This window comes from Gopherus flavomarginatus, chromosome 3, assembly GCF_025201925.1.
Source record: "Gopherus flavomarginatus isolate rGopFla2 chromosome 3, rGopFla2.mat.asm, whole genome shotgun sequence".
NCBI classification, from domain to species: Eukaryota; Metazoa; Chordata; order Testudines; family Testudinidae; genus Gopherus; species Gopherus flavomarginatus.
Genome location: NC_066619.1, coordinates 108,367,195 through 108,511,373, shown reverse-complemented (window position 1 = coordinate 108,511,373; position 144,179 = coordinate 108,367,195). Strand labels below are relative to the sequence as shown.

The window sequence follows — 144,179 nt, the reverse complement described above, 5'->3', positions numbered from 1 at the left end:
TAAATGTGCTCCTGATGGCACAGCTTACACCAGCTCCACGAAAGACATACAATATACTGGAAAAAGCACTTTTATATCAGTATAAATGCACCTACACTAGAGTTTCTACTGATACAGCTATGTTAGTTTAAAAAAACAAAACTTCTAACCAACATAGCTATGCCAGTATAAGTTTTAAGGGTAGATCACGCTTCAGTTTGGAGAGTCAACAGAAGTAATACTAGTATAATAGGACTTCAATGAGAGTACTCATATGAATAAGGATTATTCACATAAGAATGACAGGCAGCTTCCAGAACTGACCCAGAGTTTGCAAAGCACTTTGAGATCCACTGAACTGCATCTCATTATGAGGTGGAGGATTGGGAAAATATTACAGGGTACTGAGGCAAACTCCTACATTCTTATGGGGATCCCATTAAATCTTTGAAGTTCAGTCAGAAATGACAGACCTTGTTTTTATGTTGTTGTTATTTTTATTTTCAGGTTTATTTTTTTTAAAGTGTATTTTTTTTTGCTTCACTTGACACGGTTTCCTGTGATTCAGTCACCAGATAACTTTTGCAGGTGTGTTATGAATGCCTAACAACCGTGGTTGAAAACACTGACCAACAACTACTACAGAAGTGCTAGGTGAGACCATTATAACAGAAATCAATCTACTACCAAACTTAAGTGAAATTAAAAAGCCTTTTTTAAAAAAAATAAAAACTGTTGGTAATGAAAAAAAAACAAAAACAAAGCATTCCTCTGAGACAGCATAAGGGGGACCAAGCCAAGCAACTGCTGAGCGATGCAGTGAGAGAGCATCTAGGGTATCTATGGAATTATTCATTTCCCCTTTGGCTTAAAGCAGCAACTTCTTCTCTTTGCCTGTTTGATTAAGTGGCAAGGATTTAGTTTAATGCTATGCTACCTTTTCCATGCTAAGAATTGATATTTGTTCTTAATTGGGGAAAATTAAAACTTCTGCTTTTGATTCAAATACTTTTAAGAGTATAAAGAAACATTCATTGGGGAAGATAATGATAATAGATATGTATACACATGTATATAATTTAATTAAACTAGATTGAAATAGCCAATTTTATTCATTTTGTTCCAATTCTGAAACCCAAACAAAAAGTGATTTGTGGAGGACTAAATTCCCTAGAACATCACACTGTAGTATTAATGTCTGTGACAAATTTTGGGATATTACTTGAGCTGCAACTGAACTGGAAGGAAAAATATTGAACTGTACTGAAATTCCACTCACAACCCCTCAGTAGGAGCAGTTCCATAGCTCCTCACAGTCCCATTATGCTCCATTCACATTTGCAATTTTGAGTTGGTATGCAATACACGACTGCTTATAATGCCCCTGTTTGCTTACCTCCTCATTGCCGAGACATGACTCTGCTTCAGTATCCTGCTCACTGGAAAGACAGTTTAGCCGACTGGCTAAATTAAAACTCCATCATTTCTAGGGTAACAAAGATCCAAACTTTTATCCAGTCTTCTCTCCCTCCGTTAAGGGTCTGTCCATATTCACCCCTGAATACTATAACAGCATTGGTCCCTTTGGTTCCTCAGAGACAAAATAGTACTTGGACCCTTTATCTTGGGGCCCTTAACAGCAAAATGGATGGGGGAGCCAACCATCCACCATTTCGACTCCTTTATAGGCCTCTTGCCAGATCCATTAAGTGGCTCCTTCAGACCATTGTGTGAATATCTGGTCCTCATGGGGTCTAGGAGTGCCAGGATACACCTGACCTGGTGCCATGACTCTGGTAGCATGCTACCAGACATACTATGTCTGAGGCAAGCACAGTAGCGTTTCACGTACTAAGGTTCTACAGGCCTTAACCCCTGGTGGAAGGAAAGGAGTAATAGAGCAGCAGCAGAGTCACCCCCAGAAGATTCATCACCCAGCCCTTTGCTGATTGGTCACTTATCAGACTCATCACATGTGCCAACTCTCAAAATTTTATCATGGGTCCTGAGATACTTTTTTTTTCAAGGGTTCTCATTCCTTTCTTTCTGATTTCTGCCTTCAGTCTCATGAAGTTTTGTCCTCCTTCAAAATGGCCACTATCTCCCATTACAATCAATAGGGCTGAAGTCAAAGGTTACCCCCAGCAAAGTATGGCTACCTCTTTCCATTGTTTCCAATCGGGAAACATGATGGCCACTTGGTCTCCATGTGAAGACCAGGCAAGGGACAGAAGAATGAGGTGGTGTCAGAAAGGAGGCCATAGGGGTAGCAGGCAGGGATAATGTGTTAAGGGGCTGGATAGAGAATCTCAGGAGTCAGAGGAATAGGGAGGCGGGGGGGGATGGCAGAAAGAAGACTGAGGGGATGTGGGGGGGAATTGGACAGCAAGAAGCAGACTGAAGGGGTGCGAAAGCAAGAGGCGGATTTAGAAGGTTGCAGGGGGAACATGCCGTAGCAGAAAGGTAGAATGTTATTGGTAGGGGAAAAGGGAAAAGAGGGAAAATATGGAGGGCCAGTGAATGTAGATGGTGGAAGGCGAGGGGGGAGGGAACAGGAGATTATGGGACAACATGGAGGATGAACATGAGTGGGAAATATGCCTAAATAAGGAGGGGAAATAGAATGGCATTTCCCCCCATTGCAGGGTATAGGAGAAGCTAAGTGGATTTCTTTCTTAGCAGTGAACCCTTCATTTTTATGTGTAGTAAATCTAGGTGAAAAAAAATCAGAGATCATCTGAATAACATAACAAAAAAAAAAAAATATTCAGGGGCAGGTCTGACTTATGTTTTTGAACACTTGGAGTAGGCAATACTGAAAGTCCATCCCAGACCCTGAGATTAAAGAGACTCACAAGCAGCTCCTGGTCTCTCCTGCATTGAGAAAAAGGAAGCCACTTATAGTCCATTGCTGTGGCTGCCTCCAACGCTCATCAGCCCTGTGAAGTACAATTCACAGACTCCCCCTGCTTAAGGTTGAGCCAGACCTGCAGTATGCTTTAAAGAGTCAGTTTGCCCTGTTACAACTACCAGTCAATAGTTTATGATTTTAGACGTACAGGGGACCAACATTCACCCCAGCTTGAGTAGACCCTCAAAATATGAAAATTTCTGCCTGTGACAAGATGACCAATTTTAACATGGTAGGTCCTGTGCTTTTCTTGGCAGAGGAAGGCCTAAGATGCCACCCCTTGCCCCTGCTCTTGGGGCCCCGAGGGCCCTGCTAGTGGTCCTGGAAGGTGGTAGAGAAGGGAAATAGGGGAGGGGTCTGCTTCTCACTATGAGCCCCAGCCCCTCTCAACCCTTGCAAGTTCTTACTCTCTTCCCCTTTGGGTGGAGTACCTTCAGTCCTTAGACCCTGGGGCAGGGTCTCCCTTACTTCAGTTCTCTGGTCTTTCAAATCTCACAACACACCTCCAAGGTCTGGTCTGGTCTGGTCCGGTCCGGTCCGGTCAAGTCTTCTCTCCCTCCTCCTCCTCCCTGACTGCCTGAAGCAAGAGGTTTTGTTAGGTTCCTGACAGGGCCTTAATTGACTGAAGGTGCTCCAATTAACTTGTAGCCACGCTCCCTAGTCTACAGGGACCCATGCCTTAATTAGCCTAGGGCTTATATATTTCCCCTCTACCACTCTCCCTGGCCCTCCTGTATCACATGCTTTATTCTTGTGTGCTTTACACCCACTGAAAAACACTGATCTTTGTCCACTCCAGGTTCTCACACATGGCTTTGTCTTGAATGGTCTGAAAGTGGTCAAAAAATGTTTGTATATACAATTACCAGTGCCTGTGATTTTTATCACAAGTCTCACAATCTTTAGTGTTTTCTTAACACTCCAGCTCCTGGAAAGAACTCAGTATTCATTTTTTAAAATGTACATTTCTAACTCTTATGGTTGCAGAGGAAAGTTTGAAAACCTGAATCCCAAAGGCTCAAAAACCAGAAAACAAATTAAAAGAAATCCAAATTTATTTATTTTAAATCTCATTTTTAAGCCAATCTCATAATCTTTTCATGATTTTTGAATTTTTGGGGACGGCAATATTGTAGTTATTTGAATCAACTCAAGTCTTAAGCTAGTATAATTTGAACTGGGAAATCTGAGGGTGACAACTTTTAGAATGGGAGCGAGGCAATAACCTTCTCCAGGAAATTTTTTGAAAATACCTGACAGTGCAGACTGACAAAGCATTTGTTCTTCACTTTCAGAGGTATTTTTTATCAGCTCCGGGACTGAGTTATGCCTGCTAAATTTCATGATTGAGCATTATCCATAGTGGGGGTGAGTTTAATCATAGAGAAATCATGTCAATTCATCTTTCACTCTGATGGCAGAATGTTATTAAGTCATCCCCACTCTGCACTGTTTCCAGCACATCACTGCTTAGAGAGGCATATGGACTAGTTTATATTTTAAGGGGCTTGATAATACAATGATGCTTATTTTGGATGTCCACAAAAGAGAAATGGTGTGTCCTTATTCAGTATTAGCATCAGTTGGTGACACTGATGTTTCATCTGCAAGTAGCAAGCTTAATGTTAAACAGAGTATATTCTATTGCCTCCATTGATCATAGTTGATTTTGGAGTTTAATCCCATCAGCTGAAGAATCAAACAAGAAAATCAGAATCAAATCCATGGCTGTGCCTTTGAAAGAATTTTTAGATGAAAAACGTGACGGCTTGCAGCTTGAATATTCAGAATATACTTCATACAACATTAAGATTGAAATTATACAAGATTTTATTCTTGATTAGTCTCAGACACTGGCCTATTTCTAGACACTGGGCCAAGTTCTGCTCTTGGGTGTGCTGTGCCATGCCACAGGATTGTAGGGGTATAACGGAGACCACAACTTGTCAGTTTTGCATGTACCTTTCTGTCTGCTGCTTTTCTATCTTTAGACCAGACTCAATTATAAAAAAAATGTTATTGATGATTGGAACTGGTGGATGTTTAGCAAAAGACTGTATATTGTTTAGTATTGTATAGATGTTGAGGCTGGTCTTAGATCTTATCGAGCAGCTGTGGGAAATTAGACTATATCACAGTACCCTAACACAATGTTATAGACAGGATGTTTTGCACCGGTCAGAGCCTCTATCCACTTCAGAGCATGTTTAGAGGGCTTTATCCTTGTCCGCAAAGAAGACCAAGGATTAAGAGCTCTTCCAGACTCTCTCTTCTGAGGAGATTAGTGGGTGTGATGGACAGTTGTACACTTGCCTTGTGGGCAGGTGTATATGTATGCAGTCAGTGCAAGCAACTCCTGGCCCTCAGAGACTGAATACAGCTCTTGAGACCAGAGTGGCTGAACTGGAGGAGCTAAGGAAGGCAGTCTTAAGGAAAGAACATCAAACTGAAGTGGAGGGAAATGATCCCATAGTTGGGACCTGCCTTCCAGATGATGTCATGGTAATTCTCGCACTAAGGATCCTCTGAGGGAGGGGACCCCTATTATTAGGAAGAGACAGGTAATAGTACAGGGGGGTTGATTATTAGAAATATAGATAGTTGGATTTGACATGACTAGGAGAACCTCATGGTGAATTACCTTCTGGGAGAGAAGGTTGTGGACATCTCAAGACATCTATTGACTTATGTGCAGTGCAGAGGAGGAACCAGTGGCTGTGGTACATGTAGTTACTAGTGATAAAGGAAAAAGTAGGACAGTGGTCCTGGAGGCCAAATTTAGGCTGCTGTATAAAAAATTAAAGTCCAGTCATTAAAGAAACACACCATCCTCTCACCCGCAAGCTGCCACTATGGCTAAACAAGAGAGTAAAGGCAAAAAGTTAGAGGCAAAAAGGCATCCTTTAAAAATTGGAAGTCAAATCTACTGAGGAAAACAGAAAGAAGCATAAACTCTGACAAGTGTAAAAATATAATTAGGGAGGCCAAAAAAGAATTTGAAATGCAACCAGCAAAAGACACAAAACTAACAGCAAAAAAAATTGTAAGTACATCAGAAGCAGGAAGCCTGCCAAGCAATCAGTGGGGACACTGGACAATGAAGGTGCTAAAGGAACACTCAAGGAAGACAAGGCCATTAAAGAGAAGCTAAATGAATTCTTTGCATCAGTCTTCATTGCAGAGGATGGGAGGGAGATCCCCACATGTAAGCCACTCTTTTCACATGAGAAATCTGAGAAACTATCACAGATTGAGGTGTCACAAGAGGAGGTTTTGGAACAAATTGATTAAACAAACACTAATAAGTCACCAGGACCAGATGGCATTCCCCCAAGAGTTCTGAAGGAACTCGTATGCAATTGCAGAACTACTGATTGTGATAGTTAAACTATTGATCAAATCAGCCTCTGTACCAGATAACTGGTGGATAGCAATTGTTTTTTTGAAAATTTCCAACGGTAACTCTGGCAATTACAGGCCAGGAAGCCTAACTTCAGTAGTAGGCAAATTGGTTGAAACTATAGTAAAGAACAGAGTTATCAGACACATTGATCACATAATATGTTGGGAAAAAGTCAACATAGCTTTTGTAAAGGGAAATCGTGCCCTCCCCCCCCATTTATTAGAGTACTTTGAGGGTGTCATGTGAACAAGGGAGACCCAACTGATATAGAAAGCGTTTGACAAAGTCCCACACCAAAGGCTGTTAAAGAAAGTAAGGAGTCCTGGGATAAGAGGGAAGGTCCTCTCATGGATCAGTAACTGGTTAAAAGATAGGAAACAAAGGGTAGGAAGTCAGTTTTCAAAATTAAGAGGTAAATGACAAGAGTCCCTTTATGCTGTTCAACATTCATAAATAATTAGGAAAAGGGAGTGAACAGCAAGGTGGCAAAATTTGGAGATGTTACAAAATGACTGCAAAGAATTACAAAGGCATCTCACAAAACTGGGTGACTGAGCAATAAGATGACAGATGACATTCAATGCTGATAAGTGCAAAATGATGCAGAATGGAAAACATAATCCCCACTATACATACAAAATGATGGAGTCTAAATCAATTCCTACCACTCAAGAAAGATCTTGGAGTCGTGGATTTTTCTCTGAAAACATCTGCTCAGTGTCCAGCAGCAGCCAAAAAAGCAAACAGAATGTTATGAACCATTAGGAAAGGGATAGATAATAAGACAGAAAATATCATAATGCCACTGCATAAATTCATGGTATGCCCACACCATGAATACTGCTTGTAGTTCTTATCCCCCCATTTCAAAAAAGATATATTAAAATTGGAAAAGGTACAAAGAAGGACAACAGAATTGGTTAGGGGTATGGAACAACTTCCATTGGAGGAAAGATTAAAAAGACAGACTATACATTTTAGAAAAGAAATGCATAAGAGGGGAGGGGTTCTGATAGAGAACTATAAAATCATGAATGGTGTGAAGAATGTGTATAGGGAAATGTTATTTACCCTCATATAACACAAGAACCAGGGGTCACCCAATGAAATTAGAAAGGAGGTTAGGCTATATAGATTCTTGTGTGCATGTGTAATGACAAATCTTTTCAGTTAATTTATGAAACAGCATTGAATTCTTTCTCAGAGCTTGTCTACACTTACCGAGGGATTGATGTGCAGCAATCAATCCACTGGGGGGGGGGGTCAATTTAGCAGGTGTAGTGAAGACCTGCTAAATTGATTGCCAATTGCTCTCCTGTCAATTCTGGTACTTCACCGGAATGAGAGGCATAAGGTAAGTCAATGGGAGAGTTTCTTCCGTTGACCCAGCGTGGTGTAGACACCACATAAGTTGACCTAAGGTATGTCTACTCACATAACTGGAGTTGCGTAACTTAAAACGACTTAGCCCCGTAGTATAGACCTGTCCTCAGACTGAATCAGCTGTCAGGTCCTATCATCTCACATACATTGCTATCTGAGTTGCCAAAAGAGGGAAAAGAAGCAGGATTTAAGGAGGATTATGAGGTGAGCCTCCCAAAAATAAAAGTCTCACAGGTCCCATCCTGAATGTGCCATGAATCTGATGAAAAAGATTTAAATATTTGGAATTTTCTGTAGAGATCCTAACAGTGATTTTACAAAACTAATTAGCCAGGCTGTAGAGCTTGTTTAGCAGCCAGTATTTTTCCTATTTACTTTCTTTCAGCATTAGTCTTAGCCCTCGTCCAGACTACCCCGCCGTATCGGTGGGTTAAAATCGATTGCTCGGGGATCGATATATCGCGTCTAATCTAGACGCGATATATCGATCCCCGAGCGCGCTCATATCGATTCCGGAACTCCATCAACCCGAACGGAGTTCCGGAATCGACACTTTATTCACGTAGCTGAAGTTGCGTATCTAAGATCGATTTCCCCCCCCTAGTCTGGACGAGGCCTGAGTGTGTTTCAATACGGGATATTTACATATCACTGAAAGCTAGAGAAATATTCAAAAGCTAGGAAAAATTTGGAAGGGAAAGCACTGGAGGGGCAGGTTTTACATGAAAAGAGGCAGCAGGCACTTGTTTTTAAAAGCTGTGGGTTTTTTAAAACAAAACAAAACAGTGAAATAAATCATGAGATAAAGACGTAGGAATTGACTGCAACTTCTGGAAGAGCCAGAAGAATTAATTCATAGTAACAAAATAAAGTCACTCTTACTGCCCACTCAAAGGAAATTTGGTAAATGGAATTAGATAAGCTTGATATTTTGTGGAAATTAAAAGAAAAAAGTTTCCCCAAAATAGATTATTGTCATATTTCCAGTGAAGTCAAGAGTTGCTTTCCATTCACTTTCTGGATATCAGTTCACATCCAGCCCCAGGTTGGAAGTGGCTGCAAGCTGCTACCACTGAGGACTCTTTTGTTGTCTGCGTGGAAGGATTTGGTGGGCTCAGTTCTTTAGCATACAGGTGTCTGCATCACAAAACTGTCCCCAGTGGGCAGCATCAGCAGAAAAGTGTAAGAATAAATGGGCATGGCAGATTATTCTCTCACAGATAATGGCAGCCCTTGCGGACTAGAGTTGAGGAATACTGGCAAATAATTGAACCAAGGAGCTCCCACTCCTATTAGCCATGTGACACATAAAGAAAGGACTTTGTTCTCCATTTGCTAAGAAGATGAGACCGTATGTCTGCATTCTAGCCACTAAAAATATATATTTTTTAAAAACAAGGGAGAAGGATAGCTCAGTGGTTTGAGCATTGGCCTTTTAAACTTAGAGTTGTGAGTTCAATCCTTGAAAGGGCCATTTAGGGAACTGGGGTAAAAATCTGTCTGGGGATTAGTCCTGCTTTGAGCAGGGGGCTGGACTAGATGACCTCCTGAGGGTCCCTTCCAACCCTGATATTCTATGAAGGGATCTTTGCTTTCTTATATGGACAGTTCTGCACCAAAAATTCTAGTACATCCTCCATGTCAGACATTAAAATTAGCATCTGAAACACGGCATGTTTTTTATTCATCCATAAATGCTTTAAGTTATCCCTTTTCTGGTAATTCTTTTTCAATAAAAAGGCACATGAACACTTAGCTCCCATGTTTCAGAAAACAAAATGCACTTCATGCACATGCATGCACACAATGACCATTTACTTGTGCTGTTTTGCTGTGAATAAAGGACATGATCATTACATCCTGTCCAGCATGCTGATAAAAAAGCATTAGTCCAAATAATAAGAAAACTTCTGTGATTAAATCAGAATAGTTTCCCTGCTAAACCATTGGATACCTGAACTAAGGGCATATGATATGGCCACAAGAGTCAATAATGCCTTTGTTTCCCTGAGCTTTCTTTGTATTACCTGTATGAATAGCAACATTTTCTCTAGAGAGGTGGGGGTAGGGATGGTAGAATTCTCTGAAATTGCTTCTTTTTCTTTAATACTAGAGAGTTTCTTTATGATTTTGACTCTTGAGTAAAGATAAAATAGAGAAATTTCAATTTATAATTTGAGTACCAGGTCTCTTCCGTAAACTGGGAATAACAATGGTTCCCTACTTCACAGGGGTTCTGTGATGAAAAATTCATTAATGTTTGAGGTGCTAAGATATTACAGTAATGGGGGCAAGACCAGTACCTAAAAAATAGACAATGGGCCACATAGCTCGTGTGCAGTGAAATCAAGGGAAGCAGCAGAGTTTGTGACAAACTGCTTTTCATTTCTCAAGAGCAAGGCAAAAGGGCCTGCTCTGAATCATGCCATGTCACATCATAACCCCAAACCTAGTGCTATGCAAACTCTCTGTGAGAACCTCAAAGAGCACAACTTCTGAGGGCATAACTTCTGAGCTGAAAGAAGTCAGATGAGTGAGGATCCTATAAATGACGCCAACAGCAAACTTCTGACAGGAAAAATTAGCACGCTTGCCTGAATGAACACATGGCACTTTCAACATCAAATTCTACTGATTTTGTTTGAGGCAGGTGGGGGGATCTATCATTCTAGAGCCAGTGGTACATATTACAACACAGAGAGACGAAGTCTGAAACTCAGCTCTGCTCTTCACCCCTGTGGCTGGGAGCATTACAAGGCTGATGCAGTTAGCTCCTAGAGAAGTTGCTGCACTGCACTAAGCAGAGTATCAAAGTATCTAATGGTCATATTGGAAAGTGGTGGGTATGTGCCAAAGGGAGCATTGCCCGTATTCTGAGTGATGAGTACCTTAACCACAGAATAGGAAATGGTGCCTATCATTTATTTTAAATAAAATGTTCAGTTTATACATTGAATTGTCATTGTATTATACATCATCTTTTATCATTTTAATGGTTATAGTATGTTACTTAAAATACAACCAACTATAATATATATGTATTATATTGATAATTGTGAACATTTAATAAATAGATCAGCATTATATGTATGATGTAATACTAGGGCCTGGTTCTAGGGCCTACAACATTGTGCCACGGTTGTTTTATATTTAATAAATCTTATACTGCCAGATTACATTTTGAAGGGTATCTCTAGGGTCCAAAGATCTGGAGGGGTTTATTAAATTCTTAAATGAAATCTCAGATTCAGTAGGAAGCAGCTGGGTGTACTGAGCGCTGGATTGTGCCTTGTGGGCACTAACGCATGTTGGGCATCATGTGGTTCCTCACTTGGCCTAATAGGAATACCTGGATGCATTGCACTACTGCACCATGGCACAATACCTCCCTGAGCTCCAGGGATTTGGAACAATCACATTTTTCAATTGCACCGCTCTGGCTCCGATCCAGCTCTGGGCACACACCTACTGCTCAATGCTCCAGCTCCGCACTCCGCTCCAAAGTCCTGCTGAGCTCCAGGGCTGGCTTTAGGCCTATTCCACCAATTCCCCCGAATCAGGCCCAGGGCCTAAGAGGGCCCTGCGCCCAGTGAGAATCCCTTCCCTGGCTAGAGGTGCCTTTTTAATTTTTACTCACCTGGCGGCGCTCTGGGTCTTCAGTGGCGGGTCCTTCAGTGCCGCTGAAGACCTGGAGAGAGTGAAAGACCTGCCGCCGAAGTGTCACCGAAGACTCGGAGCACTGCTCGGTGAGTACAAGCCCCATGTGTTTTTTTACATATGTAGGTTTTTGGTTTTTTTTAAATCATCCCTGCTGGGGCCCGTGAAAAGTGTTCGAATTGGGCCCCGCACTTCCTAAAGCTGGCCCTGCTGAGCTCATTGGTTTGCAGGGGCAGCACACCTGCTGTACATTCCCATAGGTGCATGTGTGCTCCTCTCCATTGGCTGTTGTGGACAGCAGATCTGTCTATGGTCTCACCCCTTTGCTGCCCCTTCGGAGGTGCCTTGCACCCCTGGAAACATTAACATTCAAAAATCTCTACATTCAGGAAAGCAGAGAGACAAACTGGCTGGTCCCTGAGCAGCAGGAGGAAGGTTGCTTGTGACAACTGGCCAGGCACAATCTGACCCTGAATCTGCATTCCTTAAATCAGGACTGGACTCATATAGAGAGGAGAGCTGAAGAGTTCAAATCTGATCAGAGCTTCCCCCAGAGTTTGAGGGTATTCCTATGAAGATTTGATTCATTTCTTATGTCCATACTTTGACCTGGAGGTGTAATTCCCAGCTCAAGGAGACACGCTTGTGCTAGCTCTGATCAAGATAGCATGCTAAAAATAGAGTTTATTTGTAGCAGCACAAGTTGGGGGGGGTCACGTGCCCCAGGGCATCTAGCCCAGGACCGACGCTAGGGTTTCTCGCGCCCTAGGTTGTCATAAACAGATAGCTAAGGGTTAATGTCTCTTTCACCTGAAGCACCTGACCAGAGGACCAATCAGGAAACCGGATTTTTTCAACTCTGGGTGGAGGGAAGTTTGTGTCTGAGTTTTTTTTTCTGTCTGCCTGCTTTCTCTGAGCTTTGGAGAAGTAGTTTCTGTTTTCTAGTCTTCTGTTTCTAAGTGTATGGACAAAAAGATCAGATAGTAAGTTATATGGTTTCTTTTCTTTGGTATTTGCATGAATATAAGTGCTGGAGTGCTTTAATTTGTATTCCTTTTGAATAAGGCTGTTTATTCAATACTCTTTTAAGCAATCGACCCTGTATTTTATCACCTTAATACAGAGAGACCATTTGTATGTATTTTTCTTTCTTTTTTATATAAAGCTTTCTTTTAAGACCTGTTGGAGTTTTTCTTTACTGGGAAATTTCAGGGAAATTGAGTCTGTACTCACCAGGGAATTGGTGGAAGGAAGAAATCAGGGGGGAGATCTGTGTGTTGGATTTGCTAGCCTGATTTTGCATTCCCTCTAGGTGAATAGGAAAGTGCTTTTGTTTCCAGGACTGGGAACGGAGAGGGGGAGTCACTCTGTTTGGATTCACAGAGCTTGTGTCTGTGTATCTCTCCAGGAGCACCTGGAGGGGGGAAGGGAAAAAGAATTATTTCCCTTTGTTGTGAGACTCAAGGGATTTGGGTCTTGGGGTCCCCAGGGAAGGTTTTTCAGGGGGACCAGAGTGCCCCAAAACACTCTAATTTTTTGGGTGGTGGCAGCAAGTACCAGGTCCAACCTGGTAGCTAAGCTTGGAGGTTTTCATGCTAACCCCCATATTTTGGATGCTAAGGTCCAAATCTGGGACTAAGGTTATGACATGGTGTAGCAGCGGTTGGGATATAGACAGAATCCAGAAGCCAGTAGGAATATTATATTTTTCTTTTCTCTGCTAAGGGCTTTTTAGCAGAGAGAAACAGTTTGGTTTTAAAAGGGAACCAGAGAGAATTTTTTTTTCTGCTCTCTCTGGCAGTTTGTGGCTTGCATGTTAAGCAAGAAGCCATTACCAGATTGTTAAGGGTCTTTTGTCATGCAATAGCCCTCCCATTAGGAGGCAAGTACCAGCACTATATGCATGCAAATAAAGTGGTTTTTCAGGTTTACTTAACATTGAAGATTAGCTAAAGGCACTGTTGCTAGGCAGACTTCAGGAGGCAACAGAGAACCTGCAGTTCAGAAGATAAACACCGGAGGGCACCCCAACACAAGAAAACAGGCATCATGACTTCTAAGGCAAAAATTGAGGCCGAAGAGCAATTCAAAGAAGCTGAACACAGGCGACAAATGGAGATGAAAGAAAAAGAAGAAGCAACAGACAGCCATACCCAAAAGGCTCAGCCAGAGCCTGAAATACCCTCAGGTGCACCAGCGGAGAGCGGTTCACCAGCAACGGAAACAACCCCATCACCTACATCGCTTCCAGAGGGACCAAGCCCAAGTCCACAGTCTGAGGAAGAACTGGTGACCCCAGCCTCAAGGGAACAGTTCCAGACTGAGCAGGAAGCGGATGACAGCCTTCAGAAAGCGTGGGCGGCGGCACGGAGCACCCCACCGCCTCTCAGCTCTTCTAATCGATCCCGGTTTGTTATAGACCAAGGACTTTTATACAAGGAAATTCTTTCTGGTGGACACCGGGAAGAATGGCAGCCGCAAAAACAGTTGGTGGTTCCAACTAAGTACCAGGGGAAGCTCTTAAGCTTAGCCCATGATCATCCCAGTGGCCATGCTGGGGTGAACAGAACCAAGGACCGGTTGGGGAAGTCCTTCCACTGGGAGGGGATGGGCAAGGACGTTGCCAAGTATGTCCGGTCTTGTGAGGTATGCCAAAGAGTGGGAAAGCCTCAAGACCAGGTCAAGGCCCCTCTCCAGCCACTCCCCATAATTGAGGTCCCATTTCAGTGAGTAGCTGTGGATATTCTGGGCCCTTTCCCAAAAAAGACGCCCAGAGGAAAGCAGTACGTACTGACTTTAGTGGACTTTGCTACCCGATGGCCAGAAGCAGTAGCTCTAGGCAACACCAGGGCTAACACTGTGTGCCTGGCCCTAATAGACATCTTTGCCAGGGTAGGTTGGCCCTCTGACATCCTTACAGATTCAGAGTCTAATTTCCTGGCAGGGACCATGGAAAAACTGTGGGAAACTCATGGGGTGAATCACTTGGTTGCCACCCCGTACCACCATCAAACCAATGGCCTGGTGGAAAGGTTCAATGGAACTTTGGGGGCCATGATACGAAAATTCATCAACGAATTCTCCAATAATTGGGACCTAGTGTTGCAGCAGTTGCTGTTTGCCTACAGGGCTGTACCACATCCCAGTTTAGGGTTTTCACCATTTGAACTTGTGTATGGTCACGAGGTTAAGGGGCCATTACAGTTGGTGAAGCAGCAATGGGAGGGGTTTACACCTTCTCCAGGAACTAACATTCTGGACTTTGTAAGCAACCTACAAAGCACCCTCCGACACTCTTTAGCCCTTGCTAGAGAGAACCTAAAGGATGCTCAAGAAGAGCAAAAGGCCTGGTATGACAGACATGCCAGAGAACGTTCCTTCACGGTAGGAGACCAGGTTATGGTCTTAAAGGCGCAACAGGCCCATAAGATGGAAGCATCATGGGAAGGGCCATTCACGGTCCAAGAGCGCCTGGGGACTGTAAACTACCTCATAGCATTTCCCAATTCCTCACTAAAGCCTAAAGTGTACCATGTTAATTCTCTCAAGCCTTTCTATTCCAGAGATTTACAGGTTTGTCAGTTTACAGTCCAGGGAGATGATGCTGAGTGGCCTGACGGTGTCTACTACGACGGGAAAAAAGACGGTGGCTTGGAAGAGGTGAACCTCTCAACCACCCTGGAACGTCTGCAGCGGCGACAAATCAAGAAGCTGTGCACTAGCTTCGCCCCATTGTTCTCAGCCACCCCAGGACGGACTGAACGGGCATACCACTCCATTGATACAGGTAATGCTCACCCAATCAGAACCCCACCCTACCGGGTGTCTCCTCATGCCCAAGCTGCTAGAACGGGAGATCCAGAACATGCTACAGATGGGTATAATCCACCCATCTACCAGTGCATTGGCATCTCCAGTGGTTCTGGTACCCAAACCAGATGGGGAAATACGCTTTTGCGTGGACTACCGTAAGCTAAATGCTGTAACTCGTCCGGACAACTATCCAATGCCACGTACCGATGAGCTATTGGAGAAGTTGGGACGTGCCCAGTTCATCTCTACAATAGACTTAACCAAGGGGTACTGGCAAGTACCGCTAGATGAACCTACCAAGGAGAGGTCAGCATTCGTCACCCATGCGGGGGTGTATGAATTCAATGTCCTTCCTTTCGGCCTTCGAAATGCACCCGCCACCTTCCAGAGGCTGGTAGATGGTCTACTAGCTGGACTGGGAGAATTTGCAGTTGCCTACCTCGATGATGTGGCCATTTTTTCAGACTCCTGGCCCAAACACCTACTACACCTGGAAAAGGTCTTTAAGCGCATCGGACAGGCAGAACTAACTGTTAAGGCCAAAAAGTGTCAAATAGGCCAAAACAAAGTGACTTACCTGGGGCACCAGGTGGGTCGAGGAACCATAAACCCCCTACAGGCCAAGGTGGATGCTATCCAAAAGTGGCCTGTCCCACGGTCCAAAAAGCAGGTCCAATCCTTCTTAGGCTTGGCCGAATACTACAGGCGATTTGTACCACACTACAGCCAAATCGCTGCCCCACTGACCGACCTGACCAAAAAGACCCAGTCAAATGCAGTTAAGTGAACTAATAAGTGTCAAAAGGCCTTTACCCAGCTTAAGGCGATGCTCATGTCTAACCCTGTGCTCAGGGCCCCGGACTTTGACAAGCCATTCCTAGTAACCACAAATGCATCTGAGCGTGGTATAAAAGCAGTGCTCATGCAGGAAGCAACAGATCACAACTTCCATCCTGTCGTGTTTCTCAGCAAAAAACTGTCTGAGAGAAAAAGTCACTGGTCAGTCAGTAAAAAGGAATGCTATGCCATTGTGTACGCCCTGAAAAAGCTACGCCCATATGTTTGGGGACGGCGGTTCCAACTACAAACTGACCATGCTGCACTAAAGTGGCTTCATACTGCCAAGGGGAACAACAAGAGACTTCTTCGTTGAAGTTTAGCTCTCCAAAATTTTGATTTTGAAATTCAGCACATCACAGGAGCTTCTAACAAAGTAGCTGATGCACTCTCCCGTGAAAGTTTCCCAAAATTCAGTAGTTAAAAAGTGTTCTTAAAATGTAGAAGTCTGTTAGTTATATACTTAGGGGTATATGTAAAGGTGCATGTGTATTAATCTGTTTATTTTCAAGTTCTAGAAGAAAATCGCCGCCAGTGAGCTTCCCCACTGTCTGCAATTTGGGGGGCGTGTCATAAACAAATAGCTAAGGGTTAATGTCTCTTTCACCTGAAGCACCTGACCAGAGGACCAATCAGGAAACCGGATTTTTTCAACTCTGGGTAGAGGGAAGTTTGTGTCTGAGTTTTTTTTTTCTGTCTGCCTGCTTTCTCTGAGCTTTGGAGAAGTAGTTTCTGTTTTCTAGTCTTCTGTTTCTAAGTGTATGGACAAAAAGATCAGATAGTAAGTTATATGGTTTCTTTTCTTTGGTATTTGCATGAATATAAGTGCTGGAGTGCTTTAATTTGTATTCCTTTTGAATAAGGCTGTTTATTCAATACTCTTTTAAGCAATCGACCCTGTATTTTATCACCTTAATACAGAGAGACCATTTGTATGTATTTTTCTTTCTTTTTTTTATAAAGCTTTCTTTTAAGACCTGTTGGAGTTTTTCTTTACTGGGAAATTTCAGGGAAATTGAGTCTGTACTCACCAGGGAATTGGTGGGAGGAAGAAATCAGGGGGGAGATCTGTGTGTTGGATTTGCTAGCCTGATTTTGCATTCCCTCTAGGTGAATAGGAAAGTGCTTTTGTTTCCAGGACTGGGAACGGAGAGGGGGAGTCACTCTGTTTGGATTCACAGAGCTTGTGTCTGTGTATCTCTCCAGGAGCACCTGGAGGGGGGAAGGGAAAAAGAATTATTTCCCTTTGTTGTGAGACTCAAGGGATTTGGGTCTTGGGGTCCCCAGGGAAGGTTTTTCAGGGGGACCAGAGTGCCCCAAAACACTCTAATTTTTTGGGTGGTGGCAGCAAGTACCAGGTCCAAGCTGGTAGCTAAGCTTGGAGGTTTTCATGCTAACCCCCATATTTTGGACGCTAAGGTCCAAATCTGGGACTAAGGTTATGACAGCATGGCCATTTCGCTGCCTCCCGCGCTGATCCCACGGCTCTGGTGGAGTTGCCGCAGTCATTCCTGCGGAGGGTCCTTTGGTCCATGGCTCCGGTGGAGCTGCTGCAGGCATGCCTGCGGGCGGTCCACCGGAGCCGCGCGAGCAGCCAACCATCCGCAGGCATGACTGTGGAAGCTCCACCGGAGCCGCGGCCCAGCGGATCCTCCGCAGGCATGCCTGCAGCAGGTCAACCGGAGCCGCCTGCCACCTCCCAGGCAAAATGCCGCCCCCCTGAATAATCCTGGCGCCCTAGGCGATTGCCTAGGCTGCCTAAATGGTAGCACCAGCCCTGATCTAGCCCCTTTCAACACTCATGCTGCTGTGATGCACTCTATTTTTAGCATGCTAGCTTGCTAGAGGTAGCACCAGTACGTCCCCTCGAGCTGGGAATCACAGCCCCAGCCAAAGTATAGACATTTTATCCTGATCTCACAAACTGCTCTGCATCAGCAGATCTTTACACCTATTGAAGTCAATGGGGCTCCATGCAGACACAGAGATCTATTCATGAGGAGAAACTTGCAGGATCAGGGCCAGAGACAGAAGTTACCATTTCCAGAAATGGCCATTCACTGTAGGTAAAAACAAGCATATGAAGATGGACAATTTTTCAAGTATTTAATGGACTCTCCTGACAGAGCTTTTAAAAAGTGCTTTAATAGACAGGGGTGATATATTTTGGAAACCATGTCAGATTCTCTAGCTACTCTGCAACCAATACTATCACTAAAAACCAAACGCACACACATGCAAACAAAATCCCTATCTTTTTTGCTTCTGCATTTGTTTATCTTTGCTCTCTAACTCTTTACTCCCTGTAAAGGACTCTCTGAATTCTGAATAGTGCAAAATCTTCTGGGAGGCAGTTTTCAATCCTGATGCTTTGTTATCATGATTTGCCCTCTGGTTACATCAAGGATTTCATTAAAATGTAAACTGTAAAACTCTATTTTCAATTAACTATAGCGCTGCTGGATCAGTTATATAAAATGGGGTCCAGAGAGAAAGAACCTAGAACCTCTGTAAAATTAAATACAATTTTAAAAAGAAACATTGATTACAACACAACTTTTTTCCATATTTTCTTAATTGCTTAAAAGTAATTTCAGAGCATTAAAGAAATTCTCCAGAGTAAAACACAATCTCTTATTTTTCATTAATACTAGTGACCTGTCCATGAGTTGGAACTGGAGAAGGAGTAGCATTGTCTTTGAAGCTTATCACACTGCTCACCTGAGGCCAGTTCAAGTTTCATATTAATTAGAGAAGTAAGTTCTCTGAGCTTACCCACAGAAAAGCGCTTTTCTACACTGCAAGATGTTTACTCACTACTTGGTCAGGGGCAAACTAGCTTCTATGCAATGCAGTGTGATATGCCATTTTGGGGTTTCAAATTATTTGCAGAGCTTAATTCCTAGAGGTCTATCATTTATTACGCATTATTTAAGAATACTTTTCTCATATGCACCATGCTCAATATTCACTTGACTCAGCATAAAGATAAATGTTTAAACTAGCCATTGTAAGAACATGTAAAAGATGGTTACTCACCTTTGTAACTGTTGTTCTTCGAGATGCGTTGCTCATATCCATTCCAGTTAGGTGTGCGCATGCCACGTGCACGTTCGTCGGAAGATTTTTACCCTAGCAACACTCAGTGGGTCGGCTGGGCGCTCCCTGGAGTGGCGCCACCATGGCGCCAGATATATACCCCTGCTGACCCAACCGCCCCTCAGTTCCTTCTTGCCGGCTACTCTGACAGTGGGGAAGGGGGGCGGGTTTGGAATGGATATGAGCAACACATCTCGAAGAACAACAGTTACAAAGGTGAGTAACCGTCTTTTCTTCTTCGAGTGATTGCTCATATCCATTCCAGTTAGGTGATACCCAAGCCTTACCTAGACGGTAGGATCGGAGTGAGATGTGGCAGAATGCAAAACTGCTGAGCCAAATGCTGCATCATCTCTAGACTGTTGAACCAGAGCATAATGTGAAGCAAAGGTGTGGACTGAGGACCAGGTAGCTGCGCAACATATTTCCTGGATTGGTACGTGAGCCAGGAAGGCAGCAGATGAAGCCTGAGCCCTGGTAGAATGTGCGGTGAGATGGCCCAAGGGAACATGAGTTAAGTCATAGCAAGTGCGGATGCATGCCGTCACCCAAGAGGAGATCCTCTGGGAGGAGACAGGTAGTCCCTTCATTTGGTCTGCCACTGCAACAAAGGATTGGGGCGATTTATGAAAGGCCTTTGTCCATTCGATATAAAATGCGAGTGCCCTACGGACATCTAGGGAGTGCAATTGTTGTTCCCGTTGTGATGAGTGCAGCTTCAGGAAGAAGATCGGAAGGAAGATGTCCTGATTGGTATGAAAGGCCGATACCACCTTAGGGAGGAACGCTGGATGTGGTTGCAACTGCACCTTGTCCTTGTGAAAGACTGTATGTGGTGGGTCCACCATGAGCACCCGAAGCTCGGAGACTCGTCTGGCCAATGTAATGGCTACGAGGAAAACTGTCTTCCAGGTCAGGTACAGCAGCAAGCAAGTTGCCAACAGCTCGAATGGTGGAGACATAAGTCTGGTTAAGACTAGGTTGAGGTCCCAGGTAGGGGCAGGGCAGTGTACTTGAGTGTATAGGCTTTCCAAGCCCTTAAGGAACCTGGAAACTATAGGGTGTGAAAACACGGAGCGGCCACTTTCTCCTGGGTGGAAGGTAGAAATGGCCACCAAGTGCGCCCTCAATGATGATACCACTAGGCCCTGGTGTTTGAGAGACCAGAGGTAGTCCAAGATGGTGGGGATCGAGACCTTGATGGGAGTAACATTTTGCGTTTTGCACCAGCAGGAGAAACGCTTCCACTTGGCCAGATACGTAGACCGAGTGGAAGGTTTTCTGCTACCCAGGAGTACTTGTTGCACTGGGGCAGAGCAACATAACTCTGACTGGGTTAACCACACAGGAGCCATGCTGTGAGGTGAAGGGACTGCAGGTCTGGGTGGTGAAGCCTGCTGTGGTCCTGAGTTATGAGGTCTGGATGATGAGGCAAGGTGATTGGGTTGGCTATCGACAGGTCGAGCAATATGGTGTATCAGTGTTGCCTGGGCCACGCAGGGGTGATCATGATCAGGCGAGCTCTGTCCCTGCGGAGCTTTAGTAGGACCTTGTGAACCAACAGGAATGGTGGAAAGGTGTAAAGTAGATGGCTCTTCCATGGAATCAGGAAGGCGTCCGAGATTAAACCCCGGGAGAGACCTTGGAAGGAGTAGTACCTCTGGCATTTCTTGTTCTCGCGGGAAGCGAAGAGGTCTATGTGGGGAAATCCCCACTTCCAGAAGACAGAATGTATAATGTCTGGACGAATCGACCACTCGTGAGTTAGGAAGGATCTGCTGAGTTGATCTGCCAGAGTGTTCCGAACTCCTGGGAGAAAGGACGCTACCAAGTCTATCGAGTGGGCTATGCAAAAGTCCCATAGTTGGATTGCCTCGGAGAAAAGACCCTGGCCATCGAATGGCAAGTCTTGGATAGTGTGCTGAAGTTCAGGTGAAGCCATGATATACGCTTCATGGTGATTCCAGAGGCCACAGTTCTGGCTGCCGAATTGGCAGCATCCAGCGAGGCCTGGAGAGAAGTTCTTGACACCTTCTTTCCTTCCTCCAATAGTGCCTTAAATTCTTGGCCGGAGTCTTGTGGGACCAGCTCTGTGAATTTCCCTACCGCCTTCCAGGTGTTGTAATTATACCTGCTAAGTAAGGCTTGCTGGTTCGCCACCCTGAGTTGGAGGCCCCCCGCGGAGTACATTATATGGCCCAACAAATCCATGCACCTAGCCTCCTTAGATTTTGGGGCAGGGGCTTGCTGGCCATGGCGCTCTCATTCATTTACGGATTGTACGACCAGTGAGCAGGGAGGACGGTGCACGTATAAGTACTCGTACCCCTTAGAGGGCACCATGTATTTCCGTTCCACTGCTCTGGCCATGGGTGGAATAGATGCCGGGGATTGCCAGGTGGTATCTGCCTTAGCTTGAATCGATTGAATGAACGGTAAGGCCACTCGAGTTGGTGCATCCACCCACAGTATATCTACCACGGGGTCCTCAACCTCCAGAACCTCCTCCACCTGGAGGTTTATATTCAGGGCGACGTGCCTCAGGAGGTCCTGGTGTGCCCTGAGGTTAATTGGAGGTGGGCCCGATGAGGATGTTCCCGCTACCACTTCGTCTGGGGAAGAGGAAGATGAAAGGCCTGGGACGAGTGGGTCCTGTATGGTCTCTTGATCATGGGGGATGTCAGGGACCGGTGGGACCTGAGGGTCCAGTGCATGGATGGAAGCTTCCTCTGTACCCGCAGGAGGGGGGCAGCTGACAGTGGCCTCTGGCACCCGGTGTTCCGATGGAACAGAGCATGATGTCACTGCAGGTCCACCTTGGGCTTGGTGATATGCCCAAGGTGTCCAGAAGGACCAGTGATGAAGTCCCTGGTCTGGGCCGTGGGTCTCTTGGAAGACTTGGCTGTGAGTATCCAAATCACAGTCGTGTGTGTAGGAGGCACTGTCCGCGTGTGATGATACTGATGTATGGCGAGATGACCGTGGAGGAGCTGAAACCACCTGGGAAGGGTCTCTGCATCTGATTGATCGTCATCACGCGGCACCGGAGAACTGTACCGGGAGCCATGCCGGTACCGGGAATGAGACCGGGACCTGCGACTGGAGTGGTGCCGGGAGGTTGACTGGGACTTCGAAGCTCTACGTCGAGAGCGGCTACGAGAGGTGCGATGCCATGAATGGTGCTGGGAGTTGGATCGGTGCCGAGAGAATTGGGGTGGCGAGCGCGATCTCGAACAGTGCCGCGAGTACGACCGGGACCGAGATGGAGAGCGGTACCGGGACCGGGATCGGTGACGGGACCAAGAACGCCGGCGGGACCTCGATCGTGATAGGTGCCTTTCAGCGATGCCGAATGAGGATGGTCTCAGCAGGGCAGGCTTGCCTACTGATTGGATAACCCACACCGGCGGTGCCGGAGCTTGAGGCAGCGCAGGGTCTGTCAGGGCAATCAGCTCCCTTGCCGTAGAGAATGTCTCCAGCGTGGAGGGAACAATAAGCTCAACCACGGCACATGCTGGGGAGCTGTTAGGCACCGGACTCGACGGCTCTTGCGAGGCCAGAATTAACGGTGCTGAAGTTGTCGGTGTCGCGGCAGTTGTCGGTGCCGGGCGGTCCGACTTAGGCAGGTGTTCTGACTGCGACGTAGGCATGGGCGTCGCAGGAATCTTGTGCCTCTTGACCCGCAGGGAGAGAGAGCGGTGCCGGGCAGGCTTCTGGGCCAACGATGGTTGGTGCCGAGGGGCCTTCGCGGTGCCGGTGCGCTCTGGTGCTGAAGATGCATTTCTCCCCGATGTGGACTGTCCTGCGCTTGGTGCCAAGGGAGGACGAGTAAGGGCTGCCTCCATCAGGAGCTGTTTGAGACGAAAGTCCCGCTCCTTTTTCGTCCGCGGCTTGAAGGCCTTGCAGAAGTGGCACTTGTCTGCGAGGTGGGATTCCCCCAGGCACTTAAGGCAGGATTCGTGAGGATCTCCTTTCGGCATCGACTTGCGACAAGCCGAGCAGGGTTTGAAACCCGGTGAACCGGGCATGGGCCCCCGGCACCGGGTGAGGGAAAAGGGCTAATCCCCAACCCCTCTTAACTATATACAATAACTACGTTAAAGAACCAATAAAACGAAGTAGAAATATAGAAAATTGAACTATATATACAATAACGATGAAAGAACTATGAGAAGCTAGGGAGGTGGAGATCAGCTAAGCCATGCTCCACTGTTTCAATGACTGACACGGGCGGTAAGAAGGAACTGAGGGGCGGTTAGGTCGGCAGGGGTATATATCCGGTGCCATGGCAGTGCCACTCTAGGGGGCACCCAGCCGATTCACCGACTGTTGCTAGGGTAAAAATCTTCCGACGAACGTGCACACAGCGCGCGCACACCTAACTGGAATGGATATGAGCAATCACTCAAAGAAGAACCTATATTGCCACTGGACAAAGATACATTCCACAAGTAGAGAAATTTTACTGAATTTGGGACTCATTCATAGCCCTCAAGGATCCTATCTAGCAAAGTACTTAACTATGTGTATAACTTTAAACATGCAAGTAATTCCATTGATTCCTGTGGTAACTCTGTTATGTTCACAGCATACAGAGAAGTTAAATAAAAAACAAAACAAAATATAAATTACTCTTGATGAAAGTTTGCATCATAACACTACTTTATTTCTTAAAAATCCATAGCCTTAACACGTAACCAACAATAGAGAGAGACAAAGCAGGCTGCTCCCCAAGGGACAGGCACAACTCATCCCATCTTACTCTAGGCTGGCTCTTGTAGACTAAATGTTGGTAGACCCATATCACACACTTCCCTACAGACCAGGAAAACCCCTGAGATATAAAGCGACAGATTATAATTTTAACACAATTTTCAGTACATCACAAGCCTGTTCCACTCCCATTGTCTGCAAGTGTCCCTCAGGGCTTTGTCATTGCCTCTCTGCTTTTCTCCTTCCAAAATTGTTCCTTGAGAGACCAGTTGTAAGCTATTACCACTACATTGATGATGCCCATCTTCTGTCCATTGCCTGACCTCTCCACCTCTATGCAGTTCCATAACTCTGATATCTGCTTTTGCACTGGTCAGTATATTCACAATTGAAATAATCTCTCCTCTGAAACTCTCTTCCACCCCCACACTGGACATTCTACCATCCTGTCTGTCCCTAAGGTTCAGAACCTCGAGTTATTTCTCTCTTCTCTTCAACCTTCATGCCCACAGCTTAGAACTATCATCTATTCCTGCTAGTTCTTCCTCTACAACATCTCCAAAATCTACCATTCCCTTCCATTCTCCTCACCAAAACTCTTGACTAAGCCCTCTTCATTTCATACCTCAGCTATTGCAACCTGTTCCTCTCAGAGCAATCTATCTAGAATGCAAAACTCCTCTCCCTCTCTCCCAATCATCTGACCAAATCTGGCCACTCCTCAGATCCTTTCACTAGAAAGCTGTTGCACTTCTACATCAAACTTAATGTCTTCACACTAGCCCTAAGGCCCCACACAAGGCCCCTCCTCACTCTCTATGATCTACACAATCTTCAAAATTCCTTTCATTTCCTTCCACTTTCAGACTTCTTCCACAAAATCTATTGCCCCTGGATCCCTTTCCCAATCCATGAGGGAAGACAGAGAGCATAGAGAAGGAAGTATGATGATAAACAAACCAAAGTCAAACTCACAACCCCCCACCCAATCAAATCCAGATAGCCGTCAGTATGCATAAATCAACCACCAGAACAACAGCATTACCTTTTGTTAATGTTAATAACAGCATTATTATTGTTTTACCCCTTGTCCTGCTTTTCCCATTACCTTCCATTCCCTCGGAGTCTGTCTGCATCCTTCATACATCTTAAAAAAAAACACCCTGTAAATTCCTTGGGGCAGGGACATTGTCTTATTAGACTATGAAGCACAGATGGACAGTCTGTGGAAGAATGGATTCACCACTGAGGCATGCCCTCCTGGCTGAGTGTGGCATAGCAGCCCTTTCTTCATCTAAAGGCCTTTTCTGACAGCTGTTTTGGCCCAGTAGTAGTTTCTCTTCTTGTGACTCGATCCTCCAGCCAGCTTACTTTAAAGTCTCCTCTTCCAGGATGAGAATGTCAGAGATGGACACTGTTGATTGATATTACATCTTCTGCCCCTCCATGATTCATCTTCTGTTCCACCTTTCTAGAAGAGTTTCTCCCTGGAGTCTTTTAATCAATCTTAAAAGCAAACTTCAACAAAAGCAATTTCTGTTCTAGGGCATAAACTTTTAATTCAATATGGGTTCTGCCCCCAGCTTTCCATTCTTTTGCAGAACAGCAACTTTTAAGAGTACCTCCTTGAAGTCTTGCCGTTACTCCGGATACTCCCCTCCTGTCCACGCCCAAAGCTATCTGTCTGTTGGCTTTTTGTCAGGCCCATCCCAGGAATCTCCTTTGCTTCTGCTGCCCTCTGCTATCAGAGTCTGTCCCAGGGAATAAACTCTCTCCTGAAGCTCCCTTTTCAGTTGAACGCCTTCCTGGGTTTTTTCCCAGGAGGTCCAGGTCCTGCCCTTTTGTCAGGTTTCACCTCCAGACTATGCACCACCCTACTGGCCGCTCCACATCTCTCTGGGTTCCAGTCTCTACTACACAGAAAGGGATTGCAGCATTCTCTCTCTCTGAAGTCCCCATTCCACTCTGGTCTTCCTCTTTCTATACTAACCATCCAGCTCCTCCCCAGCTGGGCATCATCATCTTTAATTACATCTGGTCCGCCCTTGCCCCTCAATGGGGGGTGCACCTCACAGTTTGGGGACCACTAGCCTACAGTATCCCACCAGGACTTTTTGCCTCTGCATTGCTGGAGTAATGAACACACAAAGAAGACCTAAATAAGGCTACCTTTTAATAGATCACCACCTTTAAAAAATATAATCAACCCATGTGAGCCACTGTCCTTCAGTATTATGGAGCAAGCTACAAATATATAGCTTCCACTTTCCTTCAGTCTGAATGGCTCACTCCCCTAGCTAAGCTATTTGTCTGACCTGTCTCGCACACAGTTTTGTCAGGACAGGGCTTTCAAGCCTTTGTTGACTGATGTTATAAGAATATCACAAAGTGGCTCACATGGGTTGCTGGTTTACACTCAGAGTTTTTTCAGTTATATTTTAGGACTAAGAGTGGCATCTTTGAGTGTGCTCAGATCAGAAAGAGAGAAACATTATTCCTTTGCTTTATGTCCTTTTACTTTAATTGGTTGGTTCATTATTTGTTTGTTTCAAACAGCTATTATATTAAGCCAATTTAAAGAGGAATCTGAACCCCTTAGTGTTCAAAAGGACCTCATTCATAGGCCATATCTAGGCAAGGAAAATGTGTAATTTTTCAACACATCGTGGCTAGCACTTTATAACTAATATGTTTGTAGACACTAGCATAGAAAGGATTCAGCACCTTTAAAATGTGTTAGCTGATCATGGACAACTCTAGGTCCTTATGGTTGACTATGACCAGCTAATACATTTTAATGGTATTGAACTCTCCCTGCACGATTGTTTAAAAATGTTAGTTAAAACTAGGGCTGTCTAGTGATTAAAAAAATTAACTGTGATTAATCACTTTGTTAAACAATAATAGAATACCATTTATTTAAATATTTTAGGTGTTTTCTACATTTTCAAATATATGGATTTCAAGTACAACATAGAATACAAAGCGTACTGTGCTCACTTTATATTAATTTTTATTACAAATATTTGCACTGTAAAAAAAGAAAAGAAATAGTATTTTTCAAGTCACCTAATACAAGTACTGTAGTGCAATCTCTTTTATCATGAAAGTTGAACTTATAAATGTAGAATTATGTACAAGAAAACCTCTGTATTCAAAAATAAAACAATGTAAAACTTTAGAGCCTACAAGTCCAAACAGTCCTCCCTGTTGTTAAGCCAATGGCTCAGACAAACAAGTTTGTTTACATTTGCAAAAAATAATGCTGCCTGTTTCTGGTTTACAGCATGACCTGAAAGTGAGAACAGGCATTTGCACTGTTGTAGTCGGTGTTTCAAAATATTTACACGCCAGATGCACTAAAGATTAATATGTCCCTTGATGCTTCAATCACCATTCCAGAGGACATACATCCCTGCTGATGATGAGTTCAGCTCAAAAATGATCCGAAGCAGTACGTACCGACGCATATTCATTTTCATCATCTGAGTCAGATGCCACCAGCAAAAGATTGATTTTCTTTTTTGGTGGTCTGGGTTCTATAGTTTCCGTAGAGTGCTGCTCTTCTAAGACTTCTGAAAAGCATGCTCCAGACTTCACTCCTTTCAGATTTTGGAAGGTACTTCAGATTCTTAAATCTTGGGTTGAGTGTATGATTACTTGTCCTATGGGCAGGTGACACGTGTGCATTCAGTGCAAGGAGCTCCTGGCCCTCAGATACCATATATGGGCTTTGGAGACCAGAGTCGCTGAATGGGAGGAGCTAAGGGAGACAGAGAGGTACATTGATGAGATTTTCTGGGACACAGTAGAACGGTCCCACCCCCGGTCTGACAGTGTCTGTGCTGTTGAGGAGGATAAAAGTCCCAGAGAAGGACAGCATCTAACTGGAGCAGAAGGAAACAATCCCATAGTTGGGACCCTCCTTCCAGATGATGTTGGGGTATACTCTCACACTGAGGATACCTCTCCGGGGGAGGGAACTCCAGCTATTAGAAAGATACAGGTATTAGTAATGGGTGATTCGATCACTAGAAACCTAGATAGTTGGGTTTGCGATGACTGGGAGAACCACATAGTGACTTGCCTGCCTGATGCGAGGGTTGCAGATCTCTCAAGACATCTATATAGACTTATGTGTAGTACTGGGGAGGAGCCGGTGGTCATGGTACATGTAGGTTCCAATGACATAGGGAAGGATAGGAGAAAGGTCCCGCAGGCCAAATTTAGGCTGCTAGGTCAGAGATTGAAGTCCAGGACCTCCATGGTAGCATTCTCTGAGATGCTCTCAGTTCCATGCGCAGGGCCAGTTAGACAAGCAGAACTGCAAAGTCTCAATGCATGGATGAGACGATGGTATAGGGAGGAGAGGTTTAGATTTATTAAGAACTGGGGAAACTTTTGGGAAAAGGGGAGCCTATACAAGAAGGATGGGCTCCACCTAAACCAAAATGGGACCAGATTGCTGGCATTTAACATTTAAAAGGTTGTAGAGCAGTTTTTAAGCTAAGGGCTGGGGGAAAGCCGACAGGTGTGGAGGAGCAAGTGGTGTGGACATCCCTTAGGGGACGATCTATTAATAGAGAATCTCTATGTCCTAGTGAGGATGAGAGGATAGAAAATGATAAAATACAGGCAGGGTCTGATCAGAAACAGTCAAATAAAAAAAAGTCCCAATCAGTTACATCATGTAATGGCAGACAGCTAAAAGGAGACAAGTTTATTAAAGTGAACTAGAGTGCCTCATATTAAATGAAGATATTGATATAAGAGGCATCACAGAAACTTGGTGGAATGAAGATAATCAATGGGATACAGCAATACCAGGGTACAAAATATATCGGAAGGACAGAACAAGTCATGCTGGTGGGGGAGTGGCATTATATATGAAAGAAAGCATAGAATCAAATGAAGTAAAAATCCTAAATGAATCAAACTGTACCACAGAATCTCTATGGATAGAAATTCCATGCTCTAATAATAAGAATATAGCAGCAGGGATATATTACCAACCATCTGACCAGGATGGTGATAGTGACTGTGAAATGCTCAGGGAGATTAGAGAGGCTATTAAAAAAAATCAATAATAATAATGGGGGATTTCAATTATGCCTATATTGACTGGGTGCATGTCACCTCAAGACACAGGGATGCAGAGATAAATTTTCTTGACACCTTAAATGACTGCTGCTTGGAGCATCTGGTCCTGGAACCCACCGGAGGAGAGGCAATTCTTGATTTAGTCCTAAGTGGGGCACAGAATCTGGTCCAAGAGGTGAATATAGCTGGATCACTTGGTAATAGTGACCATAATATAATTAAATTTAATATCCTTGTGGCAGGAAAAACACCACAGGAGCCCAATACTGTAGCATTTAATTTCAGAAAGGGGAACTACACAAAAATGAGGAAGTTAGTTAAACCGAAATTAAAGACTATAGTACCAAAAGTGAAATCTCTGCAAGCTGTGTGGAAACTTTTTAAAAACATCATAATAGAGGCTCAACTTAAATGTATACCCCAAATTAAAAACATAGTAAAAGAACCAAAAAAGAGCCACCATGGCTAAACAACAATGTAAAAGAAGCTGTGAGAGGCAAAAAGGCATCCTTTAAAAAGTGGAAATTAAATCCTAGTGAGGAAAACAGAAAGGAACATAAACACTGAAGTGTAAAAATACAATTAGGAAGGCCAAAAAAGAATCTGAGGAACAGTTAGCCAAAGACTCAAAAAATAATATTTTTTTTTAAGTACGTCAGAAGCAGGAAGCCTGCTAAACAACCAGTGGAGTCACTGGACAATTGAGTTGCTAAAGGAGCACTCAAGGACGATAAAGCCATTGCAGAGAAACTAAATGAATTCTCTGCATCAGTCTTCATGGCTGAGGATGTGAGGGAGATTCCCAAATCTGAGCCATACTTTTTAGGTGACAGATCTGAGGAACTGTCCCAGATTGAGGTATCATTAGGGGAGGTTTTGGAACAAATTGATAAATTAAACAGCAGTAAGTCACCAGGACCAGATGATATTCACCCAAGAGTTCTGAAGGAACTCAAATGTGAAACCGCAGAACAGCTAACTGTAGTCTGTAACCTATCATTTAAATCAGCTTCTGTACCAGATGATTGGAGGATAGCTAATGTGATGCCCCTTTTTAAAAAGAGCTTCAGAGATGATCCCGGCAATTACAGGCTGTAAACCTGACTTCAGTACCAGACGAATTGGTTGAAACTATAAATAAACTACAATATTGTCAGACATATAGATTAACATAATTTGTTAAGGAAGAGTCAACATGGTTTTAATAAGGGGAAATCATGCCTCACCAATCTACTAGAATTCTTTGAGGGGGACAAAAAGTATGTGGACCATGGGGATCCAGTGGATATAGTGTACTTAGATTTTCAGATTTGACAAGGTCCCTCACCAAAGGCTCTTAGGCAAAGTAAGATGCCACAGGATAAGAGAAAAGGTGCTTTCATGGATTGGTAACTGGTTAAAAGATAAGAAGCAAAGGGTAGATATAATGGTCAGTTTTCAGAATGGAGAGAGGTAAATAGTAGTGTCCCCCAGGGGTCTGTTCTGGAACCAGTCCTATTCAACGTATTCATAAATGATCTGGAAAAAGGGGTAAACAGTGAGGTGGCAAAAGTTGCATATGATACAAAATTACTAAAGATAGTTAAGACCCAGGCAGATGGCGAAGAGCTACAAAAGGATCTCTCAGAAGTGGGTGACTGGGCAACAAAATGGCAGATGAAATTTAATGTTGATAAATGCAAAGTAATGTACATTGGAAAGCATAATCCCAACTATACATATAAAATGATGGGGGTCTAAATTAGTTGTTACCATTGAGAAAGAGATCTTGAAGTCATTGTGAATAGTTCTCTGAAAACATCCACTCAATGTGCAGCGGCAGTAAAAAAAGCAAACAGAATACTGGGAATAATTAAGAAAGGGATAGATAATAGGACAGAAAATATCATATTGCCTCTATATAAATCCATTGTATGCCTACATCTTGAATACTGTGTGCAGATGTGGTTGCCCCACCTCAAAAAAGATATATTGAACTTGGAAAAGGTTCAGAAAAGGGCAACAAAAATGATTAGGGGTATGGAACAGCTTCTGTATGAGGCGAGATTGATAAGACTGGGACTTTTCATCTTGGAAAAGAAATGGCTAAGGACAGATATGATTGAGGTCTATAAAATCATGACTGATGTAGAGAAAGTAGATAAGGAAGTGTTGTTTACTACTTCTCATAACACAAGAACTAGGGGTCACCAAATGAAATTAATAGGCAGCAGGCTTAAAACAAATAAAAGGAAGTATTTTATCACACAACACACGGTCAACCTGTGGAACTCCTTGTCAGAGGATGTTGTGAAGGCCAAGACCACAACAGGGTTCAAAAAAGAACTAGATAAATTCATGGAGGATAGGTCCATCAATGGCTATTAGCCATGACGGGCAGGAATGGTGTCCCTAGCCTCTATGTGCCAGAAGCTGGGAATGAACAACAGGGGATGGATCACTTGATGATTACCTGTTCTGTTCATTCTCTCTGGGGCACCTGGCACTGGCCACTGTTGGAAGACAGGATACTGGGCTAGATAGACCTTTAGTCTGATCTAGTAGGGCCATTCTTATGTTCTAATGAGTGCTGCAGCTATCTTTAGAAATTTCATATTGGTATCTTCTTTGCATTTTGTGAAATTTGCAGTGAAAGTGTTCTTAAAATGAAGAACGTGTGCTGGATCATCATCCGAGATTGCTATAAAGTGCAATATATGGCAGAATGTTGGTAAAACAGAGCAGGAGACATACAATTCTCCCCTAAGGAATTCAGTCACAAATTTAATTAATGTATTATTTTTTTAACAAGCGTCATCAGTATGAAAGCATGTCCTCTGGCTGAAGCATATGAATCTTTAGTGCATCTGGCATATAAATATCTTGCGACGCTGGCTATAACAGTGCCACGCAAACATCTGTTCTCACTTTCAGGTGACACTGTAATTAAGAAGTGGGAGCATTATCTTCTGCAAACGTAGCGATTGGCTTAACAAGAAGTAGGACTGAGTGGACTTGTAGGCTCTAAAGTTTTACATTGAGTGCAGTTATGTAACAAAAAAACCCTACATTTGTAAGTTGCTCTTTCATGATAAAGTGCAAATATTTGTAATAAAAAAAATATAAAGTGAGCACTGTACACTTTGTATTCTATGCTGTAATTGAAATAGATATATTTGAAAATGTAGAAAAACACTCAAAAATATGTAATACATTTCAATTAGTATTCTATTGTTTAACAGTGCAATTAATCATAATTAATTTTTTTAATCGTGATTAATTTTTGGGGGGTTAATCGCATGAGTTAATTACAATTAATCGACAGCCCTAATTAAAACAGTTAACACATTTTTAAATATGATCCATTTTTCTAGTATAGACATGGACTCAATGATAAAGATTTTGCATGTTAGTCATTGAGGTGTAAAAATATTACAGAAAAATTGCTTTTTAATATCATGGTTTTGCTAAGTGGACACTTGTACAGTAAATATCTTGAAACTTACCAGGATAACTCTCTTCTATCTATCTTACCCAACCCAAAGACAGAGAAGGAAAATAGCGGTTCAGCTTAACCATGAGAAAATATTTAGATTTTTCAGGCCTTCTTTAATCAACAATTTACATTTTAATTTCAGTTTAACAAGGAGAGTTCCATGTCTCCTACCAGTTTTAGTTTTGTCATGATATATTCACGGGTCCAATTCTCCCCTTTTCTGACCTGATTCTCTGCTACATCTGTTTTATGCCAGTGTAACTAACTCGAATCACATCAGTGCATCCACATTTAATTTTTGTATTTTTAATTAAGTGTTGTTCTGTTTTGAGATTTAAGAGTTGTTCTGTTTTGGGGATAGTTCAGGGAAATGTAGCTGCTGCCTCTCTCTGCCTTACAGTGTTCTTTTTGTATGCCGTGGAATCTTGAACCATTGCCGAGCTCTGTGTGTGTATATTGAGGGTGGAGAAAAAGACTTTGTATGGCTTCTCTTCCTACCCAACCTACAGGCAGGACAGGATTTGGTCTTGGATGTAGATCTAAAAATAATTCCCAATGTCTGGAACTATGCCTAGAAAGCATGCTAGATGGATTCATTAGCATAACCAAAGAGTTTTTATTTTATTTAAAAGGACCATTTAGGGCAATCTACTTCATATGTCATTATTTGTATAAAAGATAATACTTAGTTTTATCCCTGTTGGGAAGGATTATCTCCTTGGTTTTTTGCTTTTGTCACACAGATCCAGGCTGCTGGCACATGGTACGCATACATAGGCAGAGGACAAAGACTAGTGTGACAAAGTTCCTCCTCTACCTTGGTGGGTCCTGCGCTTATTGGCAGATTTGCTTGCCTCAGAGATCTTCCCCTCTAGTGGAACCCACAATCTGGGTGAACTCCTCCTGTGTCTGATCAGGAGTTGGGAGGTTTGGGGGGAACCCGGGCCCGCCCTCTATTCTGGGTTCCAGCCCAGGGCCCTGTGGATTGCAACTGTCTATAGTGCCTCCTGTAACAGCTGCATGAAAGCTGCAACTCCCTGGGCTACTTCCCCATGGTCTCCTCCAAACACCTCCTTTATCCTCACCACAGGACCTTCCTCCTGGTGTCTGATAACACTTGTACTCCTCAGTTCTCCAGCAGCATACCCTCTCACTCTCAGCTCCTTGCATCTCTTGCTCCCAGCTCCTCACATGCACTTCCTCTCCCCTGACTCCCCCTGGCCTGACTGGAGTGAGCCCTTTTATAGCATCAGAGGGACCTAATTAGAGTCAGTTGCTTAACAGCCTCACCTGACTCTTAGCAGGTTAATTGGAGTCAGGTGTTCTCATTAGCCTGGAGCAGCCCCTGCTCTGGTCACCCAGGGAACAGACAACTGCTTATCCAGTGGCCAGTATATCTCCCTTCTACTACTCTGCTGTTCCCAACTGGCCTGGGTCTATCACACTAGGTAGGGAGAAAGGAGCAGTGATCAAATTCTCTTCATATTTTTAAAACTCCCTAGACTATATTAGAAGGGCTGCACCTGCATTTAATTTGTAATGGGGAAAAACTGGAAGCAGCTGAACATGTGGTGCCCACAACCTTCTCCCCTATCCTCCAAAGTGTGATTTAAATGTTAAGGATGAAGTCATGCTCCATACACAGAAAATGCCTGCCTGGAGGACAGGAATTTCTGCAAGGTTCACCTCACACAGTCCTCCAGACTGTTCCATGGGTGGGTTGGTTGGAAGGGTTGCCTATCCCAGCCCTTTCCTTTGTAGTAGGCAAAGAGTGAGGCCCCCTCAAATGCACAACGTCTTGAGATCTACTAGGATTTCAGGTCATATGCAGAAGTCCATTCCATTGCCCACTTTGCCCTGGACGCCTGTTACTCTATGAGAGCATGAGACTCTCTAGAGCCATGCTGCCTATGAATGCGACACTATTGAGTGCAGTCTTACTACGCAGAGAGGCAATCATACTGATGAGATATTATCCCTTCTACTCCATGAGGCAGGTGTGGAGGAGCCTCTGCAGGAGCAGGGAGTGGGGAAGGAAAATGTCATGGAGCAGCTGCTCTCCTTTTCCACATCCCTCTCCCTCCCCGCCAATTTCCATTAGGTTTGGCTGCCCTCTGCTCATGGTAGCAGAGGAAGAGCAAAAAATTCTTCGCACTTAGAAAAGATGAAGTGGGACACGATCAAGGTCAGAAGTTTGATTTACTGGTTATAATCTGGATTATGTAGCTCATGAATAGATACAGTACTTTTATCTATCTGCTCTATTCTTATGAGCAGGGAGCATACTTGTAATCAGGGCTGTATATACACAGGTGCCAATCAATACAATGCCTTTAAGCATACAGTAGCTTCCAAGTCAGACATGCTATTACATACAATGGGACAAATTCTACCTTTAATTCAGTTACTTCAATAGAGTTACTCTGAAATTACACTGTAAAACGGAAAGGAATTTGGTCCTATACAAGCACTTGGTTGTATAGCATAGTTAGTAGATATCAGTGCATTATAACTATATAGAAAAGCCTTGTTTGTAGGATATAATTATATCCAGAGTGACAGGGATATTCTTCTCTATACTCATAATTGGAATGCACATAAAACTGGCTTCTGAAGTCCCAAGTAAGGTATTTGCTTGCACATTTCTACATTCTGCCTGCATATGAAGACACCACAGGCAGGTACATTGAAACAAACTGTTGTATACACATATATCTGTAGTCACAATCTCAAAATAAAACTTTAGTGTTTTATTCCTTATAGAGAACATTATACAGCCTAAAACAAGTCTGTGCAACCTTCCTTTTTTTTAGAGAGAGCACCCAAACACCACCAAATATATGATCATTGGAAAGACAGCTGCAACAAGTTACTAAAATATTTAAGGTCAATCAAATTTTACTCCTAACATCATTACCAATGTCTCCTGAAAGGTTATAACTTTTACCAAGTAATTTAATTTTATCTATGTTCAATATCATATACTTAAGCATCTAGTTTCCTTTTATGAGAGAAACCTAAACTTTTTTATTCTAAAAAAAACCCTTTATACTATCTCTATTATTTAGTGTATTATTCACCCTATCTTTTACACTTTAAGCTCTTTGGCATTATAGGAGAAATCATCTGCTACACACTTGCATCAAGCAAAAGCAGATTCGTAAGCTCTGCCCTTAATCTCTCAGTTTTCTTCCAATTAAAAACAATCTTTCCTCAATACTCTAATTAATACTTACACATTAAAATATTAGGCATTATAGCAGAAATCATCTGTTATATTCTTGCAAGCAGCAAAACTAGGTTCGTAAGCTCTTGCCCTTAATCTTTCTTTCAATTTTCTTCCATTTAAAAACAATCTTTCCCCAATACTCTAATTAATGCAAATAATATTCATGATTAGTATTATGCTAATCTGACCCCCAAATTTACCTAAATCTGCATGGTGTTGTCTGAGTACCAGACTGCTTTAGGTTTCTAAGTAAAATTACATTAGCCTGCCAGCTGTACAAAACAACATAATAGAGTAGAAATCCAAGCAAATAATCAAGATTACATCAGTTTTGTTTCTTAATGAACAACTGTTTGCATTAGGGATTACAGACAAATTATGGTTTTCCGATCTGTACGCAGGCAGCCAGGCATCTGTTGAGAGGCTTCCTTTTTTCCTGACTACCCCTAAATAGATTGAGAGCTAAGGCAGTCAGAGAAGAGTCTAATATTTCATGTAATTGAATTTGTTCCATTACAAAGCAATCATCACTCTGAGGCCCACTACTAACCCTTAAATTTCTCTCTTCAGCCACTTTCTGGAATGCAGGAGAATATTTTAGAATAGGTAACAATCACTGTGCTTCTCCTCTCATCGCATAAAAGCAAATTACATACCTTAGAGCCATACCTGTTTGCAGTTACACTTTAGGCCAGTTTCCAAACCTATGCTCTTGCAAATCCTGCTGCTTGTTTGGCACAGTTGGAATGCCACCAGTAAGGATTATATACTAACATGGTATTTCTGACTGAGACCTAATAGTCTATGTTAACAGTGAACTTGCAGAAAAAAGTAGCCATCCAGAGTTTGGCTTCTGTTCCACGTTACTTGAGCCATGTGAAATTGGGGGCTATAATGAAATCCTTGTATCACAATGACTGCTAATCTTTAAAGTGTAACAAATGAACACCATTTCATGGATGTGTGTGAGATTCAGCAGCCCAATGGCTTCAAGTTTGTCCCTGCTTCATGTCAAACTGCTGTGACATGCTTGTTATTCTTTTCTGCTTGATTTAATTATTCTCCTTGTGTACAGGTTTACTCATTCTTCAATGCCCTAATCTCGTCTCCAGAACTCACACTGTGACAGCTCATTACTGTTGGTAAAAATGTAGGACGCTGATAGGAAAAGAATGGCTCTGATACATTTGCCATTGTATATCGAGACATTCTGATTTCAAGATACAAGTAACGAGTTAATTGCAAATCAATCTGTGGAGTGCAGAATGGTAAAGGACTGATAAATCAGGCACCACATGTTGAATGATAACACCAAGTAGAAACAGGGAAGTTTTGGACAACTTGCTTTTGTGTGTCAATCCCTGTATTGGCATTATGATCACATTTTGTCTAAACAGAAGTGTCAAACACATCACAAGTGCTATTAAGGCACACTGACACTACCTGTTGTGGAATTTAAGAGGCCTGACAAAGTTAAATATAATTCCCTAAAAGATCAAACTAAATAGATCTAGATATTTTTAACAGCAGGTTATGGAATGTCACCTGACACTATAACTAACTTGTACACTTTTATTTTACAACAAATAATGCACATTCCTGACTCTATCACTTTTCTCTTCAGGTGCCCATTGCCATAGGAAAACAGTCCCCTAAATACTGTTCTTTATACGATGACAAACTGCAATTAAATCTGAAGCTAAAAGTGCTTCTCATTTGCAGCCTCTGTCAAATGTCATTTTAAAACTCCATTTCTGTTTCAATAGCATATTATCTAGGCTATTATGTTATGAGAATTTGTGAATGACTGCAAAAAATTGTACAAGTGAGTTTTTAAATCTCTCTTCAACACTGTGGGCCTGATTTGCCTCTCACTGAGTTTACAACAGCGTAAACCCCTATTATCTTTGTTGGTGTTACTCATGAATTATACCAGTTCAAATGAGATCTAAATAGTCCTTCTACTTTGAATGTTGCCTTAAAGCTAATTTAGATGAGGATGTCTCCTTCCGAGTGAGCGATACTTTCTGAAAGTGTGCAGGGATTGTGAACACTTAATTAAAATGTTAACAGATGAGCCACTCTTCACACAAGATACTAGGAAACAACCTGGAATTTCCAATGGTCTGTTGCTACACTATCACTTGAGATAGCTGGAGCTGTAAGAAGGAGAGAGAAAATCTCAGGAACCACAAAACGTAAAAGAAAAATCCCATAAGGCAAGAAAATCTAAACTTTATTTAAGAATATGAGACAGTTAAAAAATTAAAATGTCTGCTTGGTAAGATACATATTTCTTAGGTAAGCACATGGAAGGAAAATCTAAATAAATGGCACTATGCTGATGAATGTAGTTGTTCTGCTGATTCAAGGCAGATTGATAGATTGACTCATTCATTTGTGAAGACACACTGCCATACTGTTTGTCAGGCAAACACTTTATGATATAGTGGAAAGCTCACATTTGTATGAAATGCTTACTGTACTCAATTAACCTCATTGCTCACAAAAAGCTAACAAGTCATCAACATTAACACAGCCACTTGAGTATGTGTAAGCTGGTTGTTTTAATACAGTTAGTATATAACTGTGCTTTTTATTATATAATCCTTTTAAATGTCTTTGGATACTATTACAATAATTAGGAAAAAAGCAACTTTATTATTCTAATAAAAATAAATACGGTTACAGTGCAGTTTTCTCTATATCTTATTTAGGTAGCATTATTCACCATAACTTCTGGTTGCAAACTTTGTATTAGTTATTTTCTCCAAACAATTATTGTAAGCCAAGCTACACATAAAATCAGAGTGAGACTGATGGCACAGGGGACTTGTATCGGCAATATGGTGCTGGTAAATAACAACCAAGTCATTTCCACTTGATGATTTAATAACACTCCAGGTGAAACAAATCGCTGGTCTAAGTCCAGGGTCTAGTGGACAAATGTCCAAATCCCCAAACATCATCATAACCAGCAGCTATTGGCAGGGTCAGAACCAAAGACTGAAAATTCATCATACTCCTAGTGGTGGGTCACTACTGCTCATGGCTGAAGCTTATTGACATGGCTGCATGAGGGAAGCTTGTACTGCCATTGCCTGTGCTATAGATGTTCTGTGGATAGATTACTTCAGTCTCCAGGACAGATCCATCCAGTATCTCTAGTGACCACTAAATACACCCAAGAACACACACAAAAGCATAGCCATTGGGCTGGCCTAGTGACCGAACAATAGTGCTCTGCAATCACGTTCTCACTTCTTGGATTGACAAGGTCCAGTTGTGCTGTGAAGGCCTCCAAACTCCTGGGAGAAGACTTTTCAGTCAGAATAATGGTTGCTGCAATGACAGTCCTTGATGGCATTTGTAGAAGGTGAGAGAGAAAGAAGGAAGGAAGAAGAAAAAAAAAGAGGATCTTCAAAGGCCCAATGGGGACATGGAATCTCCCTAATGAAAAAGTTACATAGAACCCTCTTTTTGAACAATAGAAGTAATTGGTATTAAGCTGGGCTGATGGACAATTTACTGTTAATTTTAAAGCTTTTCCAGGAGGCATGCCATAATTTCTTAACTTATGAACAGAAGGAATTTTCCCATTATATTGTGAACTACAGATGTTACCAGGAAAGGGAGAAAATGGAATAGACAGGAGAATGTGGAGGGCAGAAATAGACAAAATGAGAACTTTAGCATGAGTTCTTCTTTGCTCACTGCCTCACTCAGGGCAGAGAGGGAGATTGTGTCACAGAGTATTAGTACAGTAGTTTCCAACAGCCACCCTCATCCTGATATGGTCATGCATATGCTTCCATACTCCAACTTTGACCTGCAGAGGTATCTGCAAGAGTCACACACAGAGTTCTCTCACACTGGGAATGCGAGGTGTTAAGTGTTGCTCAAGCAACCCTGGCAGCAAGGATGTTCTGGAGGGCAAAATCCAACCAATCTTCAAGTATGGTGTGATAGCCCTTCAGTGGATTTTGAAACAATATTTAATTTTACTTTGAGGTAGCAGCGTGCTACTTCCCATATAGCCTGGGGTTCAATTTTATTTTTAATGAAAGGTTCAAATAATATTTCCTGTTGCGGTTAGCTAATGGGAAAATTTTAAATTATTATAATAAAGAAATGGCAGTTTTATCCCAAAAGGGTACATTTAGTACCAAATGTATTATTCACTAACTCCGAACAAACCAAAGCAAACCTACATACTATAACAATACACCACTGAGAGCGAAATACTCCGTCAATTATTCTTTATGAACATCTCTAATGATGAGGTCTATACTCTCTCTTGAATTGCTTGCCTTGTGGTAGAGTATGGAGTGGAGAACAGCACCTTGCTGGATCTGTAGTTTGCTGCATCCCACACAGATCTGTCCTGCCCTGCTTTCTCTGTTTCTTTCTGTTACTAATAACATGCCAGTTAAATTATGAAATGACATAACAGAAAGCTATACATAGTTTTATCATTTTAAGCCTGCTGCCTACCTAAACAGGGTGCTTTATTCCAATTCAGATCAGCCTTTTTATGATACATATTTCAGTATACATGAAAACAAATTTCATTACATGGAGAAATTCTGGATCAATGAGCATGATGTAATATTAGGGGCTTGCAAATTATAGTTGAGATAAGTTGATAATTGATTGTTTGATAATTTTTCACAAAAATATTCCCACCCACACAGAAATCTATGCCTGTATGTCCAAACTACAGTTATGGCTGGAAACTAAACAAAGGTAGAACTAATTTATCAGTAACTTCAAGCCAGCAAGAACAAGCAGTTTTAATCAGAGCTGATTTTTATTAACACATACATGTAATCATATTACTTTTACAAAGCGGTTGGGGTATAAGGAATATGTTTATGAGCTAGCTCTGCTAAAATGGTAAAAAATAATAGGAATAGAGTAATTGTAAGTTTGCTGGCTTAGTGGACCCAAAAATGTAATAAGAACTGAAAAATTTAGGGTTTCACTCAGAACTTCCTGCAGCTATTTGACCATACTGATGACAGCAGCCAATCTGAGAGGAAATAATAGAGATATCTGCTTTAAATATGCAACGTACAATTCTGTAAGTGTCCAAAAAAAGAGCAGAGGAATTTGAAAACCATGCAAGTGAAGACAAGTACACTCACATTTTTCTTGGGCAAAGAATACCCAATTTTTAAATCACAACACATAACAAATATTAAATATTAATATTGAAACCTCTGTGAGCAACACCTGCCCCTAGACAAGTTTATTCTGACAGCAAATTTAATTTCCAGTTACTTTTAGGTTTTCATTTCCTTAGTGAAACAAGAAATGTCACTACCTGAGCAGTGCAGTTATTTGTAATATTAGTATTTTCTCCAGGAGCTTAAACAGAATTCTTCTTTTCCACAAAGAACATTAGAAATTAAAAAGGAATATGTATTCAAGTTGCAGCTTCTACAGATCTGTGGGCAAAGGTTTCTAATTCAAAACAATCTAATTTAGTAGCACAGATAATTAATATAGGACACAAACTCCTATATACGTTTATATTATAGATTGCAGTATACCTGATTTGATTGACAAATAAAAGGATCTATTCACAGCCTGGGATAGATTTATAAAACAAGATCCAAACAAGTTCATGAGATCCTAATATTTGTAAACCTTGTAGTTAGTCAAACAGAAAAAACAGTTCCATTGCATGGTTCATATGTGATTTTGTAGTTAAGCATACGCACTGTTGGGATTTAGATTTTTAAGAATGTAAGCTAAATTGGTAAATTGAACAATAGCTTATGAACATAACCTTGAGCTACCCTATCCACTTAGCCCTTCTTCCTCTGAAATTTATAAAATGAAGTTATTGTGCTTAGATTCATGAATAAGCACAGCAAGTTCAATATGTCCGCTGTTGCATTGACATTTGTTTCAAAATCATTTAATTAAAAGTCATTATTGAGAACAAAGGATTCATTAACAAGCTGCACATCTGAACAATTGATGGAGATGTGTTGTGAATATCATTTTAATCCAAATTAGAAAACTGCATAGATCTATTGCTGCAAAACATTGACAGACTGCAACTCCTTCGGAATGTGATTTAACAGTTTTGTAAAACCAAAAAGTACATTAAAGCTTGGCCTTATTATTAAACCTAAGATTGGACTCATCCTTGCATATTATTAATGTTAAGATATATTATGTCTTTTTAAAGCATACTACCTTGTTCAAGGTTATATATGCTATTAATAAAGTCTGAAATATTAATATTGGGATGATGGCTCTCTTACAAGATATTTTCTTTTTTAAATTTAAAGTATAGTGTTTTCAAGGTGCAAAATAAAGTGAATTCTTGATAAACATTTTTCAGTTCTGTTATGATCAAGGCATTACATTAAAAGGAAATGTGCAGTATTTGCAATAAATCCAGGCGTTCCAATAACCACTGGATTATTTCATTTATTACTGATCTATGAATTCAGTACCTTTTAAGCTATTTATTAAAAAACATCATTTTTTAAAATACTCTCTCTCTCTCTGTTATGCACATATACAATTTTAATATTTTGAGATTAGGGTAAAGATTTTGTTGGGTTTATTCACTGTCTATAAGAATAGACAACAAATTACCGGCAACACACAAAACTGTATATGGTAAGCTGTTGGCAATATCCTATTAAATTAAATGCAAAAATTAAATGTAAGAAAAAGTGTTTGTGTTCATAAGGATCATAATATTCATAAAATCTACCTCATTACTTCATAAATAGAAACATTTTACTAAAACATCAGAAAGTCTGTCTTTCTGTACATACAATACATATAACTACGTACTATATTCTTAAGAGATTTATATATGATTCCCCCATCATAAAGTAATATGAAAAAATAAACACACTATAGAACTAAGATATACACAAACCTCACGTGTATCTAGCTGACAGTTTATATTTTTAAAAAAATATATTGACGTTTACTTTCCCTTACACTGTTTATTGCTGCCTCAGTAAAAGTTTCTCTCCCTTGTGTTTTAGTTTGTTTTACTAGTTTTAGTAAAACATGCCCATATTGAAGAACTCACAGATGGAGAAAGTGTGTAACTGCTGTTTGCTTGATTTTTTCCTCATCAAATGAAATTTGTTATTATTGCTACAAAATAGAAGAGTCCAAATGAAATAGTAAGATAGGAAACACTTGAACAGTACTATACTAGTAAAGCCGAGGACACAGACTTTACTTATTAAAACCTCATTTAACAACAACAATGACAGAGAGAGGGAAAAATAACATTGTTTCCTTGATAATTTTTTTAAAAAAATTTTTTTAAACTTCTTTTAAAAGGTGTTATTTTTAGGCACATTCTCACAAAAATTGATTTAAAACATCCATGCTGCATTATGATTTTAAATACATAGTATATCCATAATGAAAGAACAAGTTTGTAATGAGGTTTGTAATAATAGTGTTTGTTAATTAACTTTTTTACAACTGTAAGCAAGGATTGTAGTATAATATTTCCTGTTCTGCATGAAGCATTTGTAGTTCAACATTCCCAACCATACAGGAAAGAAAACAAACTCATGCTTTTTTTTACTCAAAACTTCACGATTTATTTATGCTGCATTTTCCTGACATAAACTTTGTGTGAATAATGGACATATAAACAAACTCTGGCATTAGTAATTTGTACATTATGAAGTTCAAACGTGAGAAATAATGACCTACTACAAGAGAAAATAATCTAGGTTTGTATGCACGAATTTGCCTCAGGTCCTACAGTTATAAACATATAAATAAAAAACATGAACTAAAATAAAAAGCTATCAACAATCACTTGATACTCTACAATATTAAGTTGTGATGAATTTTTAGCTCCCTTTTAAAAATACACATGCAAGACACGCTAATGGCATAATATTTAAGTTAATTATCTGTATTTTACAGATTAGAGTTCCTGATAAAATATGCAAGTAGTGAAAGTATTGATAGTCTCCCCCACCCCCGAAGCAATGCCAGCTTATTGAAAACTATCCATACAGAAACTTTTATTAAAATAAGGAACAGTGCTCAACCCCTCAAAAACCTTTGAACAAGCAAGATTAATTAAATCTTCTCTGCAAACATTTTAGAGTATCTTCCTCTAAACATGTCAGCCACTTTAATAACTCATTTCAATAATCTACATACATAGAGTACTAAAGTCTGATTAAAGTTTTAAATATGAATCTAAATATACTACCATAAGGTATTAGTCCCATTGACAAAAGCTGATTCACAAAATAGCTGATCACTCGCTCTCTTTTCCTGAGTAACTAACCTTTTAAAATTAATATGATAGCTCAAACTGCAGTAACTCAACAAGTAGCAAAGACAGAAAAACTCCCCTTCTCTGCATTGAAAATGTACAGAAATGATCACAAGCAGCAAACATAATTTAAATTAAATACTCCCTTAATATATGACACCCTTATTGAAGGCTCATAGAAAACCTCCACCATTAGAAAAAAGAATAAAGTCCTTGCAAAGTAGTGTAGAAAGGCAGTAACAATCAGACAGCTTCCTTCTGTCCAGGGACTGGGATGTGCTATCCACTGGTGCTCCCCATACCCACCAGCCAAGAATAAAGTGCCTATTGTCTCAGCACTGTACTAATTGTGAAAAAAACAGCCCATGCAGTAAGCATAATAATTATCCAGACAAACAAGCAAAGGCAATCAAGGAAGGAATGAAAAGGGTAAAAATACATGACCAGACAAAGCAATCCAAGAATGAAATTAATATTCATAATGGAATGTTAGCCAGCAGAAGGTCCCCATTCATGGCATAGCTTTTCATACAAGAGACCTTTTGTCTACAAAAATCAGTATATGAAGAAAACTTCATGTAGCACTGGTGAGAAGAAAAGCTTTTCTTTCCAAAATACTTGCTCCTGGCCACAGTATTTTGATCTAAGTAAAATTTGACTCCTTTACCCGGTAGCAATAAAAAGTTGTCTGTCAGGGTCCACGCCTCCCTGGGTTCTTTCTCCCTCTCTTTTTTATCCTTCATTTGCAGCTGTATAAATATGAACAAAAAAGCCACGCTTGCCCACACAAAGAAAAAAATGGACTGAATATGCATAGGCTCATTAACTAAATTTAATTATGCCAAGCGGCATATTAATCAGTAGTTGCTCCAGTTACTGTATTCATTGTAAGGGAGGAGGACTCCAAATTAAGGGGAAGCGTGGGGGACAAATGCATACTGATTAGGAAGCTGCTCACAATGTGATACAATACACTTTCTAAATAATTATTCAGAGGAAACAGAATAAAGAGGCAGATTTTTCTGTTTTAAGACCAACTCAAGAACAATTAGCCAAGAACATGATGACATAGCTGCTTTCTTTTTCTGTGACTGCTTCTACCTTCACATTCTCACACCAACCAGCTTGGTGCACACTGTAAAATTTGCATTTTGCTTCTTTTTTTTTAAGAAGAAAAATCTCATGCTGTCCTTGCTGCCTTTTTAAAAAGAAGGCCCATACCCCCGTCACAATAGAAGAGAAACTCTATCTAATGCACTGTGAAGTTTAGGGATTCCACAGAGTCACTGAACTTGTGTTTGAAACTTTTGCACAGACTCTGAACTTTATAACATGTGCATCGCAACAATGAAGGAGGAGTTCAGAAAAGGGGGAAAAAAATCTTTCGGGGAGAAAAAAAACGTTTTCACGTCAACTTACCATCCACCAGGTCCTGGCTGACATGTCATAACATAGCTGCCATTTTATGGAGCTGTCCGATGCCTTCCCTGCCATTACGCTGTCAGCAACCTTCATCAGATGCAGCTCAATGGAAGATAAGACACCTAATCAAGAAAACATCAGCAGTGCCTTGCTGGGCTACATGTAGGCCAATCCTTATCACACTGCATCATGGGAAAAGCTCCTTTATCAGCAAGAACTCCAACCTCACAGATATAAAGACAAGGATCAGGTTGGTTTCTTTTTTTTTTTTTGTCTGAAGGGATTGGTGAAAGTAGCTAGCATTCTTTGTGTATCATGTGTACAAGAGTTTAGTATCTTGCAAGTGGGCGGCTAACTGCTTTGCTGGGCTAGGCAGACTAAAGTTTATTTGCATTCTTCTGTGTTGTATATTGTTTGACATGATCCGTGGTCAGCTCTGAGCAGATGGGGGGTGGGTATAATTGCTCAGAATTAATATCTCCCCAACAAAGACATAACAGTTTCATTGACACAATCGGGGCATGGTTCAGATGTCACTATGCTCGTGCGCACACACACACTCACAGAGAGGAACACACAGGTAGCAGCTGCAGCTGGATTCAGCTGTGGTTGCCAAGGGCTACACACTCTATTCTCATACTGGACATATGGAAACAGTTTAACTCTTTGCAATCAGAGTTTAACAAGAAATCAGCAGACTGGAAGGGTAAGTCAGCATGAAGAATGGGGGTGTGGCCAGGATTTCAGTGCTAGAGATAGGAGGTGATAAGGTGGGAAAAGCTCACTGCCTTCCCTCTTGATTCTACATTAGTTAGCCAGGACAGATATAGGGAGGAGACGGGTTTTGTTCCCTCCCAAACCACAGCTTCTGATGATCTGTCTATTGTACCTGTCACTTGCAGAAACAGACAGACATTTTTCAAGCAAAATTTCCTCTCTAGAGATGCTATGACTTCTCTTTGCCTATTTAAAGCACCATGAGGTTCTTCGATGAAAGGTGGTATAAAAGAGCTACCAATTCTGAAATTACTTCACATTGTACATATGTGCTTTTGTATTTCAACAAACAGACACACACGAAACCAAACTCACCTATATGAAAAACTTACATTACAGGGGATACACAAAGCAAATAGGTTTCTGCCACGTCCCTATCTCTATGAATCAAAGTTGGTTTTGCTCCTATATTCTCAACAACTGGAATAAATTGCCAAGAAAGATTGTGGAATCTCCATCACCGGAGATTTTTAAGTGCAGGTTAGACAAACACCTGTCAGGGATGGTTTAGATCAGGGGTAGGCAAACTTTTTGGCCCGAGGGCCACATCTGGGTATGGAAATTGTATGGCATGCCATGAATGCTCACAAAATTGGGGGTTGGCGTGTGGGAGTGGGTGAGGGCTCCCAATGGGGGTGCAGGCTCTGGGGTAGAGCCATAAATGAGGAGTTCAGTGTGCAGGGACTCCAGACTGGGGCAGGGGTTGGAGTGCAGAGAGAGGTACAGCTCCGGCTGGGGGTGCGGGCTCTGGGATGGGGCTGAGGATGAGGGGTTGGGGATGCAGGTGGGTGTTCTGGGCTGGCACTGAGGAGTTCAGAGGGTGGGAGGGGAATCAGGGCTGGGGCAGGGGGCTGGGGCACGGGAGGGGGTCAGGTTCCAGTTGGCGTTTACCTCAAGCAGCTTCTGGAAGCAGCGGCATGTCCCACCTCTGGCTCCTACGTGGAGGCGTGATCAGGCAGCTCCTATTGGCCACAGTTCCAGGCCAATAGGAGCTGAGGAGGCAGTGCTTGGGGCGGGGGCAGCGTGTGGGGCCCCCTGGATGCCCCTATGTGTAGGAGCCAGAGGGGGGACATGCTGCTGCTTCCAGGAGCTGTGCAGAGCCACAGCACGCGTGGAGCACGGCAAGCCCTGGATCCTGCTCCCTGGCGAGAGCTCAAGGGCTGGAATAAAACTTCTGAAGGGCCGGATGCAGCCCCTGGGCTGTAGTTTGCCCACCCCTGGTCTAGATAATACTTTGTTCTGCCTTGAGTACAGGGGACTGGACTAGAAGACCTCCTGAGGTCCCTTCCAGTCCTATGATTCTAGAACCCTAAAAATGGTCTGAGTTTAACTGCAGATTCTTCTTTGGATAAAAGCCAATTTCAGGAATAATTTTTAAAATACAGTATAGAATAAAATAAAAATAAAACCCAAACCATTCTTAAGATACCATCAACATATACACAGGTTGTGTTTTCAGTTGATATTTCGCATCTCAATGTTGCACATGTAGAACATTTTGGTCCGTAAATTTTACAGTTGAAAAGCTGCTGCAGCTGACGAACTCCTTAGGGCATTATTTATATTTACCATGCACTAGGAGTAACAACACTAGGCTGTGGGAGTACAGGAGATATCTTGGTAGTATGAAAACCGCATAGACATTGGAGGTTTTCATAACTGAAACCCATCCTTTTCATGGGACATGTTTGCTTCTATTTCCTCTCTCTTTTTGCTTATTCTTCTATAAAAGTTGCTACCATGGATAAGCTGTCTCTCCACTGGGAGAGCAAGAGAACAGCTGCCACTGTCGTTTAATGTTCACATAGTTCTTTGGCTGATGAACAGAAGGTACCCATGTGTGCAGAAGCTGCATGTAACACCTTTGATTGTCTAGTGACCCAGTAGACGCATCTGGCACAAACTTATCACCTTCAGCACACTGCAATATACAAGAACCAGTGGAGTCACAGCATATCTGTTGGTTTTACTATGCATTGGTACTGAAACAGTTACCGGTCTTAAAATGGCAATGGTTCAAATTGATTTCTGATCTGAACTAGAGTTACCACATCATGAAAAAAACTGTCCCAAAGCCAGGTGCATCAAAATGTTACAATTATTCCATCTTTGCAATGTTTTCTGCTGTATATACCTGAGATCAATTCACACCACCAGCTTCCTGCTTTGCAATATACCAATGTAAGGAGTTTCCATGGAGGGGTGGGGGGGAGTGACCTGTTGCAGCCAGAAGGATGGGGACACTGCCAAGAGAAGATGGTCAACAATCGGAGAGTGCAGGCTCTAGAGTATACCAGGTTACTCAAAGACCTACTGGCCCTGGAGACAGGCATTCCTGTGAGGATCCAGCCATTAGAGACACACCAGAAGGAGAGGACTAATGGAGTTGTGAGTGGTGCAGTGGAACCCAGCTTATACAAGGTGACTACACAAGAGGGACAATGATCCAAAGGAACAGGACATACAACACCCAAAGAGAGACTACAGAGACCATCACAGAATGGAGAGACAGAAAACCATCTACAGGCCAACTCCATAGGCAGGGAGAAGACTCCTCAGAGAGATAGTTTGCTGCAACTTGGAGACAGGTGACAGGAAGAAAGAGATAGGTCACTCCTGATGTGGTAGTTTGTTGAGGAAGCCAAACTATCTCAGAGACCATGTAACAAGCTGAGTCTGTGTTGAAGACAAGATTCCATCTGGTCAAAGGGATTCGTGTGTTTAATTATTTGTGTTTAATGTTTATATTAAAATATTTGTAAAATAAGGAAGAGGTAACATGATCAGTGAGGCTGAAGTCAGATGGCCCATGTTCCATTGAGGGAGTATTATTGAAGAGACACCAGAAAAAAACAGGGAACAAGGGGACTTAGGCTAAAAGCAACTCAGTCACATGAACAGAACAGTTTACAGGGTTTAATGAAGTTCTTCCACTTTTTCAATTTAAGCTGCATTCAGCTTCACTCTTGGCAAATGAAACAAATGGGAGTATAACAAATCTCTGATGCTTAAAAGGAACTTTACCTCTATTAATCACAAACAGGCTCAACTCCAGCCGCAGCTGCTGAGTCTCAAAAGTAAGTAACCTCCTTCCCTTTGGGCTGTGGCTAATACTTAGGTGTGGTGCAGGCTCATAGGAACCATGCATTCAGACTGCTCCCTGGGCCTGTTTCCCAGCTCTGTACTCAGACTCTCAGCATGCTGTGTCCCTGTAGAACTAGGGCACCATGTGCCTTTTCTTGCAGCCTGTGCTCTCATCCCATCCTTCAATCAGAGGGCGGAAACAGGAAATATGGGTGGAGAAAACATCTTCTCCAGTCTGCCAATCAGAGCTCTAAGGGCAGGATCAATCTTCATAGTATTCCTACTGTCCTGCGGAGTGTGAACTCCACACCATCTGCAATAATAAGCTTGTCCTATTACCTCCAGTGCCCAGGGGACAATAAAGGTGCGTCTAGTTTTGCCCCATGACAGCTGTCCAGGGTAATGATAAGGACCCTGTAACCCAGAGTTGGCCTTCCTGATCCTCTAACGTGGATTACAGCTGAAGGATATGTCCTCAAATGCCCACGGACACAGGTGTCTAGCCTGCAGCAACCCAGAGCTTACTAATTCCTCTTCCATCAACATTTAGGTTCACCTTGAGTTCATCAGGCAAGTCACTACTCTAACTGCATGGGCACTGTGCCTTCCTAGGGGGTTCCGGACCCCATGACCTCAGAAAGACATCTGCCTTAGTCAAGTATCAGAGGGGTTGCCATGTTAGTGTGTATCCACAAAAAAAATGAGGAGTCCAGAGGCACCTTAAAGACTATCATTTATCTGGGCATAAGCTTTCGTGGGTAAAAAAAGCCCATTTCTTCAGATGGGGTTTTTTACCCACGAAAGCTTATGCCCAGATAAATGATAGTCTTTAAGGTGCCACTGGACTCCCCATTGTATCTGCCTTAGTCACAATTCTACATAGGGACAGAACTTTTTTTGTGCTTATGTTGGTCACAGGAAGAAGAGGCCACTGGAGGGACTAATGGCTCACTATTCTGATGTAGTCAAGTATCCCACTCCCTTTTGGCTTTCTCCTGGACTCCCTAAACCTCGTTGTTGCTCTCCACAATGGTCTTCCAGTTCTAAATTGCAACCAGGCCATGGTGATCCTTCTGGTGGCTTACCTTCTACATGTTATACCATCTGTTGTACAACCTTTACTACTGTAGATGACTGCTAGTAGCACACCTTAGCCCACACATCGACAGACTCAGTACTGCTCAAGTGCTGTTTTGTCCATAAATTCCTTCTATTGACAATAGTCAGGCTTGAACCAGTAAGTTAGCCTATCCCTTTAGTAGCAAAGGTATGCACCAAAAAATCCATAAGGAAAAGGGCACACTCTGGAACTGCTGTCTGTACCTCTCTTCTGAAATCTTCATCTGGTTCAGAATGGGAGCTGTGATACTCTGGTAGTCTGTAAGAGCTTCCTTATCAAGGGCTTGATACACAGACTGTGCCTTTCCCACTACAAAGGAGACAAATGGATAGTTTAGAACTACTCTCACCTACTCAGAAGTGGCCAGGGCACCTCTTTAGATTATCATCTTGTCCCATCTTGGGTAGGGATAGCTTGGGACTTACTGGCAGCCAGATCACTGCGTCCAGGTAAAAAGGGTCTCTCCAGCACCTGTTCCCAGAATGCTTTCTGCTGGGGTGCAGCCTAAGCTTCCCGAGGTTGTTGCTGCTATTCTTGCATCTATTTTAAGAGATCACCCATTTTCTTCTTTTTTTCAGATGGAGTTTCAAAAGTGCCATGTCTCTCATTACCACATCCCATATACATTTTAAAAAATTGTTTTCACACTGATTCTGAATAAAATAAATTTTGAAATCTTTTTTCTTTTCTTTTCTTTTCTTTTTTTGGTGGCAAGGAAATTCTGTTTTCTGTGCAGCCCTAGTACAAAACCAAACTAAACAAACTCACCCTCTTTCAGGTGTTTGTCTCTATTAATAAAATAAAGGCCAGACAAAGCCTTCTGCTCAGTTTTGCATTATTTATTATTAGTTGTATTAACATCAAACCTATGAGTCCCAGTCATAGACCAGGACCCCATTGTGCTAGGTGCTGTACAAACACAGAACAAAAAGATGGCTCCTGTGTCAAAGAGTTCACAATCTAAGTAACTTTCTTGGGTTTTCACCTCAGGATTTCTAAACCCAAGACTCTAATTTCCAAAGGGTCATTTCCACCTCCTTCTTACCCACAGTGGAGTTAATGAGCTGCACCTGCCACAGAGAGTCTGAAAGAATCAATTTGTATCTCACAGCAAGGTTCTGACACCTGGTAACAAGGTGGATCAACCAAAAAACTTTTGTGTTGGCCAGATGGACATCTAAAAATAAACACCTTTGAAACTCAGAGACCCAAACTAAACCTGTAGATTTAAAAAGGGAATTACAGAGGCTGAAATCACCATTTGGATGTGTGGAATACAGAACAGGAAAAAGTCCTCTGTCTTCTTGGGAACAAAGAAATTTCAGGAATTGGATCCCTTTCCCAACAGTATTAGGAAACTTTTTCTATTATTAATTGAGAGCAGATGTTTACCTCACTTCACACCACTTTCGAGAATAGGGATGGGAAAGGTGGGTTGGAATGTCATGGACTAGAAAAGGATGAAATAATTTACGGCATAAAGTCCATAACCCATTTGTCAAAGGCAATTCCTCTCCATGCTTTCAAGAAAGAGACAGTCCCTGAAGGGAGAAGGGAAAGGGAGTAAGTGGTCAGATGAAGGCTTACAGGCATATGCCAAAACTTGCTGCTGTGCTGAGGAAACCAAAGAGGTTCCAGCTGGAGAGGTTTTTTTCCTCTTTCTTTTCTTTTCTTTTCTTGCTTCTGAGGCCTGGCTCTATACCTACCAAAACAAACAGGACAAGGAAAACCTCTTGGTACATCTACACTGCAATTAAACACATGTGGCTGGCTGGTGTCAGCTGGCTTAGGCTCGCAGGACTTGGGCTATAGAGCTATTTAATGGAGGTACAGACGTTTGGGTTAAGGCCGGAGCCTGGGCTCTGGGATCCTCCCCACTCACAGGTCCCAGAGTTTGGGCTCCCGCCCAAGCCCAAATAGCTGCACAGCAATTTTATAGCCCTTTATCTCTAGCCAGCTGACCTGGGCCATCTGCATGTGTTTAACTGCTGTGTAGATGTACCCACAAAGATTAAAGGCTTCTCTACACTACCAGGGAGATTGATGCTGCTGCAATCATAGAATCATAGAATATCAGGGTTGGAAGGGACCTCGGAAGGTCATCTAGTCCAACTCCCTGCTCAAAGCAGGACCAATCCCCAACTAAATCATCCCAGCCAGGGCTTTGTCAAGCTTGACCTTCAAAACCTCTAAGGAAGGAGATTCCATCACCTCTCTAGGTAACCCATTCCAGTGCTTCACCACCCTCCTAGTGAAAAAGTTTTTCCTAATATCCAACCTAAACCTCCCCATTGCAACTTGAGACCATTACTCCTTGTTCTGTCATCTGCTACCACTGAGAACAGTCTAAATCCATCCCCTTGGGAACCTCCTTTCAGGTAGTTGAAATCAGCTATCAAATCCCCCCTCATTCTTTTCTTCTGCAGACTAAACAATCCCAGTTCCCTCAGCCTCTCCTTATAAGTCATGTGCTCCAGGCCCCTAATCATTTTTGTTGTCCTCCGCTGGACTCTTTCCAATTTTTCCACATCCTTCTTGTAGTGTGGGGTCCAAAACTGGACACAGTACCCCAGAGTTAAGGAGGGGAAGCCTCGTACCCCTAAGGCTGGGAGGTCTGCTGCCACCACTGATAATAAGAAACGTAGGGTAGTGGTGGTTGGAGACTCTCTGCTGAGGGGGACGGAGACACCCATCTGTCGCCCTGACCGTTCATCCCGGGAGGTATGCTGCCTGCCAGGGGCCCGTATCCGAGATGTTACAGAGGCATTGTCGAGGATTATCCGGCCTTCTGACTACTACCCCATGCTACTCATCCATGTGGGCACAAATGATACTGTGAGGTGTGACACTGAGCAGATCAAGAGTGACTACAGGGCTCTGGGAGTACGGGTTAAGGAGTTTGGAGCACAGGTGGTATTCTCTTCGATTCTTCCTGTCGAAGGTAGGGGCCCGGGCAGAGACAGATGCATCATGGAGGTGAATGCCTGGCTGCGAAGATGGTGTCGCCAGGAGGGCTTTGGCTTCCTCGACCACGGGATGCTATTCGAGGAAGGACTGCTAGGCACAGATGGCGTTCACCTTTCAAGAAGGGGAAAGGCCTTATTTGCGCACAGACTGGCTAACCTAGTAAGGAGGGCTTTAAACTAGGTTCGATGGGGACAGGTGAGCAAACCCCACAGGTAAGTGGGGAACAAGACCTGGGAGATGGGTTGGAAACAGGAGGGAGCACGGGCTATAATGGCAGAGAGAAAGGAGGGTCAGGGCAAAGCTGGGAGGCAAGATCAAACCAGTATCTTAGATGCCTATATACAAATGCAAGAAGTATGGGTAATAAGCAGGAAGTGCTAATAAATAAATACAACTATGACATTGTTGGCATTACTGAAACTTGGTGGGATAATACACACGACTGGAATGTTGGTGTGGATGGGTATAGTTTGCTCAGGAAGGATAGACAGGGGAAAAAGGGAGGAGGTGTTGCCTTATATATTAAAAATGTACACACTTGGACTGAGGTGGAGATGGACACAGGAGATGGAAGCGTTGAATCTCTGGGTTAGGCTAAAAGGGGTTAAAAACACGGGTGATGTCGTGCTGGGAGTCTACTACAGGCCACCTAATCAGGTGGAAGAGGTGGATGAGGCTTTTCTCAAACAACTAACAAAATCATCCAAAGCCCAAGATTTGGTGGTGATGGGGGACTTCAACTATCCAGATATATGTTGGGAAAATAACACCGCGGGGCACAGACTATCCAATAAGTTCCTGGACTGCATTGCAGACAACTTTTTATTTCAGAAAGTTGAAAAAGCTACTAGGGGAGAAGCTATTCTAGACTTGATTTTAACAAATAGGGAGGAACTTGTTGAGAATTTGAAAGTAGAAGGAAGCTTGGGTGAAAGTGATCATGAAATCATAGTTTGCAATTCTAAGGAAGGGTAGAAGGGAGTACAGCAAAATAGAGACAATGGATTTTAGGAAGGCGGATTTTGGTAAGCTCAGAGAGCTGATAGATAAGGTCCCATGGAATCAAGACTGAGGGGAAAAACAACTGAGGAGAGTTGGCAGTTTTTCAAAGGGACGCTATTAAGGACCCAAAGGCAAGCTATTCCGATGGTTAGGAAAGATAGAAAATGTGGCAAAAGACCACCTTGGCTTAACCACGAGATCTTGCGTGACCTACAAAACAAAAAGGCATCATATAAAAAATGGAAACTAGGTCAGATCACAAAGGACAAATATAGGCAAATAACACAGGAATGCAGAGGCAAGATTAGAAAGGCAAAGGCACAAAATGAGCTCAAACTAGCTATGGGAATAAAGGGAAACAAGAAGACTTTTTATCAATACATTAGAAGCAAGAGGAAGACCAAGGACAGGGTAGGCCCACTGCTCAGTGAGGAGGGGGAAACAGTAACGGGAGACTTGGAAATGGCAGAGATGCTTAATGACTTCTTTGTTTCAGTCTTCACTGAGAAGTCTGAAGGAATGTCTAGTATAGTGAATGCTTACGGGAAGAGAGTAGGTTTAGAAGATAAAATAAAAAAAGAGCAAGTAAAAAATCACTTAGAAAAGTTAGATGCCTGCAAGTCACCAGGGCCTGATGAAATGCATCCTAGAATACTCAAGGAGTTAATAGAGGAGGTATCTGAGCCTCTAGCTATTATCTTTGGGAAATCATGGGAGACGGGGGAGATTCCAGAAGACTGGAAGGGGGCAAATATAGTGTCCATCTATAAAAAAGGGAAATAAAAACAACCCAGGAAACTACAGACCAGTTAGTTTAACTTCTGTGCCAGGGAAGATAATGGAGCAGGTAATTAAAGAAATCATCTGCAAACACTTGGAAGGTGGTAAGGTGATAGGGAATAGCCAGCATGGATTTGTAAAGAACAAATCGTGTCAAACCAATCTGATAACATTCTTCGATAGGATAACGAGCCTTGTGGATAAGGGAGAAGCGGTGGATGTGATATACCTAGACTTTAGTAAGGCATTTGATACGGTCTCGCATGATATTCTTATAGATAAACTAGGAAAGTACAATTTAGATGGGGCTACTATAAGGTGAGTGCATAACTGGCTGGATAACCGTACTCAGAGAGTAGTTATTAATGGCTCCCAATCCTGCTGGAAAGGTATAACAAGTGGGGTTCCACAGGGGTCTGTTTTGGGACCGGCTCTGTTCAATATCTTCATCAACGATTTAGATGTTGGCATAGAAAGTATGCTTATTAAGTTTGCGGACTATACCAAACTGGGAGGGATTGCAACTGCTTTGGAGGACAGGGTCAAAATTCAAAATGATCTGGACAAATTGGAGAAATGGTCTGAGGTAAACAGGATGAAGTTCAATAAAGATAAATGCAAAGTGCTCCACTTAGGAAGGAACAATCAGTTTCACACATACAGAATGGGAAGAGACTGTCTAGGAAGGAGTATGGCAGAAAGAGATCTAGGGGTCATAGTAGACCACAAGCTTAATATGAGTCAACAGTGTGATACTGTTGCAAAAAAAAGCAAACATGATTCTGGGATGCATTAACAGGTGTGTTGTAAACAAGACACGAGAAGTCATTCTTCCGCTTTACTCTGCGCTGGTTAGGCCTCAACTGGAGTATTGTGTCCAGTTCTGGGCACCGCATTTCAAGAAAGATGTGGAGAAATTGGAGAGGGTCCAGAGAAGAGCAACAAGAATGATTAAGGGTCTTGAGAACATGACCTATGAAGGAAGGCTGAAGGAATTGGGTTTGTTTAGTTTGGAAAAGAGAAGACTGAGAGGGGACATGATAGCAGTTTTCAGGTATCTAAAAGGGTGTCATCAGGAGGAGGGAGAAAACTTGTTCACCTTAGCCTCCAATGATAGAACAAGAAGCAATGGGCTTAAACTGCAGCAAGGGAGACTTAGGTTGGACATTAGGAAAAAGTTCCTAACTGTCAGGGTAGTTAAACACTGGAATAGATTGCCTAGGGAAGTTGTGGAATCTCCATCTCTGGAGATATTTAAGAGTAGGTTAGATAAAATCTATTAGGGATGGTCTAGACAGTATTTGGTCCTGCCATGAGGGCAAGGGACTGGATTCGATGACCTCTCGAGGTCCCTTCCAGTCCTAGAGTCTATGAGTCTATGAGATGAGGCCTTACCAATGTCAAATAGCGGGGAATGATCACATCCCTCGATCTGCTGGCAATGCCCTTACTTATACAGCCCAAAATGCCATTAGCCTTCTTGGCAACAAGGGCACACTGTTGACTCATCTCCAGCTTCTCATCCACTGTAACCCCTCAGTCCTTTTCTGCAGAACTGATGCCTAGCCATTCGGTCCCTAGTCTGTAGCAGTGTATGGGATTCTTCCGTCCTAAGTGTAGGATTCTGCACTTGTACTTGTTGAACCTCATCAGATTTCTTATGGCCCAATCCTCTAATTTATCTAGGTCCCTCTGTATCAGTCAATGCAGCAGGTCTCGATTTAGGGGTCTAGTGACCCTCAATGAGAAGAGTAAGGTAAGTCTCTCCCATCAACACCCCATGGTGTAGACATCGCAGTAATTTAACCTAAGGTACGTCAACTCCAGCTACGTTATTCACGATAGTGAAGACAAGCCCTAAGTAAAGCATATTTAGCTAAAAGAGCTTGTGAATGTATCTCTTACATCTGAGTTGTTACTGAGGATGATGATTTCTTCTCCAGAAGATCTAAACTTTCTGGCTTCTTTATTATGCAGCCGTTTCCTAGACTCTCCCTCATCTTCACAGCTCACACAAGTAGAGGTGGGACACACTGGAAAAAATAACCAAATCACTGTGGAACAGGATGAAACTTAAGAGAGAAATATCAGCCTTATTTTGAGGTCAGAGTGATGAAAATTGGCATTGTAAACAAGTATCTGTTAGACTCTATTTACCCAGCACTCTTGCTTGTTGCTGGGGCTTCAAAATATCAAAGATCTGGTGTGATCTCTCCATTACTGTAGAACACTTCAGATCAAATGCACTAGATATTCTGACAAGCAGAGCCTGAAACCTCTTGAAATCCTCAACAGAAGATAAACATGATGATGACACCGCCAAATCTTTAGGTGATCAGGAGATTGTCTCATGGTGTCTTTTTCAAAATCCTCCTCTTTACTGTCCCCACAAGAGCCTGACAGATTTCCAGATTTAATGTGCACATAAAAAGATGGAGCATTTGCTGAAGGAACTTCTCAAGTGACCTGAGGAAGAGCTCTGTGTAAGCTCAAAAGCCTGTTTCTCTCACCAACAGACATAGGTTGAATAAAGATATTACTTCACCACCTTGTCTCTTGAAGGAACTCCTGGCAGTTTCAGGACTAGAACCTCTGGAAGAAGCAGTAGGTTGGCCTCTTTTTTTTTTAAGAGCTCTTCCTCTGGAAGGCTGGGCCCAGAGCTGTCCCCTTTACAAAAAAAAGGGCTCTAGCAGACCAAAAAGGAAAAAAAAATATGAATTATGTTTTAATTTAATGAATACTTAATAATACATAACAAAAATGGCTAATGTTTAAACACAGAAGTTTCTTCCATAGAGCCAGGCAAAACCACTACCTAAGAAAGCATTACACTTCTACAAAAGCTTCATGTAAAGAATAATAATAGCGGTGTCACAAATAGCTACTGATATCTGTAACCCACCACTAGACAAAAATAATTAAATACAAATTAGTAAAGCAATTAGCACGATCAAATAGTCAAATGGGAGCCCTTATGTTTTAAAATTACAAATCAATCAAAACCAAAACCCTTGAATCCAATATATTGATTGAATTTAACAAACCAAGACAACTGATCAAAATGTTCAGATATCACCACCAAGCTCTCAGGCATCACAAATCAACTTGCATTTCTTTATACCACAAGGCACTAGAACATTAGCACTAAACCTGTTGGGGGGTGGAGGGAAGGGCGCGCACCCAAAACCAAAGACATTTTGCACTGAAGATTTGGCAGTACATTCTGAGCCCTTAGAAAATATCTGCTGTGCATCATGCATATGCTCTTGACACTTGAGATAAATGTCAAGTTCATGTTTCTTTGAATATATTCTGAATAAAGATGTACAAATTAATGTATTTAGTAAAAAAATTGCTAACGTGAATGAACTTTATAATTTGTTAGTTTCTTAATGATTTTTATTACCATTTCTAGAGAAAACCCACCAGACAAGGGTTCAGGTGAATTTGCACCATTCACTTTCCTAGAAAATTGTTTAAGATTTACATATCTTATTGTTTTCTTGCAAGGAATACAGTAGGGATAAATACCTATTTTAATTAGGGGTACAGCAGTTAGTGTTTATTCCAGTGATAACAGTCTACATACATCACATTCCTGGATCATGTTTCATTCCTAACAATAGTGGTAGAGACATCTAAGTCTGAATGTATTCCCTGAGATTCAGCTGCAAGACTCCCTGTAAAAAAAAAAAAAAAAAAAACCATTATGGTTCTTATTCTAAAACTCCTCAGAAAAAGGGATGAATTATTGTCAGTTTCATATTGGAATGACGGATGTACGAAGAGGATCAGACATACTGTAAGCAGATGTGGAGTGAAGACTTTAGTTGCAGCACATCTTAGATCCAGAGCCTGATTCTCTAGTGCACTGCAGCCTGTGCAGGCATTTCCACGCGTTCAAAGTAAGTGCAAAATGAAAGTAAAATGCTAACTGATCAGAATGGTAATATTTTACATCTACTTTGCCCTGGTGTAAATGGCTATGCAAGGTGCAGGGCAACGAAGAATCATGACCCCACTCTTCGCTTTAAGGAGGATACAATTGAATAAAGAACAAAAATTCAGGAGACAGAAAGCTGAACGCTAATAAAGAGCAAAATTAGGAAAGGGATAAGGCAGAACAATTACGAATCATGATTTGCATAAATGCTTTAAAGTGCAGTTCTACAATGAGAAATAACTCTACAAGTGACATTGGGGACCCCATATTTATTTTATCCCAATAATCTTTGTATGATCTGCTGAATACATGTTAAAAAAATAGTTTAACTGCTAGCTCCGTACACTCAACCTGGAGCACAAGTATGATTTGTGCATCATTACCAGTATAAAATTAGGCCTCATATATTTAATGTTGCATAATTTATGAACTCTTTGTCTGATAAGGGATGCAAGAATTTCCATACAGGATCAGACCCATGATCCATCTACTCCAGACTCCTGTTTCTAACAGTGGTCAGCCCCACATGCTTCAGAGTAAGGTGCAAGAAATCCAGTTATATGTCTAGAACAGTTAACACTGTTTAACTAGCAGCCCTACAAAATCAACAAGGGATCTAAGTACAAAGCTGGTTTCTTACTTTCTTGGGCATCACCAGTAATAAAGATTCTGCAAGCCAAATCAGGCCCTCATTGCCCTCAGATGGATTTGTACAGGTGTAATTGAGAAAGGTTAGAATCCAGTTCCCTCTGAGCTGCGCTGGTTTTGTAGAGCTAGCAGTAGTGAAGAAAACCTTTTCACCTTACAGCAAACAGAATCATATATGTTGAGCAATATGAAGCAATGTTTACGCAGTTGCTTTTCAGCACTGCATTTTAAAAAGCGTCAGGTATTGGTCATTGCCCTAGGTAGGACATCAGATGGTCTGATATGCTATGATAAAATTATGCAAAACTCTAAACAGTTAATACATTTAAGTACAGGATAGCAATATAAACATTAACAATTTCATCTGCTGCCATCTGGTGAGATGCTTACGGTCATTAACACTCTATTGAATTAACAAATGTTAGAATGTACCTGTGACATTTAGCAGCGCAGCATGGCGACTGTATTTGCAGCATTCAGCATGCATCATGCATAAGTCGCTCAGTGACACACCAGTTAGAAACAGATAACCTTTGCTCTCTTATTCACCAGGCTGACAGAGCTCAGATGCATTGTGAAGGTGGCACTGGTCTATGCTAGGCTGAAAGCAGCAAACTATACAAAAATGGAAAGAGGGCTGGATGTTTCCAACTGTACATGAGCAAATGATTAGCCTTATGAAAACTTTGCTGGGGTCTTTTATTCACATTTGTAGCTGTTTTAAGGTCTCTTCCAAAACACACTCACACAGTGAATTGCATGGAGCTCATGAGGGACTGAGTCAATTCTGTCAGGATTCAAACTTGGAGTTCTAGGGATTCTAGGTAGTTTAAATGAGAGGGTTCAACGCCTTTGTCAAACCCCCCCCCCCCCCGCTTAACAATAATCAATAGACACACAAACTCTATCTTATGTAGTGATCCAAATGCTGACCCCTCAAATGACCACTGACCATTTTGTGAAGAACTAACCCACACTTAACACAGTCGGTAGCATCTGAACAGACTTCAAGGGATCTGCAAGATTTGCAATCTGGAAGCTACATTCCTTCTTACAATTTTCAAACACTTTTTGTAATCTATTATTTGATCTGATAATTAATAGTCCTCAGATTACACAGCCTTGGTTTTCTACTCACCTGTCAATGTAACAAGGTATGGAAGCCTGCATTTATATCTTTATAAGTATAATGAAAAAGTTCATTTCTGAAACAGCTGCCAAAACTAAGAAGGATGACTGAGCACTTAATGTAACAGAATATACTCATTATTTTAGTCCAACATGTAAGGATGCTGATTTTTGTGTGTGTGTGTGGATGTGGCAAGCAACATATGTCAGACTTCATAGTTTATCTGGTTTCAGCTCTGAGCTAGCATTATGTGAGTCAGTCCATGATTCTTCAGGAGAAAGTGAGCATAGTACAAAGAAAGGGGGAGAATACATTTTCACATAACTTATCTTTTAAAAAATATGCTAGAGAAAGAATTGAAGTAAGGTTTCTAGGAAAATGCACAAGCTTTTTTCTGCCTTTTCTCCTCCCCCTTGCTCCAAATAATATTTCTGAGAAATTTTTTTTTAAAACACGTAAATTTGAGTGTGGGTAGTCTTCCAAATTTCAATTCTCCAACAAGAAAAAGTTGTGGGGGGAAGACAAAGCACATCAACTTCTCATTCATCACAGGACTAATCTTCATGTATATTTTTAAATGGCCTAGCTCACTGTTAGCCATGAGAAGTCTACAAAGCACAAAAAGGCTGCATATAAGCCAGCTCAGACACTACGCTACATACACTGCAAAACATGAATGGCAATGGGAAAAAACAGAGTCCAGATGTTAGATGTGAAAGTTGCAGCTTGTGGGTAATTAATTTGAGCACTATAAAAAAAAGTTGCAGCACGTTGTTTACAAATTGAGATGTTATCGAAGTCCACTCATTAGGGTCTTACTTCATGATCCTGAAGGCAGAGATACCCATTCACTGATCATTTCTATTTTTCAGAATGAGCCTATTTTCCCCAAGTAAGAATGAGGAAGAGAAAATATTCAATGCTGCTTTGTTGCATTTTGTTTTAAGTGTTTTGAAGACAACAGAACAATTCTTTAGGATTTTTTTTAATATCTGGCAAGTAAAACAGAAGGGCCTTTTCTCTGGTGCAGCCACTGTGCTGCATTCCAGCCCTCTTCCTCCTCCTCAGATTACTCCAGCTCGGCAACATGGGCCATCGTGATGGGGGGAAGGGGGGAGACAAACCATTTTATTTACTGCAATGTCATTTCTGTAAATACAATGAAAATGTCGGATGTAGACATTCATTTATTGTTAGTAGGGGTGGACCTGAGGCACTATAAAGTATGGACCCACTTGGCATTTCACTTCCACAACATTTGGCATTGTTCAAATACCAGGTTTGGTTTGGGGCCCCTCTTTGAGTTAGCCTGAGTGTTCTGATGTGGCATTGCAACCTCTTCTGTAATCACCTGTGCACTGGTCCTGTCTCAATGCACTTGTCCCCAGTGATAAACCAGCTTGGATACAGGGTCCTGAGAAGCCCTTAGCCTCATAATACTGGACATAGGTCTCATCCCATTCTCTGTCCACCAAGCACATTCTGTCAAACACCACAGAAAGCCTCAAACCCATCTTCCCTCTAGAGAGCTGCAAATACAACAGTGATCCTCCAGTGAGTAGGAGGAGCAGCCAGTCACAGCCACTCAGAGTATGAATAGCTATCCTTCCTACAGGCACATTTGCAATGTGTTACCTGAAAGTGCAGCTGTTCTCCTGTGCCATAGAAATCAAAGCAATTCTGTTTAGCCATCAACTCATCCTATGTATTTATTCCTGTGAAAGAAGAGGGGAGAAAAGTCTATGTTCTTCCAAGTCCTTAAGGAAGTACATAAAAATGTTGACTGATTTTCGAAAGTGCTGAGTATTCACCAGCTCAATGAGACCATTTTTAGGTGCCTACTTAAGGTCATAGAAACCTAATTCTAGAAATTTTTCAAAAATCTTGGCCTAAAAGCAATACATTCATACCGTAATAACTGTCAGGTGCTGCTATCATACTGTCCTCCTCACTGTAACTAATCTATTTTTATTATTATGGCAGAACAAATATATTTACAGGGCATATGAATAGTATGTTTTGGTAGATATTTAAGATGCCATTTATTTGACGTGATATTCAAATCTCTTTATAATATATTACGAGGCTTACACGTATTGTACACTTAATTTAGAGTAGTGCCACATCCTGTTAGGAGATTTTAAACACATTGTGATGTCATGTTGCACTTGGAACTTTCTTCTTTCTATTCTAGATTCAACAAGGCTGAATAGAATGAGAAAGAGGAAACTTTTCATGGTATCAGTTTTACTACTTCTAAGCAGCAGGGAAATTAAAGAAACACTGCAAGTTGCAATGAAAGGCCTGCTGTACTATTAGGATGCTGTGATGTCGTTAGTCTTCACCTCTGGCACATCTGGAAAGGAGAACACTCTATGTTTGATACTGCAGGTTCTATAAGTCAGTTTCTTAGTGCTGTGAACTCCACAGTGGGCTGGCATCCCACTACGGTTTTTAATGATAAAAACATACTGTCACATCTGCAGGGCATTCCGTGCCTTAGACCCCTTTTAGTTCCTCTTGAGTGCACCCCTCACAGGCCAGGCCTGGCTTTATGCCCCTCACTCTGGGTAGAACAATGCAGGCTAAACACTCTTAGCTTGGATTTCTGTGCTGAAGCCCTTTGTTTGCCAAGGCGTTAAACCAACAGGCCCAACTGTTTCAGGTACCTGTAAGTTACTTTTCTCCAGGGACCTGTGACAGCTGCTGATTTAAGTGGCTCAAACACAGCATCTTTAAAACAAAGTAGTATTTAAAGGCCAAAGAGAACACAATATTTAGGATAATAGGTTAACGCAACAGAAAGTCCGATATGCATATAAGTGGATCTAGGCTGAAGCTCTCTATCCTTAGCTCAGGTAGGTTCAGCATATTACTATCTCTGAGTTATGAGAACCAGCCAGCTTGTGCAGTCCCTGTGTTTTTCTATCTCTCTCAGTCAGTTTGAGGGTCAGCCTCAATCTGCTGCCAACCCATTCACCCTTCCTCCATCCTGAGGCCAGCATTTTAAGGTTTAGGATCGTAGGCTGTCAGCCTTGGGAAGCGTACACCAGGCCTGGATGGAGCCAGATAGATAGCTTCTTCCTAAGCAATGACCCTTGCTGTTTACCTGAAGTTGTTTGCTTCAGGTAAACAGCAATTGTAATTGTTCTTTTTCCTGTTTTCTCCTTTGACAGCTTCCCCTTTGATTTAAGTCCTGACAGTTAGCTAAGATAATATTTTTTTAAAATAAATCTGTAATTTTAAATTAAATTTGAAACTGAACCTATGCTATATTTGTCACGATCTATTAAAATCACAAATTAAATGCAAAATATAATATTAAGCAGTACATAGTAGCTGTTGACTAGTGGAAGTCATTGGCTAAGCACCTGGAACTAGAGAGTTTCCTGAAGTGCTAAACCAACTTTTGATAGCAGTAGCCTCTTCTGCAGGTGTAGAGAGAATATTTTCTTTATTCCAGTTTATTCAACTAATTCTGAACAATGACTAGTTAATCCAAAGTTAAGAAAACAATTGAGAGTTGAAAAAACAGGAATGCTTGTTTTCCTTTCAATCTATGAAAAAAAACTAGTTGTGAAAGGAGATCTTCTAGTTCTAAAATCTTGAATATGGTGACCAGAAACAATTTGTTAACTACAAGTAATACTGCCTTTGCTTAATAATCAGTTAGTTTTAAATTCAAAACATTCTGATGAACTTTTTTTATGCATCCAGCATCTTTACTGTGGTATTTAATAAAAAAACAAATGTTTTTGTGCATTTTTAATTGAATTTAAATTTACATCCAAATAGACCTTGACACAAATTTCAAATAAAAAATTAGTCAACTAGTAAATAGTTAAGCTCTATAATTGCTTAAACGTGTACAGATACAATGTTATCCTCCCAGTCAGCAAACATAAGCACCAAATTTAATGTAAATGCTATATTTGATTGCAAATCAACATGTTTTAATGCTTGCCAACCAAGGAGAAACAACCTTTCTTTAGGAAATAACTAGACAGCACAAATGCAAAACGTGATTAAAATCCTGCTTGCTAAGTTAAATAATGATTAAAATAGGTGATTTAGATCACTGATTTAATCAAACCACACTGCTCTGAGTTGAATCTGTTATTTTGCCATTATGTATCTGTGACCAGAGACACAATCAACACATTTTCTTAATTTAAAGAAACATCTTTGTTTCACAGTATCTAGGCAGTGCAAAGAACAACCAAACAGATTTTAATTTTCAGCTGGTGCAATAGTTAATGGTAATACCTATCATTATCATGTTTTATGGTACCTATCACCAAACTTGAATTAGTGTTTTCCTATATATTTTTGTCAAGATTCTCATAAGCAGTCTAGCCCGATGACCTACACATTGCCCTGCAGGGGCACTGGTGACAAAACACGTAACCGTTCCTGAGGTAAGCAGGGGTTGGATACATCACAATGGCAATACTGTCAGACTGTGGAAAAGGGAACAGTATAGTGGACATTATGTTTCACTGCCCCATGGCAATTTGAAAGTGGTTTTATAGGTCCACTGAAATCTATCTGACCTGCCCTAGGGACAAAGTGTGGCAATGCTACTTACCAGTCCATTTGTAACTATGGATGATGTTTAACACCAACTACTAGGGATAAATATTTTTAAATAGGTGGGCCTGGTTAATTTGCAACCAAAAGTCCTAAAACAGTCTGAAGATCCTCTGGCCTGCTGATGTGAAATAAAATCTGGAGTACCAGGCAAATGCCAGATGCCTAAAAAGTGCTAACGTCATGCCAGTATTCAAAAAAGACAGATGACTTGGGTAATTATAAGCCAGTTAGCCTGAAATCAGTCCCAAGGAAGATAATGGAAAAGCTGATATAGGATTCAATCATGAAAGAATTAAAGGATGGGAATACAATTAATATCAGTCAATATAGGTTTATGGAAAGCAGGCCTTAACAAACAAACCTGATTTAATTCTTTATGACTTTGGTTGATAAAGGTTATTGTGGAGTTGTAATATTCTCCCATTTTTGTACTGCACAGCAGCCTGACTAAAATATTAGCCTGACACAATATCACTAAAACACACATTAAATGGATTAAGAACTGGCTAAATGACAGATCTCACAAAGTTGCTGTCAGTGAGGAATGATCATCAAAAGGGAGCATTTTTAGTCAGGTTCTGCAGGGATCAGAACTAGGCCCAACATTATTCGATATTTGTATCAATTATCTTGAAGTACATATAAAATCACAGCTGATAAAATTTGCAGATGACACAAAGATTGGCATAGTGATAACACACGATCAGAGCTGACATACAAAAACTTCTGAATCACTTGGTTTGTTGGACCTATTTGAATAAAATGTGCTTTAATATAGCCAAAAGCAAGGTCATACATTTAGGAACAAAGACTGGAGGTCATACCTACAGAACAGGAGACTGTATCCTGGACAGTAGTGACTATAAAGGATTTAGGGGTCATAACAGACAAGCAACTCAACATGAGCTCCCAGTATGATGGTGTAGCAAAAAGAGTAATGCGATTCTTGGAGCTCTAAGGAGGGGAGTAGTAAATACAAGCACTGAGGTTATTTTACTTCTGAATATGGTATTGGTGAGACCGATAGTACAAGACTGTATCCAGTTCTGGTATCCACAGTTTAAAAAGGACAGTGAAAAAACTGGAGAAGGTGCAGAAGAGAGCCACAAAAATTATTTGAGGGCTGGAGAAAATGCCTTACAGAGAGACACTTAAATAAACTCAATCTGTTTAGTTAATCAAAAAGAAGATCAATAGGCGACTTTATTTTAGTATCCAAGTACCTTCACATGGAGAAAATACTAGGTACAAAAGGTCTCGTTAGTCCATCAGGAAAAAGAACCAATGGCTGCAAGTTAAAGTCAGACAAATTCAATTTAGAATAAGGTATAATATTTTAATAGTGAGTTTGATTAGCCATTGGAATAAGCTTCCCAGGAAAGTGGTGGATTCTCCATCTCTTGATGTCTAGAAATCAAGACTGAATGCCTCTCTGGAAGATGTGCTTTAGTCAAATGCAAGTTATTGGGCTCAATGCAGGGGTAACTGGGTGAAATTCTATGACCTGTGCTATAAAGAAGGCAGCCTAGATGATTTAATGGTCTTTTCTGGATTTAAAATCTAACATTCTATCCATCTGTTGTGAGGGAGTAAACAGGGATTATAGAAAATATTGCCCAGGGTGAAAGAGTGGGCAAGACCTTTAAAAACCTTTACTGGGTAAACTAACCCTTTGCTTGAGTAGCTTATGGAGACATGTTGCCCACTAACTTAGCCAAAATAGCTTTAGGGACCGTCTGTAGGTAAAAACAATTGATGGTCAAGGTAGTGGAGAGTTTTGCAATTACCATCCTTCACTGATTGTCTGCATCACATATTGCTTCAGTAAGGGACTGCGTTCGGGTGGGGCAATGTGAGTGTCTGCCCAGGGGTTGCCATGGTGCAAAGGCCAGGGGCTTGGGCTTCCCCTCACAGCCTGCAGGGTACAGCCTAGTGTGGCAGGAACCTCCACTTCTCAGCTCCTGAATAGAGGCCCCACTCACCGCACCATGTGTGGTCCAAGTCCTGCCTCTGCACACTGCGACTGGGAGCCCGGCTCTTCCCCACTGCCTCCCCCCAGACTGTCCCAGCCTTGCCGGTCCTCTTTCCATGGGCAGCCTGAAAGCCATGCTGCCCAATGGATGGTGCCTGGCATCTCAGCCAGCCAATGGGAGCTGGAAGTTGCCAGCCTCTTCCAGGTTGGGAGGGGAAGGGAAAGGAAGGGACTGGGAACTAAAACTGTAGGGCAGAGACCAGTAAGGCTTAGGGGGTCCTGACCCTGTGCCCCAGCTCCCAGTCCCTCCTTCTCAGGGAACCCCCCTCCCTGTGCCCCCCGCTCCTAGGCGACCCCTCCCCCATGCCCCCAGCTCCCCAGCAGCCCTCAATGTGCCTCTAGGTCCCAGTCCACCCAGCTCCCAGGGGGCCCCTCTGTGCGCCCAGAGCCTGGGGGACCCCTACCTGTGCCCCCAGCTCCCAGCCCCCCTCCATGCCCACACAGCTCCCAGGAGGTCCCTCCCTCTGCCACACAGGTCCCAGCCTCCCAGTTCTCAAGGTCCTCCCATTTCCCCCCAGTTCTCAGAGTGGCCATGTTTTCAAGGTCCCGCTCCTGCATACTACACTGACCTCACCATTCCCCAATATCCCCAGCTCTCAGGGGCTCCCCCTTTTTCTTACTCATCCCAAAGGGAGGTATTAGTGCAGGGGGTTGGGGCTATTTTGGGAGCCAACCTTCCACCATCACTACCCACCCTAGCTACCTTCAGTGTACTGGAGCATTTCAACCTCCCTCTCTCCCCAAAACCCACCTTCCCTGGGACTCCGGAGGGGCACTTGAATATTGGGGATGCTCAGTATTGGGGTGGGAAGAGATCTGCCCTTCTAGAGCCCCCATGTCACTGCCCCACCCCTTATCTTAACACCAATGTAATGCCATGCTGAGTGGGCGTGTTTGGGAGGTGCAGGAGAGGTACGACTCTGCCCCAGAGCCCGCTCACCCTGTCAGAGTATGGAAGACTTCCTACTATATTGTCTTGGCTGTCCTACTCAACGACCAGATGAAGAGGTCCCTGTAGCACTGGCTAGGGGAGTCAGTGACTGCTGTGGGGTTTCCTATGATGCCCATCAGCATGGCATCCAGATGTGAGTCACCGCTGGGCAAGGCTGGCCCTGTGCATCGCTAATGTGCTCAGGCGGGTGCTGTGGCTAAGAGGCAAGAAGTAGGGTGGGACTGAATGTGAGGTCATGAAAGGGAGTTTGGGGCTGCAGGGGTGGAGTGGGGAGCCTGGGAAAGCAGCTGGGACCATGGGCACCAAAATACAAGTGTGTCCAGAGTGCTATTTTCGCTAAGGCTGACCCTGCTCTTCTCCCTCTTGACTACACTGTTCCCCTGAGAATAGCAAGCACTCACAGTGCCCTGTGGAATCACCTAAAAGACTTCTTCATGCTTCAGCAAGCAGAAGGAATAAGGACATTGGTGTTAGAAAAGCACTGCATCCAGAATATTCTGTAGAAAGGTTGCCTCTCACCAGCAAAATGCATAAGGCAATCCAGTAAGCAAAAAGTTTCCTCAATTAATCTTTGAGAAATCATTGTTATAAAGCTTACATGTGAAGCAGTATGCTTCCTAACCTGCTTGAATGTGTTCTTTTGTGCATACATAGGCAAAAATGAGACACTGTATTTGTTACCAAAAGCCGGCCTCTCTTCTCCCACATTCTCTCATCCCCTCTCCACCTGCTCCTAGTGGCTAGGGACACACTTGGTTAGTGCTTTCAAGTGATATGCTTAGTCCTCCATAAGGTCATAGGTTACTACACATGAATGCAAAACCTTAGCCTCCCTGAGGTCCTTCTTTCCAACAGGTTGCCTTTCCTTCAGTGGAATGTGAATACCTATTAGCCAGGTCTGGCTCAGACTTGAGAGAAAAATCTTTCTGCTCACACTGCTTATGAATTGTTCTTTATTTTCTCTTGCACAAAGGCATCGCCCTTGCATCTTTTTTACTCAGGCTTTGGTTTTAGTGTTGCCAGTGGAGTGTGGTATATAAGGCTCCCATTGTTTCTGTGTTTTGAGGAGCACAATGTGCCTGCTTTAGATAAAAGCCCTGCCTTTTTCCTCATCAAAGCAACATTTATCTTCCCTCCAATCACTTTTTTCTTTCTTTCCTTTGCAATCAATAGAGCCAATCAGTCAATAAATACTATATACTAAGCAAATATATTTGTGTTTTTTTAAAATCACTCCTATAATGTCTTAATGCATATTACACGATGTGGGAAAAATATACATAATCCATTAACTAAACTAAAATGCAATAATTACTGAACCCCAAATTATATGTAGCAATTCATTGCCAAAGATTTTTTAGCTTTGTTTTTAAATAGTAAGACACAATTAAGTAAGAAATAAAAACTTTACTGTGCAATTAGTAAGACATCTGTCAAAGCTAAACGGAATTTAAAGAGGAGTATAAGATAAGATTGATATCAATGACGATAGTCTGGAGAACAAGAGTTGCCAATGTTTGCACATTAAAAAAATGTAGGTACTCATCCCATCTAATGCTTTCATCACTATTATGATTTCTCAAGAGGATAACAAAGAGATGTGCTTCCAGGATGCAGCTTCTTCCCCTACCCCTCCCCAGATAGAGTATACAGAATTTATACATCAGAACTATGTTCCAGAGAGTATTTCTCAGTCCCCTAGGGATTTTTATGCTTCTATATAGATGACAAATTATATTGCCCAAGATTTTCAAAAACAGGTGCCTAAAGCTAAACTCCTAAGTCTATATTTTGGTGCCAAAATAAGTGGCCTGATTTACCAAAGTGATCAGTTAATTCCACAGTAAATTACCAATAATTATAATGTACATGGCAGTACGAATCTGATATCCTTAACATTTCCTGTTCATATTTTAAAACAAAAGTTTTTAAAAACCTCAAAGCCTGTTAATTGTGCCTCCAAGTAGTTTGTGGTCCTCCCTACTCAAGTACCTTCATTTATTTGTTACAACGACTAGCTAGATCTTGTCATAAATTAGACTGGAAGCTCTTTGTGGCAGAGATGTGTGTTCACAGAGCTCCTAAACACGAGGTCCCAATTCTGATTGAGAAGAGACAAGTGGATACAATAATACATTGAAGGAAGGAAAGAGGAAAGATAAAGCTAACAAGGACACATGTTTCCCCAGGCTAGTTATGTGCATAATTTGGTGGTGTCAAGTAATTTAAAATTTTTTAAAAAAAATAAAAACACCAGGGTAATATTTTCAAAAACGTTTACTGTTTTCCTAACAATTACTTCAGTGGAAACACAATTAGGCCAACACTGAACTCTTTGAAAAAAATCTCTCCCTAAGAAAATAACATAGGTATTAGCAATCCCCACTGACAATCCAACTAGCCATAATTACTTGGGCAAGTTCCCATAAGCAAGAAAAATGTTAAATAATGTTAAATAGCTGCTATTAGTGGCCTAGTAACATATAAAGATAGCAAATCATCCAAAGCAAGAAAAATGTATAAAACTTCATGAAGGAGTTTTTCTTGGTAACAGGCAGACCAGGGTGAAAAAGACCATGATTTACGACAACTCTCTAAAAGCTAGTTTTGTCATGGAAATAACAGCCATGACAAGCATGCCTCCTTAAATGTAGCTGCCAGTTAAAGGAATGGAGAATAGCTGATCTTGCCATTCTTTTTCTACTGCAAGCCTCTTCAACCAGAGAAGAATTAAGCCATTTTGCTTCCATGGGAGGAGACTATAAAATGTTGTCATCGAGCCAGGAATTAATGTGTGAGCCCCTCTACCTGTAAACTCTCCTTGATACTGGTTTAAATATGGCAATACATTAAATAGAGCACAAAGTGATCAGAAAATCAATTAATGAGCCATAACTAAACATATGACCAAATTATATGTATATGAAATGCTTTGAAAAGTTATCTATGTATCCTTTTGCTCTTTGGACCATTAGATGTGGCCCTGAGCCTTGGCTCCCCCAGTGCACAGATAAATGATACAGTTTCCAGACATTATACACTTAAGTAAAATGAGATGTGTATCCCATAGATTCTATTGTTTCCTGTTAAAAGGCACACAAAACCAACATTCCTCCTCAACACAAATTTAAAAATTTAAAACATGAGGAGGAACAGGGGGAGGTAGTGTACAGATGTGGTCTAACACCAGTCCTTCCAAAATGACCAACAGCTCTGTAAGAAAGCAACAGTAGAAAGTGGACATTGGTAGACATTTTGTGACCTACTCCACTGGAAACATGAAGTCAAAAGAGTGGTCAAGTATTAAGGAGCAAGCTTTCTTTAAAGTCTCCACTGTTTCCCTTCTCTACTACCCAAGAAACTTTGTATATTGATATTGATGTCAATGTAGCTACGGCAATTTACACCAGCTCAGGGTCTGTCCACCTCCCCACACAAACAGTATGGAACAGTCAGTGACATTTCATTTCATTCACTCTAAATTTGTGAGAGCACTATGACACAGATAGCCCTTTCTCCTATGTCACAGTAATGATTTGTCCCCTTCAGGTTATTAAAAATAGAATCCTATCCATATCATCATCAAGACCTGGTTGAATGTTATATTTGGGGATACATTATCTTACTGGGCCTTGAAATAACCATTATTTCTCAACAGCACTTGTCCATTTCAATTATGTACAGTTCTATATTTCTGAAACAAAATCTTGGTTGACTGCATAAAGTTTATTTCAGAATGCATCTGTCTCAAGCTAATCCTTGGTAAAGGGAGTGTTTTTGAGAAGGGAAGTCTAATAAGAAAAATATTGTTAAACTAGAGGACATACAAAGAATGTGCTGTGACTGGTCTGTTGTTCTTTTAATCAGCTGAGCTGTATTTTATTCAAACTAACACATCCTCCATCCTTCCTCAAGCCTGTTTACTCAGCTGGATGTCCACAGGGTCCAATTTTTCCTCCAATTGCCCTTGTATACTAACATAATTGCTGCTCGTATGGATAATTGGTCAGCCTACAGCAGGGTTTGCATGCATTTGTTCATCTGTACTACCTGGCAGGCATTCTCACAATTTACACCCTCAAAGTATTATTGAACATTTTGTTTCATTCCATTCATAAAAGGACTAGACATATCTATAAATCTTTCAAAAAGCTTCAAGCATTTCAAATATTGAAGAGTATATATTAATAAGAAAGTGTCAAAAGGTCTGTTCTACACATCAGAAAGGAGAGACAAACATGATTCATTTGTTTCTAATTTATAAAAATACTAAAATAAAATAGTAGAAATCAACCAGATTTGAAGTTATTACATGGGGAAAGAGCCCAGTAAAACTGCAGATAAGAAAAACTGATGTTACTGGCAATAAGTAGGAATTGTTTTCTCTGGAATATACAAATAATATAGAATTTTACAGGGTGGTTTTATGCTTTTGTGGAAGGATCATTATAAAAGTGATTTTATTATTATCATTATTATTATTATTAAAACAATCAGGTTTTTGGTTTGAAATAGAACAAGCAAGTCATGTGTCATGAAACATCATCAAATAGTAAGCCATTACTAGTGAAGTACCACAACTCAGCCATTTCAATAATTTCCTTGAATGCCCGACAATCACCCTTTTTCTTTTACTCATGATCCTTGCAGTGGAACCATCCTTGGAGTTGGAAAGAGCAATTTCCCCTCTCTCATCTCTGCTATGGCTCTGTCTACTGCTAAATCTAGTTTGTTTCAAGGTTCAATTTCTTCCCACTCACATTTTACTTAACAGCTTTCTTTTTTTTCTCTCCCCTCCCCATATCCTTGTGTAGCCACACCATATCTCACCTCTCATCTGGAAGGCAGAACTACTGCCGTTCCCATCAACTAGAAGGTACATTAATCAAGATGGTGTTCTTTTGTAAAACCAGGCTTCATGAACGATGCTGGATCGTACAGGCCCACAGTTCTTTAGATGCGGTAAGTCTAATATTTATGGACTTTTTGTCTCACAATGCTTCCACAGACAATATCTATTTTATAACAGAACAAAATATGCAACTGCTCTGTATCTGGAACTCTAACATCAATGAAAGTTATGCACAGAGTGTGGCTGCAAAATCAGGCCCATTTAAGCAGTACAAAAGAGAAAAACAACAATATTCTAAGAGTGGTGCTCCTTTCCAAGATCTTGCTACTATGGGAAAGAGGGTTATGAGAGAGGGAACGAGGTCAGATGCACTGCAGAATAAATAAAAGCAAATTTAGCCATAACGGAGGCAATAAGACTCTAGAATACATAGTACTTTCTCTACTCATGTTCGTTTTTGGATCATATCAACATAGAAATATGTTTTAGATGCAGAATTATTAAAGCAAATAAATATCATGCAAATCTGAAACAGACTGAGAAAATATTAGCAAGGCGTTTACAGAAAATAAAAAAATAAGGCAGCAATTTAAACTGTAAACTGATTTTTAAATGATGGCCAGAGGAGGAAAAACAGAATTTTTGATTTTTATTTAAAAATAAAATTTCTAAAAATACAGTACATAATACATGTCAATACAAATCAAAATATTCACAATGTAACTTACATCATTCTGGAAAGAAAAACAGAAACATTACACAAATGAAACAATCATCAAAATAAATACAAATCATTGTTTATAAGGTGGATACACATTTCACGTTTCGATTTTAATAAAAAAGAATACCAGAGCAAGTGTTTTGGTACCATTCTCCTCAAACATCACGCATTGATTATTTATGCACTTCTTTTGCTAAACTTCAGCACTAGTCATTCTCAACATATCTAATGTAAACAGTATTAAAGTAAATGGAAACAAACAGAAAACACAACAATAAAAAACAACATGCAGATTAAGTGAATTACAAAATTCAGAAAGCCCAAATTACAAAATTTGATATAGATGGCTACAGAATATATTTTATTATGGCACTTAGGTTGAAAACCATTCAGGAGACAGAGTATCTATATAATCTTCAGTATTGCAGACCTGGGAAAGTCAGTTTATGTATATTCAGAAAAATATTGACTTTTCCCACAAATGTGCACATATCTTGAAGTTTGCCTCAGATTTCCTGTACAACTTGAGAAATGTATATCCTACTTTAGGTCCAAATTATGCTTAAGAGGTAAACAGGTAGAACTCTACTGAAGTTAATGGGAGCAACAGAGCAGATTTTGAACCTTAGGTTCAGCAAGGGACTACTCATGTGTTTCAAGGTAGCCATACGCTTAAGTATCTGCTGAATCAGGCTCTTATTGTCTGAAACGCTCAGCTACATTGTACTAGTTTTTAGGAATGTTTTGGAAGATGCTTTTTAAAATATCCAGTACGGGATAAAGGCATAACACAACAAAATAGCTGATTTGGTCTTTGAGGGCAGCTCTTCTCACTCTGTCCAACAGCACTCTCCACAATTTTTTTTTTTAAATATAAACAGCAGCACTCTCTGACCCCCAAAAGGTTTTGAAATCTTACCATTTTGACCAGTCCAGATCATAATTAGCCTTAATCCAAGAGAAATGACTATTTTTCCTTTTATAAAGACAGGGAACAACTGCCAGTATGTATTCTGCACTCTTAACGATCTTCAACCTGAACTACACACACAAAATTGAACAAAGTGTTTAATTTACAGTATATTGTTTACAATGATAATACCATTTTGATATAAACAACATACATGTCAGGCATCTATTGCATTTCATTTGGTTTTCAAATATCTTTGAACAGTACTGAAATTAGCTCTTGTAATCGGTGTATTTTCAGAACAGATTACCTTGATAATTTAATTAATTCAATCTGTGAAGACAGAACCAGTTCTTCCACTCTACTCCGCGCTGATTAGGCCTCAACTGGAGTATTGTGTCCAGTTCTGGACACCACATTTCAGGAAAGATGTGGACTAAATTGTAGAAAGTTCAGAGAACAGCAACAAAAATGATTAAAGTTATAAAAACATGATCTATGAAGGAAGATTGAAAAAACTGGGTTTATTAATCTGGAAAAGAGAAGACAGAGTCGACATGATAACAGTTTTCAAGTACATAAAAGGTTGTTATAAGGAAGAGGGAGAAAAACTGTTCTTAACCGCTGATAGGACAATACGCAATGGGCTTAAATTCCAGAAAGGGAGGTTTAGTTTGGACATTAGGAAAAACTTCCTAACTGTTGAGGTGGTTAAGCACTGGAATAAATTGCCTAGGGAGATTGTGGATTCTCCATCACTGGAGATTTTTAAGAGCAGGTTAGACAAACACCTGTCAGAGATGGTCTAGATAATACTTAGTCCTGCCATGAATGCCAATATTCATTTGCGATACTAGAAAAGACGGGATGCCCACCAACGTTGTTTAGTCTTATATGTTCATTCCACAACAACATGAAAGCAACTGTCCAGTTTGATGGGTCCACTTCAGACAGCTTTGAGATGAAAAGTGGAGTGAAGCAAGGATGTGTTCTTGCCCCTACACTCTTTGCAATCTTCTTCTCTGTTCTATTGAACTTTGTGTTTAAAGACATGAAAGATGGAGAGTATCTCCACACAAGATCAGATGGGAAACTCTTTAACCTGTCCCGACTTAAGTCAAAGGCCAAAGTCAAAAAGGTGCTTATCAAGGAACTTCTATTCACTGATGATGCTGCCCTCATAGGCCACAATGAAGATCTACTACAAGAACTCATGGGCCGCCTTTCCAGTCCCTGTCAGGCATTTGCTCTTACCATCAGCATCAATAAAACAGTTGTATTAGGACAGGGGGTTCCACAAGACCCTTCAATTACCTTGAATGCAAACCAGCTAGAAATAGTCCAAGAAGTCAACTATTTAGGTTCTACAGTGACCACCAACCTCTCACTGGCTGAAGAACTAAATGTTCTCATTGGAAAGGCTGCCACCATTTTTAGCAGACTAACTAAAAGAGCACGGAACAACTCAAAGCTTATCATCCTCACCCCTCTCAGGTATGGTGGGGAATCATGGACAACTTATGCTTATCAGGAGAAAAGGCTAAACAGTTTCCACCTATGTATGATAAAGTTACCAACACGGAGGTTCTTCGAAAGACAAATTTACCAAGTGTGACAGCCCTGCTCAAGCAGACAACTGTGCTGGCTGGGCCATCTGAGTAGGTTGGAAGACAGGCGCATACTCAAGGACATAGCATACGGGGAGCTATCAGAAGGAACAAGAACAACAGGACGTCCCAAGCTTTGCTATAAAGGCACATGCAAGAGACATATGAAGGAATTTGGAGTTGATCCTGACTAATGGGAAATCTTGGCAAGTGATCGTAACAAGTGGTGCCATCGTCTCCATCAGGGTATCAGGGTCCATGACAGAAGCTGATTCCTACAGCTTGAAGAGAAAAGAGCCCATAGGAAGCAAGCAGCTCCCAACCAAGATACATACATTTGCAATAACTGCCAAAGATCTTGCAAATCTCGGATTGGACTATTCAGTCACGAGACATTGAAAACCATCTACATCATAGGCTGCAATTCCCACCATCTCTCACAGATGAAAGGATGCCAACAAACATGAGTGCAGGGGACTGCACTAGATGACCTCTCAAGGTCCCTTCCAGTCCTATGATTTTTTAAATGACAGAATAAAGTGTGTCAGTGTAACATGGATGAGAGAAATCTATTACATTGTGCACAAGGAAAAACTTAAGTGACTGAGATCAGTGCCACGTAATTTGCTCTCAAAACCCCAGTTTGTTGAATTATCCTGTAAGTTAACTGAATTGTGTCAGAATAATTCAATTAAATGGCAAAAACATACTTTACTATCTGGCATAATTGCAAAACCATCCATAATTAACATTTAAAATCAACTATGGCAATAACGTCTGGATACTAAGTTTTGTTAAACAGAAACTGGTCTGAATGAGATTAAATCTTATTTTACAAAGCATATGTATGTGAGAACATAAATTTCCCAAGTGGACAAAACCACTGTTGGTGCAACAGTCAGGATCTCCAATTACTAAATGCTACTGTAGTAGTACCAGGACACTGCATATAGCACATTTAGTCAGGAAATACTGACTTAAGGCACCCACAGTTTAAAAATAACCTGAATATTATGTGTGTGTCAAAAACAATGCTGAAGATGTACAGTGAGTTTCTGCTGTGTTTTACTACATCATGAAAAAGCAGCACTAGCTCAGAATCCACAAAGGAGTATGACAGCTTTTCTGCATGTTTGCTTACACAGAACCAACAGGGAATTACATATCTCAGGATTTTAAGTAATTAAACCCCTTGCTCCCAACCCTAGAAGACACATTAATATGTATTTACAGCTGCACCACAACAGAATAAAAGAAATGCAACTAGAGAGACTGAGATCTAAAAATAAAAATTTACCCTACACCTTCTCAGGCTGTGAAACCAGTGACTTTTCCGGTTGCCAAAGAGAGCCTTGCATGCCTGCAGCAAGAGCTAGTCAGTGGTGGTGTTCACATTACTTGGGGACTGTAATCAAGGTGCTCAGCCCCAGGGTGCTTGGGAGCAGAAGGACTGAGCTGGGCCTATCTATACCAGCAAAATTCCTATGTTGTAGAATAATCTTATAACACAGTATGATTTTGTCTGCATAGATAGGACCAAACTACATTATAATCAAGTGAGCCCTCAAAGTTCAGATCCCCTGTTGTCAGACTATGAGTTAGTGCCTCACAAGAAAACTTCAAACCTAGTGAACTTAAGCAAACTTAAGTGAACTCTGTGCAAAGGTTTTCGTTTTCACACCACACTCATCCTTACGATGCACACTTAACAAAGTGCTGCAATATGCTGTTTAAATGTAAAAGTGACTAGAAAAGATAATAGATGCAGTTCAGGACTTCAAGGCAATGGTGTCTTGATTTTCAGAGAAGTGAAACACCTGCAGCTTCCATTGGCTTCAGCTGGAAATGTGGGTGCTTAGCCCTTCCAAAAACTCAAGTGTTGTATGGCAGTTGTATTTAGACACAGCTACCTCCTTCCCAAATAAAAAGTTTACATGTGTCATTACAACTGACAGACAATTCAATTAGGCAAATTTACTCAGCAATACAAAGCTACCCAAAATCAGGAGCGGACTAATGCACAAGGATCTGGGCCCTACAATTTCAGACCTCCAAATTGTCTTTTGATGAGCACTAGACACCATGGCGCTGCCTATACTTTGTTGCTGTCTGTTTGGCACACGTGGAATCTGAAGGCAGAAGAGGGACAGGAGGATTGGGGCAATGAGGTGAAGCAAGTTTTTGTTCTCTTCTCAAATCATCATGGCTCCTGACTACTAACCTGATGCACACAGGGATAGCAACCTGAGGCCTAGTAGAATGCAGCAGTGTACACAAAAGAAGCACTGAAGAAGCTAAAGAGGATGGCACAATAGCTGCCTGTTGTGATTGACAGTGACCTGGAAAAGAAAAATCCAGACCAAAGATGGTTGGGTGAGCTGAAGTGACAACCCCTGAGATATTTGTAGGTCTGACCCACAAAGACACCTTTCACTGAGAGCGTGTGGATAGATGGAGTGTTTGGTCTAGTTGCTTTTTAGTAGCAAATTCTTGGTTACAGAATGTAGTATAACAGGGGTTCTAAAACTGGGAGTCATGAGGTTAGCACCTGGGAGGTCGTGAGCTGTCAGCCTCCACCCCAACCCCTACTTCACCTCCAGCATTTATAATAGTGGGTCGCACTCAGAGGCTTGCTGTGTGAAAGGGGTCACCACTACAGAAGTTTGAGAGCCATTGTAGTGTAAGGTATGATGGCCTGGTAATAGAAAAAGACTGGTACTAACTAGTTTGAAGGACAAATGCAGAACATTAATTTTTGTTCTCAGAAAATTAAATAAAAATTTCTGTTCTCTCAATCACAGAAGTATGGGTGAAACAGAAACTTGTTATAAGCCTTGGTAAAGCAATTAATTAGTTGATTATTCCACTGTACATAACAAGGCTATATTAGCAAGAGGTGGGATCAATTAATGTCCACACTGCTTCAAGCTATTCTTTTATCTTTCAGTATTGGATAGAACTGAGGTACACTTAGCTATTTCACAATAGTTTAAATTGTAGCTATTTTACACAGATTAATTATTATTATTTATCCTCACTGTGACACAAGACATAGACCTTATGACACATATATATGGAAGAAGTGACTATTATTTCTCAGGAGGTCAAGACTCCACCATATTTGGAACAGAACGTTTAGTCTTTTTAGTAAAGGGATGTTATATCCAGTTGGAAAACTGGGCTCAGGACTAATTATAAACACTGTAAATTACCTCTGTCTTGTAATACAGGTGGTTAGTTAAAGCTACAGTGGTCTCTTATTATTTGTGGTTGGCAGTAAAATCAAGTTTTGGGAAAAGGAAGGGTATAGAAATCATAGACATGTTAAATGATATGATGTATCTTCTACATGACAGAAAAGTCTGCTATTTTTGTATTGATGCGAGAAAGGTTGGCAGATTATGTACAACTTATAAAACAAGCATAATGTTTTGCTGTGAACTAGTGAAACATTTACATAACTAATGTTTCACTGACTTATTACAACAAATAATCTGTAGCAATGATGCTCAGGTACCATCTTCATGATCAAGGCTCCTTACATAGATAATTAGAGGTTTGCTACAATACAAACTGCAATAACTCTTTGCTCATTACTGAAGAAAAATATCATTCGCATATTTACTGAATAAAACTAGGCAACACAAGATGTGCTTTTAAAGAGTCCTGTGTTAGTATTATAAGGTGATGAATGGAAAAGAGGGATATAGTGTACATATAAATTGTATAGTTCCTGCTGTTTGCATCTTGTTCGTAATTTACTAAAGCTGAAACAAACAACTCTTTTGGCACCATCCTAACCTTCTTTTTGTTGGATATGAATCTTTCTCCCTCATTCGTCCTTTTATAAGATCCAAGATGCACAGGAGTTTTCCTACTGCAAAGTCTGTCCGTCCATCCATGTTCTTACATTGGTGCCCATTATTTTACATCCTTTGTAGCTATTCTGAGTCATGTCTATTAGCTGCCTGTTTCTTCAGTGAAATGCAAACCTGATTAGTAATAAGTTACACCCAAGAGTGAAAAAGAATATTTCTTAACTTCACTGCCAGCCAGAACTGTTTTTAATAACATTTACAGAGAAATCATTCTGATGTGGCACACTCATTTAAATGCCCAGCACCAAAGATATGCTGTTGGCCAACATTTAACTAGGAATCTTGCTTCGATTTAGTTTCAGAATGCCCATGCTAGTAGTTGAGATGTTTTAAGTGTAATTTGAAACCACTAGCTCATAGCAAAAGATGTTAAATGTTCCAAACACCTTATTGTCCAGACTCCGACCAACCCTTCTGATGCCATACTTCTACTACATCACAACATCCCGTTGCTGAAAAGGAAACAAAATGTTTCCAGAGCACTCTCAGAGCTTGGATTTCCATTTGTATGCTACAGTAAATTTAGCTGTTATTGTCTCATAGTTAATATTTCTACAACAGTCAATGAAATGCATACTTATTAGTAGGCAACCCCGTAGTACTGTTCATATTCACAAGGTTTATGAACTTTATAGCTTGTCTATATGAGGAGTTATTCTAGAGTCGCTATTCCTGATTAACCACTTGTGTGGACACTCATTATGGATTAATAATTCACACAGGGAGTGAAACAACTACTCTGCATAAAATTAATAAAATCCTACTTTAATCTGAATTAATTTCCCTGTGCAGCCAAGCCTTACAAAAGAGTAGATTAATATTAAAACCTGACCAAAGCCGCAATACAACAAAAAGGGAATAAATGCAAGAAAATAAATAGCAGCTAGTATCCAATACTGTTCTAACCTCTTCAGGCTACTTTGAAACGTGGTTCTGTCCCTCTTCCAATTTTGATGATATCCACAAATTGAAACAAGACTGAATTGACACCAAAGAAAACAGGCAGTTGATAGAAGCAAATAAAACTAGCTACATGGGGTATAATATGAAGAGAGTTTTTTTGTTTTGTTTTGCTTTAAGATTAAGTGGTCAAATATATCCTCTAAACAGTGGCCACAAGAGCCCCAAACACAAGGCTACAGCTATAGGGAGAAATGTTAGTAACACTACTGCTAGAAGATCCTTTACATCTGTGACAGAAGCAGCTCTGGAAATCACAATTTCAGAACAAATGCTTTAATAAGTGAATAATATGAGAACGCTCTTGCCCTAAATTATCAAAAATGACAAGTGATTTTGGATGCCTAACTTCAGACATATTAAAGAGGCCTGATTTTCAAAAGATGGATACTCAGCACGTTCTGAAAATCAAGCCTCTTAAAGATGTCTCAAATTGGGCCCCGCAAAATTTGAAGATTTTATAGAAATAAACAGCAGAAATGCAAAATGGGGTATAAAATGAAGCAGATCACTCACTACTGACCTAATAGGATTCTGTATAACTGAACATTACAGTTGCTGTGGGCAAAGTGTGGGAATGGGATTCAGAGGCTGAAAAGGGAGAGGTCTACAAGAAAATCCATCACTGTGGAAAAAATCTGAGACCCTCTGCACTTTAGCATTACCATTCTCACATAAAACAGTCAGACAAAATTTAAGGGTGTATCACGAAACATGAGAATGAGTATGTGTATTTCAGCAACAGTAACTCTGATGCTTTATTTTTGAATTTTAATGTACAACAGATTGCTCAAAAGGAAAGTCGGTATTGGGTTATGCAATCTATATTCTGCCTCATTTGACAAAAAGAGTATAGTTATATAAACCACAGACCTATTCTGAGGATTTGCAAGAGGTCTGACATGTTTCATTTTTATCTGAGGCAAGACAACAACAGTGCTTTTGTATTTGGGATATAAGCTAGAGTCGCAAGAATATAGATTCCTGCAAACCACATACTTTGGGTGTATTGTTTTCTGTTCTCTCCAAGTTATGGCTCCAAATCATCACTGTCCGAGTATGAGGCCTCAGCAATCTATGAATTATAACTGCAGGGACATCATCTCTTCTCTAATACAAGAGCTAATGTCATTGCATGACTTGGCCAAAAGAGGGCACTTGGGGAACAAGAGATGAAAAGCTCTCCTTAAGACTTGAGTATGTGTCAACTTCACCACAAGCCCAACAGGCCAGAGTCCTAAACCATACTAGGTAAAAACACCTGCTAATCAACCAAACTGGACATCTTGTAAACTGCAGATATGCATATGTTTATACATATGTACAGTTTACACTATATACATTCAGACTTTCTTTATTTTTAACTCAAGATCCGTGTCATTTTAGGATAAGGTCACAATCTAGTTATTTCCTCTTATTTGGAACATATTTACAGAATATTAGATTTAGACTAATTACGCAGACAAAAAATAGCAAAGATTTCATGCTCCCATCATTTCTTGTATAGGTACAGTTTACCAAATTTAAATGCACTGTTTACAATTCATGGTCCAATACTGCAACAATTCATGTACTGCAAATGTGTTTTCCCCAAAGTTAAATAACCGAAAGGAAGATATAAGAAACACAGAAGGAATAAATGTACATTCCATAATGAGTGAGTCAAGGACATTTAAACTTGTTTATCTTCTCTTTAATCAAAGGCTCAGTGCTTTAAATCAGGGTTTCTCACGCTTTTTGATACCAGGGACCAGCTTGCTGCCTTCCTAAACTGTATCAGGCAGATCTCAGGGACTGGTAGTTGAGAAACACTTATTTAAATGATACAACCTGCAAACTACGCTAATTCATTATCAAATAAAAAAAATCCCAATCCTATATTTAGATGCATGTGTTTTGCAAAACACGTTTAAGCAGAATGAAAACCCAGAGTGTCACAGGGAATACAACAGGCTACTTGCTTTTTCTTAAAGGAGATGCAGCAGTTACTTTATACAGTGCTCATTTGTAAATTTCAAAGGCCAGATCAGCATTTTCATCACCTCTTTGGTTTAAACAACAGCCATAAGACTCTCCCACAAAGAAACTAACAGTGAAAGAGAGAGTGAAAGGAACTTTCTCTCAGAATTCTAGAAATCCCAAATAGCCTGAAATATATAATTTTCAGCTTATGTCTTGTTTGCTTTGACTATTCACTATTTGTTATTCATATTGTATGGTAGTCACCTAAGTTGCATGCTGTTATTTCTGCTCTTAGATTGGATGATAAACTTTTTAGGCAGAATAGTGAGTAACGCAGACTATGAATTTTATCCTTGTGACAATTCATGAACCTTTCAAGATTTCCAAATACCTGACAATTGCTGAGACATACATGAACAACAAATAACACAATGTTCTAAATCATAGCAAAACAAAGGCAATACTTCTATTTGTGTATCAGTTTACTATTTGACCAGCTCTAATCTTAAGGTTAACATTTCTTGTTAACCACTTCTAAAAAGAAGTGACCCTCCTATCCCAGAAAAAGAGCAAAATGGTCCCCTGTCCACACAAGACACAAGAGGAAATTAGTGCAGTTCAATTACCCTGTTCACACAGAAATTAATGCTTGTCTATAACATCAATATTTACATATAAATAAAATACTAAAAAAGTATATTCCATACGCGTTGCCCATTATACATAAACACCTGAAAAGTAATTCTAATTCTAGTTCTAGCAGTGACTAACCAAAACAAAATGTTAAGTATAACTTTAGTGACCACACACTACTTTCTATATTCATACATGATACCTTATATTGACTGATTAAACCTCATTTTTTAAACGTATGTACTCTAATATTCGTACCATATCGATTATATGTGGAATTATTGCAAGTTACAAGGAAGTCCATGTGGAGAAAAGGGAAAAACATGCTTTATATCTGCATAGTTTCCCCTATGGTATTTGCTCTCATAGCTTTTACTGACACAAGGACTATGATAACTTATTGTATTAAGACTACATTTTTACAAAAGTGAGAACATAAGATACAAGATCTCCCTTATATATAAAAAAAAACTTCTAGAAAAAGTTTAGGAAAAAGTCTGCTTCTGTTAAAATACCACCTTTTTCCAGTGCTGTACTGCATGATTAATATCATGCATCATAAATAAAAGAAAACAGAGAATTTTAAACACAATTAGCAGAAAAAGACCTTTACATAATCCAGATAAATCTACTAATAAAAAATACTAAAAAATTAAATGCAGAATGAGACACTTTGTTTGAACTCTATTAATCTATGTAAACTTCAGTGTATCCTTAAAAAAAAAATCAAAATATCCAGTATCAAAACAAAATTGGGTAACATTGTATCTCAATCATTTATGTTTTTTTTATTAACCTCAAACACACAAGAATTCCCTCTGGAAAACTAATTTGAAAGTAAATATGCCTTAAACTTAAACTTAGAACTAGTACTAATGCCACAACAGAATCAAAATCACTATTAAAATAAAGCCTGGAGCACATTATGATGTCTAAGATTGGTAGGTGGATTTTAACTGACTTGAGGACTGTCATAGTTCTATTATCATAAAACCTGTAACACACTTCCAGCATGGAGGACCCATCTGTGCCCACCATCCATCTGTTTAGACATGATTGGCAAAGTGGTAGGGAATTTGCAGTGGTTGCCTCTGCCTGAAAGGAATAAACCACAGGATCTTCCAGCGAGTGCCAAAAACTTCTGAGAAGGTCTGCTGCCATGGCTTTGGGGGCCTCGATCTAAAGAAGACAGCATTATTAGTGAAAGACAGCACTCCCATGGTGCACTTCAGACAGCTAGAACAATATAGATTGGCTGGGGATCCATTACTGGACTCTGATGAATTGTGTCCCAGCATCACAAATACAGCTTTTCTTTCATTATGACATGCAGCTGAGATTTAACTTTGGATAGGAGAAACTGAATCTGTGTCGTCAATCAACTACAGGCAACTTCTGAAGGGGAGGAAATTCTCAGGAGCAATTAAACACGTCAACAACACAGTAGCAAGTGTCTTTTGATCTGTGCTTTAGAGACAAAATATAGTTTTGCTTGCTTTAGGTAGGCAGGGAAGAAGAATAATCTGTACCTATTTTTTTTATAAAAACAAGTATGAAAATAGTGAACCACTGCTACAGAAAAGAAACAAAAGCATGGTAGCATGCAAAAACTATTACCAGTGCCTTCAGTTTTCTTTCATACACATAATTTTTAAACTTTACTAGTTCTTTATGTTGTACTTACATTTCTTCACAACAGTTTGACATTTTTTCTATACTTGTTGTATCCTGTTGTGGGAAAGAAAACATTATTAGAAAATATTTCCTCACATACCTAAATTACAAAAATGTTATCATTAAAGTATATAAAGAAAGAAGGAACTGACCCTTAATGTAGATTCTTTTGGACAAAATCTAGTAGGATTACATAGAGCAATATCCCATACTAATATCAAGCCATTATAAAATTTCATGCAGAGCAGTTTTATTCAGCCTGACAAATTATCACGCAGAAAAACTGTTTTCTGTGTAGATTTTTAAAATGGGGCACACTACAGAATGCTAACAAACAGATTAGAACCTTACTATAGCTAAATTAATCAAAATGTTATTTATCCATAGGACATTTTAAAATAATATGCACAAAGAACACCACCTTTCTGTTAAGCACACTTTTGTCATACTTTATACAGTCACCTGTATAACGAATGTGGAGTTGTCACACAAAAGATTATCACAGGAACAAAATATATTTCTGCCACAATTTATTAAAATGTCACCACCAGCAGAAGTACTTCAAAAAGCAGATTAAGTAGTTTTAAAATATTTACTTTCACAAATATTGTAATGTGAACAGTGCCACCAAGAGTATATTAATACAGTTTCAGTGATGTCTAGGTAACTGCTGTAGATAAAGATAAATTAAAGCTCTCTTTACAATTGCAAAGATGTTTCAGTTCTAGAAATCATCCTCTTGATAGTACCAAAAATAAAGCCACTTTTAAAACTAGTGACTAATCAGACAATTTCAGAATTGATGGTGCTGCTGTGGGACAAACTGGTAGCTCAAACCTCTCCCTCCCTTTCTCCTCACATAATCAATTCCTAAATAGGAATTGAGCTTCTGAGGCGTCATACTAGCACTTTTGTTTCCAAAAATAACATTCCAAATGTGTATTAGTATAATCTAGCTTTGTAGTATGTTCTTTTACATTGTCAACCCACTAACATTTTTTGTACTGATCTGAAAATCATAATATTTATCATTTTGGACACTGACTACTGAAACCAAAATTCTGATTGAGCGGTTGTGCTTTTTGACTGAGTCTACAGTCTCGCAGGGTTTTTTTCACTGTTAAAGCATCAATACCTATGGAATGACAATCTAAACTGTCTCTCTCATAACCCACTACATCCTTTATGTAAATAAAAGGGTCAAACAGGAAAAGGGGAAAAGATTATAGACCTCCTTCCACTCATTTAAAAATACTAAGATTTTAGCTGGAAAGGCAGTGAAAGCAAGTGGCCATCTCTCTCCCCAGAATGAAAAATTCTGAAGTTCACCTGCTAAAGTTTTTAATTTACATTAACCAACTGGAAGCACAGAATGCCTTGTTTGGGGGATACCTTTTCAGAATTTAAAGCAGCTCAACCACTTCTGAAGAGCTGTGAGCTAGGCTGAAGGGAATGGGAGGAAAGGAGAGTTCCCCTTTGAAGTTCAGCTGCTTGAGAAGCACTGGCGGCTGAACTTAAGAAACCAAGTCCTCTCTGCTGCTTCCCTCCCCCAGGATGGCTTCCAAGCAGCTGGGCGAATTTGAAAATTACTTTCACTTGAAAGTGAACCAATTTACCTTTTCACATGAAAGTGAAACTTCACAGCAACCTAAGAAACTCAGCAGCCAGGCTTGGGGAGGAAGGACACAATGGGCATTTTTTCAGTTTGTTGTGTGATGGAATAAACTGGTGGTTCTTCACATCCCAGTTTCCTATTCTGCTTCACGCTTCAATCGGTTCAAAAAAATGTTTTGGATACAATCTTTTGGTGTGGAAATGAATGGGTTAGCACAAATTTGACTACTATGACTTCAGTACAGAATCAACCAAGGAAGAAGGAAGACCTTATTTAGACAGCAATATGAATGATCTCACATTTACATAGCATCTTTCATCTAGACTGAAACCAAAGCACTTTCCAAGGCGTACTGATTGTACAAATGCTTCAAAGTAACCATTTTACCCATCTCTTGGGGTGAAATGTGGCAACGGTTTAACAATAAACAGCAACAGTGCATACTAGTTTAGGGCAGAAAGAAGAGAATAATATTTCAAAGGAAAATGCAGTACGGAAACATAGGAAGGCAGAATGTAATTTCACAGTTACAATATGACCAGGTGTCTAGAGTGCTTTACTCCACCAAAAAGGGTCGGGGGGAACTGTAATTACCACATATGGGCAGGACTTACTATGTCTAAGTCTCATCTTAAATAATGCACCTTCAGCAGCATAAAGGCCTTTAATATCACATCCATTAATTCTGTATAGCTCAGAGGAAAGAGTGCCATCCACTGAATCACCAGTATCACTTCATGCTGTATCTAAGGGTATGTCTACACTACGAAATTAGATCGATTTAATAGAAGTCGATTTTTTAGAAATCGATTTGATACGGTCGATTGTGTGTGTCCCCACTAAGTGCATTAAGTCGGTGTGCATTCACAGTACCGAGGCTAGTGTCGACTTTCGGAGCGTTGCACTGTGGTAGCTATCCCACAGTTCCCGCAGTCTCCGCTGCCCATTGGAATTCTGAGTTGAGCTCCCAATGCCTGATGGGGCATAAACATTGTTGCGGGTGGTTCTGGGTACATGTCATCAGGGCCCCGTCTCTCCCTCCGTGAAAGCAATGGCAAAAAATAGTTTCTCACCTTTTTTCCTGAGTTACCTGTGCAGACAACATACCACAGCAAGCATGGAGCCCGCTCAGCTTACTGTCACCGTATGTTTCCTGGGTGCTGCTGGCAGATGCGGTACTGCAGTGCTACACAGCAGCATCCCCTTGCCTTGCCTTGCAGATAGTGCAATACGACTGCTAGCCGTTGTTGTCATCCCATGCGTGCTCCTGGCCAGCCTCGGTGAGGTCAGTCGGGGGCGCTTGGAGAAAAATGGGAATGACTCCAGGTCATTCTCTTCTTTAAGTTTCATCTAATGGAGATTCAGTCCTTCCGGGAATATCATGCCAGCTGGAGGCTTCTGCCTTAGACTGCTCTCCCAGTCAGTAGCACCGCGTGGTTACACCTACCCTAGTCTACCCCTTGCTCCCATTGCTCATGAAGCCTGGACAGTAGTAAGGAGCAGTTCAATTATAGGTTGAACAAGTGCATAATGGTGGTAGAATGTGCTTTCAGATGTTTAAAAGCGCACTAGCGCAGTTTACTGACTCGGTTAGACTTCAGTGAAACTAATATTCCCATCGTTATTACTGCTTGCTGTGTGCTCCACAATAGCTGTGAGAGTAAGGGGGAGATGTTTATGGTGGGGTGGGAGGTTGAGGCAAATCACCTGGCCGCTGATTATGCACAGCCAGACACCAGGGCGGTTAGAAGAGTTGCAGCAGAGTGCGCTGTGCATCAGAGAAGCTTCGAAAACCAGTTTCATGACTGGCCAGGCTACGTTGTGAAAGTTCTGTTTGTTTCTCCTTGATGAAAATCCATTCCCTTGGTTCACTCTACTTCCCTGTAAGCCAACCGCCCTCCTCTCCCCCCTTTGATCTCTGCTTGCAGAGGCAATAAAGTCATTGTTGTTTCAAACTCATGCATTCCTTATTAAATCATCACACAAACGGGGGGATAACTGCCAAGGTAGCTTGGGAGAGGTGGGGGAGGAGGGAAGAACAGGGTGGGGTAGTTGTAGGGGCTCTCCCTAGAATGGCATGCAGCTCATCATAGAAGCAGCATGTCTGGGGCTCTGACCCGGAGTGGCCATTTGCCTCTCTGGTTCTTTGGTAGGCTTCACCCGGCACTGCTGTGGGACGCTGTTATAACCTCTGCCCTTCACGCTCTTGGAGATTTTTTCAAATATTCAGCATTTCATCTTTTGGAACAGAGTTCTGATAGCACAGATTCGTCTCCCCATACAGTGATCGGATGCAGTACCTCCCGTTCAGTCCATGCTGGAGCTTTTTTGCAATTCTGGGACTATATGGTCACCTGTGCTGATGAGTTCGACACGCTGGTCAAACAGGAAATGAAATTCAAAAGTTTGCAGGGCTTTTCCTGTTTACCTGGCCAGTGCATCTGAGTTGAGAGTGCTGTCCAGAGCAGTCACGATGGAGCACTCTGGGATAGCTCCCAGAGGCCAAAACCATTGAATTGCGTCCACACTACTCCAAATTCAACCCAGCAAGGTCAATTTCAGCACTAATCCCCTTGTGGGAGAGGAGTACAGAAATCGATTTTAAGAGCCCTTTAAGTGGACAAAAATGGCTTCGTGTGGACATGTGCAGGGTTAAATCAATCTAACACTGCTAAATTCGACCTAAATTCGTAGTGTAGACCACGGCTAAGCTTTCCCTAGTAGTCTCCTATCCAATTGCTGATTCCGGCTGACTGTGCTTAGCTCTTTGTATCTGAGATCACAGCTTGTGGTGATATGGCTACAGGCCATAGCTCTTAAATAAACAAAAATATAGTTGGAAAAGTAATGAACCAATGAATGATGAGTGCCTGACTGGTTTAAACCTGACTGGTTTTTGTTTTGTGTTCTTTTTTGAGGGAGAGGAATGGAAGCAGGACAGAAGGCATCTGTTTTAAAGTTTTCACCAGTATAAACTCTGATGTTAGAATAATAGAATATCAGGGTTGGAAGGGACTTCAGGTGATCATCTAGTCCAACCCCCTGCTCAAAGCAGGGGCAATTACCAACTAAATCTTATTGAACTAGTGAATTTTTTAATTCTTTATTAATCATGGATATAGTTATCAGGCTCCATGATATCAAATGAAGAAAGGAACCATAGGTTTGACAAAACACTTGGTAAGATGATTCTTTGACACATTCATCAAGCACTTACTATTACTTCCTTGATTCTGAGCAGAAGCACTATCTCTACTGCTCTTTTTATCTGCTTTCCCCAACCCCCACCCCTCAAACAACAAATCAGCTTTTCAAACAAAACAATGAAAATGAATTAAATTGTATTTTCAAACTCAGGCCCCTAATGGTTTGTATACTGCAATCAAAAACCTGCAGCTGCTCCATGCTGGCTGACTTGGGCTCACAGGGCTCAGGCTGCAGGGCTATTTAATTGCAGTGTAGACATCTGGGCTTTGGCTGGAGTGCTCTAGGAACCTGCGAGGTTGGAGGTTCCTACAGCTCAAGCTTCAGCCTGTGCCGGAATGTCTACACCACAATTAAAACACCCCACAGCCTGAGTCTCGCAAGCCCGAGTCAGCTGGCACAGGCCAGCCATGGGTGTCTAACTGCACTGTATACACACCCCATGTCTTTATTTAGGAGCCTAAATAAGTGAATTACTTTTCAAGGGCTGATCACCCAATAGCTCCAACCAATGTCAACTTATTTCATGTGCCAAGTGAACAGAATAATCAACATTTTACTGAATCACCTCACCAAAGGACTATAGGTCAGAATACTGTCACTCTGTTTATTATGCTTCTAATGCAAAGCATTGGTTTGTTCAATGTTAGTATTCTGTTCAATCTAAGAGGCTTTGATTATCTGTATGGATGACCAGCTTCGAGTACTGGAAATACTAATAATATTCTTAAGAGCTACTTTTGGTACTGATCTCCAGCTAATTCTGATGTTTAAAGCCTTTGAGAGTTTTTAATTTACAAATAACTTTAAAAAGTAGCACAAGTGTGGCATAATTAATACAGTCCTCTTAACATCTGATTTCAAGAAAAATGAGACATTACTCACCTTGTGCAGTAACTGAAGTTCTTTGAGATGGTTGTCCGTGGGTACTCCACTTTAAGTCCTTCGGCGCCCTGCACTTGTAATTGGAGATTTGTAGTAACAATGCCCCGGTTGGCCACACATATGCGGCCGACATCTCACGCTGCTCAGAGCGGTTACCTAGCAGACGCAGCCAACTGTCCCCAAGTTTCTTCTCTTCCCCAGAGGATCCGTGTGAAACTCCAAAGCATAGGGGAGGAGGGGGGTAGTGGAGGACCCATAGGGACAACCATTTCAAAGAACCTCAGTTACTGCACAAGGTGAGTAACCTTTTCTTCTTCTTCTTCTTCTTCTTCTTCAAGGAGTGTCCCTATGGGTGCTTCACTTTAGGTGACTGTTGAGCAGTGCACCTCAGTGGAAGGGAGGCGCTTCGGAGTTGGTTCATTGATGGTAGATAGCATTGTGAGTCCAAACTGAGCGCCTGTAGCTGATAGCTATTCTAATACACAGTGTTTATGAAAGGTATAGTCAGATGCTCTGCAAATGTCCATGATGCGTACATTATTGAGAAAGGCCATCAATGTTGATAACACTCAATAGGAGCTGGTAGATGGCTGTTTTGGTAACACAAATGGATACAGCCCCATATCCATTTAAACAGTCTCTGTTTCAAATTGAATTGACCCTTGGAATGTTCTGTGATAGAGAGAAATAGCAGAGATTACTTTCTGAACATTTTTGTCCTTTCTAGGTAGAAAGCTAGTGCTATGCAAATGTATAGTGTGTTAAATGAGGCCTTCCTGCGGTAGACATGCAGTTTCGGGAAAAATACGAGTAAGTATACGGGTTGATTTAGATGAAAAGGAGAGGCTACCTGGGGTATGAATTTGGCATATGGCCATAAGATCACTTTATATTTGAAAAATGTGGTATAAGGTGAGTGTGCCATTCGGGCACCTAATTCTCCCACCCTTCTTGCCAAAGTGATAGCAATGAGGAAGGCCAGCTTCATGAATAAGTGTAACAGAGAACAAGTTGCTAGAGGTTCAAACTGTTTCCCCATGAGACTGTGCAGAACAAGGTTAAGATCCTATATAGGAGTAGGGTTTTTTAGTGTGGGATAAGTGTCTTCCATGCCTTTTAGAAAGCATTTAGGGGTTGGGTGAGCAAAGATAGGGACTCTGTCCACCTTGTCATGGAATGAGGTGATGGTGTACTCTGATGGAGATGTTGGATAACCCTGATTTTTGAGGCCTAGTATATAGCCTAGGATGCTGTGTAGTGGGTCTGAATCTAAAGAGTATGTTCATCATAGCACCAAATGCATAATCATGTCCACCTCTGCGTGTATGTTTTGTGTGTGCTTAATCTGCAACTGTTCAATAGTATGCCTTTCACCTCCTCAGAATAGTCTCTGTCGACCCCCATTAGCCATGGAGTAACCAGTCTTTGAGATGGAGAAGGACTAGGCTGGGGTAATGGATGCATCCCGAGTCCTGTGTCAGAAAGTGAGGTATCATTACAAGGATTTGAGGTGGCTTCACTGCCATCTGTCTCAGGTATGGGAATCAAGTTTGTTGGGGCTATGTGGGTGCAATGAGCATGACCCTGTATTTGTCCTGCCTGATCTGACTCAGAAGTGGAATTGGAGGGAATGCATACATTAGTGGTGTTTCCTATTTTATGAGGAGAGCATCGCCCAAGGAGTGGCATCCCAATCCAGCTCCAGAGCAGTATTGTGGGCACTTTGCATTCTGAGCTGTTGCAAATAGACCTATAATGGGGAACCCCCATAGGCTGAATATGACTCAAAGTTGCATGATCCACCATCCACTCATGAATGTGAGAGAAGTTTCCGCTCAGTTGGTCCGCTGTCGTGTTCTGACATCATGGCAGGTAAGATGCTGAAACATCTATGTTGTTGGTGATGTACCAATTCCAGAGGCGTACTGCCTCTGTGCACAGAGGGTATGATCACACTCTCCCTTGGCGGTTTATATAGAACATGTATGCGATATTGTCTGTAAGAATCTTGATGGTCATGTTTTGGATTAAAGGAAGGAAGTGCTTGCATGCATTTCTGACAGTCATTAATTCCAGTATGTTTACGTGCAGGATGTATTCCAATGGAGACCAAATGACCCTGGTTCGTGTTGTTGCGTAAATGAGCTCCCCATCCCACAAGGGAGGCGTCCATAGCGATCGTTGTAGTAGGAGCTTTCTGTTGAAAGGGGACACCTGAGCAGACGTTTTGTGATTGTGTCCACCATGTGAGCAAGTCCTTTACCCTGCAGGGCACAGTGAGACATCTATTGAGAGAATGTTTGTGTAGTATGTAGACAGTGTGAAACCAGATGGTATGTCATGTGTAGCCTGACATACTTTACGATGAATGTTAACACAGCCATATGCACCAAAAGTTGTAAGCACATTCTGGTGGACGTTTGTGGACTGTCCATGATCACTGTAATCAAACTGATTAGGGTGAGGTAACTTTGCTGTTGTGGTGAGACAATCGAGATAGGGACTTATAAATTCCAGTTGTTGGACAGGAACCTGGTGGACTTCTGTGCATTTATCTGTAGTCCAAAATATGTAAAGAGGGTTATCATGGTTTGTGTGGCGTTTAGAGCTGCCCATTGTGTTGTAAAGCTGCCCATTGTGCCCTTAAAAGACAGTCATCTAGGTATGGAAAAATCATCTTGTCTGTGGAGGCAAGCTGCAATGATGGCGAGAACCTTGGAAAAGACCCTTGGGGCAGCTGACAGGCTGAAGGGGAGCACTCTGTATTGGAGATGTTGGTGCCCCAAGGTGAACTGCAGGAATCATCTGTGCATTGGGTGAATGGTAACATGAAAGCAAACGTCTTGTAGGTCAAGGGCCAAGAGCCAGCCTCCTTTCACTAATGCCAGAATTATTGTGGGTAGAGTCACCATTTTGAAATGTTGCTCTCTCACAAACTTGTTGAGTTTTCGTATGTCTCCAGCTACTGGTCTTTTTCTGAGTGAGAAAATAATGGGAATAAAACCCTCTCCCCTGAGTTGAGCTGGTACTGATTCCATGGCACCTAATTGTAGGAGGTGGTTAATTTCCTGTTGTAAAAGGAGCTCATGAAAGAGGTCCCTGAAGCGGGACGGAGAAGGGGGGTGGTAGGTGAAATAGAGATGAAGGGGTTGAGTAACTCTTCTGGATAATTTCCAGAACCCATTTGTCTGTAATGATGGTGTTCCAGACTAGGTAGTATGGTGACAGATGATCTCCAAATGGGCTGGAGATTGGGTTTAGTTCCGGGATCAAAGAATGTAAAGGTCTCATGCTTTCAACCAAAGCTTCAAAATGATTGCCTGGAAGTAGGTGGTTGAGATGTGGAAGGCTAGTCTTGGCTCTGCTGGCATCTCGTCTGTCTTTGTTTACGATGTTGGTCATACTGTCTTTGAGGCTGGGTGTATGGGGCAGTTCGGAATTGCTGGTTGTAAAATCAGCCCTGTTTCTTTTTGTTCGCAAGAACATAGATACCCAGGGTATTTAAGGTGGCCCTGGAATCCTTTAGGGTATGTAAAGATACATCCGTGTTTTCCGCAAACAATTTCTGACCCTCGAAGGGTAAAGTCCTTGACTGTGGCATGGACCTCCCTAGGGAGCCCAGAAAGGTGGAGCCAGGATGCCCAACGTATGACCATAGACGTAGCAATGGAGCGTGTTGCCTTGTCTGCAGAGTTGAGAGAGGGCTGTAGGGCCATCCTGGCGATGAGAGACCCTTCAGAAATGTTAGTCTTATACTGTTCTTTTTTGCCATTTGGTAAATGTTCCATAAAAGTTGATATTTTAGTGAATAGGTTGTTCGTGTATTTGGCTATTAAGGCTGAATAATTAGCTCTGTGAAATTGGAGCGTAGCGGAAGAATAGGGTCTCTACCCAAGAAGATTTAGCCTTTGCCAGTCCTTATCATAAGGCGTGGTTCTAGACTACCACCACTGAGTTTGGTGCAGGGTGAGTGAACAAAAACTGAGCCCCTTTTGCTGCCACATAATACTTCTTGTCAGATTTCTTACACGAAGCTGGGACTGTGGCAGGTGTCTGCCAGATTAATTTTGCAGAGTCCATTATGGCAGCATTAAGAGACAGTGCAATTTTTGCTGATGGAGATGCCTGGAGGATGTCTGTAAGCTTGTGTTGGGTCTCTGGTAGCTCTGCTAAGGAAATGTCCAGGGATTCAGCTATCCTTGTGAACAGATCCTGGAAAGATTTGAAATCGGCCCCTGAAGGGAGGGGAAGGGGTGGCATTATTGTTTCGTCCAGCAACAAAAATGAAATGTGGGTAAGTGGCAGGGTATCACCCTCAGGTGTGTCCTCAGGCTCCTCTATCTCCTCCTTCTGCATCTCTGAGGGAGCTGGGGCAGGTGGTGAAGGGGATTGCATTGTTCTAGATTTTGGTGGATTGGGGGGGCCTGAGGCTTGGGCCCTATCCAGATCCCAGTATGCCAGTTGGGTGGAAAAGTCCTAGGAGGTGGTACTCATGGTTGAGCCTGCCAGCCTTGCATATCAGCAAATGTGTGATGCTGAGAGGACCCTGGCTTAGGGAAGGAGTGGCGAGGGGTATATATCCCTGTCTCAGAGGATACTTGTTTTGAGAAAGGAGGAGGATACACCCATATTCATTTTCCTCTTCTTGTTGTCTTTCAAAGCCAGAGATCCGCCTGGGAGATGGATGTGTCTCTGTGACAGGACAGCTAACAGAATTTTTCTTTTTTAAAGGTTTTAAGTAAACTATAAAATAGAGGGTAAATAATGAAATGAAAAGGCTAATAAGGCTCAGTAGAAAACTATTGAGCTATCCAAGGTTAAGAGGAGCTGCTGTCGCTCCTACTCAAGCCAAAGGCGGTAGAGAAGGAACTGGGGGACGGGTTGGCTGCGCATGCTAGGTAACTGCTCCAAGTGATGCGAGATGGCTGCTGCATGTGTGCGGCCAGCCAGGGCATTGCTACCACAAATTTCCGATTACAAGCGCAGGGCGTTAAAACACCTAAAGTGGAGCACCTACAGGGACACTCCTCTAAGAATAAATAAAAGTTACAACTGCACACAGAAAAACATGATTGATCAGCATCTGACCAACTCAACAATGTGGTCCTCCGCACTCCAAAACCACCTATTGTTATTAGAATTAGTGTGCATGTGGTTATTCAGAAACAGAAGAGTTATCAGGATCAAGCAAAAGAATTCAAGATTTGATTAGTGTGAAATGCAAAGAAATCTCAAGGCAATAAGTAGAAAAGCTACAGTTAGTTTACAATTTTAAGAGCTGAAGCAAGGGACACAGCTCAGGTGTTGCATTCAGTCTCTGGTGGTGAAGTGCTGAGTGTCTTTTTATTTTGGCAACAAGTCTGAAAGAGCAGCTTGTCTGCTATCTCCAAGGAAAAGAAGATGCTGCAATGACTAAGGACGTTATGAGAGGGATGAAAAGATATCAGTGAGAGCTGAGTGAATCCTGCAGACCAATTTAAAGAAGCACTTGAAAAATGAACCCACCTGGGTTAATGCCTGCTAAGAGGAATATATCTTTCATAAAGATACTTTTTTAATTAATATAACTGACTACTTGAAGAAAAGCATTAAAAGAAAAGATAATGTGCACCGGGCAACAAATTGTGCAATAAGATGGAATCATCGTGAGCTAACTTATGATGGAACAAATATACTGAAAGAATATTTTCCCTTTGCTTACACTGTAGATTTGTGTCTTCCAATCAACAAACACCAATCTGTAATTCTCAGGACTAATTCTGAAGCATGGAGCAGAAATCTCTTGTTCAATTACTTCCATGTGGTTAGCAATAGTGATGTCTTATCAATAGAGCTCTACTTAATACCTGAATTATAATGAACGCAGGCATACTGTCATATCTGCACAGTACATCGATTCCAATTCTTCAGTGCATTGCAATGTAGAAGGAGAGAGCAATTAAGAAGAAAGGAAAAAAACCTTAGTGACCCCTCTGAACTTGCAGCCATAGCTGTTATCTCAGAATACGAGAGAGTATACTGCTGTACCTTAGTACTTGAACAAAACAAGAGAGTCTTATTTCTTTCATTTGTCTACCATTCTTTCACTGTGCATATGGAAATGACAGGTGAGCTGTTGTGAAGTATCAAATACCAACATTTCATAAGGAATGCTAAATATTTTTAAATTAAATGTTTCTATTTACTGTTTGCTCATACAACAAGGCTGGCCATACTGTATACAGGTTATCAGTTTGATTATGATTTTATTTTTGGCCCACATTTTTTAAAATAATTTTTAATCTAAAATTTTGATTGATTAAATGTATGTGATTAGGGGTTTTTTGGTTTGTTTGTTTGTTTGCAAACCTAGCCTGGAAATTATTTGAATAATCTGGGTTAAATTTAGTTGTTCTATTCCCTCCTCCCCCATCTTTCTTTGATTAAAGATTTCTCTGTGTGAGAGATGAAAAAGAAAGTTGCATTATGCTACCTCTGGGGAAATAACCCAATTCTCCTCAGTGCCGTGACGAATTTGGCTAAGCAGATTTTTTGGCAGATTATGTATTACCTGCCCAATATGTCAGATACCTAAAAAAGTGATGTGATGAAAAGAAAGCATCTGACAACAATTTTGGGAACTCATGATAACTAGAGAGAGGATAATATGAAAAGATCAAGAGCGATTGTCCAATTTATTTCCAAGTTTGTGGTGTTTTAGAGGCAGATGTGCGCATAATTATATGACATTATGAAATTTACCATTTCCCTTAATCCTCATCATTACCACCACAAGGAACATTCAGAGAGCAAGGTTTAGCAAAGCAAAATCCGATTACTCTCCTTTCTTCCAAAGAAACTGCTATCTAAATGATCTGATGTATACTTTGACAGAAAATTAAATATTCTAATAAAAATCCTGAGTTTTGTAAGAGGTCACACTTTGCCTTACTATTATGGTTGCTTATTTTAGTGTCTCAGTTTTATTTACTCTTCCATTCAGAAAAGCATTTAAGTATCTTAGATACAGAAATGATTTCTTAATGCAATTGCCTAACAGGATTATTTTAACTTCAGTGTTTATTTCCATGAAGAGGATAGGAAGTTTTCTACAATATTCTAATCTACAGAATTTGTTACAACTGCAAAGTATACTTTAAAAAATAATGCCATCAATTCCCTTTAGCAATACTGTATGTTACTTATTTAAATAAAAATATTTACTACTCATTTTGAAGTTTAGATTGGGCTAACCAAAAATGATACCTGGTGAGATAGGTGGGGCTCTGATTATTTTTCCATAAGTAAACTGGTGAAGATGCAGGGTGTAAAACAAATTTACTCCTTATGTTTTAGACCACATCATAAAAGGGACTGGATTATTTCAATCATAATTTTTAAATAAAGTTGTGTTTTTTATATTACTTGGAAGACAAAATGCTTCAAAGATGGAGTAGGATGATAAATATTTGAAATAAATATAGACCACATTTGTAGAAAAATACAGGTAAGAGAATAATCATTTAGAAATGGAAAAGACCTCTTAGATGATCTAGTCTATTAACTTCCATTCAAGGACTGTGCATGATTGCTTTCTACAGTTTAATTTCCAGAGCTTTATGCTGCTTTCTAAGGATAGATTTACCTTTTGGAGGGGTAGAGAAGGCAGAAATGTGGGGGGGAGGGAATAAGAGTAAGGGAGAGAGAGATGGACAGAATGTTGCCTGAATACATTTTCTAATAATTTTCTATTTTTCCAGTACATACATTCTCTCTCTCTCTCTCTCACACACACACACACACACACACACTACCATGATCTCTCTCACACACACACAGACACACACACACACACACACACACACAGACACACACACACACTACCATGATCATTTTCTAATTTATTCTATCCAGGTACAGGCAATTGCCTTAAAATACTGATTTCCAACTCTGGCCCCAATTGTTGCTTTGGTAAACTTAATTATAAGGATTTATAGTCCTTTGATTACATTTCTGGTGTTTGAAAAATAGGTAAAGCCCTCATTATTTGACTAATCAAAACAGTATTAATAGATTATTTGATTAAACATATGATTGCAAATATTTGTAATTATAAGATACATAATTGTTGAGACAAAAAGAATGTTAGGTCAGAGTGATATCATTTGTCTGTTGATGACAGCATAAAATAAGTGTGATGTACATTAAAAAGAAGTCGATCAAAATTGCAAAGTGGGGAAAGAATAGCAAAACTGCAATTAAGTATTTTGAGTGTATTTATTCCTTATTTACAGAATAATTTTAATTATGTAAACATAATATTCTTTATATACTTCATCACTGAGAATCATCATCAGAGTCACTATTTATACAACAAAAATGCAGAGATTTTATCTGCTAATGTAAATTTTTTTTTGGTATATTTTTCAGTTTAAATGTTTCAATTACCATGCATTGTTAAATAAAATATTAGTCTCCTAAATAAAAACTAAGATTCCCCCAAGGGGAAAAGTAAAATCCCCAAAAGGACAACAATACTACACAAAATTCATTTGGATAAATTCAACTTTTTCTTCATTTCTCTAAGTAATGGGAATTAAAACAATCAAACAAAAACACAAAGAGAAAAAAAGGAACATAAAAATAAGTTTTCTTTTTATAAGAAAAACATATCTGACTAAATGAACCATGTCCCTCTTAACTTGTCAAGGCAAGTGTTCATCAAAATAGGTCTAATACTGATATATAAGAATTTACAAGTTATTTTCAGGAGTTCACTGTTTACAACTAACAACAAAAAGCAGGTGCTAAAAGACATTTGCCACTTGGTGATGAAAAGGAAATGTACTGTAACAACACAATACAGTCGTTAACTTAAATGATCACATTAAAATGCTTATAAAGGACAGAGGTTAGATGGATGGTCAAGGCAACACAATGAACAACAGACCAAGCTACTCAATGCCAGGTGCTAAAATATTTTCTCTTCTAGCCCTTTCCAGAGTAAATAAAGATAAAATATCTCTACCTCATCCACACTGTATTGATGTTCAATGATACTGGCATATCACTGTACACTGTTTAAAGAATTAATTAACAGGAAACCCTGGCAGAATTAATCAAATTACTAAAGTCACTGTCCCCTCAACTGATAATAATATGAGCATCAAAATTTAGCAGAGACCACACAATATTTATCAGAACTATGGTAATCTATCCAGTATGTAGCTCTATGACTACAGAAATATTAATGAACTCATAAATAGCTAGCATGGAAAACAATATATCTGTAATACAGATATATTATGTAATACAGAAAGACATGAGATTGCTAGGCTGTGCTGAAAAATTGAACAAAAATCCTTTAATTCTATATTAATCATTTGTAACAACATACGGAAAAATGAAAACACATCCCGTTTAGTATTTTAAATAAAAACAATCAAAGGTAATCCTTTAAAATTAGGTTTCAGATTAGTCTCCGCAAAGGATGCAGTTCAATTGAAACATCTGGTAGTGTTATGTTGTGAGACAGATCTTTTTTAACTTTGGAAATGAGATTAGTAGATCCGTTATGTGTAAGTGTCCAAGTAATTTCTAATTATTTTATCTGGGTCACAGATAATCCGCTTTTACTGGCCTCCCACTATGACATCAGAGGATCACTACTGAAGCGATTATCCTGTTACCTTCCACCAACCATGGGAAGATGGGATTTTCCTTTTGTGTGTGTGTGTCTTTGTTTATATATCTCAAAATGAATGAAAGAGAGAAGTGGCCGATCACTTCAAGCAGATGGCTGCCAACAAAATAAAGATCACCACAAAGCCTGATAAGAAGAAACCCCACACATCCAAAAAGTAACAGCTTTAACAAAAGTTAGCAGATTGAAGACCTTATAGTTCTGAAGCAATTTAAAAACGATGAAAGAGAGAGGTACATGATACATAAAAAATAATCATTAAACCATGATTTAAAATAGCATACTGTATTATTCGGTATTTGTATTTATTTTCTTATTTTATTTTTAGAAGTCTTACATAAAAGGTGCAAAGTCACAAGTAAAGGTGGACGTGTAATGAGAAGTGCTGGTAGTGCAAAAACTGGAGTTCAAAATAAGTGCAGTTTAAAAAATACACAGAAAGCAATGCAGCTTTTTTAAAGTACTTCTTAATTTTGTATAGTACTGTATCTGCTTCCTCGCTTCGGGTTCAATAATAGTGAGTTATATAGTCATGTACATGAAGTAAATAAAAAGCTCTGACATTCATACTACATTTTCTCTTTCAATTATATTTATTTACTTCTTGCCGCTCCCCTTGTACCACCTTAAAACTAGGTCTTTTCTGGTATTCACACACAGAAATCTCATTGCTCTTACTTTAAGCTCCGCACTACAAGCGTCAGCTCTGAGTTAATTTTCTTTTTATTTTGTTTGTATGGCTGGTGATAGGAAAATATTGAGACAGCTGGGGTTTAGCAACTCTTCATTTTACCATTGCACAGTTATCCAAGGAAATGCATACTACAGAAAATACTCCCTTTGGGGTCTCCATTGCCCTCAGTGAGTATGTCTTCACAGGGATAAAAAACCAGCAGCTGGCCCGGGTCAGCTGACTCGGACTCGCAGGGCTGGAAAATTGCTGTGTAGATGTTTGGGCTCAGGCTGGAGACCCTCTACTTTTGCAGCCCGAGCCCAAACATCTACACTGATTTTTTCTGCCCAGCAGCCCAAGCCCTGCAATCCTGAGTCAGTTGATTATGGCCATGCCGTGGGCTTTTATCCCCATGTAGAGATACCCAGTGTTCCCTCCAGAATACTATGCCATTTTTACTGTCCAGCTCTCAAACGCCTCTCACCGTCTACCAGGGTGTAAAGTTTAGAAACTAAAAGAATGCACAGCATGGTCTTAAGAAATCTGTTCATACTACAAAATATTAAACTGAAGAGACAGATATTATTAAAGTAGTTTCCAGACCTGAAGCATACAGGCATACCAGCTGTTTCTTTAAATATGGTCTAAAAAGATTCTAGCAATATGAGCAGATGGACTCAGGGCTTGTCTACCAAGAAAAACTGTATCACTTTAACTATACCACTATAGTTAAAAGTAGTACAACCCCCTAGCGTGGGTGCATTTACAGTGTCTAAAAGTGCTTATACCGATGTAGCTTATTCCTGTAAGGGAAGGGGAATAAATCACACCAAAAAAAAAAGAGGATCTTTATACTGATATTTACATGCACACTAGGAGTTGTATTGATTTAACTATTTGGTCAAAAATCCACCCCCTAACCAAAATAGTTCAATCAGCACAAAAACTGTTTGTAGGCCTAAGACTTGAGAGAGAAACAAAAACGAAAATGTACATTTTGACATGGGGCAAGGGGGTGACTGGAAAGATAAGCTAAGTAGATATGCTTGTTGTTTGCTCTAAGAAACTATTAAATATCAGAGTTTTGAGTGTTGAATGAAAAAAACTACTTTGGAAACCAGATAACTAAGAGTACAGCAAGAATGAAAAAAAAAATTACAATGTTTTTCAGAGTGCCAGACCTTAGGCAGACTAAACGGGATAGTTATTTTTGGGAGCCAGTAGAAATTATACAAAAAATATGTAACTTGAAGCTTTAAAGTATGTTTTCTATACTTACATATAATCTAATAACACAGACTAAGGCCATGTCTACATCTAAAATTTTGCAGCGCTGGTTGTTACAGCTGTATTAGTACAGCTGTATAGGGCCAGCGCTGCAGAGTGGCCACACTTACAGCAACCAGCGCTGCAAGTGGTGTTAGATGTGGCCACACTGCAGCGCTGTTGGGCGGCTTCAAGGGGTTTTGGGGAAGGCGAGAGCAAACCGGGGAAGGAGACCAGCTTCGCCGCGGTTTGCTCTCGCGTTCCGCGAACCACCCTGCAAACCGCAGGGAAGGAGACCTGCTTGCTCGGGGGTTCGGCGAACGCGAGAGCAAACCGGGGAAGGAGACCAGCTTCCCCGCGGTTTGCTCTCGCGTTCCGCGAACCACCGTGCAAACCGCAGGGAAGGAGACCTGCTTGTTCGGCGAACGCGAGAGCAAACCGGGGAAGGAGACCAGCTTCGCCGCGGTTTGCTCTCGCGTTCCGCGAACCACCCTGCAAACCGCAGGGAAGGAGACCTGCTTGCTCGGGGGTTCGGCGAACGCGAGAGCAAACCGGGGAAGGAGACCAGCTTCGCCGCGGTTTGCTCTCGCGTTCCGCGAACCACCGTGCAAACCGCAGGGAAGGAGACCTGCTTGCTCGAGGGTTCGGCGAACGCGAGAGCAAACCGGGGAAGGAGACCAGCTTCGCCGCGGTTTGCTCTCGCGTTCCCCGAACAAGCAGGTCTCCTTCCCTGCGGTTTGCACGGTGGTTCGCGGAACGCGAGAGCAAACCGCAGCGAAGCAGGTCTCCTTCCCTGCGGTTTGCACGGTGGTTCGCGGAACGCGAGAGCAAACCGCAGCGAAGCAGGTCTCCTTCCCTGCGGTTTGCACGGTGGTTCGCGGAACGCGAGAGCAAACCGCAGCGAAGCTGGTCTCCTTCCCCGGTTTGCTCTCGCGTTCGCCGAACCCCCGAGCAAGCATGTCTCCTTCCCTGCGGTTTGCAGGGTGGTTCGCGGAACGCGAGAGCAAACCGCGGCGAAGCTGGTCTCCTTCCCCGGTTTGCTCTCGCGTTCGCCGAACCACCCAGCAAACCTCAGGGAAGGAGACCTGCTTGCTCGGGGTTCGGGGAACGCGAGAGCAAGCCGGGGAAGGAGACCAGCTTGATTACCAGAGGCTTCCTCAGGTATGCTGGGATACCTGCTTATTCCACGGAGGTCAAGAAAAGCGCTGGTAAGTGACTATACTTGATTACCAGCGCTGGATCACCAGCGCTGGATGCTCTACACCCGAGACAAAACGGGAGTACGGCCAGCGCTGCAAACAGGGAGTTGCAGCGCTGGTGGTGCCCTGCAGATGTGTACACCTCCTAAGTTGCAGCGCTGTAACTCCCTCACCAGCGCTGCAACTTTCTGATGTAGACAAGCCCTAAGTCAGAAGCAATAGTTGTGTAATTTAACACTTGCGTAGCACTTTCCAAGCATTATACAATGATTAGAGCCCTACCATTTCACGGGCACAGAATTTTAAAAATAGTACATTTCATAGTTTCAGCTTTTTAAATCTGAAATTTCATGGTGCTGTAATTGTAAAGGTCCTGACCCAAAAAGGAGCTTGGTGTGTCTGGTGGGGGGGTCACCAGGTTATTGTAGCAAGGGGCTGTGGTACTGCTACCCTTACTCCTGTGCTGCTGCTGGTGATGGTCCTGCCTTCAGAGCTGGGCAGCTGGAGAGTGGTGGCTGCTGGTCAGGAGCCCAGCTCTGAATGCAGAGCCACCACCAGCAGCAGCGCAGAAGAAACGATGGCATGATATGGTGTTGCCACCCTTACTTCTGCACTGCTGCCTGCAGAGCTGGGCCCTCAGTCAGCAGTCACCACAGTGTGGCCATCAAGCTCTGAAGGCAGCAGTGAGAAGTAAGGGTGGCATGGTATGGTACTGCCACCCTTACTTCAGCACTTCTGCTGGCAGGTGCCACTTTCAGAGCTGGATGCCCGGCCAACTGCCGCTGCTCTCTGGCCACCCAGCTCTGAAGGCAGCACAGAAGTAAGGGTAGCAATACCGTGTCCCCCCCTCCCACCACAATAACCTTTTGACCCCATGCAACTCCCTTTTGGGTCAGAACCTGCAATTTGAAGAATGCTGGTCTCCCCCATGAAATCTGTATAGTATAGGGTAAAAGCACACAAAAGACCAGATTTCACGGTCCATGAATTTCATGGCCATGAATTTGGTAGGGCCGTAACAATGATTATCTAATCAAGCCTACACTCCCCTATGAGCTGGGTAAGCAGCTATTATGCCAAAGAAATGGAGACAGAGTTTAGAGAACTGGAGCCTGATTCTCAGAGGTGCCCGCAACTACCAAGAACTTCAGTGGGAACTGCAGGTGCTCACCCCTCTGAATATCAGGATCTGGCTTTCTCAAATTGGGCATCAAAAACAGAGAAAGAAAATCAGTGAACACTTTTGAAATGTGTGCCTAAGTGACTTGTTCAAGACCTGGGATTACAACTCAGAAACTCCTACATACCACTGCATGTTATATTAAAAAAAATAAAAAATAAAAAAATAAATAAAAAGACATTACAGCACATTGGCAATCTAGACAAATTTAAAGAAATTTTGAAAGTACATAAAAAAAACAAGAAAGAAAATACCATGAAATAAGAAGTGGAAGCAATACATGGGAGCTATTAAAATTTTTATATGAGAGTAATAGAAATACAGAATGATATGCCTCATACCTAAGCCAACCAAAAAGCCAGCAGGATCATGGAAATCTCCAGGAAGGGCAAGAAAGCTCAGATAAAATTCCTTTAACTGTAAATATCCCAGGTACTTCAATTATGCATTGAAGAAGGAGCATGGTCAAAGTTGTTCTCAGGCAATCTTAGACTAACACTGTTCTAACTTGCATTAGGAGCAGAAAAATCAGCTCCTGGCTAACTCCAGGATTTTGAGAAGGGATAACGGAGGAGGCAGAAAGCCACCTCTTTCCCCATCCATCTCTCTCCTTCACATACTCAGTAATGACACTCAGGTGCACCTGAAGATCAAATACAATATGTTGTAATGTCTTGTAACTTTCTCTTACGACTAGAACTGGTCATTTTTTAAAATTTTTGTAAAAATCCATCTAATTTTGCAAAACCAATTTTCTTAATTGTGAAACATTTACCGCTTTTTCAACAAGTTCTAGTTAAGATAATATTTAGCTCAATCCACAATGAAGAGCAGTATAATGGAGGTGCCACCACATTCATCTGCCCATGGTATTCATTCAGAGTTTCTCTTCTCAGTGTATTGACAAAAATACGTTTTTAGTTGGTTTTACTCCTGTTAGCCTTGTAGAACTGGCATAGCTGAGAGGGCTATGAATTATATTCCATTTGTGCCTCATTAAACAAGACTGTTTATTAAGTTCCAAATCAGTTACACCTATGCAAACCCATTAAAGAGAATGCAGTTGGACCAAATCATTGTGGGCATAATCTACAAAGACACTGAAGTTGTGGGGGTTTAGTTTGAGGGCCTGATTCTTTATTTCTGCTGGTGATAAACAAGAAGGTAAGAATCCTGCTACACTATAGACCCCATGATAAATTTGCAGGGTTGGCAGTAAAAATTAATTTATAATCTGATCATATTCGATATAAAAATCAGTGAAAGCAACTGAGAACCCCCTGATGCGTTTTCAAAAATCTGTATATTGAATCTTATTTAGATGAAGTTAAAATTAATCATTTCAACATACTTACGTTATCCCTTCTCAACAACCAACATGGACTACTGGTTTTGGTTTCTATAAAGTTATATAATGAAGACTGAGCAGATTGTATTATGCAGAGGTGGTAGTTTGTTTGGATTATGGAGCAGGTCAGAATTATTTAAGTTTGTAACTCAGTTTTCTTTGTAAGCCTGATTTCAGCATCCCTTCTAAAAAAGGGAAAGAAGAGTGAAACTGTAGTTTGCTGAACTCATCTAGTCACTATTTGCACAGGGGATCCAGCACAGAGCATTGGAAAAAGAGCAGGAATGCTGCCTGTTCTGCTGCACCACGCTAGGCCTCTGCTCTAGCCAATCCCACTTACAACCACTCACGTGCATCTCTGTAAATCACAAGAGAGCTCTCCAGGGGCAGATGCTAATATAGCATAAATACCTTAAACTGTGACTTCCCGTACTTTCAGATGTTTGGGTTTCTTTTAAATGTAGCCTCAGCTCTGAATTTCCTGGCTTAATTATTGCCTTTTGCTAACTACAACTCTTATCTGGATTTTTACCCTTAATCGATTAAAATAGCTTTTGAAAAATAAGTTTGTGTTTTACTGATTTTGTATCAAATTTGCTCAGTTTATGAGTATTTATTATCCTACAACAGTGCCTAACAGCATGCTAGGCACTCCACAGTACGGATTAGAACACACCAACTCTTTGCTCAAAAGACCTTATGGTCTGATTTCAGTCAGTGGAATAAAGGAGGCAAACTAAGCAACAATGTGGACTTCGGTGTGAAAGAACAAAATCCGTAAAAAGATTACCTGGCTACTCAGTGAAGTTAAATGCAGTATGGTGAAATAGGGTTTTTTAATTTTTTATATTATACATATATATTTGTTGATATACTGGTTTCCCAAAAGAAATGAGGGATTTGAAAGAGAAGTAAAAATATGTTTTTCTAAGTACAACCTCTGCAAACTTATTCTGGGATCTAAATGTCTGGCTACATTTTTTCCATCTTGCACATCATACCAGTATCAAATTCTGCAAGCCAAATGATGTACTCAAGTACACAGGCACAAATTTACTAACACTTTCTCTTTATCTGAGTACTGGAACACTTCAAAAAGTTATAAATATTCAAGATTAAAAGATTCCCTCTTCAACTATTCATTTCTAATATAAGGAGAACCATTTCAGAGCAACCAAAGCTTGGTTTCTTATTATAAGTAGATATTATGTGCTCATGCTCATTCTAGTTGGAAAGTTTCCTTTCAGAGATTTTTTACTGGTTTTCCAGATCTTTAAATATCAAACTAATCTATCTTGAAATTGTTGCAATTCTGCAAACTTAAAAGCATATATTTTGAAGTTTTCTATTGTTATTAAACATTTAATAAAAGTCTTTTCTACCCAGCATGTATAATTAACTCATGGCCTCACTGCCTCAAAGTGTAACTGAGACCAAAAATACTGTAAAATTTTAAAAAGGGTAACATTTGCATACCTTTTATTGCATTATAAATCCAGAGTTACACTACATAGGAAAAAAATTAATGATATAAATCCTTATCAGTGCAAAAGCCATTCACTAACTGATGCAAATTAGGAAAATATTTCCTCTGTGGGTTGATTATTCCATAACTGTTCCGCTACGGGAAACACAAGGGTTTCTTACACCTTCCCCTCCTACAGAGTATTGCCAGACAAAGATGGAACTACTTATACAGCAGTTCCTCTGTTCATATATTTATTTATTTTATATATGGTCCACACTGCCTGACAGTATGCAAATATATAGTTTAGTTACAATACACTGATAAACTATCTGAAAAATCAAACGTAATACTTACAGTGAAAATACCCATTAGCTGAGTGTAAAAGAGTCCACTTATTCCACCTAACATTATTATGCCCATGAAGGTCGATAGCCTTAGCAAGGCAAGTTCATGTCTAAATACAAAGAGATCCTATGAACAAAGGGAAAAAGAAAAGGCTGTTTAGTTTTCAAAAATTACATGAAGAAAATGATCTCTGAACAAAGCAATAACATTAGATAAGAACTGATTCATGACATTTATGGCTAAAGCAATGCATTTATTTGAGCTAGGTGGTATTTTTTCAATGCATAAATGCTAAAAACTCAAAACCTATAAAATATGTTTTCTTTTTATACATTCAGACATACAAAAAGGTATGACAGATTGCCAAAGAACTCAATCCACTATTTAAGGTTTGGTAGTATAGTAAACCCTGCCAGTTTATTCCTGGCTTTTCCTCAGCAAAACATGCCACATACTATACTGTACATACTTGGCTTTACAAGGAAATATTTCATAAGTAAACAAAGAAACTTTCTCTGCTATAAGACTTCCATATTGTGGCTCTAGCCATAGTCTATTACATTATTTTAATGACACTTTAAAAAAATAATACTTAGAACCTGACTCAAAGATGGCACTGTAATAAAATAAAAATATATAGTTAGGGTTGTCAAGTGATTAAAAAATTAATCATGATTAATTGCACTGTTAAACAATAACAGAATACCATTTATTTCAGGGTGGATAAAATCAATTTTTTTTTAGTTTTTTAAAATTCTGATTTTAATTTAAATCGATTTTGCTGACAAAATGCTTTTTGAGGAAAAAACCTATCTAAAAATAGTTTTAATTAATATATATTGTGGCTCAAAGATATCTCATCATGGAATAGGGATTATAAATTCTAATTCTATAGTAGAAGACAATATATTCATGTAATGTTTAAGAAAAAATTTGTAAATGAGTTTCAATAGTTCACAGATTAGGGACCCAATTTTATGGGGTTCCAGGGGCTTCTATATAGATTATTTAGGTTAATCTTTCTATCTACCCAATGGGACTTGGTATCTTCTAGACTGACCACTATCAGAGATGCTTAGTTTTGCAGTTCTCAAACTGTGGATTTTTGTCTCCAGAGACAACGTTTGTTAACAGCAAGTGTTTTTAAATATATTTTAAATAAAATATAGAGGTGAGAAATAACAGACCTCATCCTTATTGTCCCTCTGCAAATTTGTGCACACAGAGTCAATCCCTTACCTCTCTCTCTAAAAGTGAAAAGTTTCAAAAAGTTCAATGAATAGAAGATTGTTGGTGGTGGAATAGATCTGGGCAAGGAGAAGAAGTCTGGAGATAAATGTGAGAAGGGAGGGACAGTAGAAACAAAAGTGAAACTGTTTGAGCATCATATTCTAGAAGTCTTGAGATCTTTCAGAGTGGGGACTTCACTGATTTGAGATCTACCAAACCCTTCTCTCACTAGAAGGGAAAACCTATAATGGCAGCAGGCTGTAAAAGAGATCCAGTTGGGGAATATTTTAATGAAGTTCCTCTACCTGTGGGTAAGAAAGGCAGGCAAAATGCAAACAGTGTAACAAAGAAATGCAAGGCCTGGTTGCCCGAATAAAACAACATCGTGAGAAGTGTCCCTTCTCAGGAGGAAGCTGCATTGAAGATGATGAAAGGAACAGGTCTGAACATGCAGGACCTTCAAGTTGTTAAACTTTTTTATTTCATACTTCTTTCTTAAGGACTGCCTGTCTTCCTTCTGGACTATTCTTGAATTCTTATGTTTGAGCAAAAAAAAAAAAAAAAAGAGTCATTACTCTATGGTACTATCATTTTAGATGCAGTTGTGATAAAAAATAAACAGCTGAAATAGGCAGACCTTCCTTTTACAACTTCACCTTTAAAGTACTACTGAGTGTCCGTAAATGAGCAGTATAATAATAATAATAATTAAATAACTGCATTGACTTATTTTGCTTAGAAGACTCCATCCTTAACATATAGGATTCTGAAGACTATCCACCTTCAAGATCACCATCATTTTCTATAGTTTCAGAATTATCTGCCAACGATAGCGTTTCAGTCACATCATGTATGTCACATAGCTACATTATATTGCCTGTAGCAAAAAGAAAAAAAAACCTATCATCCAGACACAACCACGATAAATTTGTGATAAAAATCAACAGATTACAAAAAGAAGTAACTGATGAAAAAATTGCCCAGCTTGTTTATGCAATAAACTCTCCATTCCGTATGACTGAGAACCCACACTTCATTAACATGGTTTAGTCATTAAGACTAGGAAACAGTCCACCCAACAGAGCAATTGTTGCAGGCAAATTGCTGGATAAAATGTACGAAAAAGAAATTGAGCAGTGTGCAAAAGATCTATAGGGTGAAATTGTTAACCTGAGTCTTGATGGGTGGAGCAACGTCCTGTTTGCGCTTGTGTGACAACAGAAGAAGGGAATGTCTTCCTTACAGAAACAATTGAGACATCAGAAAATGCACACACAGCAGAATACTTACAAGAAGTAGCAGTAAAATCTATAACAAACTGTGAAAAAAAATTCAAATGTCTAGTACGCAGCTTGGTCACAGACCATGCTGCAAATGTATCCAAGATGAGAAGAAATTATTTAGAAGAGAGTCCCAAGCTAATAACATATGGCTGCAGTGCTCATTTGATGCACCTTCTTGCCACACTTTTCAGTGTTCCAGAAATAAAGGTTAACACTGTTGAAATTGAAAAAAACTTCCGTAACAACCACTTTGTGCGCATGCATCTGACGAAGTGGGTATTCACCCACAAAAACCTATGCTCCAATAAGTCTATTAGTCTATAAGGTGCCATTGGACTTTTTGTCGCTTTAAACTGGCTATGTGCCTGGAACCAAAGTTTACTGAAGTGTTAAACCAGCTTTTGACAGCAGTAGCTGCAGGTACAGAGAGAACATTTTCTTTTAGTTTATTCAACTAGTTCAGTTCAATGACTAAGGCCTCATCTACACTAAAAAGTTAGGCTGACCCAGCTGCATAGCTCAAGAGTGTGAAAAATCCACCCACCAATCCCCAACTGGTATAGTTAAACCTACTAACTCTAGTGTAGACAGTGCTATGTCAATGGAAGAATTCTACCATCAACCTAGCTTCTCCATCACAGGGAGGCAGATTACGCATGCTGATGGGAGAACTCCTCTGTATCAGCATAGGTAGTGTCTACACAGATGCGCTACGGCAGTGAAGCTGTGCCTCTATAACATTCCAAGTGTAGACAAGCACTAATTCATTCAAAGCTGAGAAACTGTCTGGGAGTTCAAAAAGCAGAAAGGCTTGTTTTCCTCTTCCAATCTATGAGTAAAATCAAAAGTATGAGTTCTATTAATTTTATAATCTTGAAGGACAAGGTGACCAGAAACAGTGATAAACTCACTTTTTGCCTTATGTATCTAGCACATTTAAGGCAGTTTTATTTAACTAATGATTTTAAAATGCTGTTTTTGTACATTTTTCACTGAATTCCAGTTTCGAACCAAATGCAACTTGACGCAAATCAATAATAAAAAATTAATCTAGTAAATTAGAAATGTGTCATTCACTATTTTCTAACATAATAAAAAAGTAAATATTAGCAATCTGAATAAAAGTACACCTCTACCTCAATATAATGTGCCCCGATATAACATGAATTTGGATATAACATGGTAAAGCAGCGCTCCGGGAGGGGAGGGCTGCGCACTCCAGTGGATCAAAGCAAGTTCGATATAACGCGATTTCACCTATAACGTGGTAAGATTTTTTGGCTCCTGAGGACAGCGTTATATCAAGGTAGAGCAGTATAAGCTATATAATTGCTTAAATAAATCCATATAGATACAGCGTATCCTCCTGTTTAGAAAAAAAATAGTACCAAATTTAGTATAAAGTTCATCGTTAATTGCAAACTACATGTTTTAATGGTTATACCACCACTGAGAACCAGTCTTCTTTAGGAAAATAACTAAAAAGTACAAATACAAAAACTTAATTATTTAAATCAAGGTTTCCTGACTGCTAATTTAAATCATGATTAAAATTGGTGATTTAAATCAAGCTAAACATAATGTCAAGTTTATTTCCTAATGCTGACACTTAAGACAGACATATTCTTCTAGGGTTTATAACTCAAGAATTCCAGTACTGTTTGTGAGAGGAAGACCTAGAAAGAACTTTTTATTACTTGTGTTACATTAGTACCCAACCGTGGTGACAAGAGCACAAACTAAATGGTGGGACTGAGGCTGAAAGTTACATGCCCCCGAAAAATATTTCTGATCCCACATACACAAAATCATTTCTCATCTCAAATAAGATTAACCAACTAAACAAACTGGGAATTCCCTCCCCCAAGATCACCTCTCTGCTGTAACTCCAACCATTCCTCCATTACTACTGAAAATAAAAGGCAACCTCTTTCACTCTGTTCCTTACCTTCCCATCTCTTTGGTTTAGTGACAAGCCCACCACTTCACATACTGCTTATCGCAAAAAACCCATATGTCCATCACTCTCCCTTTTACACCCCACCGCCCACCCCTACCCCCTTGCCAGGTCAGAGGCTTCTTACTCCCTTTTTTTGTTATTCACAGGCCTCTACCCACTGCCTCCAAATCACGGGCTGGCCAGTTCCTCACTCTCTGCGCCTCAGGGTATGTCTACACAGCAAAGAAAAACGCGCAGCTGGCTCATGCCAGGCAGCTCAGGCTTTTGGGGCTTGGGCTGTAGGGCTGTTTTATTGCTGTGTAGACTTCCAGGCTCAGGTTGGAACCCTGGGACTCTCCCACCCCTCCAGGGTCCCTGTGTGGATGTACCCTTAGGCCTTGTGATCAGTAGGAAAAACGCATGTTCTTGTGATGTGGTTAGCTAACGTGATTAAAATCCTAGTGAAGACAAGGCAGTCTGCAGTTTACATATGTTAGCTCCTTGAATGGCTGAAGTGTTAAAACTACAAAATGCCTGGTTCTTAACTCATGTTAATTACCCTGTGTTATCTAAAATATGGTAAGAACACACTTTTTTCTCTATTGAGGACAAGACCTACGACACTCCTCTGAAAAGGCTAGAACCTTCCCAGTTTTCCTCCCCTTGCTACTCCTTCTATTGAAGAGACAGAAGGATGGTATCTGCCACAAAGTAGAGGGGATTAGCACCACTAGCTTCTTTTTACTAGCCATCACTGTCCTCAAGAGATCCAACCAAGATCCATCGTTCTAGGTACTGTACAACTGATAGAAACTGATTTAGGGCCTTGAATTTGCAAAGGGACCCACCTGGGCAAACCCATATTTCTGCGAAGAATCCCACTTGTGTCACATTCCATAACATGCTCAAGGACAATGCTTCACAACTAGATCATGGAGTTGCATAGCTTGTAAATCATGATCACATCATTAACAGTGGCTCCTCAAAAGCCTGTTACTCCCCATCACCCACACAGACTTCTATGATTCTTGGATTCCTTGTGCAAAAATATGGACAAACTTGGGAAGCAATGGCAAGAAACTTGGGTTGAAAGACTGACAGATCAAATTTCTGCAAGCTTATGCTGAAGCGTATTACATGCCAAGAGATCTTCCTTATCCATCTTAATAATAGTTGCCAAAGACATTCTGAAAAGAACCATTCAGGGTAGTGAACAGCTTCAAACAATGATGCTTGAAATCCACAGCAGAATCCAGCCTCATTCACTGCAAAACAGTTTTCATCCTTCTTTTCCAAGATCATCCACATCTGGAAAGGCTTCTTGAGCCTGGGGAAGGAGGCAAACCAGACACAACACAATTTCAAGGATATGGCCAGTTCCTGTAGTGATCCTGGGCTGAACTGGGGAAAGGAAGTCCCAGATATACTGAGAGAGACCTGCAAATTAGACCCTTGTCTTGCTCCTCTTAAATGGGGAGTCATGAGCAACAGAATCCTTTTTGACCGAGGCTGCCAGGAACAACAATAACAAATCAAACATACTCTAGTCTTTCAATCCCTAAAAAGAAATGTTCCTGAATCTTGCCAACTACCACCTAGTATCAGATAGCTCTTCCCAGAGTAAAAGTACGTGTTAAAACTAGCTACAGGAGTGTTTCCCAAACTCTTTTCCGCGAAACACTGGTGTTCCGCACAATGTGTATAGGTGTTCCGTGAAAGAATCATAATTAGAAAAAAGGGTCTTTAATTTTTTTTTTAATTTTAAATTTGGCATATTTGAAGTGTAGTTTACAACTCTTTTTGATTGACTATAATTTAACCTACAACTCTTTATCTGGGTATTGATAGATCTCGTATTGAATATCATGGCGTAAAGAGAACGTGGCACGCAAGCATGTTGACATCTACCCTTTTGGGCATGTTTCAGTTAGTGATGCCGTACCCTTCCGCTCGAGGCTGCGCGAACTGCAGTGGTATGCACAAACCATTCTCTTTATGCCATGTTGAATATACCATATCACTCAACATGTTCAAGCCTGTGGGTCTTTATCGTGTGTGTGATAAGCACAACTAAACTAGCTTCACTTGAAACAATATAAAATATTTGTGACAAACGAAATTTGATCAAAATCAGTATTTCTAAATATTGTTACTAAACCTAATCACCATGGATTTGTGGCTAAAAGAAGGAACTTTGAAATGAAAAGCAAGTTCTTCCAGTACTCTAACTGTGGCCTAAATAAACGAGCAAAATATTGTGACACTTCAAAGTGAAGATGAATAATCGCAGTCTTTTGTTGCCAAAAAATCTGTTAGTACTAGTGAGTTATCCAAAGTGAAAAAATTTCCACCAACGTACATCAAAAAACAAGAAGAAGCAGGTGTTAAAAGACTGAAACGAAAGTATGATGAAAGTTATTTGTCTTTCAGTTTTACGTGTGTTGGAAATAAAGATGCTCCTGATGTGCAGTGCGCCTTATGCAACAAAATACTGGCAAACAGTTCATTGGCTCCTGCTAAACTTCAGAGGCATCTGGAAACCAAGCATGCTGAATACAAAGACAAAGATATAATTTTTTTCATGAGGAAGCGTGACTCACTTGGAAATTGTAAACTTTCGATGATTAAAATTGCTAAAACAGTCAACAAAAGTGCAACAAACGCATCTTATCGAGTAAGTTATCGTATAGCGCTTGCCAGAGAAGCTCACACTATTGGAAAAATGCTCATCAAGCCTTGTGCGAAAGATATTGTAATATGCATGTTGAGTGAGCAGTCTGGTAAAAAAATTGATGCTGTACAGTTGTCAAATAACATTGTTGCATGCCGTATTAAAGATCTTGCCGATTACATGAAAAAGAGCTAGTTTGCCGACTGAAAATTTGCCATGAGTATTCACTGCAGCTAGATGAGTCCACTGACATTTCAGGACTTGCTGTGCTACTAGTATTTGTTCGATATAGAATTAATAATATTAATGAAGAGGATCTGTTCTTATGTGAATCTCTACAAAGCAACACAACTGGAGAAGAAATATTCAACTGCATCAACAATTTTATCAGAAAGCATGAAATTAGTTGGGGAAAATGTATTGATGTATGTAATGACGGTGCTCGGGCAATGATCAGAAAGATGAAGGGAGCTGTAACACGAATCATAAATGTGGCACCAGAAAGCACTAAGAGCCATTGCGTTCTACACAGACAAGCACTTGCAGTTATACCATCATATCTGAAAACTGTGCTTGATGAAGCAGTACAAATTATCAATGTTGTCAAATCTCGACCACTTCAATCCAGGTTATTTAGAATTTTGTGTGAGGAAACGGGCAGTCAGCACAAAGCACTTCTTTTTACATATGGAAGTGAGGTGGCTATCCAGAGGAAAAGTGCTTGTGAGGCTTTTTGAGCTTCATAGTGAACTACTGGTATTCTTCACTTCAGATAATTCAAGACGATAATTTAATGATTGTCTGACAAATTCCTCATGGCTAATGAGACTTGCGTATTTTGCAAATATTTTTGCAAAATTAAATGAAATTAATCTGTCGCTGCAAGCAAAGAATGTGACCATTTTTACTACAATGGATAACATTTTGTTGTTAAAAAAGAAACAGGAATTCTGGGCATCATCTGTAGAACAGAATAACTTTGACTGCTTCCCTACAGTACATGAATTTCTGACTGAAATAAATTCTACAGTCCATCAAGAAGTTTCCAGCACCTTTTTACAGCACTTACGTGACTTGCCGGCCTCTTTATTAGAATATGTTCCTACAACTACTGATGATAATGCTTGGGTTCAAAATCCGTTTGTAATTACAGCCAAACCAGTCGGCTTTACTGCACATGATTATGAAAGCCTAAGTGACTTGATTTCTGACGCTGATTTGAAATAAAAGTTTAAGGATCTTCTGCTGAATAATTTTTGGAGCAGCCTAATAGTAGAGTACCCTAATGTGGCTAAACGTGCAGTTGGGGTGCTCCTTCCTTTTGCTACAATTTATTTGTGCGAGATGGGATTTTCGTATTATACTGCAACAAAAGCCAAATATAGGAATAGACTTGATGCTGTGCCTGACATGAGGATTCAACTTTCCAGCATTATTCCTAATACTAAGCGAATTTGTGATAGAAAAACACAGAAACACCAATCCAAATACAAATTTGTATTTGTTTATAAAAATAGATTTTCCCAGTAAATATCTAATTTGTTTGGTGTTTGTGTATATATAAAAACAGGTTTTTTTCAGTAGAACACTGTTTTTAATTTTGACTCTTGCACTTGATTTTTGTACTACTTTATATGTGCTTTCCAGTTAGAAATTGTTAGTTCAAGTTATTTTAAATTTGTATTTTTTCTTTGTTTTATAAAATAAATATATATTTGAGCATAAATAACACAATTTTTTACTTGAACACCAAATGACTACAAATTTATATTAGAAGTGTTCCGTAATAGGCTAAAAAGTGTTCTGTGGCCAAAGAAGTTTGGGAAACGCTGGCCTACAGGCAATAACTAGATCCTTCTCATTCAATTCCAAACTGGGATTAGGAACAGAAACAAAACCAGAAACTATGTTTCTGCTTTACCCATGGAAATCACTCATACTCTTGGACCTTTATGTGGCATTAAGTACAATCTACCATAGAACACTTTTATCCCACCTTAAAGTGGCAGCTGGGGTCCAGGAAAACGCACACACAGAATCCTTCCCCAAGGGCTGTATTCAGTTAATGATTGGCAACTATGCTTCTGCTATCAAACACTTGCCTTGAAGAAGCACAGAGCTATAATCTCTCATTTAATCGAATCGATATTTACATGCAGCTGTTTGGAGATTGTAAGATTACAACTGGCAACAATATACACTGAACACCTGTAATTCACAACCTACCATATCTTCATTGTCTCCCAATTATCCCAGCATCTGGGCAAGTTGGCACATGGATGAGGAAAAACTGGATGAAGTTAAACAGTAGCAAGATGGAGATTATGCTGGCAGACACACACACACACAGAAGGCTGGCTACCACAATGTTGTCTACACTAGTCAAATACTGACATCTGTTTATTGTGAAAACATTCTGCAGTTTCAGGGTGTTGTTTTGATTCTATGGTTTAGAATTGGAGTCTCACCTAGCTGCATCTGCAGCAAATGAATTCTAACATCTTTGATTGGCTAGGAGACAGTGTCCCATCCTTGTAGATGATGACTTGGCTTCAATCATACACACATTCATTATCTCCCAACCAGATTATTGCAGTGCAATTGATTCCAACTTCAAAATATCAACTCTGAAAATAACTCAAGAGGTGCAGAATGCCGGAACACGCCACCACAACAACACTGGATATCAAGGCTGTTTACTTCATGAGCTTCCTACAGATCACCACACTAAGATTACAAACAGGATGGCCTCTTAATGTCCAGACAAACTTACAGGTTCAGGGCAGTTTTGGCACTGGAATTAAATGGCAAGCAGCCAAAGGTCACCCATGAAAGGTCAGCATGGGGAGAAGCAGGCCTTTTTTTATTCTGCCTTTCACACAACCCTACCCTCTATTTCTATGAGAATTATTGTTTCCATGGGGTATCTATTTCTCATTACTCCATCTGTATTGTTAACTGTGATAAGGCAAGGTGCTACAGTCACAGCTCTTGGAGATGCAGTGCCTCGCAAGCTGAAAGCAATTGTACGAGAACCTGCTATTGGCAAATCCTTGCAGTTGCACAGTACACTTGTAAGTTGTCCCTATCAGCATGGATCAGATTTCCCTTTATAAAGATAAAAATGAATGAGGAATGGATCAGGTAGATAGTGTTCCTAATCCTACAGAGATCAAGGGATAATGCTTTTTTTGTGCAAACTCTGCATCAGCCTTGGATTTGTAATAAGGCCTGTGCACCGACACAAAGCCTGGTGGTTGCTACATGCAGTGTGTTGACTGCATAGCCATGGATTGGGTCTTTAAAAAATGCCGGTTTGATAGATGTAGGCAAGGCTATGACGCTCATGGCTTTGAGCAATGGAGGGAAAGCTGGTGACAGTTCAAAGTAGCTGTTGCCAAGAGAAGAAGCCTGTAGCAGATATCTTTTCAAAGTTAAAGGTTCAATAAAGTTGCAGCCACTTAGCCAAAAGATTTTTAATTCTTGTCTTGTCTGCAAACTTATTTGGCCACTGCCCTTCACAAGTTTAGGTCCTTATCTTTAAGGCTTTACATGATCTGGGTTGAGGATTCCTAAGAACACAACTTTGTCCTTTAGGGATCATGACTACCCTCAACTACTCCACTCGTACTTTCAGTATCATGTGTGGGAGATAGAGCTTTCAGAAGAGCTGGCCCCTGGCTCTGAGATTTACTCACACAGGTACTTAGAATGAGAACAAGCCTGACAAATTTACAATCAAACTGGAAAATCACTTCTTTGAGCTCACTTTCCTGTTAACACATAATATATATAAAAATTAATATGCCAACAAAAGAAAGTAAAACACATACACATGACTTTTCTCTCTGGGGGAGGGATGAAGAGGAAACCTCACATGACACTGCTAGTCTGCTTGTTTATTTTCAATTCTGGAAGTGTCTCAGATATCATGGTGATGAGCTCAATATAATAACCTGGATAGAAGAAGATAGGATAGAATAGAGAACAAAACCACAGACAGTCAGATAAAGAAACCAGATATCTCTAATTAAAAAAAAAGTTTACCAAAGAGTAATATAATGTGTCACTTAGCATAAAAATGAAAACATAAATGATATACTGGTAAATACACCTGTTTCACTTTTAACCAGACAGCAGCCTTTCAATGTATCCTTTCCCCAAAACACTATTTTCGGTTATAGCACATTTTATCTTCTTTCCTAGGTTATTCAGGATTCCTATACAGCGCTTACAATTATACTGGGGGGAGGGTTCAGAACTCTTACATCCTATAAATTCTTATTATGACCATAAAACAATCACTTTCCTAGAATACTCAGGGCAGAATTTCACATCTCATTTTCCAAAATAGTGTGGCAGAATCTTAGAATAAACAATCAACAGAAGTAGATACATTCGTTATCCTATTAAAGGGATTTTTATTGAAACAGTTATTTGATATCCCATCTGTCTGGAAGCTTAAAGCATGATTTAAAAACTTACTGGCTTCAGTTTTAATGTATTTTTATACTTTGCTCTTACAAACATGAACTACCTCACAATCCTTTCCTTTTCAAATCCCCTGTGAAGTAATATCATGCCCTTTTTATGGATGGGGACAACTGAGGCCTAAGTAAGTCAGATAATAAACACCTTGCTCTTATGCTGGCGGATCCCAAGGCACTTTATAAAAGATGTCAGCATCATTATCCACATTTTACAGATGGAGAAACTGAGGCACAAAGAGGTGCAGTGACTTGCCCAAGTCAGCCAGCAGGCCAGTGGCAGTCAGGAATAGAACCCAAGTCTCCTGAGTCCCAGTCCACTGCTCTATTCACTAAGTCACACTGAGGGTTTGTCTGATGGAGAGTTAGTGCACAGCAAGCTGGGGGTGTAAACTATAGCTCACTAATGTATCACACACTAACTGGCCATATAGACCCTGCTTACCATGCACAAAAAATTCCATAGTACACACATCCTACTCTAATTTCAAAGTGGAGTAGCTAAAAGTGCACTAGGGAACTATCAGTGCATGGTAGCAGGATCCACATGGTCTCTTAGTGTGTGGCATCATAGCATACTGTAGATTTACACTGCAGCTTGTCACATCATAATTCTCCACAAAGTTGCTTAAGATCACACAGGAAGTCAGTAGTAGACCTGGGAATAGACTCCAGGTCTCCAAATGCCCACTACTACTTTCTAACCACAAAACTATGCTCCCTTTCATATATGTGACTCATGAATCTTGTCTTTTGCTTCTAAAAATTTTTTTTGTATATTTTATATAAAAAATGTCTTCCATTTTTCCCCTTTGGAGGTTATACCTTGGAAAGCTGAAATGTCAGGCAAATTCTACTACATCACTACTATACTCTGCTCTAGAACCACTAAACACTGCAGGAGGTGGAGTGGAGGAGAGACAAGGAGAAGTAACAGCAGGAGAGGCCTGGAAAGCGTTTACTAAGAAGGATGGTTTTCATTCCTCTCTTCTTGCTACTTTGGGGGTCGAAATCTTTCCCAGAGATCATGGATTTATTAAATTGGATAATTTAAAGAAAATAGAAAACTAGGAAGATCAGAGCCTTGTATATTTTGCAAATCAGAGCTAGCTGAGGAATTTGATCGCCATCTTATTTGAATTACATGATGCTTCCTGCAAGGGTCTTGCATACAAGTCAACACTGTTTTCATTTCTTTCCTACATTCAGTTCTTCTTCAGTTTCAGCAGTAATAGTACTCCTCCTACTGGACAAACAGAAGCAATAATTGCAATCTATCATTCAGACACCACTCAGGCTACAAAGAGCCAACACGCTATATAATAAACTGACTGTGTACTTAAAGGAGGTGACTTCGGTGGTGTCATACTGCAATTTCATATTTCTATTCCAGTAGGTGACTTCTTGAACTTTTCCAACTACTGCCCAGCTTAATAAACTGACATGAAATCTGTTTTTGGTTTGGTTTCTAAAATCATAAAAATAAAAACGAAAATTATGCATTGGACACAAAATTTAAAAATATAGTGAGGCTGGTATAATATATACAGACAAAGTGCTGAGGTACACACTGAGCATATTTTCATATTATACTAACAAAATACTACATAGCATTGTGTTCTTCCATACTATTAAAACAGCTTTATTTTCATCCCAATCTTATGTTTTTGTACCATGTATACCAAAGAATAAAAATAAAACAAAGTGAAGGCATGCAGCCACAAATTTCACAAGTATTCTTAACAAGCCAGGAGAAAATTCTAAATTCCAGATGGTCAATTTTTTAAAATGTATCCAGTGTTTGCATTTCATGGTAAATATATGCCCTTACAGATTAAGGAAATGAAACCTCCTGATTAAAGTCAGAATTTCCACAAAGAACGGCACTCATGAGAAAGGTAGAATGCACTCACGTCTCTGGATTGCTGTGGCGTTTCAAGGTTAATTTGTGTGGGAAGATTAAAAAAATTTTACAAGTGGTTTGCTTAAATTCCTAATTGTGATCAAGTCCTCTTGATGTTCCTGTTCTTCTGGTGCCCTAAGGAATGGATGTATGATTATGTGGCACACTCTTATGTGACCTGAAATCCTCAGCAGCACTATCAGTAGGGCCCTACCAAATTCACAGCCATGAAAATGCGTCACGGACTGTGAAATCTGGTCTCCCCCCATGAAATCTCGTATTTTGTGTACTTCTAACCAGGCTTTTCCATACATGGGTAGACCAACGTTTCTCAAAATGGGGCTCCCTACCAAAAATAAGGTTGGGGAGAGGTCTAAAAGTTATTGTGTGTGTGTGGGATTGGGGGGGTCTCAGTATTGTCACCCTTACTTCATTGCTGGGTAGCCAGAGAATGGTGGCTGCAGGCTAGGAGTCCAGCTCTGAAGACAGCGCCCCACCTGCAGCAGCGCAGAAGTAAAGCTCACAATACCATACCATGCCACCCTTTCTTCTGCGCTACTGCCTTCAGGGTTGGGTCAGGACCACTACAGTTACAACATTGAATTTTTAGATTTTAATATCTGAAATCATGAAATTTACAAATTTTAAAATCTATTCACCATTAAATTGACCAAAATGGACCATGAATTTGATAGGGCCCTAACAATCAGAAATCAACCAAATGAGTCGCTGATGTAACCTTCCAAGCTGAAATATTGGCTGGATTCCCAAACAAATTATATTTATTTTTCCTTTCTTTAATTTCAGCCACCAATCCTGCAGATGAAAAACAAAAGAGCTAAAGACTATCAGCTCAATGCTAGCCTTCTGAAAGCAAATCTGAAACAATTAGTAACAGGCGACACCTGCAGTCTCTATTAAACAAATGTATAGAAAATGTCAATTTGTTTACTTCTTTGTACCATATGACACAACACAGGGAACCAGGGACTCAATTTTTAAAAAGTACATGCCTGACAAATATCCTGATTTCACATCAGGGCACTTTATTCGGCACACAGGTGAGTAAAAATATGCTTTTTTGAGACTCTGTGATGATTTAAGACTCTAAACGTGGGATCTGGATGTGTTATTTAGGCAATCACATGAAACTAGCCTATGATTATTGTATAGTCTGTCTATATACATCTGCCTTCTAGTCTGCCACATTGACTGTATATAGATGCATAAATATTAAGGATAAACACTTTTCCATTCATGTGCAGAAAAAACAGATAGGAATTTATTAATACATTTAATATACTGAAGTACACATGCATTTGATAATATAATTCTTAGAAAACTAAAATAAAGAGAGATCTGCTCATTTTAAGACAGATAATTCTTAAAATTTATACTGTCATTGTTGTGAGGCCTGAACATGGCAAAATTTACGTAATTTCCCATTACCCTGGCTCACCCCCAAAAACAAGTAGTTTTACTTTAAAAAGAAATCCAAGATCTGAGTACATCAACTAAGTAGAATGCAATTACTTAACGGAAATTAAATAATTAAATTAAAATATTTTGTTGACAGCATTTGTACGTCAACTAAGTAGAATGCAATTACTTAATGGAAATTAAATAATTAAATTAAAATATTTTGTTGACAGCATTTAAAGGGCTCCTATATATATGGAGGATATACTCAAAACAATTAAAATATATTGTCAAATACATGTCAAGAGTAAACTGCACCATTCAAAGATTCATACACTTAAGTGAGTATGCATTTAAGTGGTATAGCAGACTGGTGTACTGATTATGACTGCATTTGCTTTTGTAATATAAAATAAGTGTTATGTTAAAGTACCCTTCAATAATTTATTAACAACACTCTTAAATATAGGGGCAGATCCATAGCTGGTGTAAGTTGTCAGAGCTCTTTCGACTTAAGTGGAACTACAGGAGTTAATTCCAGCTGAGGTCAACACAACACCTGTGTCAGACAACTAAACATTAAACCCATTTTACAGATAACGAAGTATTCTCTAAGCATTCTACATTTTAGGGAATGTGTTTTATTCATTTAGAAAAGCACCTACTATCCAGAAGCAAGGCTATGTAAGTAGAGGAGACAAGTAACTAGCTCCATATAAGCACTGAAACCTTAAGAATTTTAAAGCGTTTGAACTTAAACAAGTGTATTCATGTCTGTGACAGAAAATCCAATTTGATTAATTTAGTTTAAGACTGAAAATCTATTTTGAGAGAACACTCATAATTACATTATAAATAAGGCAAAATATTTTCAAAGTGATCTGCAAAAAACCAACACATTTCAGTAGAAAGTACTGAATGTCCCCAGCAGTAAGAGGGGCATTTCAACGCGTTAATAACTTACACACAGCACATTTTACCCCTTCTTGCATGTCCAAAGAGTACAGCTCCCCAAATTTGCCAGCTGCTATCTGATGCTTCACCTCTGCATGTACTTCACTAAGGACATCACCATAGATCAACATGGAAGTATATAAGATGCTTATAAAGGTAAGTCCCATTCTTTTCTAGCACTGTGCCTCTTTCAGAAAGTTTAATATTCTTATGTTTTACCATTTAGGATATAAAATAAGATGATAAAATTTGAAGCTTTCATGACAGGTACTTTGGATGGTAAAGGTACATATTAAGTAAATTATCTTATGCATGGACTCTCCCACATAGTAAATATAGGAGAGGCACTTCAACAAACTCAGAAGTTACTTAGGAAAAAAAAAAATCTAACATTTGCAGATCACTTTTAAAGAAGTCTAATTGTTCTTGTCCCTGTTTTACAAGGCTTCCATAACAACTAAAATCTCCTTTGCATCTAGGAGACAATCTGCTTCTCTTCACAATGGTTATTCCTTTACTTACCAGGAGAGTATTTGCCCATTTGTAAATATCAGCCTTGATTCTCCCTACTCTAGTATTTATTATCATGTGTATATAAAGCAGTAGAAATTTTGGGGCTTTTAGATTTCAGAATAAATTGCATTATAATTGCAATAGTAAATATTAACCCTATTTTATGTAAGGATAAGATTCTTACCCAGTTAACTTTTTTCAGAGGTAGAAAATAATAATAGTGGCAGAAATCAAGTATCAATGTATAGGAACTAAGAAGCTGAGTGTAGAAACATAGCTGCAGAAACAGCCAATGATTGTCTTCACCAACACAATTGTTAATCCTGCAGCAAAACAAAGCAAATATACAAGGCTTTTTAGATGTTATAGTTAGGCATGATGAGTACCAAAGACAAAACAACTTAACTTATTTATAAATGCACTGCTAGATACAGTAATGTATAGGCCATATGCAACTACAAGTGAATATCCACAGCAACTATCTACAAAATGATGTGGCTTCTCTATTAAAGCAATGGCAACCCTGCTTGTAGTTTAAAACTTGCCTGCATTTTCATTTGGTGCATAGGATTCAAGACTGGAATTTCTCTTTGTTAAAATACAAATTTAATGGTAAGCTCTTCAGGGCAGGAAAGATGCTAATCTTTCTGTTTGTATAGCACCTAGCACAAGGGGGCCTTGATCCTGATCTGAGATTATTAAAACAATATTAAAAAAAAACAAGTCTTGGTTGTTTCTCAAAGTACAGAATTGCATTAGCTGATTATGTTCATATTTCAGGTTACTACATATACTGATCATGTAGAATGGTATACGCTTCTGAAGAGACTCAGAATGAAAAAAACTCTTTTTGCCTTAAACACCAAAGGTAATCCTATGGGATTTTAAAACATTTCAAAATTGTAAAACAGCCTGCAAAAGTGTCACAGCAATTCATATTTTTCTACCACTTACTAACATAGATTACAATCTAAAGTGATACAAAATTGATTTTTGTTCTATATAAATTTAAATAAATTCAATCCAGAAAGTGGAAAACTGGGACTGCAAATACTATACATATTGATAAACGCTGGATCAGGGAGCAGTCCACTGACAGGCAAAAAAAAAAAAAAAAATCTCAAATATGCAAGAGAAAGGTTGGAGGAAGGAGAAGGTGTCTCCTAACTTCCTTATCAAAACGGTTTCAAATAATCCTGACAGTTCAGATATTTCAGCTTTCCTAATTAACCCTTTCAGCAATCTAGGCCTAGTCTACACTACAAAAGTTTTACTTGTATAAATACATCAGTAAGAAGTGTGATTTGCTTTTTAATTATATGGGTATACAGCCTAGTATAGATACAGTTATACTGGTATAAAAGATGCCGTATACTGATATAGCTTATTTTACCTCCCAAACCAGATAGAAGTTATAGTGGTAGAAGCAGTGGTGTAGCTAGGCTAGGAAAATTGGATGGGCCCCGCTTTTGGTTGGGTGAGCAATGACGGAGAGCCACCTCCCCGTACGGGGATTATGGTTTTGTGAGGCCTGGGCGAGGACAAGTGGGGGTCCCCCCCCCCCCTTCTGCCTGCAGTCCCTGTGTGCTCCTGCCAGGGAAATGGGGTCAAGGCACGAGGGCTTGCCCCGCTCTGCCCGCCCACTGGGGAGCGGGGTCCGGGCGCAAGGGCTTGCCCCGCTCTGCCCACCAGCGGGTTCCGGGTGCCATTTGGGTGGGCCCGGATGATAAGTGGATGGGCCATGGCTACATCCCTGGGTAGAAGTACTTTTCTACTGGTATAACTGCAACAACAACAGAAGGTGAGAGGAGGGGTTGCTGCTTTAACTATACCAATACAGTTAGAGAGAGAAACTTTCTAGTGTAGACAAGATTCTAAGGCCAGGTCTACACCAAAAAGTTAGGTTGACCCAGCTATGTTGCAAAGGGGTGTGAAAAATCCACACATTAAGCAATGTAGTCAAGCTCACCTAACTCCCAGCGCTGACAGCGTCAGGTTGACAGAAGAATACTGCCTTTCGGAGAGGTGGATTAACTACAGTGACGGGAGACTCATTATACTTAATATATGATAAGGAGTGTCCACACTGATGTGCTGCAGTGTTTCTAGTGAAGACACAGCCTAATCCATACATTGACTCTAATGAGAATTGGAGCAAGCCCACAGAGAGCTAACAAATTAACTACCACCACAAAATATTCAAACTGTTTTGGTTATTTATTTTTTTCAAAGTCATCCCCTGACACTTTATACTTTTAATTTGTAGCACAAACATGAGAAAATGCAAAACAAGCTTTTATATTTCAGTTCAATTGAAAGCAAATTATCTCACCATCTCACAAAACTAAATTGTGAATATCTGATTTTTATATCAAGAAGCTGCTCAGCTCTAGCAATTTTGTTTTTTAAAGTTGCATTTCCCAATATTAAACATTTCTTTCACCAAAATTTGTGAAAGTTCCAGGAGCATCTCACATTGGCAAATAGCAGCATGACAAAATAATAACGATTACGTTATATAGCAAACAATTCTCACGATCAGTGTTTGATTGCATAGACACAGGCACATCTCAATGAAAATCCTATCTACCCTCCTGCATGAGACACCTTTAATGATGAAGTATAACTGCCAGAAAGCGAATGCTTTAATAAAAATTGTACTGTAGTAAAAAGTACCCTGAACAATCGAAAAACTGCAATTTAAACAAACAGTAAATAAGGAAAGTTTCTGTGCGGCAAGAACTTATTGAATCAATGGATCCAGTCTTACCACGGACAGTGATGATCCATCCTTCTAACACAGTGTCCACAGCGACTGCAGTGATGGGATCGCTTTGGTCTCATCATATTACATTTATTACATAGTTCCCAAAATTCTCGTTCTAGAGAGAAAATTGAAACTAGGTTAAATAAAAATGAATGTCTGCTGAAGTACCACTAGTTTTCAGATCTCATCAGTTATACACGACTGAGCTTCTGGAAAAAAATATATTCTTCTTACCGAAACCAGCATGCAAGAACCTCTCCCCAACTCCTCTCTCAACTGCTCTAGGATGGTCGGCATACCTCTACCATTGTGGGCTGATTTTTATTCCTAATCCCCATCTCTCCCTACTATTTTTAAGAGTCGCCAATACAACATGAAACTCTTGGCTAGGAACAAGGCAGGAACTGGGAAATAAAGAATTTTTGTGTTTCTAAAACTATTCTCAGTTCCACTTTTTCTAGCACACATCACCAACAGTGTTAGCTCTAAAGCTCAGCCAGAGTATCAAATCCCACTGCCATCCCCAGCTCAATCCAAAAGAATTGACCAGTAAAATAATAGAATACAAAATAGATTTCTGAAAGATTTTCCACCTCAGTATCTCAAAGTGCTTTAAACAAACATCATAACATCCAACAAGTAGAAATTTTATAGGTGAGGAACTTGGAGAGAGACAGCGTACACTAAGTTTGGGAGCTAAACTTGAGATACCTAGGGACTGATTTTCAGAGGTACTGAGCTCCCACAACTCCAGCTGAAGTTAACATGAGCTAACATTGCTAGGCATTTCTGAAAATACAAATATTATTTGCCTCAAGTTGGGTATCTAAAACCAGTGGACACTTTTGAAAATTTAGGCCTCAAGAGAGTTGGCGAAGATCACATTGTTTCCAGGATGAAAACACACAGACCTTAGTGCTGTCAATCATTTAAAATGTCCTTTACTTAATTTTTTTTTAAAAAGGAGTGCAGTAAAGGTGCTGTGGAGTAAGTCCAAAATCATTGGTCTATGATTCCTATTTGTAACAAGTACCATCATCTTTTTTATTTTTAATCTGATAAAAATCAAAACTTATAAAAGGAAAGCTACACCAGTTTTCATTGCAATGCATTCTGAAAGTTTACATGAGGAAATGCTTTTCGCCATAATAAATGATGTATGGAACAAATTTTAAAGTTCAATTTGATACTTTTTGAGCCTCCTGCTGGCAGCCCCCATCTTTCCCATTTGCAGAAAAATGACATTTGCACACTGGTAGTACAGAAGCCCAATACCCAAGATCACTAAACTAGTAATAATGCCAGATGGAAACTGATTTACAATCTGTTCCCATAAAGCCAGTGTCACAAAGGTATCACTCTTTAATAAGACAGCTACTGTTAACAGGAAGCTCAGAAACACCCAAAGCTAGTTTTCAAATATAAGTTACACTGAGCAAAAAATGTATTTCACCATATCAACCTGCACAATACCAAAAGTGAATCTTAAATATGATTTTTTGGTCTCAGTCCTATCACTAATGGGACTAGATGCAAAAACATGATCACAATTGTCCCTAATTGTCCAGTTGTCAGCAGTATCCACAGAGCTCACTAAATGAATGAGGCATGGAGAATGAATCAGCCTCTCAGTTGATGGACATGACTGCAATGTCTCAGCATGCTGCCTGGGCTAAGAACAACTATGCCTTCCACTCACTAAGGAAAGGAGTGGTGATGGTGGTACAGACTCAATTGGGAAGCATGGCATTTAGAGGTTGGAAGCCCAATGCTAGCAGAAATGCTAAGACTTAAAGCAAACATACCAGGAAACCAAAGACAGGAACCTGAAAGTCCAGTGCCAGATAGACTACTTATCCATTCCATGAGGAACTGGATGTGATATTTAGCAAAGATCCCACCAACAAGCTAACCATGGAACTAGACAGCAGCAGAGCTCTTGGAGACAAGACAATGACAAGACCTCCAACAATCAGGAGAACCCAAACCTGGAGAAGTGGCAGCCCCTACCAGTCAGGAACAGCAGATCCAGGAGCATGAGCAACAGCAACCTGAGGTAGAGAAAGGGAACGAGCAAGCTTCACCATCATTGCCTGCCATCTCCATCATCTTGTGGGACCCCCAGAAATTTCTACCGAATCCTGAGATATGTTCTAACCTGACCAGGCCCTTAGAGAGAGAGCCAGATGACATCACCACTTCCAGGTAAATCTGGAATACCACCTGGGATGTGAGACTTTGCCACTCTGCCTCCCCCAATGCATCCTTTTCCTTCCCCATTTTGTTTCTTCTCTTTCCTATCTCTCTTATTTTAATTTCTGTCTAATAAGAGTCTGGCTTAGCCAGCCAAGACTATATTTTGCAAGCCAGTGACCAGAAAGAAGGAGCTGAAAGCAATACCCTAAACAGACCAATGGTAGAACAAGTTTGCTAGATCTCAGAGCTGCTGATAAAACCATGTGCCATGCCTGTGTTTCTTCAGCAGTGAGGTTGCAAGTGAAAGTCAACACCAGAGACTGAAGCTCCACTTTTGCTCTTTTTCTCTCTCCCCTTTTGTGTGTGTTTGTCTTGTTTTGTTTTCTAGGAAATGGGATCAGACTTCAGCAACAGCAGCTCTAGCCCATCTCAACTAACTTCTTTTCTTTTCCCCAAAAGCATCTTATTAATATCTTTGGTACCATTTAAGAAATTGACAAAAAAGGGTTTTTTTCCTAAAAACTCTCCACAGCCAAAGTAAAATGGAATAAGAAATGTTGTTAAAATGACAGCCTTACTTAATACTTCACATTTCAAAAGCTTTAACTGTTTGTCCTCCTTTTTCTTTAATAAAATGTTTGAAAGGATTTTTAATGGTGAGTTTGCCATAGTACTAAGCAGACAAAGTTCTCTATACCAAACCGTGTTTAAAACTGCTTAATGTTGGACAGTTTCAGGGTCAAGTTAACACCTTAGCTCTTTGGGGCCATATATTCCACCAACATTAATGCCACAACACCATTAGTGTCATATTACTAGAGAGAAGAGCTCCACTTTGGCCTCTGGGGGAAAAAAGAGTTACTTTTTTTTAAATCCTCACATGCATTTTTCCAAACCAGTTGATGTCCAAAAATCTCCCGTAGTGATCCAGTAAGGCCTACATCACCAGGAAGTAGTATCCCTTCCTGCAAACGGGTTATGCAGACTGATGGAGTAGCACAGACAAGTGCTTGTGTACTGTTCAGGAACCTTAACTATTCAGAGCAGTCAATGATATCCAGCACATTGGCCATCTCGATCACATGCTCTTGCAACACAGCGTATGACCTTGCTCACCTCTATCACAATAGCACCAACACTACATTTACCAAACTCTGTTTGGTTTTCAAGGGAGTGGTTGCAAACAAGGGTAATAAGCTTCCAACAGCTATTAAAACTAATATTAGAGATTATGCTAAGCAACCAACATTGTAGTATTTAGAAACAACTTGCAATATAGTACCTGTAAGTGGTATCTTTGGCCTTTCAGGTAGTTTTCCTGGATCCGCTATGGAGGCTCTCAATAACGAAACTATACAAAACAATGAAACTAAGTAGTAGCCTGAAAAATAAATACGTAAGTATTCAGAATATTACATCAAGTGTATCTTTGGCCAAAGACTGCATGCCTTAATGTGTCACATTTAAATCAGTTCCAGCATAGCAAAAGATTACTGTATAGAAATGAGGCAAGACAAGAGAAAATTGCAGGAAAAAAGAAGTAAATCTGATTTAAACTAACATAGTTTAATTAACACATGTAAACCAGCATTCCATTTATGCATACAAATATTTCATACATATATTACATATAAAAAAAACCTTAAAAGAATATATTAAGATTGCAAAGTCAAACACACAAAAGTTAGGAAATACCACAATTAAGGTTGCCTATGCACATCTAATTGGGTTCTTTATATATATGCATTATGATAGTCTTTAATTACATGATTGCAAACAATTTTTTCCACAGGACTGCTGCCTCATTCGGCACACAAAATGAACAGTGCTCACTGAATGAGCAGCAATAATTTGTTTTCTCCTTGTTGTTCAATATGTGGGCGCATGCCTCATTTACTGCATGCTATTCAAACACTGCTCCAAAGACAGAATTATTAGCTTCCTCATCAGTTTTTCTAATGGTGTTCATCATTATGGCATAGAAGTGCATCACAAATATTAATTTATTTTCACGACATCGGTGAGATAAAGGTTTATTATACTCATTTTACAGATGGGGGACTGAGATAGAGATAAAATAAGGTCAAAAGTATTCACTAATTTTGGGTGTCCAAACTGAGACACCTAGGACCTGATTTTTCAGAGTACAGTACTTAGCATTATATAGCACAGTGTGTTCAAAGCACAACTTCTATTTACTTCAGTTGCAGTTGTGAGTGTTCAGCACTTCTGCAAATCACATGCCAAGGCCTCAAGTCAGGCACCAAAAAAAAAAAACAAAACCTCACATTTAGTGACTCACCTAGCATCACACAGGAAATCTGTGACAGAAACAGGGATACAATCCAGTTATCCAGGGCAGCATTCTACTGCCTTAATCCATGAGACCATCTTTTCACTTCCTGCAGTCCCCTGCTTCATTCACTACATACCTTCCAATTTCTGCAACAAATGAAGCTGGGTTCCTACAGCCCACAGCCTCCTTACACAAGCCATCATGGGCACTGAATGAGGCTGGAGTGGAAACGATCATATATGATAATACACTTAAAAAGTTATACACCTCTACCCCGATATAACGCTGTACTCGAGCGCCAAAAAATCTTACCACGTAATAGATGAAAAGCGTTATATCAAACTTGCTTTGATTCGCCGGAGTCAGCAGCCCCGACCGCCCCAGAGCACTGCTTTACCACGTTATATCTGAATTGGTGTTATATCGGGTCACGTTATATCAGGGTACAGGTGTATTATAATTCATACACACAGGGGACTGAATCAAGGTTGCATAGACAACCTGAATTCTGAGTTGCTTTTGAGTACTTCGCTTTGCAACCTTAATGCTTTTAAAATAGCTCTGTGTGTGTGTCATCTCCTAGGTTTTTAAAACAATTAATTGAAAAAAAATCTCCTCTTGTGCCATCATATTGACATCCACATGGCTCATCAGCAGGGTTGGAGCCTTTATCTCCACCCTGCAGACATCTGGCACTGGAGCAACTGAGGGCAGGAGTAGGTTGTCATTTTCTCCATGGACCTGCATTAGACGGGGATGAAGCACTTTGCCACTGGGTTTCCAGAGATATTTGTTGATTTCAGATCAACAGTGAAATTTAGGAATCCTGGGTTTCATTCCAGTCTCTAGAGGGGAGCGTGCTTTAGTTGGTGGACACAGACTTTTGTTCTTATACCCCCCTCCCCTCTTCTGCCCCATCCCCTCCAACGTGTCACTGTCCAAGTCCTATCTCTTCCCCATCCCTGGTGCCTCGTCCCAGTGCCATTCTCCTCAAATAGCCAGCCTGAGTTAGCACAACTCATTAATTGCTAACATGACCACTCTGCAGTGCTGACACAGGCTAGCTCCACCTGATTGCTGCTAGTCCTCCAATATCTTCCCACAATTCCACCATGTCCCCAGATGGGACAGAGAAATTCTCCTACAATTCACTGGGAAGTAATTCATAGAATAGCTCAGCTTACTGTACTGCAAAGAACCATGTGATGTGCCTAGGGCTGCCAACTGTGACTGAAGCTATTACAGGAGACTCCGCCCCTCTCTCCCCGCAACATGACAATGTCATTTTCTTAAAATATCTTATTAAAATCTCCTGGACTGCTTTCAATAGTCACCGGGAGATCAATGCCGATTTTGGGAGACTCCAGATCAGTCCTGGAGGGTTGGCAACCACAGATGTACCCCTGAAGTCTTAAGTGCCACATACGAATGAGTGCTGTGCCACTGTGTACAGGCGAGTCTCATCTTACGCGCGGGTTCCGTTCCGCGGTTAGCACGTTAAGCGAAAACTGCATATAGTCAAAATTACATTGAGTTGAATGGCAGGTGGAATCGCCCGCACTACAGGTACAGTATTAAAATTGTCATTTTTCTCTTTTGTTTGTTTTGGTTTTGCCAACCATGTAAAGCTGAAATCGCGCATGTTAAATGTGCGTAAGATGCGACAGACCTGTATGCAGCAGCTTGAATGTTATTTCAAAGTGTAGCTGCTCTCACCAGCGCAAGGCTAACTTGAGAGGTGTAGCTCAAGTGTAGAAAACTTAACTGCAGTGAAAATATACCCAAATACACCCACAATTCCCTGTCCCAGCATCAGCTGCTGATGCGAATATGGGATATACACCTCTACCCTGATATAACGCTGTCCTCAGGAGCCAAAAAAATCTTACCGCGTTATAGGTGAAACCGCGTTATAGTGAACTTGCTCTGATTTGCCGGACTGCGCAGCACTGCTTTACCGTGTTATATCCAAATTCATGTTATATCGGGTCCCATTATATTGGGGTAGAGGTGTGTTGTATACCTGCTCAGCTTTTCCTGATACTGATGTACACTCATGCAGATTAGTAGGTACAGGATTCACACATGCTGTGTTGGGAAAAAAATGCAGATATATGGACATATCCACATTGTATGTGTCAAAGTCCAATTACAGTTAGCATGTCCCTGTCTGTAGTCAGGGCTTTAATCTAAAGTAATAAACTAAAATAAACTATTTCAAAAATAAGGAGGAAGTTGGATTTTTAAGAATCAGCATTAAGACCAATTTTTGTTGGCTTGCTCTCCTTCTTCCCTGGAATTCTGGAACTTGATACTACATAGGTCAGAGTAGGTGCTATTGCCCACAGGTACCCATTTATTTATTTATTTATGCACACTAGCTAGGAGAGAGAGATTGGGCTCAATGCAACTTACACAGTATCGCTGCAGCTGAAGTATGTCCCTCTTCATAGTGAGGAAAGAGGATAATTTGGGGAATAAAGAGTGTGTTGTAAAGCCAGACGAAGATAATCATGCCCATGCAGCACCACCCCTGCGGGTCAACCACAAAATGAATTTGTAGTCCCATTGTACATTATCTGAAGGCAGCTTGCCACGAAGGGAAAAAACAATGATCCTAAAAAAAAAAAAAAAAAAAAAAGGGAAAAAAACAAGCCCCCCGCCCAGTAAGTTGAAGTAGTAACATGAAAGCTTCATTGCTGGTTATTAGAAAGTTAATAAATACTGGTAAACTGTTCCCTATACTTCCAGTAGCATAACTGTTATTTGGGTCATGTGCACAGATTTGGAAACCAGGTGCAAGTTTCTCAGTGTTTCGAAGCCTCATGCACAGAGTTCATGCACTACCACAGGATATACACTTATGGTTTCTTTTTCACTGTAAACATCTCATTGTCTGTTGCTTAATTTTTACCATGAAGATGAGTGAAGAGACAAAGGATATAAAACCTGAAGAGGACTTCAAATGCAAGTGAAAATAGGTGCATTTACAAAGATAATCAGCCAACCAACGAGTTTAGGAAAACTCAGCAGAGACAGCATAGGGGTTGGTTAACGTAAAAAAGAATTTTGATTTTCTCTCTCTCTCTCTTTTAAAACTAAGCCAACTAGACGGATGTGGGGCCACCACAAACAGCACACAAGGTTCTCTTTACCTACTTATGTCTCATTCCATCCTACTGTGCCACCCAAATTTTAAAAGATTATTTATATTCAATCTATTTGAAAATTAAATCCTCACATACTTCTGTAGCAATCTGCTGTTGAAGCTCTTCACTGATCATGTAGCCTCTTTTTTAAATGCTGAAAGTAGAAGGAATTGCACTTTCATAAACATTTTTCCCACTAAAAAGGGTCACAGCAGCATGCCAAAAGTTATTTATATGGCAAATAGGTCAGACACAATGTCATCTCCTACCCCCTTTGCTCACCCCTAATTCCCATCATATTAATGATTTACAACACAATCACAACCCTTGTGAAATCATCCCACAGGCCATTTGCCAGAACAGTGATTGCAGGTTGTTGTTTTTTGGGTTTTTTTTTTTGAGGTGAAGGAGCTATTGTGAGGAGGACAAGAATTCCTTCCCTTCCTCTCACTTCCTCCCTCCCTCTATTGCAAAGCTCCAGAAATCTAAGGGCTTGTCTACACTACCAGTCAGATTGATGGGCAGCAATCAATCTAGCAGGGGTCAATTTATCGAGTCTAGTATAGACAAATAAATCGACCACTGATCGCTCTAGTGTCGACTCTGACTCCACCTCAATGAGAAGTGCAAGGGTCTCCCATCAACACACTGCAGTGAAGACACCGCGGTAAGTATATCTAAGTATGCAGCTGAAGTTGCGTAACTAAGATCGATCCTCTCCTCTCCTCTCCTCCCCCCACAACCCGTAGTGTAGACCAGACCTAAGAGAGAGAGAGTCCCTCATCCTAGAACTCACTCCCCATGTCAGTTGGGGAAAAAACAATCTTCTGATTTACATAATGCCCTGAAAGCCATCCTTCTATTCAAGCTTCTCTTTTTGGCAGATAGCAAGGGTGAAGAGATGAGGTTATATTGTAGTTTATGGGGAGATGGGAGATAAGAGTTTGAATGACATTTCTAAGCCAGTTATATTATACATATCAGAACTGTAGAAATCCAAAGTGGATTGGATGATCTCTTTTTCCATCTCACTACTAAAGCAGGAATGTTTATCTAACACCTGTTTTTGAGTGTTTTTCTGTAATCTAATTTTAACGTCCCAAGTGATGGGGCTTCAAGCACTCCATAGCCAATTAATTTCACTGTCATGATGTTTTTCACAGATTTCTTCAATTTCTATCCCCCCTCAGTGTTCAGCAAGATATTTCAGCATTTTTACCTTTTATGTCTCTCAGACAAGCTATACATATTTAAAATGTTAATCTTTCATAAACTTATGTTCATTCTTTTTTCTTTTCCTTGAATACAATCCAGTACTGAAAATAAAATTTTATATGTGGTTGCATCAGATCTCTATATTCACTGAGAGGATGCCATTGCATAAACAGCTTAATATTGCAACAGACTTCATTGCTGTCACATTACACTACACTCATGACCAATTTGCTGTCCATCATCATTAGTTCTTCAGCTTTACTGTTTCCTAGGTTTTACAACTCCAGTTAAGTGTGTTTCAGATTACCCTCCACATCTATTGATTTGCATTTTTTCCATCTTCAGTCACTGCGGAGAAACTAACAGAATTCTTTGCTTCAGGGGTCACGGCTGAGCATGTTAGGGACCTTGTCAAAGGCTTTGTAGAAATCTAAGTACACCATGTTCACCGGATCCCCCTTGTCCACATGTTTGTTGACCCCTCCAAAGAACTCTAACAGATTAGTAAGATGTGATTTCCCTTTACAAAAACCATGTTGACTTTTGCCCAACAATTTATGTTCTTCTATGTGTCTGACAATTTTATTCTTTACTATTGTTTCAGCTAATTTGCCCAGTGCTGACATTAGACTTACCGGTCTGTAATTGCCAGGATCACCTCTACAGTCCTTTTTAAATATTGGCGTTACATTAAATATCTTCCAGAAGCTGATTTAAAGGACAGGTTACAAACCATAGTTAACAGTTCCGCAACTTCACATTTGAGTTCTTTCAAAACTCTTGGGTGAATGTCATCTGGTCCCCGTGACTTGTTACTGTTAAGTTTATTAATTAATTCCAAAACCTTCTCTAATGACACTTCAATATGTGACAATTCCTCAGATTTGTCACCTACAAAGCACAGCTCAGCTTTGGGAATCTCCCTAACATCCTCAGCCGTGACTCCTGAAGCAAAGAATTCTGTTAGTTTCTCCGCAATAACTTTATGGTCTTTAAATGCTCCTTTTGTATCTCGATCGTCCAGGGGCCCCACTGATTGTTTAGCAGGCTTCCTGTTTCTGATGCACTTAAAAAACATTTTGTTATTACAGTACCTTTTGAGTTTTTGGCTAGCTGTTTTTCAAACGCATTTTTGGCTTTTCTTTTCTTATTACATTTTTACACTTAATTTGGCAGTGTTTATGCGCTTTTCTATTTACCTCACTAGGATCTGACTTCCACTTCTTAAAAGATGCTTTTTTATCGAATGCATTATTTGCAATTTTATTTTAAATAAAGCAATCGAGAGTGTCTGGCAATGTTTCTGTTTTAGAAAGCCATGTTACTTATTGCCCATGATTCCAATAAACTCTAAATGTTTAGTAATTTGATGGTAATCTTGTTTTGGGGGGAAAAAAATCAATTTTACTTCCCCTCACTCGCACGCACCCCCCGCAGGCCCCCCACTCGCACGCACCCCCCGCCAGCCCCGCTTTGCCTCAGCCCCCGAACTCCTTCTGACACCCCCACCCGCGCAGAATCCCGCGGGGATCCCCACAGCGCCCCCTCCTCGCCCGAGGCAGAACTGACCGGTACGAGGGGGCTGATCGGCCCCAGCGGGAGACACTCCTACCGCTCTCGCGCTCGCCTAACCGCCGGCCGCAGATTACCTCCGCCGGCTTCCACCACCTTCCGCTTCCGCAGGGTTCTACGCATGCGCGCACGGATGGTGGCGTAGGGACCCGCTGAGCCCAGCGGCCAACCACACTGAGGGCGGGAGCGTGCCGTGCTCCCTGCTGGGTGCGTTCTACTCCCCGCCGCGCGCGCTCTTCGGCCGCCCATTCCTGTCCTCAGCTGCAGCAGACCCGGGCGTGGCGGCTGGAGCAGGGCACAGGAGTGACGTGATATTTGGGGCAAACCCCTGTCAGAGTTAGATGTTCCACTCGCAGTGTTGCCAACCCTGAGCATTCCAAAGGCCTTTAGCCTCAGGCCTCCCCAAAATAATGAGACTGGCTTAAAAAAGTAATAAGATTAAGACAAATGTTAAAGTTGGGTTTCTTTTTTATTTGCTTTCTGGCTTTTGAGCCATTTGGGTACATTCAGGTGGCAGTTTCAATCTTTTCTCTGCAATTGTGAGGACTATAAACTAACCAAGTTGAAATGAAAGCTAAGGTTTTCATGTAATCACTTGACTCCAGGAGCTGGGGCTTTAGGAATGTGAGACCTTTAAAATCATGAGGAGTAGGAACAGCCCTACTTCAGGCTTGCAGTACATGCACTCCCACATGAAAGCTATGCATGCAGAAATGTTCTCTTTCTCTCTTGAATACCTCTGCTTGTATTCATAGTATTTCTCTTGTGAGAGGAGTGGAGAAATATGTTTATTCATGGACAACAAGGAATAATTTTTAATTGTCATGGTGGACTCTGACAGACACATTACAGATATGATTGATAAATAAGATCTGCTACTTAAGGTGGAACAAAAAAGTTTTAACCAACATTTGAATTAACATAGGTATATCAACTCACACTGGTGATTCTATATTTATCTTCTCTCTGACTTCCATGTTAAGTTTGCTCAGGTTACAGGTCTAAAGATTAATATTCCAACTACCAGCATTCTTAATGCAGAAAATAAGCTTATTGTTGTTGTTATTGTTTATGTAATACAATAAGCATACATTCATGTTGCAAACAAGTAGAAAGACATGGTTCTTTCCCCAAAAACATACAGTTTAAGACCCTGAGCTTACAGTTGACTCCTGTGCAGACCCTAGTTGAACTCAGCAGGGCTCTGGTCTGGGCTGGCACAAGGGTCCACAGGGCAATCAGTGGAGGAACAGGATCTAACTCGTTCAAATGCAGCGTGCAAGATAATGTGCTGTGTGTTGTATTGGCTTCTTACATCAGCAGCAGTAATAATGATTCTGTGATTCCAATAGCTGACAATTTCCTTTATGATGCATAAGAAGGACTAGAACATTACTTGCTCTTCAACAGTTATCTTGGTTCTGGAGTGCAAACAGGCACATAAATAGGTTTTTCTTAATAAGACAAGCAAATATGACTTAAACACACGCACACAACATACGAGTAAGACATTTTTATATTGTCACTTTTCTGATCACTTTAGAATGGGCTTTACTCACAAAAAATGGGGCAAAGAGGGAAGTAGAAAAACCTAAAGAGACCTCTTTTGTCCAGATCTTGCTGAAATGCTATTTCCTTAATACTGATTTAAATCTTAAATTGATCCTCCCCCACATTAACCATCAGTAGTACCTTAAAATGTGTATACATTCCCAAATGAAAAAAATAAGCTAAATCTGTATCTCTCCCTTTGCCTCCACAAAGTCACACACTGTGATTTTACAATGAGATGGTGCCACCATGCATAAACTCAGTGCCTCAATCTATATCTCTGGCCAGCATATTGGGCGTGATGAATTGAACAAAGGATTCCCTTATGAGACTGTTGGAGGAAAATTTTATTTTTAAAAGGTAATTCTGTCCAGAGATGGATTAGTGATGGCTAATTGCCACAGGCAGCTCGTAATGGACAGCAGTGTCAGCATTCCCATCTGGGAATCATGCCTTGAACACCCATAGCTGATGCACATGCATGATCTTTTGGCTATCTAGAGTCATCCCCATCTGTTTGAGTGGCAGGATTCCCAATCTAAATTGGTCTTATTCTTGCCCTAAAGCACAGATCCCACATAAAAATGGATGAATGGGCAGCCTGAAGAATAATGTAATGACCATCTCTTTTACAGGAAGCTCTTCTTTAACAACACTAAACATTGAGAACACATACCTCTTTAAACTTGATCATAGTTGTTGACATGTATAAGCCAAAAAGAATATCTGAGAAGTAAAGATGAATTCGAATTCAGAAGGATTTCAAGCTTTCATCAAGACTTTATTGCAGGATAAGGTTATCACTCATCCTAATTTGCTCAAGATTGCCAGTCATATTGTTCAGGATATTTTCTAATGTACCAGGTCAATGTTGCTCTGATGTAAGCATGTACGGTCTTAGCTGGGATTAGGGGTTGTATGGTGACCGAATGCAGCCTATTTCAATGACAGTGGAAACATTAACAAGCAGCCTATACATTTCAGTAAGACCAGGCAATACTGAAAAGGATCTGATTTAGGGTACAACATGGGGGCGAATAGAGGATGGGCACATATGTGAAAGAGATTACAAAGCTGGCTATGAAAAATAGCCCCATGGCAAAAGGCCAATATGGAAGTCACTTCCACGTACAACAGACATGGTGGAGAGTTCATGACAGCTGCATAACGACTCAAGGACAGAAAAGGAGAAAGAGGATTTGAGGAATAAAAATGCAAGACAAATGGAACCATGCTCTCTGCCGGGGAAAAAAAGGCTGACTGAAGTTAGTGAAAATACATACGAGATAATGGCAAAAAGATTTTCCCTTTTCCTGAGCAAACACTGGAGTATTGTTCTAGTCTGAAAATGATGATGTACTTCATCATACTCAATAGTTCTGCTTTCTCTTCCATCAGCTCTGCTAATTTTATTTACTAAAATAAGTTTTTACTATGATTTGCCCATTTTAGCCCTGCAGAACAAACACTCTGGGAGAGTGAGCTGTAGTGTATTGTGGCTTGCAGAACTATAACTAAGTTCTAGTTGCAGAATCTTTGGCTGGTGATGCATGAACCAGAAAGAACCCAGCCTAACTTTCCACTTCCAAACTGAATTTTCAGAGATCAGAGTTAGAAACACCCCCTTTATCCCACTCCCGATGTTTTAACCTGAAAACCAAACAGATATGCTGTGTATGTCATTGAGAAACAACCAAACAGATATGCTGTGTATGTCATTGAGAAACAACCAAACAGATATGCTGTGTATGTCATTGAGAAACAATAGATATGGAACCTCCTTTTTACATAGTCTCTAAGGTAGAGCTGTACCTTAAAGTAATATTGGCTTGTTGCACACATCCTCCCTGCCTGTTTGGAACTGTGCAGCAGACCAGCATGGATTAGTTCATCAGTAAGGTATTTTGCAATGATTATGGAAAAACGTACACAACAGAAACAGCTAATTTTGGTGGTTTCAGAATACTGCACAGTAGTGCAGAACCCTTCTTGGAGTTCCCTAATGTCTGTGTTGTGGTGTTGCTGTTGTTATTTATAAATTACCACAGGATCCACCATCTGTCATCATAAAATTTTTATTGGCACTCTGTAAATATTAAATCAGCATGCTAAAATCATGCCATGTGCAGTGGCAGCTGATGCTCTCTGATGGAGGTCACATGCAAGAGAAAGGCTTGCATTATGACTCCTATGATTCTTACTGCCTACAAGCACTCTGCTTCATGAGGATAGATTCCAATATTAAGTCTAGGCCCAGTCATACCCCATGATCCCTGCGCAGAATGGACTCTGTGCACAGAAATCACTCCCTTCGCATGGATAGGGAAATCTGCTCCATATAAGCACCATCCTCCTCTTCCTGAATCCTGATAAATTCTGAGTGAAATTCTGTTACTTCTCCTTTTTGCAGAACCATAGCATTAACCCAGGGATAGGCAACCTATGGCACGTGTGCTGAAGGCGGTATGCAAGCTGATTTTCAGTGGCACTCGCATTGCCTGGGTCCTGGTCACCAGTCTGGGCAGCTCTGCATTTTAATTTAATCTTAAATGATGCTTCTTAAACACTTTAAAAATTTTATTTACTTTACATACAACAATAGTTTAATTATGTATTACAGACTTATAGAAAGAGACCTTCTAAAAATGTTAAAATATATTACTGGCACGCGAAACTTTAAATAAGAGTGAATGAATGAAGACCCAGCACACCACTTCTGAAAGGTTGCTGACCCCGGCACTAACCCCTTTCCTGAATGCTTTGCAAACCTCATTAACATATATAATAGACACTCTAATATCCGACGAAGTGGGCATTCACCCACGAAAGCTCATGCTCCAATACATCTGTTAGTCTATAACGTGCCACAGGACTCTTTGCTGCTAATATTAGACTGGTAGCAAAATTCCTCATGACACAAAGTGCCATGTTCTTGATTCACATTCTTGATGCACCAAGGAGGCTTTCATTTGTGACATCAGATGCTAGAAATGGGATGCTAGAAAAGAGGCTTGACATTTTCATGGGCACCATGTTGATCACCTGTTGGTCACCATGGCATGTGATGTCATGATGTCACACATTGAGATGTGGATGATGATTTTATTTTAACAGTGGAGATGTTGAAGGTGAAGAAAAGAAAGGAGCCTATAGAATTCTCCCTCTCTCTAACCCAGGAGCTAGGGATTAAGGAGAAGACGAGAGAAAATACCCCTGGGATGGAATGTACAGAAATTTGGCTGCCTGCTGGAGAAAATATGAAAGCCTGCTGCCCTGTGGAGTCTGGAGAGGGAGGGCTATGCCAGGCCAATGGAAAGCCTGGAGTTTGTGGGGTTAATTGCTGGCAGGGTTCAAGGCAATTCAGGGAGGTACACCTCTACCTCGATATAATGCTGTCCTTGGGAGCCAAAAAATCTTACCTTATAGGTGAAACAGTGTTATATTGAACTTGCTTTGATCCACCGGAGTGCACAGCCCCCCCGGAGCACTGCTTTACCGCGTTATATCCAAATTCGTGTTACATCATGTGGCGTTCTAGTGAGGTAGTGGTGTATTGCTAGTTGGGCTCTAATTAAGTACAGATGAGCCTATTAAATCCAAACACTTTCACCTAGGAGAATGGGGTGAGTTTGAACAGTGTGCTAGTTCACTGTTTGTCTTTACCTGTTACATTTTGTCATTACCTTGGATTGTAAGATCTTTGCAGCAGGGTTTCTCTATATGTATGTATAGTACCTAGCACAATTGGGCTTCAATCTCAGGCCTGGTCCACACTACACTGTTAAACCGATTTTAACAGCGTTAAATCGATTTAACGTTGCACCCGTCCACACTACACTGCTCTTTATATCGATTTAAAGGGCTCTTTAAATCGATTTCTGTACTCCTACAAAACGAGAGGAGTAACGCTAAAATCAATATTACTATATCGATTTAGGGTTAGTGTGGACGCAAATCGACGTTATTGGCCTCATTCTTTTACAGTAGCTACCCACAATGCACCGCTCCAGAAATCGACGCTAGCCTCGGACCACGGACGCACACCACCGAATTAATGTGCCTAGTGTGGACGCGCACAATCAACTTTATAATATCTGTTTTATAAAATCAGTTTTAGCTAATTCGAATTTATCCTGTAGTGTAGACGTACCCTCAGGTGATGCCCTGAGCTGTTATTGCAAGGAATGCTGCTGGAGACTTTTATTAAATTGAAGTCAATTTTGGTCCAACCAGAACACATACAGTAACCACCACCCTGGAGAAAATGATCTTGTGTTCAAATGTGACCATCTGCTATCCTTTCTCTTTCATTATGCTGCCTCTCATCCTCAGGACAGCCAGGTTGGAAAGGTGTTGGTGTTAGCTGATGTTACAGTGGTTCTGCATCAGTAGATGGTTTGTTATCACGACAATGCATTGTTAAAAGAACCTAAATAAGAGTAAACACAAAGCCAGCACAAAATACTGCATGCAACATCAGATTTCATTAGCTTTGTAGTAGGCGAGGCAGAATTTAGGTATCAATATAATTTTGTGAGAAAAGAGGATTATAGGCTAGTGTTTGACATGAGACTGTTAATGCATTTGATTATTAAATTCTCAATTAAGAAAATAGTCTCTATATAAGATAG

The 144,179-nt window shown here is 40.5% G+C and overlaps 1 protein-coding gene across 6 annotated transcripts; it reads right to left on the bottom strand.

The window, feature by feature from the left end:
• Positions 1-73,819: 73,819 nt before the first annotated feature.
• Positions 73,820-138,093, bottom strand: ZDHHC21 (zinc finger DHHC-type palmitoyltransferase 21). Of its 6 annotated transcripts, none has more exons than XM_050943206.1 (9): positions 137,995-138,093; positions 135,307-135,364; positions 134,477-134,678; positions 131,048-131,146; positions 127,573-127,684; positions 124,987-125,125; positions 108,413-108,529; positions 85,549-85,592; positions 73,820-85,043 (listed from the first exon to the last, which is right to left on the bottom strand). In XM_050943206.1, exons 3-9 carry the CDS (start codon positions 134,628-134,630, stop codon positions 84,911-84,913), a joined length of 798 nt encoding a protein of 265 aa, XP_050799163.1. In that variant the 5' UTR covers positions 134,631-134,678; positions 135,307-135,364; positions 137,995-138,093; the 3' UTR covers positions 73,820-84,910. The 6 variants fall into 6 exon arrangements, with proteins under 6 accessions (XP_050799163.1, XP_050799162.1, XP_050799165.1 ...); XM_050943205.1 differs by having other exon boundaries at positions 134,477-134,594; XM_050943208.1 differs by having other exon boundaries at positions 131,048-131,116; positions 134,477-134,594.
• Positions 138,094-144,179: the final 6,086 nt, after the last annotated feature.

Excerpts from the sequence above, each read along its gene's own strand:
- ZDHHC21 (XM_050943205.1), bottom strand. The coding sequence starts at position 135,345 with ATGATCAGTGAAGAGCTTCAACAGCAGATTGCTACAGAA. Across the intron at positions 125,126-127,572 it reads ATGGATCATCACTGTCCGTG|GATTAACAATTGTGTTGGTG; the intron begins GTAAGACTGGAT and ends GTTTTGCTGCAG. Across the intron at positions 85,593-108,412 it reads AGCTAATGGGTATTTTCACT|GATACAACAAGTATAGAAAA; the intron begins GTAAGTATTACG and ends TTCCCACAACAG.